At 35.3% G+C, this 103,435-nt stretch overlaps 1 protein-coding gene across 1 annotated transcript; it reads left to right on the forward strand.

Moving 5' to 3' along the window:
• The first annotated feature begins 7,557 nt into the window (after positions 1-7,557).
• RpL3 (ribosomal protein L3) lies at positions 7,558-79,871 on the forward strand. The gene is made up of 9 exons (XM_090401110.1): positions 7,558-7,679; positions 15,793-15,985; positions 29,043-29,211; positions 29,901-30,036; positions 34,811-34,997; positions 47,312-47,574; positions 58,284-58,379; positions 67,724-67,843; positions 79,780-79,871. The coding sequence occupies exons 1-9, from the start codon at positions 7,677-7,679 to the stop codon at positions 79,822-79,824; spliced, it is 1,212 nt and encodes a 403-aa protein (XP_090257236.1). The 5' UTR covers positions 7,558-7,676; the 3' UTR covers positions 79,825-79,871.
• The last annotated feature ends 23,564 nt before the right edge of the window (positions 79,872-103,435 follow it).

A 103,435-nucleotide genomic window follows, 5' to 3' on the forward strand; every position in this document is an offset into this window, starting at 1 on the left:
CCTGCGTTCGTGGCTGAAAGCCATCTGGTTAGTTCTTCTAGGAATTTTGTGGTGCTTAATTTGGGTCGTCTGTATATTGCGTTTAATATCAGGGAGTTTTCTTGTTTGATGTTTTTAATTTCGATGCATATGTTTTCTGCGTATTCTAATTTATAGTTTATTTCTGTTACTTCTAGTTTATGTTTGGTAAATATTATTATACCACCGCCTCGTTTTGTTTGTCTGCAGTGTTTGTGTTGTTGGAAGTGTGGCATTTGGTAGGAGGTTGCCTCTTCGTTTGTCGTAGATACTTCAGTCAGTATTAAAATGTCTATTTCGTCTATATTTTCCTTCAGGTAAGCTTGCAGGGTCAGCCAGTATTTTTGAATGCTTCTGATGTTGATGTGGAGAATAGATAGTCCTGTTTTGGGGATTGTCAGTTGTTTCCATTCTGATATTGATTTCAGAATGTGACAATTATCATGTTCCGGGGTGATTACGTCTGCTTGATGGTGTGCATTCATGTTGGTTGGTGTGCTGTTCCTTCTTTACGAGTTGTCAATATTCCTTTCAATGTGACATCCTGTTGAGGTCATCTACGGATTTTATTTCGATCGGTTTTGCGTCTTGTGTCTTTCTAAGGAATATTTTGCTGTCTCTTATCCATATAAACTGGTAATTGTTTTCTGTTTTTACTTTCCTTGCTTGGTAGAATATTTTCTGATAGTGTGGAGTAAGGTATTCAGCCAAGTATATAGGGGTGTTGTTGTGGTCTCCTTTCAGATCCTTTACTACTGGATTTTTAATCCTGCTAGCTTTTATAAGTGTAGTTTTTGTTAGGCTGTTGGTGAGTCGCACTACGACGGGAGAAGGACGAGTATTTTTTTCTCTTTTCCTTTTTTGTGGTAACCGATGCACTGACTGGATGTCTTTTGATTCAATGGAAGAGCCAATTTTTTGGCTTAGTTGTATTAAGTGTCTCTTAGATGTTCCGTAGCTATTTCTGGGAGACCATTTATGAGGAGGTCATTTTTGTGCTGCTGTTGGTTTGAGAGCTCGTACTGTTGCTTTAGAGAGTTTAGTTCTTGCCGTAGGTCCGTTGTCTCTTTAATTAAATTATGCTGTCTTTCAGTTAGCTCTTTGACGCAGTTTTTAATTTCTCTAACGGTCTGTAACATACCTTCTATCGAGTTATTATTTAATTTAATAAATTCCTCATATTGGTTGAATTTTTCTGTAATTTGTGCGGTATGATTTTTAAATAGTTCTCCAACAAAATCGATTAAACAGTCTTTTAGGTTTTGTAATCTATTTTCAAGTAATGCATTTAAAGATTGCTCACCTGGGTTTCCGTTTGTTGTTTTCTTTGTTTTTAATTCCCTCTGTTGTTGATAGCTGTTTACTGCCTGCGGTTGTTTTCTGCATTAGCTGTTTTCCGCCTTCGGTCGAAGGCGACGTTCCTTTGTTGTCTCTGCAATGGGGACACTTCCACTCGTCAAGATTCTTGTTTGATTTTCGCTGCCAGTAGTCTCGGACAATCCTGAACATAAAAAATGCATGTTTCTTTGGCAGTTCCTACATGTTACGTGGTTTTCTTCCCCCGTTAGGTCTTCTTGCCATTTGTAGCACTTCATATTTCTTGTTTGACGTTCTTGCTGTATTTTCTAATATGGAGTCTTCCTTTGTTCTCTTCTCGCGTAGTTGACCAATGTATACTTCGAACTTTGAATACTTATATTTTACTTATTACTTAACAGATAATTACAGTTTTTACATATATATGTTCGTCTTGAAGAATGGAGTTCACTGATGTACTTTAAATTTTAATTCACAAGAAAAGATCTACTTTGCAACTTAAAATATGGGAGCATCGAAATAGCTTGCATCGAAATAATAATAATAATAATAATAATAATAATAATAATAATAATAATAATAATAATAATAATAATAATAATAATAATAATAATCTCTTTTCAATAATTAGAGCATCAAAATAATGAGGTAGTCAAGTATCGGTATATTTTAAAGCAGCTCTGCAATGCAATATCTAGTCGCTGCCAATAGATATTAAAGGCACTCTAATAAATCAATCGGTGCCGAATGTAGCATATTAATATCAAGAACCAGAGAGAAAGCAGAGGAAACTTATTTCGAATTAGATAAATTAGAACAAGAATCAATGCCAATATTAGTGAACAATACAGCACAAGAATGATCAATATAAGGTAAAATCGGTTAACTGATGTAACTGTGAGAATTGGGAACCAATAAACATAGAAGTTGGAGCAATTTAAATTTTTAGGAGTAATGATTTCAAGCCAACCAAATGAGATAGTATGAGTGTAGAATGAAATATATTGATGTGCTCATTCCTTTTATACCATCTCCTTTGTGCATGAAACGTTATATTTACTTATAGGATGAAGAAATTCATTTCAGCATTTGAAAGGAAATTTAGTAGACAAATATTTGACCCAGAGAATAATAATGATTTCTACAGGATTAGACATAAACACGAGTTACCTCCACCTTATACAGAAAACACAGAATCTATTTTAACGAAGTGAAAAAAAAAGTTGCAGCGTGCAGGTGATGTTTTTCGAAAGGAATGTAACAGTAATTCTAAGAATTCTTTAAAGTGTGCATTTTTTTATTAAAAGATGAAAAGAAAAACCATGAACAAAATGGATACATCCCAAATAGAGCAACTACATGTTAAAATTGGATAACTAAGATTGTTGCTCTAACGCAGCAGTTGTTCCTACAATCTAGATTCCAAATGTTTACTTACTCAAAAAGAACTCCAAATAGCAATGTCATCAAGGCTGGCTACATATTACACACTCAGAGGTTCATACTGTTCTTTTTTTGCTTTAAATTCAATTACACTACTTTTTTCATCTTCTGAAAGGGTAAGCCGTTCAATTCACGCACCCTTCTAGTAATTTTAAAGCCTATTAATGTATTCTATTAGTAGGCCTATTAATGTATTCTGCCTTCTATAAAATTAAAAAAAATTCAGTCTATGCTCTTCTTGGTTTTCAGGTTTCAATTTATTTTGGTGATCGACATTCCACTATCTCAAAATATTTTTATACCTTCATTTTCATCATCTCACTGAATCTGCATCACTTCAAAAACCAGGAATTGAGATCTCTGCAACATGGTATAAATCAAGTCGTATCAAGGCTATACTTATAAAACAAAGAGTTAAAACGAACTGGATTCTGATTGAATATGGAATCGAAATGATAAGAAGTTTAATAAAATATTTCACTAACACAAATTTATCAAATAAGAATGAAAGCTGCAGGCAGGCATTTTACTGGAAAGGATGAAATATTTCAGCATATGCACGATTATTCAGCTAACCGTTTCCCAGAAGACATTAGGCTTAATAATCAAAACATTCAAGACATGATACAAATGACATTGGATCAAGGAGACTTCCCTATTTTAAGAGAACTAGAAGCAACAATTAATTCTTTGAAGATGGGAAAATCACCAGGCATAGATAGAATAACTTTAGAAGTTCTTAAAGCAGTGGAAATCCTATCACAGATGACTACTGAAAATTTACCAAGATGTGTGGTAGAATGATTCATGGCCTTACTATTGGTGATAATCTGATCCTCTGTTCTGATTCTTACTCCTAAAAAGGGAAAAGTTTAAAATGTACCAAATTCTAGAACTATCAGTTTAATCTATTATCCAAGCAAAATTTACCTAAAAATCTTACTGACGAGGACTAAGAGAAAAGAAAAAGTATACTTTCAGAGAACTAAGCAGAATTATTTAAACACATGAATACAATATATCATTAAAAAATCAGCTAGCAACTTTTATTCCTGTACAGAAAGTAGGCGAGAACGAATTAGCCCTAGTTTACGATAGACAAGATGGTTCCATCTCCTCCTCAGGTCGTTACATCCACAATTCATCTCCTCACCATCCATCTCAAAATATGGCATTATAAAATCTACAGTATCCGGAGCACACAAATTTTGTTCGTCTGAAGAATATTTAAAACAAAAATTAGAAGTTATTAAAGATACAGCCTTTTTAAATTATTTACAAGCCAAAAATAACTCAAAAAAACTCATTAGGCACTTCCTTACACATCAATCCAGACAAGAAGCCCCTAAGTCTAAGTTATGAAGAAATACAAACTCGCTTTTACCTATGAACCAATCAACTAGATCTACAATTTGCTATCTTCTCCAAAAGACAATCTCTCACATATGATGCTACCAGGCGTATATGAAGTTCCATGTTCTTGTAAGATATCGTACTACGGACATATAAGAAGATCTATAAGTAAACGCATATCTGAACATCAAGACCACATCCGTCTGAACAAACCACATAAGTCTGCCCCCGCTTAACATGTAGTTGAAAACCCCAATCATAGGATCCAATGGAAAAACACCAAGCTACTACATAGATCCTTATATAAACATGAGCGTTTATATAAAGAAAGTAATGAAGCCTTACGTCACAGAACCGATCTTAACCGTAATGACTGTCTCACTATCCTAAAGGTCTGGGAAATTATTATCCTTAATTGTATAAAAATATTTTTCAGGTTTATTTCAATTTAATTTTAATTTCCAGCCGAATTCTTTTAGTCCTCAAACACGATACTGCTCATAGGGATTCCAATGTAAGCATGCGCTAACTCTTCTTTTTAATGTAATTCATAGTATTAATTAATACTATGAATTACGTTCAAATAACTGTACTGATGATTCGTCTTAAGATACTTAAAACGAAATATCTACATATTATTAAAATTTAATTACTGTGGTATTCGTGTGACCTTTTAGTAATTCAGTGTGTGCAACAACTATGTGCCTATGTGCATATGAGAAGAGATTGATCGTTTTCCTGTTGGCTTCAAAAACTAGGTGATGGGTGAAAAGAAAGGAGACGATGGAAGTATATAAGTTATTAAAGGGTTTCATAGGATTGACAGTGAAGATTTTTCTTTTCAGTATATAGCAGGAACCAATAGAACAATTGGTTAGAATTTGTCTAACAATGTGGTTAGCATGGGTGTTAGGACTATATTTTTAGCTTGGAGGGTGGTAAATAAGTGAAATGGGATGTCACAAGTGGTTGTGAGTGCTTCATCAGTGAATGAGTTTAAGGAGTCGTACTATAAGTGTTGTGTGAAGAATGGCCAGTCTGTGAATAATGTATCTCCAGCGACGACTCTTCTTACTCTGTGTAAATAGTTGTTTAATTATAATAATACTCATTATTTGCTTTGTCCATTTCCTCAAATATTTCCAAAACATTTCAGCAAAAAAAAAAAAAAAAAAAAAATCAGCTAATGCTTTTTTTTTTCCCGTATACGGGGAGTAGGCGAGGCCATTTAGCTTTATCTAACTTTTGGAGACTGAGTGGGCAGTTCAATCTCCACTGGTACCAATCAGAGATAGATGGCCCAAGGGTATCACTAATTAAGCGGTACTCAGTGAAGAGAGTCGGCTCAAATGTGCTGCCATCTCGTGGTCCCTAACCCTAACACAATATATTTAATGTCTGAAATAATGTGGGTTCTACGGTCGATTTTCTTGAGTTTACAGGACGAAAAACCCGAGTTTCCGGGAGGAAAAACCTGCTTGCCCGTGCCAGAGATCGACTAACTCGGGAACCGGTCGAAAAAAGGCTTAGAAAAATTTCCTCTAGTCGCCGACTAGACTCGAAACCAAGTCTTCCTTCGTGCGGACAAGCGCCGTGGTTGGCAAACGCCACATCCACTGAGCTACACAGGCTCTTGAGCTACACAGGCTCTTCAGCAAAAAAATGATCAGTTCATGTTTCTTGAAGTGGCTGATCGCGATAATCTTAATGGTGTTTCTAAACAAGATAATCTTTGACCATTCAGACAGGCATTCAAAAATCCGGCCATCGATAATCCGGTCCCTTCAGATTTCCGGCATGGATTTCTGAGCGCGCATTTTCAAATTTACCATGTTGGCGCGCCACTGTGTTCTTTTTGTTTATGTTTTGATAGCGCTATATTCGATAAGCATCGCGATAACCTGCTTATTTCTTCTCATTTTATCATTTATTTGCTGCTGTATAGCCCCATTATGGATTCAGCAAAGAAAAGAGGTGGCGTAAAACGTAAACATCGTGCGTTGTCGATCGCAAAGAGAGTGGAAGTGCTAAAAAAGTTTACATCCGAGGGCCTTCAAGAGTATGACACAGTTTCCTGTCCATTACCGTGCCAACAAGAAGGGGTGGGTTACTACTGATATTACATTGGATTGGTTTCAAAATTGTTTTGTTCCTGAGGCTGGGGTTCACTATAACTCGGTTGGATTAGACCCTAATTTCAAGATACTTTTTATTTTAGACAATTGTTCGGCACATCCAAAAGCCGATCTTCTACTAAAAGATAATGTTTTTGTTGTCTACCTCCCACTCAACTGTACATCACTAATTCAATCAAAGGACAATGGTATTATACGTTCTATGAAGTGTAAGTATCGATCCCTGTTAATGAGGCGCCTAGCGAGTTCAGTTAATTCAGGCACCCCAGTACCAAAGTTAATAAAAGAATTCAACATTAAGGATGCAGTGTCCTGTGTTGCCAATGCGTGGAAGTCTGTGAAAAAATCAAGACTGAAAAATGGATGGCATAAATTGTGGCCAAATTTAACGTTTACTTCTCATTCTAACGAAGACACTGAAAATAATATTGCAGGGTTTAGGGTTCACAAAGAAAAAAGCTATTATACAGGAACTTCCTGTTTATGTTAAAAATGTAACTAATCATGATGCCAAGTAGCTTTAATCAAGGATAAATGAAGATGTTTTAACGGAATGGATGAATATCGATGATAATGGGCCTACAGTTTATCATTACACTGATTCTGAAATTGTAGATATGGTTAAACGTCTGGAGAGAAATGCCTCTGCAGGTAGTGGTGAAGATGAAAGCAGTGACGAAAATGAAGTAGATGTGAGAGAAAGAATCTCTATTGACAGGTTAATTACGTTGACAACTGAACTGCTGGCTGGACTAGAGCAACGATGTTTAGTAAGTAAACAAGAAATCATGAATGTTTACTTGCTCCAAGATAAACTTATTAGAGAAAGACCCAAATATATGAAGCAGCAGACACTGCACGATATATTCAAGAAAATAGCTAGGAAGCAGGAAGAAGCAGCAGTGGTGTCCACACTTGATAATCCACTGCCATTAACTTCAAGTCAACCAGATGTGCTGTCATCACCATCAACATTTTATTAATTAAAATTCTGAGGAACTATTTTATTCATTTGAACTAAAATTCTGTAGAACCGTTATATTTAGTTGGTGAACATTAAAATTTCATAAGCTTTTTATTTAGTGTTTAATTTTTTTTCTTTATTGGACTGTACAGCTATCATTTTCTGTTAAAAATATACAGCATATATAACCATCCGAAATCCGGCATTTTCAAAAATCTGGCACCCTTCAGGTCCGGAGGTTGCAGGATTTTTGAATATCTAGCTGTAGTAACTTTACAGAGTGCTTTAACAATTTGCTTATATTTTAGGAATCCGATTATCATTTCCTTTACATTACCCATAATACCTCTAGAGTTGGATTTTTGCAGCTAGAGAGGTCGCTCGGGTCTTTCATGGAATTGTGATTGTGTGGCTTGAATTCTCGCTGAAAGGCTTCGTTGTGCTTAATGGTGAGTTTTTTCTCTGCAATTTACAATCCTTATTAATCCTATCCGTAGTAGGCTCAAGTGCAGTTACCTTGATGATTATGATTAATTTCTCTTGTTAGCAATATGTGATAGTGAATTTTACAGAAATTTAGTGATCTTTTTAATGTAATCGTGCATGGCAATAACAGCATTTATGTATTAACCTGCTTCTACATGTTCTTGAAATCTTGCGAGCTGTGCCTGTATTTTCCAAATATGCTGGTTATTTTGCAAAGTTTCGTGTTTATTATTACTGTGTTTTATCAGGAAATGGCTTTATGAAAATGTATAATCAAACTTCTGTCATAGCTTGTGAATACGACAATTATCGGTATACATGCGTATTGTTAAGTTGGATCGACTTATTCCTGCACACATTAACAATTTATATACTAGGGTGAGGCGGGTACTAACCAGCTGAAGGTGACTTAGCTTTTCCCTTACGGAAACCCACATTTTCACTGTGGGGAAAATACTACGTAATTTTAATTAGTACACTACCCCTATCAGAGATTATACAGTTTACTTTTAACAGTATTTTTCTCCACATGTCACTCATTCCAAAAGAAAAAAAAAATGGCCCTTAGCAAGTTGATTTTCGAACAAACTTAATTCTCAGAAACTTAGTATTCTACGCATGCTGAAGAACCATGCCTCTCTCCTTACAACAGATCAACAAGACCTCCAGGAAGAACTATCCCTGATATCTACCAACCTTACCATGAATGGATTTCCTTGAAGACTCATCCACAAGATACTTTTCTCTGAACCCCAACAAAGACGAGTTGATATGTTATATTTCTACCATCATTATTTCATACTTAGGGACAGTTTCCAATAAGATTGCAGGACTCCTTAGACTGTATAAAATAAGAGTGGCCTTTAAACCTACAGAAACGATTAGACAATTCTTAAGATCTCCAAAAGATAGCCATCCTTCCTCCAAATATGCTGGAGTTTATAACATACCCTGCTCGTGCGGCTTGAATTACATTGGCCAAACTTCAAGGAGCCTTGAAATTAGGCAAAAAGAACACATAGGTGGTGTCAATAATAACAGAGAAGAAAAATCGAGGTTAGCTTTTCATTTCTCAAGAACGAACCATACCATAGAGTGGTATAGAAGTACAATTCCTTACATAGAGGAGGACTTCCGCTCCCGAATTTTCAAATTAAACGAATTGGTTTTTCACCCAGCATCTTCAAAGTACAAAATAACAAGCACTCAACTAGATCACTGCAGAAATAATTCAAACTGTAACTCAAAAAGTCTTAACCCACCATCCTTTATGGGTTGGATGATCCTAAAGCTAATTTGGAGAAGTCAGGCTATTTGGTCTCAGAAGAACTGTCTTTCAGATCATTGGCAAATTAACAGCTATAATTATTGAAATTCGGAAAGTGCTTCACAGTCAATACTGCTTCCAAAAATAGTCTCAGACCTATAGCAACATCTACGTAACACCAATGTCTTTTTCCATTGTATCCTTTATGAAGGAGTATCCAGAGCATGGTCTGTCAGTCCCAACTTGCCATACAGATGATCATGAATGTAATTTTTATGTTCTTCAAGATGGATATTAACCAATCTACCAGTCTGTCTAAAGTAGGGTAAACTGCAGGCACACCATATGCAAGAGGATGAAGTTGATCCTTAGAACAGATGAAGGTATATAGTTGAATGAGTGATTTGAAAGTGGCAGAGAGATTATATTTGTGGAGAATTTTAGCTGTCTTTTATCATGTATTCTGAATATAAAGGATAGGAGTGGTTTTGCTGTGATCTTGTTGGCTGAGGAAAGGGGAGGGCTTGCAGTAGTTTATCTGCTTTATAAGAGTCACAGCAACTAGCCAAAAAGTGTTGTGAAACTACTTGAACTCAGTTTCAAGAGTGTTGTGATTGCTTATGTAAATACCTTCTCCTATGTTCAAACTTTTATAAATGGAAAATTCAGACAATTGTTACTCTCTTTTTCTATTGTGAAGTTTATTTTCATGAAGCTCATTAAGCTTCTGAAAATTTCATAAAGCTCCTTTCATATTTCAATTATTTGTTAAATATTTCTAGTCTTACTGTTTCTCATCATCATCAAATTCCTGCCATACCCTCAAGAGGGTGTACAGGATATGATAGTACTACATGAAAAATTTTCATCATTACTAACTTCCTATCTACAATTTTCCTCCAAATCAGTCTGTTACTTGTCAAGACTCCAACATTATCAGATCTTATATTTCTATCACCTAAGCACTTTGTACCATATCACTCCACCTATATCTTGGTCTTCCTCTGGGTCGTTTTCCTGCCAACCTGGCAGCGAACATTTGTTTAGTTCTCTGCCAGGTTGGCAGAGAACAATGTCAAGTTCTTTCCTAATATCCTCATTTTTAATATGATATTGCCATTGATGCCATCTGTTCACCACTAATCTTTCTCAGGACTCTCATATCTGCAGTCTCTAGTCTTTGGTTATGTATTTTACTTCTGACCCAGATCCATAAGTTAAAACTGGTTTGAACATTGTCTTGAATACAGCTAATTTAGTGTTCTGACTAATTTCTCTCTTATTCCATATGAATTTATTCACTTGACTTCCTACCATACCAGCTTTGTAGCTTCTGTTGTCTATTTCCATATTTAATTTACCATCTTGACTAAAAATGCAATGAACAATTGTTTAGAAATTTATTGTGAAAACAAATGTTCAATCTGGTAGACATGATTAAGTATATGTTAAACAACCCAGTAATAGAAAGAGAACGTAATAATAATGTTACTTAATGATTTTATTCATTTAAGATAAGAAAATCTCGAAAGTGTAAACTTATTTTAATGTAAATTTCTTAAGTATAAACTTATTATTTTGCTGTCCTGGTTGGCTGAGTGGTTAGCATATCCGCTCTCCAGCCAAAAGGCTGCAGGTTTGAATCCCGCTGTAGGCATGGATGTTTGTGATTGCCCGTGAAAATACTGGTGGTGGTGATGGGCAGTAGATGCTGTTGGTGTATTTGCAGTTCATTGTAGTTGGAGACAGAGACCTGTAGAGCAGCTGCCCTCCCTCGATGAGTCTTTGGACTCCCTGGAGGTGTCACTTAATAACAATATAGGAACTGTGTAAATGGAGCTATATTCAGCTGAAACATATTAGAACCTTGGAGGATATTCCTTGGTTTTGCAAAGATGCTTTCATTTCCTCAAAGTAAATGTGCCACTTTCTTTTTTCTTTTTTTTCCTGCCAGCCTGGTTGGCTGAGTGGTTAGCATATCCATTGTGTAATTTTATTTAAAATGTATATAATATTACCAGTTGGATTGAACACTTGGTATAAGAATAATCTCTTTACAGAGATACAAATAAATGATGCAGCTGACAGATCTTTTTAAAATAATTGGAACAGCAAAGCTGATGTTATAATGTAACAATTCAACTAAAAAGTGGTAAAAATAACAGTCATGGTCACAGTTCAGTGCACAGGAGAAAACAATTCCACCAGTGTACCAGGTGTTGTTGAATTCTAAATTACAGTAATTTTTACAAAAAAAAATATGAACAATTTATGGCATTTACTTGGAGATAAGTGTGCTCTGTTTGATATTAGAATTAGGATGATAAAATTTGGTAATTTTTGTGTTCTTGGATTCTGATCTTAACGGATGTTGGTGGGTGGCCAGTCTGTCCAGCCTAGCAAAGTTGACAGGAAAAGGGTACTTGATAAACACCAGGTAGAGGTGGCAATTTATCCTAAGTGGATGGTGGGAGAGAAGATAACATCCATGCTGGTTTGAAAGTATTATACAGATTGTATTTGCAGAAAATCCTCTGTTTGTTCAGAAGTTCTTTAAGGTAAGTTCTTGAAATCTTAACATCAGATGTAGTCTAGCTGAAGGATGCTAATTATTGATGTGTGGGGGTTGTCTTTATATCCATTAGACATGAATCTTATTTTATTAATTCTTCTAATAGAATGGAGTCCAAAGCCCAAATTGTGCATACTGTGTTTACAAGACTTCATAATATTTGCCTTTTGTAGTGGATGATTATGTAAAGCTGTTCAGACATACCTGCTGGTGAAGGAAGGCTTCCTGTAAATGAAAAAATTCAATATTGTCTGTAGAGTAAAGGATTATTAAGTTATCCAGAAAGGGAAAGACTAGTTGATTTACGTTCAGTAGTAAACTAACTTGATGTTGGTGTATAAGGAGTTTATTATGTACAAAATTGGAAGTAATTTTGTTTTAGAATTGCATCAGACTGCAAAAATAAACAAAAGGTTGCCAGATGAAAGAGTTGCAGGGAAAATGGTGCTAAAAAGTGGGCTTTCAAAATGTTCAATATAATAATCACTTCTCATGAGATAGGACTCCCCATTGCTTTGCCTTCGATGTACACTTGGTCGTCGACTTACGACCAACTTCTATTCTGGCTGACTGGTCGTATGTTGGCCATATATTTATTAATAGTATTCTTTAACCTTTCTCATATTTTTATCATCTTTATAATTTATTTTTATAATCTTTTAAATTTATAATTATGTATATTGTACATAATGTGAAAAATAATACTGTAATGTAAACACAAAATACAATCTAAAATTAATGCAAAAACTAATACAAATGAAATTTACAAAATCAGTTTTTTATCTTTGCTTGTGCTGGATTGTGGATCATCAGGGTCATGTTCTTGGGTTGAGGTAGGAGATGTTCTCTTGATGAGGAACATGCTGAGCTTTATTTGAACAATTTGTTTCTTTTTTTTTCTTCATATATTTCACGATAACAATGCACAGCATCTTGAATGATACATTCAACCTTTGTGAATTGTTCGACATTAGGATCCATTGCTTCGTAGCTGGCGTATCTGTAGATGAAGGCATTTTCCTTTTACTAGACATTTTATGGGTAGTATTTCAGTAGAATTTTAATTAATACACTACGCACAACAGATACCTGAAAGCGACTGAGTGTATGTGAGAGTTATTGTATGCGGGTTATCGTATGATAACTATCGTACACGCAGCTGCCTGATTTATTATTAATTTATTCATTAATTTATTATTATTTTTTTTTTGTGGTTGTAACTCGATGACCAGGTGTACTTACACAATTTATGAAGTATCCTGCATTGATGGCAAACAGCTATGTGTCACCCCCCCCTCCCTTTAGCCAATTTCTGCATAGAACTCTAGAAAATCAAGCATGAATATAGCCACTCTCAAACCAGTGGTTTGGCTACATTGTGATGTGTTTGCTATTTGGCCACATCGTCCATACCCATTAGATGTATAGTGTATTTAAATATCAAACATACTAAAATCCACTCTTGCACAAAGGCACAATTTCTGCTCTTTCTCTTCTACATTTACTTCCATGATCATTTCTCCAGGGAACTGGTAGCCATCGTTCCTCTTCTTTCTATTGGACAATAGCCACCCAATGTCCTTTTCAATGCAACTGCAAACATATTAAACCTGCTTCTACGCTTCCTCGTTTATTCCATCTTTCAGGCATTTCTCAACTACAATCTCCAGCTCTTCAAGTAAAATGTCAACAGCATTTAAGTTTTATAGATCTGGAAAAGTCATATGGCAAGGTGCCAAGAAAATATTCAAAATGCTACAATTGTAGTGTAAATGGGACATTATATTGAGTACTATGTAAATCTGTATTTATATACAGAATCAGATACAGGAAGTTTGTTTAAAATAACGTATAAGACAAGGGCACATGCTATCTCCATTGTTATTCATTTATATTGATCACTGAAACCCAATAAAATTTTAGTCAGTCGTAGCTCCTTACTTTATGCAGATATTATACTCTTAAATAAATCCAGTATCAGTCTGTGGAATTCCCTAACTAAACTTAATTGCTGTAACAAATTAGACAAGCTTATTGAAAATTTGAGCTGTATCCTGAATGGAGAACCTATAGCATAGGTAAAACATTTCAGCTATTAAGACACAATTTTTAGTGAAGATGGGAAAGTAAATATGGAAATTGACAATAGAATAAGCAAAGTTAGTGTGGGTGGTGTTCAGCTAAATAAATTTAAATGGAAAAAATTAAGAGAAGCTAGTTAAAACAAACTAGTTGTATATAAGACAGTGTTCAAAGTACTTGGATCTCAGAGCTAGGTTAGAAGTAAAACATTTCATGAAAGTCTGCAGAGTAGTTACCAGTTCTTAGAAAAATTATGGGACTGGCAACCATATTAAAAAATGATGACATTAAGCAGGAACTTGACATTGATAGCATTTCAGGATTGTGAGTAAAGGCTCATTTCAAGTGGTTACTTAAATAGATGTTTGAATGCAAAGCAGGTGTTCTTTTACATTGTGTTAGTAAGTCCATTTTATGGTTTTGAGATGTGATTGGAGCAGCTGGGACTTCAACATTGTAAATGGTGGCAGAATGATGCACGGATGTGGTTATCAAGGAACTTTAGTCCAAGTGCATCATAAATTGCTTATCTCCTTTTATAGAGAATTCTGAATGGCAGAAAAGAATACTAATCATCGTGACAAACCTGTATAATACGGTTTTCTTTCCTTTGTAAGAGATTCGGATCTATGGTGCCTCTCCAGATTTGTGGAATTTGATTTGATCCTAGAGGAGAAAAAAGTTGAAGCTAAATATTAATATAGAAGTGTTCTGGGTTTTTTTTTTACTGTAATCTCAGAAAAATCGACCATAGATCCCACGCTATTTCAGACATTAAATATATTGTGTTAGTGTTAGAAACCACGAGATTGCGGCATTTGTTGAGCAATTCTCTTCACTGCATGCCACTTAATTAGTGATAGCCTTGGGCAAGCTATCTCTGATTGGGTACCAGTGGAGATTGAACTGCCCACTCAGTCTCCAAAAGTTAGATAGGGCAAAAACTGGCTCGCCTACTTCCTATACGGGAATAAAAAAGCATTAGCGGATTTTTTTTTTTTTTTTTTTTTTTCTGGTGCAATGAGGTTAATTTGTGTTTTTATTTTGGACATTTGAGTATTTAAATTTCAGTGGTTTTGTATGTATCAGTATTACACATTGGAGTTTTTTTTTTTTTTTTTTTTGCTGCATTTGCTTGTAGAAACTTGCAAAAAATCTTTTGCCATCTTTACCACTGGCAGTTTTTTGATGACTAACAATTCAGTATAGTGAAGTTCCTTTAGAGTTCATATACTGAAGGCCTAATTAATTTTGGGGAAAATGTTTGTGATGCATCCTGAAGCTTGCTTTGATTTGTGTTAATTAGTTACCAATGGGAGCTGAGAGGTATCATCCTGTAGTTGATACCTTTTCTGAGGATTTTAATCTCTTCCTCTCATTTCTAGCTTAACTTCTTAACATATCTCATTTGTATCTCCAGTTTATCTTTTCTCTATTCCTTCAAAATTCCTCTCCAATTTTCTTGCATGAATCATTGAACTCACAAAAAAAAAAACATGAAAGTTGTCCAACATGAAGATCATATAAAACCAAATTTCATGTATACACCTTTTTGTTAGTGATGATGAACAGCCTATTTTTCTACCCACTGCAGGGTGAAGGCCTCTCCAATTACAGGAGGTTTTGGGTGTGCTATTACTTCCATCATGACCCAGTCCATATTGGGTGAATGAATGTATGAAGGTGGAAGACAATCACAAACATCCATGCCTACGCGGGGTTCAAACCCGCAGCCTCTTGCCTGGAGAGTGGATACGTAACCACTTGGCAAACCAGGCCAGCTTTTTGTTAGTACGAGTTAGTAACTCTGGAATAATTCACACACACACAATATATATATATATATACATACATACACTCTGGAGTGTGTGTTTGGTGGGGAGGGGAACTACTATTATGATAACTAAACTGGCGTACTATTGAATTCAGAGGTTTTACATTTTCTTATAAAATGTCAAACTATAGACGTGTATGCTGTTTTAAGAGTACACTGAAAATATGCAAGTCAGTTAACATCTCATTTTCTCTATTTCTTCAGTTTGTTCATTTTATTTATTTCTCCAGTCTGTATTTTTTCTGCTTTCTTTGTTATAAGTGTTATCTTTTTTTTTTTTTAAATGCTAACTTTCTGCGTATTATTTTTTTCTTCATATAGTCTCACAGAAAGTTTTCTGCTCCTCGCCATGGATCTATGGGATTTGTTCCCAAGAAGAGGAGTAAACGTCACAGGGGTAAAGTTAAAGCTTTCCCTAAAGATGATCCATCAAAGCCTGTTCATTTAACAGCATTCATTGGTTACAAAGCTGGGATGACCCATATTGTAAGAGAAGTGGATAAACCTGGCTCAAGTAAGTTCAAAGTGATTTGTGTGACAGTTAAGTGAATAGCGAACCTAATATTAATACAATGGTATCTTGCTAATCCGAACCCGTTTAGTTCGAGCCCTCCAGTAATCCGAATTGTAGTTTGAAAGAAAAAGTTTTATTTATTATGTATTATTATTTTGTGTACTATTATTTTTATTTAATAATTATTTTAATTATTATTATTTATTTCATTATTACAGTACAGTATTTTTTTCATACTCTCGATTGTATGGTTACCGGAGGCCTATTTTGATTTGTGTGTTCACATTTTGCTTTTTTATACTGTACAGTACGTATTGTATTGTCGGCATGAATCTCAAATATGCACAAAAAAAGAGGAAATTCAAAACATGCATAATTTAGTTAAAAATATAAATCCTGATGTGGAAATTTCACAAACAGATATTACGGAATGGATTACAGGGAACCGAAAGTGAATTCGAAATCAAATCAGATGCTGAAATTACAAATATGACATTACAGAATGAATTTGAAGATGATGATGACGATGAAGAATCGAAGAAAAAAAAGTAAAACATGAAGAGGCAGCTGACAGTTTTAATATGTGTATAGAATGTGCTAAGCAGAATGATATGCCATTCCACAAAATTTTGTTGCTAATGCAGCTCCGAGAAGAAGCATTCAAAAAAAGTTTAGCTTCCAAGAAGCAAAAGAAAATGAGTGACTTTTTTTACAAAGAAATAAAAAAACTTTTGTGTTATTTTGTGTTGTGTATTTTTTATGCAAATTAAGTTACGTACTGAATTATGCAATTTTATTAAATCAGAATCCTCAACACTACAGCTAAATTTTTTAAAATAAACTTGTGTACTGTATTATTTTTTTGTTTTATTTTACAGTGGAATAGTTTTTTTCTATCTGTTAATTTATTTACAGAATTAAATTGATGTACCATTAGAATCTGATTATTTTTGTCGTAAACGCTAGTTATTGTTGTCTCTTGGGGAAAAATTCCCTGATCCGAATGAGCACGGTTTTTATTAGTTCGGATTAGCGAGATATCACTGTATAAGTTCAGCTATTCCCAGTACATCAATTTTATTGCATTTGCATTCATGCAAATGCAATAAAATTGGATTCAACATCTGTGATTTGAAATTGTATAGCCTGTAGATTAGGCTTTCTTAGATTGTTTTTGCAGTTGCACATTATACAAAAGGAAGTTACTTTCAGTTATACTAAAGTAACTTTCTTTAGAATAATTTAGAAATAGGTAGAAATTTAAGTAATTATACTAGCCAATTAACGATCTGATTCCCTCATGTTAAGGTAGGAAAAATAGTAACTTTAAAGCAGGCATGTCAAACATGCAGCCCACCAAACTTTGTAACCAATATGGTTATTTAACTTTTGACAACACCGAATTAAATAAACATATTAAAAAAGTTAGTGTCCACCTATTATTTTATATGCCAAACTACTCTGCAATTTCTAAAGGAAATAATGTTCTATTTGTCATTCCAAAAAATCTTATTACATCACTGCATAAATATCGAATTTTAACGAGCAAGTCTACGTACGCGGCTACATGATTGATCAGGACACAAATAAAAAGAAATACCATTGCTAGCAGAATTGATGACATAGCTGGGAACTTAAGGAATCAATTAAAATTAATAATTTCGAAATTTCAGACCTGTTCCCTTAAAATTGACGAAAGTACAGATGTATGGGATATCGCTCAGTTGGCTGTTTTTATTCGTGGATGTGATATGGAACTTAAAAGTAAGTGAAGGCCTAGAAATTATTCCTATGCACGATACAACCACTGGAGTTGATATTTTTGCACTCTTATGGAAGTTTTGAATGAATACAATTTACTGTTAAAAAAGCTAGAACTGATGGTGCTCCTGTCATGACTGGTGTTGTTAAAGGAGTTGTTGCAAATTTAAAAGAAAAATACAAAGAACAAGCTAATAATTTTCAACATTTTCATTGCATTATTCTTCAGCAAACACTATTCTCCAAAGTTTTAAATATTGGACAGTAAAATTATAAATTATATTCGTGCATGTGGGCTTAATCATCGCCAATTTGGTAAGATATAGAAAGTGAATATAGCGATGTACCTTATTATACAGAAATTAGATGGCTTTCTAGTCATAAAGTTTTAAAGCGATTCTTCGAATCGCTGGACAAAATTACCATTTTTTTAGAATCAAAAGTATGAATGTGAAATATTAAAAAACGATTGATGGTAAAGGATCTGGCTTTTTCAGTTGACATTACAAGTCAACTTAATCCCAAGCTACAATGCAAACATCAAGTAGTTACCATGTTATTTGACAATATTAACATTTTCAAACAGAAGTTATTACTTTGGCAAAAACAAATTCAAGAAGAAAATTTATCCCATTTTGAATGTCGTCAATCATCATTACAAAAATCACCGATATTGAAATTTTCAGAATATGCCAATCAAATTAAGTTATGAGAATGAATCGAAAGAAGATTTTAAGAAATATGAAAATCAGTTTCACCTATTTACTTCTCCTCTATCGATTGATGTTGAAACTGTTGATGACAATTCAGTTGAAATTAAGCGAAATTCAGTGTGATTCTGTATTGAAACAAAAATATATGGATGTTGGAATTCCAAAGTTTTATAATTATTTATCAGTCGATCAATACCCCAATGTGTTATGTGCAATTAGGTGTGTTTTATCTATGTTTGCTAGCACATATTTATGCAAACAACACCCAAATTTTGAAAATTTCATTAATGAAAAATGTCAAGTTTCTTCAAAAAAAATGATATGTATAATTTTATTAACAGGTGTAATTTACTGTATTTAAACCAAACCTAGTTCAAAAACAAACCAGGCTAAAAGTATACAATACATTAGCCCTACCAGTCTTAATGTATGGAAGCGAATGGACAATAAAACAAAGATTAATAACAGCAGAAATGAAGTTTATGAGAAAAACTACAACGTATACCCTATTTGATCACAAAAGAAACGAAGAAATTATGAAAGAATTAAACCAAGAACCAGTAATAGAAAAAATTAAAAACGTTCAAAGAATGAAAACAGAAAGATTACCAAAACAAGCCTTAAAGTACAAGCCATTAGGAAAAAGAAAACCAGGGCGTCCTCTTAAATGATTCAACAATGACTTCTAACGCCGGAACAGGCCATGCTAGGCCTAAATCCTTGATACGCATGATGATGATAATTTTATTTAAATATGTAAACTTTATATTTTATATGTATTTTTGTAACATGGTTGTATTTTGTACTTATATACTCTAATTAAATAATACTCTAATTAGTTAATATTAAAAAATCTGTTTCCTCTTTATTTCGAGATTTTTTTTCTGTTGCGGCTCACAGCTTGATATATAATTCTTAATTTGGTCCTTGGAGGTAAACGAGTTTGACATGCCTGCTTTAAAGGATATGGAATGATCAATTTTCAGGCATAGGCTACTTTGAAAAGGATGAATAATATGTAACCCACTATTTTCTCATCATATGAAGGATTTAAATTCTTATTTCTGGTTTTGCAAACTTTAGTTTGGTGAATCAGGTTTTCTGTCTTCCGATGAGGTGATTAGAACATGATATTTACATTTCGGATATACAATTAAATATACCTTAAATGCAAGTTTGTTCTGCATCTATTGTAAGTAGAAACATTCATATTGTCATTCACAAATCATGTTTGTGAGATAGTAATGGAAGCGTAAAGGGGGAAGTAGACAATCTCTTAGTCCAGTACAGAACTAATAAATTTTAGTCCTTTACATGCATCTGGTCAATTACAAATGGTTTACAAAACATGTAGCTATTCATTACAAACAGTGCATTTGAACATTTGTTATAAAGGTAAAAATTTTTTGTTAGGTGGCTGAGAATTTATTTAAAGTTGGGTAGTTGTGGCGCCAAATGGCAAATATATTGTCAAAAGTAGGAGCATAAATTCAAGGAAGCTGTGAAATGCTTATCAACCAACAAAATTGTCATCCTAAAATTCACAATAATCCTATTTATTTCATATCCAAACAAGTGGTACAGTAGTAAGTAATTGGTACAACATTATTTATAACAAATTAGGATACATTACAAATGAGAACTTAAATTTAGTAGGTAAATTATACAGGGAATAAGTAAAATATGAAGGACAAAGAAACTATACATTACTTATATACAATAAATATGGTCAGATATTCCTTCAGAATCTTGTGCAATCAACTGCTCTATCTGTGCAGGATATAAGGTCCTCTTTTGTGCAAGGTGATTGAAGAAGAGAGCAAGAAAGATGTTCCATGGACTGGGTTGTTCCATGCTCACAATTATCTGGTCCAGTGAGATAGCCCCATTTGATGAGGTTTTGTTTGCAGCAACCTGTCGTTCATAGTTTGAGACTTTTCCAAGTATTCCAGTTCAAGTGGGCACCATGTGGAAGATGTTCGGCTGTTGGAATAGTAGTATTATTCTCAGGGTATAGTGCAAACCATTGTTGAAGTCTTGTCTCTGGAGGGTTTTTAGGTGGTTCAACAGTTATAGCAAGCTATGTTTTAGGATCTTATTCTTTGGGGCACTGTAGTCTGGTCAAATAGTGGGTGGTGCTCATCATTCATTTGTCTGCTTCTTTTGTCAGACAATTCCCTTCAATTCGAAGATCTGCATTCTCAGATCCAACCTTCAATTCGAAGGTTGGATTGAAGGGAATTTAATACAGCTAAAGTATACAGGTCTTTTAGTGGTGTTGGTTTCAGGCATCCTGTAATTAAGCGGCAGCTTGCGTTCAATGCTGGATAAAGTTTTTTAACATGGCAGGATCTGAACCATATACAGGGCAGGCATATTCAGCAGAAGAATAGCAAAGGGCCAAGACAGAAGATCTCAGTGTACTAGGATCTGCACCCCATTTGGAGGAAGTAAATTTTGCCTTTGTGTGTTTCATGTTGAAAGAGTGCGATCAAGAGTTGCAGTGAAGTAGATTAGGTTCCAGGAAGGTTCTATATTAGAGCCTTCCTAAGAAATTACCTTCCTCTTGGCTTCCTTATTAAGGTGGAAAAGTTCAAGGGATTTGGTTTTAATTCATTATAATGCTATAGTATGTGGTTAGACTGACCCACTTATGACTCACATAGAATAACCCACATTAGTGAATACCAAAAGAAAACAAATTTAACTGAATTGGAAAATGATATAGTAACTCAGAAAACAAACAGAAATTTCAAGTTACAGAACTATAGGAAATGAGTAACTGCTGGTGTAGTTTTACCAATATAATTTTCTATTTATTTTATTTTTCTCCAGAGGTCAGGCTATGATTGTCATTTGACCAAAGATTATTCTCAGCAGTGGGCTGAGAATAATCTTTGGTCCATATTCCTGAAGATGATCTTGATATGAAGGTAGAATTTTGAGCATTGAATTTAATTTTTAAAGTTCGTTAATGCTGTATTGTTGCCATATTATGAATATAATTCATAATTCAAGGGAATTCAGTAGTATGCAAAACATCTTCCACATTGACATTCCCATTACCTTCTGATTTACCACTTTGAAAGAAAGTGTTATCTCCATGATGTCAAAATAATCATTGCAGGGATCCACTATTCATACACTAGTCATTCAAACAATACTTATACTTATCCATGAACTCATTCACTGATGCCTTTATGGCCACTTGGCAACTCATTCCACCCATTCACCATCCTCCAAGCAAACAATCCTTATGTTTCTATCATATCTCTTTTTCCTGTTCAGCTAGTTTTTGAAGGCACAGACCTTCAATCTATTTTCATAGGAAGCATTCCATAGACCAGTCACAATCTTTGTCTCTAAATCCTCTTCAGCTCATCCCCTCGGAATCTGGGTGATGAGATTTTATGGCAGGTGTGGCCTTATAAAGGGGGGAAAGATCCCCCCTGATTAGTGTGTTCTTCAACAGCCATGTAATCTGATGTGCTGTTTTTGGCCACCTTTGCAATGTCCTTTAAACTTTTACTTCTGTCCACAATCATCCCTCCTCCCAAGTACCTGACCATCAATTGCTTGCAGTTCAGTTGTGTCAATATAAGTACACAGTTTGTGATCTATCCTTCTCAGAGTGCATCATCTTACGTTTGGTCATATTAAACTGGCAGCCATTTATCTTTACCCATACTGCTAGTCCGTTTAAGTCATCCTGCAGGATCTCTACATCACCTTCATTTACTGTCACTCTTCTCACATTTTTGCATCATCAGCAAACAACAACAACAGCTTATCCTTCTCCATGGAATGAGAACGAGTTGCTGATGGAGTTGCTACAGCAGACATGGGTTGAGTTATGCATGGAGGATGTTTGATACCTTGTGGAATCTGTTCCTAGGCATTTGCAAGCTGTGATTGCACAGAGGTGGACCAATGTGTTATTAGGTGGGTGTTTCTAATGTAAAGATAACTCATTGTAATTTGCTAGTTTTGTTTTGGAGCCTCCCTTATGCAGTGGGACTATTTTGCCCTCTTTCCACTCCATTGATACTTCAGTGCTGAGGCTTTAAATATGTTGATCAGAGGAGCTGATAATTGTCTTGCTCTTGTAATACATTGGCTGACATGCCATCTCATCCCATTACTGTGTTTGCACTAAGTTTCTGTAATATTCTAAGCACCTCAATTTCTTCAACCTCTGTTCTCCCATAAATCAGTGTCACATACAACATTTCAACATTACCATCTAGATGGTATACTCTTGCAAAACAATTACTCAGTAATTCAACTTTTTTTTAAATTCTGTTACCTACTCACCATCAGCACTTTTTAGTTATTCATTCCTCCTCTTGTACATAGTGAAAAAAAAGTGGGATTTCTTATTTGGCTTCATCAGGTAGCTTTATCTCATAATTAGCTTTTTATGCAGCAGAATTCTGTGTGGAATCCTGTCAAATGCCTTTGCAAAGTCCAGTAGTATCACTCTAACCATTTCTATTATCACTTACAGAAAGTCAGCATTGCTCCTTTTTAAGTTATTATGCTATGGCACTCCTGAAAGTTGATTCCTCAACTTGTTATTACCTGCTTTTGTAATTTCACACATATCTCTTTTTAAGAGAAACTTCTGCAAGTCTGGCAATTTCTGTGAACAAGACTACATGATCACTTTTCCCAAGTGGAAGCAGCATAGCTAAATTGGTTACTTTTAAATTCTGATGCTATAACCAGCTCCAACAATCTCAGACCTTGTGTCCTCCTCCATTACATGCTGTCATAGATAATTATCTCAGCAGCTATATAGATTCCATTTCCTTCCCTCTTCTGAGTCTGTCCAAGTAGTTGAAATTCCCCATAATTACTTGAACTCATTGTGTTAAATTGCCAATAATGCACATCATCCACATTCTTCCTTATTTATACCCTTTGGAGAATAGCAGCAACCAATTATATATTTCATCCTGTTGCCCTCTATCTCACACCATATATCCTCAAATAAACTATGCTCTGCATCCCTGTTCTCCTGATTTATTTCTAATCTTTTTGGCTTTAATTCTGTTATTAATTAGCAAAGCCCTTCTCCCGTTCTGTTCCTTCTTTCCTATCTAACCTCTGTAGTTTAGTCAGTAGTCTGTTTTAACAATACCTTTTGGTTGGAAAGGTTTGAATTCCATCTTAGATGTGAAGAACAGGGCTTTTCAACTGAAGATGATTTAGCCAGTCTCTAAGGGTTTTCCCTCTAAGTTTTATCTTTGCTTTGTGTATTTGAGAGAGGACTTAAAAGTATTGTTAAAGGTAGCGAAAGAAAAGAGTGACAGAGTTAGAATGGTTAGTCTGTTGCCGCGGTATGACAGAGAGGAGTTTAGGAGGAGGGCCATAATTGCAAATGACATTATGCGTAGGTTATGCAGACAGTGTGGTGTGGAATTCGTGGACGTGTGGAATGAGTTTGAAGGACGAAAGGACTTATACAAGATGGATGGCCTGCATTTGAATGGACTTGGTGTGCGGAGACTGGAAAGAGTGTTGCTGAATGAAGTGAAAATGGATGTGCAAAACCAGGGAAACTAGAACTACCAGGGGGGGGGGGTGGATATGCAGACATCAGTGAGACAGACGAGTGTAAGAATGTATATAATGTACCCGAGCCAGCACTAAGGGAAAAAAATGGGAATGGGTCATTTAGAATAACCTATCAATATAGGGGTGGGACTAAGGGATCACTGCATTTCATGAGTGGAAGGAGGGTAATTATTATGGGGGATTTCAACTATGGTGACATTGATTGGAAGGAGGAGAGGACACATGCGAGGAAGGAAAAGGATTTTATTCAATTATTAAGGGATAACTATCTGAGACAGCATGTAATTGAAAATACTAGGGGTGTGAGAGTGCTTGACCTGGTAATAGCATCTGAGAATTTGACTAATGAATGTGACCATGTTGCCACCTATTGGTGAGAGTGATCATAAGGTCTTGACCTGGGAGGTGGCTAAAGATGTGGAATTTTCGATTAAGACAGGGTATATGTGGAATTACCGTACTGGCAAGTATGACAAGCTTAGGAGATTGCTTGGATCAGTGCCATGGCATATACAACTGCAAGGGCTGGACGTCGATAGAGCATGGGAAGTGGTCAAGGAGCATTTACAGGAGGTAATGGCTGATTGTATACCTAGGGTCCGAATAGTAAAACAAGTAGGGGTTAAATGGATGAATAACACCATTAAGCTTGAGCTGCAAAAAAAGAAACAACTGTGGAGGGAATTTAAAGAAAGGGGTGACCTGCAGGCACACGAACGGTATAAAGTGCAGGTGAGTAAGGTAACGAGTGTGGTAAAAAAAGCAAAAGCGGATTATGAAAGGAAACTAGCTTTGCAAGCAAAAGAGAATCCAAAACAGTTCTTTCAATATGCTGCAAGCAAGAAAAAAACTGTACATGGTAAAATAATTTTAAGGAATGACGATGGTAAGGAGGTCACTGAATCGGTCGATATAGTGGAGTTACTGAGCGTGCACTTTGCAAAAGCATATCATCCAGGTGGTGACATTGAAAAAATGAAGGAACCATTAGTTTATACGGGAATAGTGATGAATGAAGTGGAGGTGACTAGTCTATTACAGAACCTTAATGTGAACACATCTGTGGGATTGGATGGTATACCGGCACAGGTCTTGCGTGAAGCGGCTAAAGAATTATCAGTGCCCTTGACCATGTTGTTTAATCTGAGTCTCAGATCTGGCTTAGTCCCGAAGGTGTGGAAAGAGGGAAAATAGTTTCACTGCATAAAGGAGGATCCAAGACTACGGTTGCAAATTACCGACCGATCAGCATATCAGGAGTCGTTGTCAAGGTCTTGGAGAAAGTAGTCGAGAAAAATACAGGAATGGATTGATGAAAACGAGATACTGTACCGGGGACAGCATGGCTTTGTGAAGGGTAGATCATGCTTCAGTAACTTGCTCAAGTTTTATAACAAGGTGATGGCTGAACTGGATAAGGGAAATGGGTTTACAGTGATACTGCTGGACCTGGCAAAGGCGTTTGACAGGATACCACATGGAATACTAATCCGTAAACTACAACATATGAGAATCGATATAGGGTTGGTGAGGTGGATAGGTGGTTGGTTGATGGAGAGATATCAAAGAGTAGTTTATTCAGGAGTAGAGTCCAAAAGATGGCCTGTGACTAGTGGTGTGCCGCAGGGTTCTGTTCTTGGACCACTGCTGTTTAATCTGTTCATTAACGATATAGGGAAGGATCTAAGTGGAACAATTCATTTGTTCGCTGATGATGCAAAGTTGGGTAGGGCAATAGTGAATGCAGAAGATGTCAAAGTCTTGCAGGATGACTTAGATAGATTGGAGTTCTGGGCTAAGGAGAATGGATGTCAATTTAATGTGACAAAATGTAAGGTTATGCATTTTGGGGTGAAAAGATTAGCAGCAGTATACCACATTGGTGGAACTGTACTCCAAGAGATTGATGAGGCCAGGGACTTGGGAGTGTTGGTGGATAGGGAGATGAAGTTTAGGGGGCACACTGCAAAAGTAGCTAAATCAGCTCATCAACTCACTTGGTTGTTGAAAAATACCTTGATGAGCAGAGACAAGCAAGTTATTGTACCTCTGTACCGAGCCTTGATAAGACCTCATCTCGACTACTGTGCCCAGATTTGGTCACCTCGGTTCCTTCTTGATGGGGAGGAGGTGGAGAGGATCCAGAGGCGAGTGACTAAGATGATAACAGGTCTATGGAATGAACCATATGAGAACAGGTTGAAGATTTGTGGGTTGCAGAAACTAGTTGATAGGCGGAGGAGGGGAGATATGATTGAGACATTCAAATTGCTAAAGGGATTCTATAGAATTAATTCAGAGGATATTTTTGAGATCAGGACTGGTGGTGGGAGAACTAGGGGACACCTATGGAAGCTGGGCAAGAGTGTGGTTAGCAGGAGTGTTAGAGCTGGGTTCTTTACTTTTAGAGTGGTAAATGAGTGGAATAAGCTGCCAGAGTCTGTTGTGGGTGCTATGACGGTGAACGAGTTCGAGACAAGGTATGATAGATACTGTGAGAATGTAATCACATAGTTGTGTGGACATGATGTTTAGGGCCTCCCTTGATGAGTCTAAGGACTCCTGGAGTCGCCCGAAATAATAATAATAATAATAATTTGAATTTCATGGATTACATTTAAAAATTTGGATTGTTTGTGCATGTTACTTTTAAGGTTAAATGTCTTATCATTTAACAGATACAAAAAGGTAAAAGATACAAATATTTTATTACCAAAATACTGAAAACAGCTATTAATGAACTCAAAGTTAGATCATAATGTGTTCGCAAAAATATACAGTACAGAAATATTCAGTCTAGTGTTCCTCACCTTGACTGCCTCCTATTATTGCAGGTGAGTGTGGCTGGTTTTGTTTTTGGTGGAAGATGGTTTCCCAAATCTATGCTAACCCTTCCAGAGTAACTGCTGCCACAGAATTTACCATAAATTTTGTTACGACATTAAACTTGAAATGTTGTTTACTGCATAACAAATTTTAATTTTTTCCTTGAAACAGAATGTGATTTTTATAAATGTGCTGATTATGGATACTAAAGAAATTTTGATGCCTAATTTTAGAATTCTTTTATTGCCCCCTATTTTTATGGGAAGTAGAAATAACCTCATATCAGCACCATTTTTATCCTTCCATGGAGTCATGACTCATACAAATAGTTTTAATAAAAACTAAACATTTACAAATTAGACAGCATTAATTTTTGCTGTTTTTGTTTGCAAGCACCTGGAGTTGCCATAAGAAGCCAGCTTACAGGAATTCAATCGTTCATGGAAATGCTTTTCTGCACCTCATTTGCTGCATTCAAATTGATATCGAAGAAATCCTGGTGTGAATCAAAAAATGTATGTTTCACAACTCAGTATCAAGTCCACAGTAATTAACATAATCAGACCTGATGTGACTCATGAAGCTTGAACAAGTTAACTTAAAAGCCAACAGTGCCTAATATTTATTTTGTTTTTTACCATTCCCACACAAACTTCCCACATCAATATAGAAGAACCTAGTTTTGTTTTTAACAGCTGGTCATTGCCCGTACAGAAAAGTGTAGAGTTTGTTCCAAAGCATAGAGGTAGATAAGTGAATGGGGAATGATGTCAGCCGATTTTTTTTTATTATTATTATTTTGTTTTTATGGTTCCCACCCACGAAAGGAAATTTTTTGCAAACCTATAGTACATTTTTGCTATGGGAAGGCTAAGGATCTTTTTATTTATTTTTATCAATTTTATATATTTTTTCTACTTATTTTAACATTGTCTGGAAATTCTGCTCTAGTAACAAACACACCATTTCAAGTCTTCAATGAGTGGGATGGTGGTCTCACACTGGGAGATGAAATTCATCTCCCACCTAAAGATGCCCACAAATATTATGCCCATGGTGGGATTTGAAGCCACAGCTTAGGTTGGTTGGAGATAAGATATGCTAACTACCTTGACCAATCCAGCTGGCCATTGAACTGTGTGTTCAATGGCCAGCTGGATTGGTCAGAAATAGAGCATTTGGGGAGTGCAGTCATTGTTAACTAGATTGACTCTTTCTGAATAGTTTATATATATATATATTTTTTTTTTTGGAGGTTTTTGATGCATCATCCCCATATGCAAATTCAAGATAGGTTGGATTGGGGATGAATGCAATGTTAGGAGTTACACAAAGATACAGAGTAATATCTTGAGTGTAAAAAGGACGTTTTTTTTTTTTTGTTTTTTTTTTTATACAAAGGAGATCATGGACTTAATTATGCCAAGAGAGGTCAACGATGTGAGTCCAAGGTGCAATATCTGATTTTGTGTGGATAGCTGTTTTGAAAGCACTGAAATGTGGCAAAATTTAAGGCCTTATAATAGGTTTGTTTGGAATATATGAGAATTGCAGAACTTGTCAAATTAATAGGCAACACTAGATGGAATCTGAGGATATAATGTTCTGTGACGTGCCATTTCCAATGCATTTTGTCAGGTTCAGATGTATTGGAAATGTCTGGAGTAATCATGAGTTGTCTGTATTTGTGGAGGAACAAAAATACCTTTTTTATTTTTAGCTTTTTTTCCCTTGTGAATTTGTTTCTTATTCAAAAAATATTAAAAATATTTTAAACGAATGAAATATTTAAGATGTTTCATCAAGCCTAGCTTTTGGTGTGACTGCCTATTTGCTTAGAGGCTCATTTGAAAGCTGTCCTGGAATAATTCAAAGCTATTAGTACTCCCCCACCCCTCACAATCCTATTAACTGGACTATTTTTCTGGTTTGTATTCTATTGCTATCTATGTTTTAGATGGCATTTATCACGTGATTTTTCACATAGTACGTAATAAAATGATAAATGCTCAGCATGCTAAAATACATTATTATAATTCATGTACACTTCATCTTAAACTTGAATTATATGTCAATGTTTATGCTTATTACTGAATTATTTTTCAAAATTGAATTGAATCATTTATTTTTGAAATTCCCAGTTTGAGTACCTCACTCACTGAGATTTTTACTTCTAGAGGTGAACAAAAAGGAAGTTGTTGAATCTGTGACAATTCTTGAAACTCCACCACTTGTTATTGTTGGAGTTGTTGGATACATTGAAACTCCTAAAGGGCTTCGTGCATTCAAAACAATTTGGGCTGAACATTTAAGTGAAGATTGCCGAAGACGGTTCTATAAGAATTGGTAAGTGCTATTTTCAGAGGTTATCTTTCAGTTACTACTTTTCAATTATTAGAATGACATTCAGTAGACAAGCACTTGAAAAATGTGGTTGTCTGCTCATCCATGAGTGAGAATTTTTTTCAACAAAAAAAAAAAAAAAAAAAAAAATCAACACCTTTTATTCCCTTATAGGGAGTAGGCACACCCTTCTAACCCTTTCTAGCTTTTGGAGATTGAGTGGGCAGTTCAGTTGCCAATCAGAGATAGTTGGCTCAAGACTATCACTAATTATAAGCAGCAACCGATGAAGAGACTGGAAAACAAGTGCTGCCATCTCCTGGTACTTAACCCTAACAGGATGTTATTTGCTGAAATAGTATGAGTTCTATGTTTGATATAAATGCACTAACAATGGAAACTGGTAATTTGAAACAGGAAATTTAAATTTACACTAATTTACACAAAATTTGTGTTGAATTCAGTAGCACATCTGTATGGATTACTAAGGTCTATACCGCTATGTAATTCTGATTTTTAATTTTTTTTAATTTAGAAGTTTGAATTAAAATGAAATTGACATTCATATACATGGTATTTGGTTATTTATCTAAACATATCTAAACATTAATTAGAACTCTCTTAATATTAAACTTCATAAAGTTTGTTTTTTACATGAACATTTTCTAAATATGCTTTGCTTTACCTGAAAGGTTCAAATCCAAAAAGAAGGCATTTGTTAAATATGCAAAAAAGTGGCAGGATGAAAGTGGATGTAAAGAGATTGAAAAAGACTTCAAGAAAATGAAGAAATACTGCAAAGTTATCCGTGTCATTGCTCATACACAGGTAAACCTTAGAACATAATTACATATTTTGATATTGTCACTGACTTTTGAAGAAAGTTATGCATTAACTGCTTGATGCTACAGAGATGTTTCCACCAGTTCAAACGAGTTGCTATAACTGCATCATTAAGGCAATGCAGCTGTTCCCCCTCCTCTCCATGTTAAGTACCTGTTTGTAGTGGAGGGGATCTTAGTGATGGTACTTGTCTTTTTCACTTTTCCTCTTTCTGCTTTGCTTCCCATATTCTTTTCTCTGCACTTCTTGATTCTTCTTCACTCTCCTGTCTTTCAGATCACCATCACTTGGATTCAGTGTTTTGTCACCATATTTGTTGTGTGATGCAACTTGTTGAAACAGTGATCCTAGTATTTTTGCAGGATGGGGTAGTCCTGAACCTAGCCAGGATCAGTGGGTCCTAGCTGCAAGGGTAATTGATTGCAGTACATTTTCTTCACAGTTTTGGGGATCTGGCCTAAGGCTTTGCTGTGTGGTGCCCGTATGGTATCTGAGGTTCTATTTCTGAGCACTCATTGCTTGCCACACAGTAGTTCTGGGAGTTGCTCCTTTCTTTTGAGAATGAGTCATTTTTTATCTTTGTTTATCAGGGTGAATGTCTGATTGGGAAAATCACTTTTATTATTCAGAAGGATTAGCAGGAACCTCAAAATCTGGTAAACTCTGCTCATGAAAACTTCTCTCTTTATGAAAGTGTTAGTTTAACTGCTACTCAGCTGTAATATGCTGCTAATAGTGTTGAGAGTCTGTGATGTAGCACACAGTTTTAACAAGGAATTAACCAGTTGGCACTGATAGGTTTGAAATATATTTTCACCATTAATGCTCTAAATTCAGTTGTATATTTAGAAATAGACATGAAGTGGATAAGAAAATAAACATTGAATCTTATTCACCAAAGTATCAGAGTAATGCAAAAAACTACTTTCATTATCTGTGGTTCCATCCATGGTACCTGAATTCTAAGCAGTGTTAAAATATACATGAAAGCAAGAAGCTATGTTTCACTTTCTCATGCTTTTAGATATCGTAAACTTACTATAGACATACATGGACCACAGAAATAGTATGTTACATTGGACAATTTGATGACCAGTGAGTTTTCTTAAGTATAGCATTATTCCTATGGGGGCTTCAGATTTGCTATAGTGAGACTTGACTTCCTTTTAACACTATTTTTTTTTCCAACGGAAAATAGCTATAATTTTTTTTCAGGCAGCCATGTGCAAATTACTTAACTTGTTCATGCCTGGGACAGAATAAAATCTCTCCAAACTGGATCTTCTACTAGGGAGGGGAGAGAGTGAAAATAACTCATGCTGCCAAACTTTCCTGGTTCACATCAGAAGCGCTACATATGGCAGGTTCTTCAAGAGCAGCCATATTGGCTTTGATGTGGGAAAGGATTGTGTTTGTTTCAGGATATATTAAAAAAACAATAATTAAACAGAATGATATATTTGAGCTACTAAAAGGTGTAAATATGTGAATGAACCATGTGAGAATGGCAGGTTTAAGGGCAACACAGAACAGGTGTGAATGGAAATCCTTTCAATACTGCAGAATTAAATTCATTTGTGATATTTTATGTGTATGTCCAGGTTGCTAGGGTGTAGTGAATAACATGATCCTTTAAACTAGATGTGCATGTTTGCACTTGTAATGGGCATAATGAAATAAGAGAGAAGGAAAGCGATTCAATTGCAAAATGTAACCAGTAATAAACGGCAGCTGTATGCTTTGATAGCTTAATAAAAAAAACTATAGGGAGGGGATCCAGTCAACTAATAATGTTGATTGGGTGATTCCTCTAGCATGGCAAGCATGCATATTGATTGATGAATCAGCAAATCATGTACAGTTTGTTATACGACTTGATTTGTTTATTTCAGTTTTATGTGTTGCCTTGGTTTCTGGGTTTCTTTTATTCACTGATGATCAGTATATGGTTTTTACCAATTAATATATATAATTTTCATTCATCAGAATTATCCACTCTTTCATGAATTAGTGTAGCATTAAAGATTTCCATTTTCAACAGACACTATACTCAGAAGCAAGAAAGAAAAGGACTTTTATTGTATCACTAAATACAGTACAGTATAGGACATATATAATCTGTATTATATTTAGTGGCAGTTAGTATAATTAGAGACATCTACATGTGTGAACACTGCCCAGTGTCAGCGTGTAAAGTAATTGCAGATTAAAAAAAGAGTAGTAATTCAGTAGTCTGGAAAGTTTTCTTTTTACCATTTAGAAATCTACTACTATGTGGAATATGAGGAATGTTGAATATTAGATTGTGTTATGCTTTATAATTTTATATCCATTTTAGTAGTGCTGATAAAAGCCTTATTATGGAAAAACTCAACAATAGAATTAATGAAATTAAAATTTATATTAAAGATTTAAATGATTAAAATGAATATCATATTGAAAAGGAAAATGCATAAGGGTTTTAAGAAGAATCAGTAAAATAGCTTTCAGAGGAGAAACTGTAGACTGAAATATAAATAGTCGAGAAAAAAATAACTAAAAAAAAGATCAACTTAACTCATGACGAAAACACCGATTCAGTCAGGTAGACAAGGAGAGGTTTGCAAGGATAACAAAAACAGGATGTGGGAAAGGAATATTGCTGGTCATGAAAGAATGGCTGTCATCAAGGGTGAAATTTCACAGGGAGGTAGTGCATGTGAAAATCTGGTTAGAAATAATGAATGGGACAGAATGTATAGTTGGTTGCTATATAGGCTAGTAGTTGTAGAGAGAGAGATTATGATGTGAATCGATGAGTTACTTTTACTACAAGGTGAGTAATCTTCAAGAATTAGGACAGGTGAGAAGTAGGAAAATTCCATCTTGGTAAGAAAACAAAATCTGGTAGAGAGAATATTAGCTTAGCCTGCAGGAAATCTCAAGGAGTTCTTTAACTGTGTAGCATGTAAAATGAAAAAGGATTATGAAAGAATATAAATGCATTGTTGGAAGGTGACATCAACAGAAAAAAATTTGAATTGATAAAGAACACTCCAAGTTGATGCTATACATGTCATCCATTTGGAGATGCCTTGACTGAGGTGACATGGACCAGTGTCATTTTGAGCTTTAAAGATTTTGGTGGGCCAAATGGTCTTTGTGTGTCTGAAGTGATCTTTTGGATAATTTCAGTCACACAATTTGGTAGAATTTAAGAGAAAAAAAAAGCTATCATCGGTGACTAAGACAGTGGATTCATCACACACAACTCATAATGATTTCAACATCTAGATAAATAACATCATTTTTCATGTGTCAATTTCTTATCTGATAGTACCAAATTATTTTTTCCAATTTTGGCACTGTTTTTTAACGATTTATAGCATAACACAAATTTTTTTATTAATTTTATTTATTTATTTATTTTTTTTTTTTAATATCAGTTCTCTATTCTTCTTCTTATTGTGCTATCTTCTATCAAAGGTTAGCGACCATCTTGGCGAACAGTCGTGTGCTAATCTGAGCAGTTGTGCACTGCTCTTTCCTGTCCACGTCTTGATGTTATCAAACCATGATATTCTTTTTCTTCCTCTAGTTCCTTTGCCATCAATTCTTCCTACCAAAATAGTTCTCTATTATGTTACCAATATATTCAGTTTCCTGCATTTCAGAATTACTAAGAAACTGAAACAACTAGGGAGCTGAACACATTTTATAAAAACAAATTTGGGAAGATTTAGGTACAGTAAAATCTGTTTATCGTAATCACAGATATTATCAATCAGCTAAGTTCCCAAAACATACCATTTAAAATAATTTGTCTATTATAATCAGTTCTGGTTATTGTTATCAAAATCAGAGAATGCTTAGCATTTTGCATCTCAGAATTAAGAACTTTAAGGGTTAATCAGGAGAAAATTTGACGAACATTTGTCCAAATCTGACTTGTGTTAATCTTCCATAAATCTTAAATTTTCCAGTCAAATGCAGGCAGGTATAAATATAGTCTAATTGTGATTTTTTGAGTTTATTTTTGCCTCTCTTTCAGTAAGTGAATTTGACTTTAAGTGCTTATTTAAGCAAAAAACTTCGAAAGGCATTGAGTGTGTAATTTATTCATGACCTACTATATTCAAACATACGACAGACAACTCTAGATGAGTTTGAATATATTAGTTCATGAATAAATTGCACATGCTTAATGCCTTTTGAAGTTTGTTACTCTACATATCACACCACAGCGTGTATTTGTAGAGCTTCTTGCATTGGTTGGAGAAGCTTCTAAAATTTCAATTTATTGCGATGAACATAAATTTTATGTTGTTGCTTATTAAAAAGTTGTTTATAACAATACATTAAATTAACATTCATTGAAATAAATGATGCAATTTTTAATATCCGTTGCGTGAAGTGATCACAATAAGTGGCATCTACAGTATTACAGATTCATGCATGTGTATTCATTATACTATACTCTAGTGATCAGGGGAATAGTTGGTGGGAAATTTCTTTCATAAACTGAATTTCCTTAAGAATAGCATTGATGCTATGGTGGTACTTTGGTTGAAATTTTTTGGTAAGTTATTGTAGTAATGTATTCACTGTAAATGTTTTCTGTAGCAAAAGATGACTTAGAATTCTTAACTAGCTGTAAGGCTTAGAATTTTCAAAATGACTCAGAAAAGTAATTAAAACTTTAACTCTTCAGAAATTCATCTTAATATAACTTGTGATTATTGAAAAGATTATTTAGTTCTAATTAATTTTCTGATTTTAGATGAAACTGATGCGTAAGCGTCAAAAGAAAGCACATATCATGGAGATTCAACTGAATGGAGGAAGTATAGGTCAGAAAATAAAATGGGCTCGTGAACATCTGGAAAAGCCAGTTCCAGTGAATCAGGTGTTTTCACAAGATGAAATGATTGATGTAATTGGTGTAACTAAAGGAAAAGGATTTAAAGGTAAGTAGATGACCTATAGAACAACATGAAGTTAGGGTTATATAACATTTTGTATTCATGAAAAAGTAAGATGATAAAAAAAAGTTTTATTAAATAAACATATTGAGCTTACCATTATTCTTTAGTGACAGAACTTAAAAAATTTAGGCAGACGTAGAGAGGGGACTGTATTTCACCACGATCTTACCATTAATATTTCTCCGATGAATGTATCCAGACTTATGGATATGCTCACCCTTTGGACAGTTTATGTAAATTCCAGTCATTTGGGGAAAAGACGTTGTTGTTGCTTCTATTCCAAGTTGAATCACTATATTACTGGGGAAAGGGGGGTAGGGGGTGCATGAATGCTTGCTTGCCTGCACATGCATGCATGAGAGTTGTGCATATAGTTCAGTATGATAATTAATCAGTGCTGCAACCTGAGTTTATAATATAGTATGATATAGTTCATGTAGTATGCTGAGTTATAATGTAGTATGATTCTGGGATATGCTCCATCAACAGATGGGATTGAAATCACCATGAATACTGAATAAAAAGGATAGGATGATAATTAAGAAATTAACCATGTATCCTGTAATACATAATGAGTAAATCTACACATGCATTGTGGTAGTAAATCATAAATATGTCTGACTGGAGGTTGCAATAACTAAGATTGTTAAGGCAATAGCAATCAGAGAAGGAAGTCTGTAGCATTTAACACTAAACACCATGATAAACTTTAAATGAATTGTCAGTATGAAGTAGTGAGATAAATTTCATAGTAACAACTTTTATCTCCTTCCTACTGCTACATCCTGGGAGAGAGAGAGAGCGATTCTCTCTCTCTCTCTCTCTCTCCAAGGGTATATTGGTAAAGGTTGTAGTGACTGCATAATCAAGAAAATTTAGTCACCATTTCAAGTTCCAAAGGAGTAGTATCCTCATTATTAAAAAAAAAAAAAATAATAAATAAGTAAGTAAAACAAACGTGAGAATTAGAGGAATTTCTTCGCTGATTGTTCCAGAAAAGTTATAGTGTACTTTAAAAGAGGCTAAAAAAATTGAAGAGAAAATTAGGAAAGAATAATCTAGGGGTTCAAGACAATGGGAAAAAAATGATTATGAAAATAGAACCTTGTATAAAATTATACTAACAGAGTTCCAAATCAACAGTTAGTATGGCAGGGTGTACATAGCTTCATTGATCTTAAATCGTTTAAAAGGCAATGGTAGTGCAACTGTGAGCCAGTTGAATTGTGTGGAACAAGAGAGAGAAATTACCCAAAAATAAACTACAATTGATTCTGATTGGAGAAAATATAGCTATAGTCAGTTCGTTTTCAGATTCTGATATTGTACTTTGATGGATGTACTGGATGCTGGGATACTAATGCATAAGTTTACTCGATTACTAACTTCCTATTTACAAATTTCCTCCAAATTAGTCTTATTTCTCAGACTCATCTGCATCAGTTCTTGTAGATCTTGTTCTTACTCTAGGTCTTTCCTGCCATACCACCATCACATACTTTGTTAGATTAGCTCTGCCCATATGTTCTTGAATGTAATTTCAAGTGCCTTGAAAATATCTTCCATTTTTAATGATTTTGCTAATGGTGCCATCTGTTCAGTTCTATTTGGGGGTCTTCAGTCTTATCCAATGTTTTATTTTTAACCCATTACTCAGATTCATAAGTTAAAATTGGTTTGAACACTTCTACATAACTATTTCAGTATTTTGTCTAATGTCTAATTTTTCTTATTTCATATAAATTTATTCAGTTGTTTATTTCCATATTTAATTTCTTTTAACATAACATCAAAGCTATGGGAACTTTGATCAGAACTTACTGAAGTTTGTAATAGTGAGTGATTTTCCTACAATATGCTGTCTTAATTTTGATATCAGGTTTATTGCCATTTCTTTGCATAAAATGATCCATATGGCGTTGAATAATAGTAAAAATAACGGGCACCCTTATCTAACATAACCTGATTTCACATCCAACTCTTTTCCTGTACTTTATTCAGTTCTAAGTGCCATATATAATAATGTTTAGTATAATGTGTCATCTATCCCATGTAATTGCATGTTTGGAACAAAACAAGCTGATTGAAACCAGCTTGTTTTTTCTTAACTTCAGAAGTATATTTGCAGAATTTCCTTCCTCAGTGTTCTTACCAAAAAACAATAGGGAAATTACTCTAATTTCAGCTTTATTTCACTTTTTTATACATAGGACTATGAGAGCTCTACTTCAGTCATCAAGAGTTCAACCTTCTGGCTTGGTCTTCTGAATTATGCAGTGCAGCTACTTGAGCATTTCTGATCTTGATTTTTTTGTCACAAGTATTGATTTGTACTGAACGAAGGGAAAAATCCTGTGTCTCTTTTAAAATCCTCCTGGCACCTGAGTTGGGTGATATGTTACACCCTCTTGAAAAATTATTAATTGATATAAGACCTAATAGAGTCAGGGAAACTGAATTCTGATAGGAGGAATCATGAGAATTTGTGTGTAAGTGACAATGTTAGATAACTGGTAATTACGAGAATGGTTATTTTTATTATGGAAATGATTATGAAGAGAGAACAATTCTGTGTTCGTCCGGTACAGACTATCAAGTATGTGTAACAATGTCTGCATAAGTAAGGAACTAGATAAGAACAGAGATCTGCAAGTTATCGAACTGTGCATGCAGGTAATTTATTATGTCTGTACACAAATGCTAGGATTATCAGAAACAAAGGAGTAGAGTTTGTTGCCTTGGTTAATATATTGGGACCCCATGTTGTAGGCATTAGTGAGACTTGGTTATCAGAAGCAGATGTACTAACTGGTATAGAGTGCAAAGAGTACAGTAATTTTAGGAAGAATAGACAGGATAGGAGAGGAGGGCATGCTGCTAATATCAGAGCAGTCTTGAATCCAGTTAATTGAGACCTATGACTGCAATACTAGTAACAATTTTTCATGTGGCAGCAAGTTTGAAGCCATCTGTGTGGGATGTTGTTACAGCCCTAGTGGATCGGTTACTAGTGATGAAGAAATGCATCAACAAATAAATATGATAGGTGTGAAAGGAGTAATCATAATGGGGGACCTTAATTATCCAAACATTGATTAGTTAGTTATGAAATTGCATGAGAAGAATGAAACTGAATTTATATTATCCTCAAGCATATGACTGAAGGAACTCTGGGACAAAGAGTGCTGGATCTGATTATAGTGTCGGGGGGGGGAGTTCAGTTAAAGATGTAACTATTCTGCCTCCGGTTGGTGACGTACTCATTTGGGACGTGGCCAAGTGCTGTGTGGAAAGCTAAGTCTGAGTATGAACGGTAACTAGCTCTGCAAGTTAATGACAACCCAAAAATTCTATTGTTATGCTGCAAGTGAAATAAAGAATGAATTTGAAAGAATAATTGTACTGAATGCAGTAGAATAAAATAGTACTGAATAGCATGCAGGTGACTGATGCAGAAGTGATTGTTCAGCTAATGAGCAGTCATTTTGCTAAAAGCTATCAACCTGGTATATGCAACACTGAACTCACCACTACCTCTTCACCATATGAGGTAAACTCGTGGATGAGGAGGAAGCTGTTGCACAAACTGAATTAATTCAGCAATAGGGACTGATGGGACAGCACGTGTGCTAAAAGAGTGTTCAGTTGAACTGGCTATTCCTTTTACCAATGTAAGGTCATGCTCTTTGTTGTGAAGAGTCTCAGAACGGGGAAGATTCCTCAGGAATGGAAAGAATGTATGGTAATTCCATTGCATAAGGGCAAAGACTGATGTATGCAACTATCGACCATTTAATGTCTCAGAGCGGTGGTGAAGATTTTGGAAAAATTGGTTAGGGCTTGCATTCAGAAGTGGATTGACAGTGAATCTCTACTTTGCAGTGAATAGCATGGGTTTACTAAGGAAGGTCATGTTTTAGCAACTTGTTCACATTCTATAATAATGTTACCATTGAACTAGACAATGGGAATTGCATACACCATAAAGCTTTTGATAGATAAAGTTTGGAAGACGCATAAATCATTCAATGTTACAAGATGTAAGGTCAGCTCTTTGGTGTGATTAGATATTCACTGTCATTATATTGGTGGGATTAGATTATAAACTATTGGCTTGGATAAGAGGATGACTGACTGACAGATATCAAAAAGTAGTATATGGGGGGTGTGAATCTGCAAGATTCAAGGTAACCAGTGGTGTGCTTCAAGGATCCATTGACCCTTGATCCATTGTTATTCAATCTGTATATTAATGACATTGGGAAGGATTTGATATGTGACATACAGCTATTTGATGATGGATGCCTGATCATCCTACTTATTGTTGCATCATCATCAAATAGCTGTATGTCACATATCAAATCCCAATGTCATTAATATACAGATAGAATAACAATGGATCAAGGGTCTAACCAAGTTCTGATATGCAGTACTTTCAAAATGATTTGAATAGACTGCAATTGTGTGCATGTGAAAATGGCTCCCATTTCAATGTTACAAAATGTAAGGTCTCTTTGGTGGGATTATGCTTGAAGAAACTGTTGAAGCCAGGGATCTTGGAGTTTTAGTAGACAGGAAGTTGAAGTTCAAGGGTCATAGCAAAAATTGTAAATACAACTCAGAATAATGGCAATGTTGAAATGGAGCTGTTGCACAAACAATGGAGTTATTTTGTTTCTTTACAAGGTGCTGATAAGATGTCACTGACTATTGTGCACAGGTCTGGTTTCTGTGGAATGCAAAGGAGAGAATGTCAAAAATATCAGAATGTGGAATACAGATTGAGAAATTATAGACTGCAGATGCTAGTACATAGCAGGAGAAAGAGAGGTGATATGATTGAGACTTACAAACTTCTGAAAGGGGTATACAGAATTTCAGTAGATGGAATGAATTTTTTTATTTTAACGAGGTTGGGGAAAGGATATGCAAGAATCTGTCGAAGTTGAGAATGAATGTTGTCAAGAGGGGGTGGGTGAGGCTAAAATTTTCCTCTCTTAGTGGTTCATGATTGGAATGGATTGTCATTGAATGTTGTGTGCAAGTAGTATGAATCAATTCAAGAAGAGGTATGACAGCTGGTGCAAATAGTATGGCAACCCTCGATGAATTCCTGACTCCTCGGAGGTCCCTCTTAATATTAATAATATGTCAATTTATGCTTTTGGTGTTTACAATGTTGCCTGGTAGTGAATTTTGTAACTCCAGATATTGCTTCTGCATGACAATATATTCCTGCGAAGTTTTGCAACATTTGGGTCACTGGATGGCACTTCACAGGCTTTAAACAGGGATACTTTAAATTTGATCACCCTGTATTTTCTACCATCTATGGCAAAGCAATTAGAATATCTATCTTAAATTTTTGTGTGACATCTGATGGCTGTTGTGATACTATCCATCCTTTCTACCTTCACTATTATGACTGCTTCTCTGTTGAGTACATCAGCTGCATGATGTATAGTCTCACTCTAGAAACAATTCCAAAAATGGTTGCATTTGATGAGAACCCACTTGCAAAAAAAATTACAGCAAGATTATCACTTAAAGACAAATCACCAGACATCTGTGGGGTTTCTTATCACAGTATGCTCAATATATTTGCCACTGGGTTATGAAGTAAATGAAATGGAACTTGATTCATAATGCAATTTCCTTAACCCATACTTCTAATGGGTACTTTAATGGACATAACACTGTGAGGTAGGGCCAACATGAATAGATTAGATCATAGCATTGAGCGAATGCTCAACAACCATAACCTTTCCATTATTAATCGCAGTATAAATACATTCTTCCATATGTCTACCTGATCTTACCATCTGTTCCCCTATCATTTATTGACTGCTCACACAGAATGTTAAAAAATCATATTTACGGAAGTGATCGTTTTTCCGTTATTAGCACTGTCTTCACAGGAACTATGTGAACTATTTCCTACACGGATGCCCATGTAGAAAATGGACTGGGCTGACTGAAATACATTTTCCCATCTTTCAAAATTTAATACTGAAGTAGTCAGCTAAGTACCTATCAGTGAAGTATGTTAGAGATTGTATTGTTGATGCGACAACTCCAGAATATTTCAAATACCATCCACATTTCGACTCTATCCAAAGCCTTGGTGGATACCAATGTCAAGCAGCCAAAAAATTTAGAGCATGGGATATATTTAATAGATACACTACCACAACAAACTTAATAGCATTAAGTTTAATGTGCTTGGGGCTGAAGCACATTTTGTAAGACGTCAGATTCAAAAACAATCTTGGATCCAATTTATAACACCAATTAATCAAGCAACAAGCTCAAAAATTGTGTGGGATAAAATCTGGAAGATAAGAGGTAGATACATAACACACTGTTTGTGTGTCTACCTTGGAACATAATGGATGTGTTGTTGCTGATCCCAAAGCTATTATAGACACTTCAACTGTTGCTGACATTCTGGCAAGGAATCTCAGCAACAGTTACATCCTTAGGATTTTTTAATATTGAGAAACAGTGACTAAGCTTTTGTACCAAGGGGATAAAAACATACAATCAGGCATTTGTTAAAGAAGTACTCAGAAGAGCTCTTCTGTCTCACATTAATGCAGTAAGCCCTGATGACATCCATTATGAGATGATAAAACATTTCCCATCATCTTCTATGGATCTCCTTCTCTTACTATACAACAGAATATTTACAGAGAATGAATTCCCTGACTCTTGGTATAAGCCAGTTGTTATTGCTATCCCAAAACCAGGGAAGGATCCAGTACAGGCCAACAACATCAGCTATCTTTGCAAGGTCTTGGGCAAAAAATGGTAAATGCAAGACTTTTCTGGTATTTAGAGTGCAACAAACTTCTTTGCGACAGTGTGGCTTTCGTAGACACCAGTTAACCTTGGACCATTTGATCTGAGGTTGATTGGTGATTCTTTCCTAAACCAAGAACATGTGGTTTCAGTGTTATAAATGAATTAAGCTTATAGCACAGCTTGGAGATATGGCGTATCAAAAGATCTGTTCTTGGTCTGAGTGGGACACCTTTCTGCTTTTATTAAAAACTATCAAGTTGAATTTAAGCCCTAGTGTGAAGCATGTTATCTCAGTCATATCATCAAAAAGAGGGAGTTCCTCAAGGCTGCCTTAATTGTCACTCTTCACTATTAAAGTGCAATTTACTCTCTCCTGCAATATGAGGGTCATTGAAAGATAACAAGCAGTCAGTTATGTCTCTTCATGGGCTTCAAGTTCTCTGCAGCAAAAACTGTTTATACACTTCTACCAGAAATGCACTCTCTGCCCAGATTCCTGATTTAAGAATGGAATAAACTATTATCATAGTAACATCTGAGGCATCAAGTAGCACAGTAGCATCAAATTCTTGAGACTCGTCTTTGGGATAAGTGCAGAAAAAGCATTGAATATCCTCTACAGAATGGGACACGGGTCGATGTTCCTTGCACCACATTTATTGTACACTTGTACATTCAAAGCTTGGTTACAGATTCCAGGTTTATAGTTCTGCAAGGGAGAGCATGCTCTGATGGTGGGACCCTATCCAATCATCCAACCAGCTACTTCCTACATCAACCGAATCACAATAAGGCTGATTCCAGCAAGAAAAGGTCATATGTCATATACAACCTTTTGATCCCAAATCTTACCTGTAGTTTTTCTGATGACAGGCTGCTCCCTTTAGTGTGCGAGGTCTTGCATGCTTTAACTACTGATCCCCTTGCCATTCTCCATAGGGCTTAAAGGAGAACTTTGGTCTGTGTTCTTGCATCTTTTTTTTTTTTTTGAGTTTTTCCTTTTGGTTTATATTTGTTTTATAATTCATTGGATGTCATTCTATTTGCATGTTGAAACCATTTTATTTCTGTAGTTATATTGTTTGTAAGAGTTCTCGTAGTTCTTAAAAATTTATCTGTATAATTTAACTTGTATTTCTCAAACAATTTCAAAGACTTTTTAAATTCCTATCATTACTGCTAAGATGGTGTAAAGGCTTTTAGAGCTTTCTTTGAACAAACATTCATATTTAAAGATGTTGTTAAAACAGTTGGTATTATCCTAAAGAATCCTATTGCTTCTGTTATAGGGACCAATCTATGATATATATTTTTGCTGATAAAATTTTGATGTTGTATCTGCCAAATGCTTTGATGTTCAGATTCACTGCTCAGTCTGATTAGCTTGTTTTACCAAAATACTGTTTCACAACATGTGCTCCCAAAGCAGTGCAACTGAACTGCTTGGATACAGTGTCCTTAAATAGTTATCCCAAAAGTGGTTTAAAAAATGATAATTTTTTTCTGATTCCACCATTTTAAGATGAAATGTACAAGATCCCTATTGCATGTGAGAGGCAGCTTTGAATGTGTTGCATTGAATTCACCTCCAAGGTTTAAGTTGGGAAACCCTGCTTTATAGACAACTTTTCAAGCTACTTCAGGCCTACTGTATGCTTGGTGGTGGTCTCACACCAGACAATGAAATTAATCTCCTGAAGATCCAAGGACAAAATCACACACATCTATGTACATGGCGGAGTTCGAACCCACAATCTACTGACTCTAAACCAGTCAGCCGACATTTAAAGGGAATCAAATGTGAACACTGTTGAAATCATATACTGTGTTGGAAGAACTATCCTTTGTCTGGATGAAATTTAATACAGTTTAAGATATTAAGTTTTTGGTTCAGTTTCATTCAAGTCATCTTTATTCCAAAAATTATTCGAACTGATAGTAATTCAGTACTGGCTTCATGAAATTTATTGTATAGGGTCTTCATTAAATTGTTTCAATTTTGATAATGCACTAACTTTTGACACATTTGTGGAATTTTTAAAGTAAACATGTCACTAAATCATGGCAGTTCTCACAACAAGAACAGAACTAACGAGTAACTAAAAATTGATCTCTGAAGAGTTTCTGGTTATATTGCTGTACTTATGTAAACAATTACAAACTGCTCAGTACGTGTTCATTTTTGCTCATTTAAAGACACTTGTCACATTAACTTTTTGAGATTCCATGTTGTTTTTTAACTTATCTTAATTTGGTCATATTTTATTTTGTCCACTTTAATGTAAGATAAATAGTCTTTCATGAAATCTCCTCTTACAACTCATAACCTGGTGCTAAAGGAATTTTTCCTTTTAATATATTGTAATGTAATAGTTGGAAAGCTCCAGCAGCAGATCATTTCACAATAATATCAAAATTATCTTGACAAAAGGAATGTCTTTTCTTATATTTAAATGTTCCTAATTAACTTGTAAGATATGAACTTATACCATTAATTTTTAATGATGAAGCACACTAATGTGTTCTTATCTCACCTGTTTTGGAGAGAGAGGAGTATATTCAAAGCAGTGGGGCACCTAATATCAAAAGTTAGTGTAGGATTATATTAGTTATGTCAAAAGTAACTGCCATAAAGCTTGTCACTACCTCAAGAACTAAGCTGGTTCCAAATCAGATATCTAATTATTTGAGCTTAACATGTTGACTGTCATATGAATCATATTTGATTCGCATAAAGATTTTTCTTTCAGGCCATGTAGTTCACCCATGATATCTAAATGAAATGCTTATGGGTAATGGAAATGTTGGGCCTGGTAAACAGGTTTATATAGTTAGTACAGTAGAATTTCAACTACATGACCTATCGTAGGGGTTTTATTTTTACCTGATTTAGGCCAATTTCTAATGTTGAATAAAAGAATAACAATGGTGCTAAATATTTATTTATAATATATGTCATTATAAACATGTCTTTGAAGACAAGAAGTATAGGCTTTTACCTGATCGGATAGATCAATAAAACTTTTGCTTTTGTTATAGTCCATGATAGCTTCTGGCTTTTGCACTTCATTACCATTTCTTTCTGTAAGGGATTTCATTTTGTTTGTGCTTTGTTGATAACATAAACACTTCATGTTTATCGCACCATTTTATTACCACCACCCCTGTGTCACTTTCTTTACCAATTATTTCATCCTTTTTCAATTTCTTCTGGTAACATCTTGTGGAATTCCCTTTCGAATTTTTTTCAAAGTGCCTACAAGGTGTGTTTGTCTATTCAAAAGTCTGTGCACTAATTCAATAGTGGTATAATAATTATCTACAAATATTGTGCGTCCATTGTCAAGTAGATTCTCACAAAGTCCCATAACAGTTGATGTTGGAACACTATTAGTAGTATTGGTCTTTTCTGCGCCACAGTATATCTTGAAATCATATGTATATCCATCTTCAATACACAATTTAAATAGTTTTATGCCAAATTTGTGTCGTTTATTCTTGATGTATTGACGAAAGGCAAGATGACCTTGGAAAGGAACTAAAGTTTCATCTACGCAAATATTACTCGAAGGCGTCATTATTTTCTGAAATTTTTTTCTTATGATTTATGAGAGGTGTAATTTTATAAAGTCTTTCAGAAGTATTTCCACCCTGGTTGTCTGTGAAGTGCCAGTTAATGAGAAGAAGATCAAACTGATTCCTTGACATAACTTGTTTGATTTCTGTTGAATAGAGGATATTATTCGACCAATAACACTCTAATTTTGGCATCTGCACTAAACCAAACCAAATTTGCAGACCCATAAATATCTTCATTTCATTGGTGTTTTTCCACTTTTTTATCCTTGCTTTTGATAAAATTGTCTTAATGAGTTTTTGAAGAGCGTATGTGTTAGTTTCTTGTACCATTAGGTCCAGCAGTCCTTCATCAGCAAACATAAAAAAGAAGTCTACAGGATGTTTATCGTGCATTTCTTCAATAACATTTTGTTTTATTCCGAAATTATCCACAAACTGAAAATGTTTTAGATTATCACCTGTAATTTCATTCCATTGTAGGTCGGTTGAATTCACATTTCCTAGTATTTCATCTGAGGAAGAATCATTAGTCAAATGCAGATTTCTTTTAACATCATCATCATCATCAATTGTTTGTTCTACAGAATGAGCAGCAGTAAACTGAGATGTACTAGGAGCGAAAACTTCGGTATTACTAGTTGTAGATACTTCTATTCTCTTTCTATCAATGAGAGAATCAGACTGAAGACACAGAACTAAGATCATTTCTGTTGTAACTTTCCGACAAATATTCGTATGGTTCGTCATCAGATAGAACATTTATCAAGGCTTCTAAATGACGTTATTTTCCGTAATCTCCCATATTAGGGCAATTTATAACAATATTTATCACTATAACAAATTTATCCGCACTTCACACAAGTTTGACCTTGTGTGAAGTGCGAATCACGTGTGCGCCGCTTGGCCCAGTCAGTGAAAAAATTCTCAGGCTGCACGGTGCACACATGATTCACACTTAACAAATCTATTTAGCTGCATGAAATAGATTTAAAAAAATCATAAAATATGATTATTTTATGTTACTTTCAGCAAATTGTAAAATAAAAAGAAGTTGGCCTGGGGATCACAAAATTTTTTAACATTATGGCGGTCAATGTGTTAAAAGAGCTACAGAGACAGGGAGAAAAATAAATAAAAGCAGCCTTCACAGTGCTTAGGTGTACAACAGATTTTGTCAAAACAAAAACAGCTGCATCCACCAAATGTAGTGCCCTCTTTCCCACTAAATTAGTAGATTTTATCACAATAAAGAGATATGATGTACAGCATAATGGTTATAAATCAGCACCAAGCACCTTAGGAGGAGGGGGGGGATAAACTGCAGACCAACAACAATGGGAATTTTAGCTATTCTTAAAGCTGGATAATGTATATCTGGCTTCTTTTTTACTTAAAACATCATAAAGGTAAGGCTTTTAGCAGTGAATAATTCCCAATACCCTTGCATCCACCTGAAGTTTGATTTTATTTAAGCCAAAATAAATAAGCCAACATACAACTGTAGCAACAGTTGTATGTAGTCTGGCTGTAGCATAGAGTTGTATGCTACAGCCAGACTTCTGGATTTTATCCACTATGGCTTGCAAAAGCTAAAAGATCTAACATCTGTTAAAATAACTTGCTAATAGGTAATGTTATATTTTGGTTTTGGTTTTAGTATTTAACAAAATAATGAGAGCTTATAGAATACTTCCTATGCTACCACAATCACTGCTCATATTCAACTATATAGAGCTGTTGATTTTCATCAGCCTATCAGACACAGCTATACCATTCTCTTGTCGTACTGACTTCCTTTTACCATAGCATTACAATATATTATATGTATATATATATATATATACAGATACATTATATTATAGTTTTTTGTGGATTAATTGAATAATTAAAGGATACATATCTTTTTTAAACAGGTGTTACTAGTAGGTGGCATACAAAAAAGCTGCCACGCAAAACACACAAAGGTTTGCGTAAAGTTGCCTGCATAGGTGCATGGCATCCAAGTCGTGTTCAGTTCACTGTTGCTCGTGCTGGACAAAAGGGCTATCATCATCGTACTGAAATTAATAAGAAAATTTATAGAATTGGACAAGGAATACATACAAAAGATGGAAAAGTTATAAAGAACAATGCATCTACTGAATATGATCTTACAGAAAAATCTATTACTCCAATGGTAAGCATTTTTTATTGATACTATGAATTATTTTTTTACATAATCCAGAAACTGCTCTGGAAATCAAACAAGGAACTTTTCAAGCTACTTCAGGCCTCCAGTGGGGATGGGAGGGAATTCACAGCATGTACAGTGGGACCTACATCCTCTTGCAGATCTCACAATCTACTTTGGCCAACCAGACCAGCATATTTGAATTATTCATTAGTTTCCATTGATTACCATGGATTAGTAGCATAAAAGTATTGTTTAATGTCCTTAATGTGTATTTATAATAAGAATATTAGAAAATAATAAGAATAATAGCATTAGAAAAATGTATTTGAGAAGCTTTAAATAATAACAGAACAGTAATATCACCACACTGCAGTTGTTATTGCTCTGTAGTGTACCTCAATAGATGTGACGTAATGTTTTTATGATAGTATGTCTGCTTTCAGTAACTCATTGGTTACATACATGCTACTTATGTCCAGATTCTGTTTGTGGTCTAGTCAGAGATATTCATTTGAATTGGTGGAAGTGATATTTTAGTGCATTACATACTGTGAACAGGCTAGGTAAATGAGCTTCTTTAAAACTGAAATTGAGAGGATCTTTATTAAAGCACTCTTTGGATTCAGTGTTAGTATAGGTTTGTTTACCAAATTATATACAGTGAGTTATCAACTACAGGGGGATATTGCTGCCATCAACAGGCTACAAAAATTTATCTAATATTATACTGAAAAGAATCTTACCGTATGCTGCAGAAAATATAGCTGAATATTAAATAGGATTCCAAAGAAATAGATCAACAGTTGATGAAATTTTTACTTAGATACCGAGGAAAAAATGAGAATCTGTAAAGCCATACTTTTAGAAAAGCATATAACATTTATAGAGAACTTTAGGAAGTATTAGATGAATTAGGAATACCTCATAAGATAATATGTTTAATCAAAATTTGCACCACTGGCAGCCAAACCAGTGTTATGTTACAGTTATATGTATAAATATAATGTATAGCTAATGAAATTATATCTGAACCTTTTGATATTGGGACAGGATTTAAGCAAGGAGATGTCCTTTTTAATTTAGCATTAAAAAAATGTATTTGAGAAGCTTTAAATGATAACACAAACAGAACAGTAATATTAGATATGCAGATGATATATTTATGAATGGAGAAAATGCTGAAAACATTAGAACATTTCAGAAACTTAAAAATGCCAACGAAAAACTACGGTTACAAATTATCCAAGATAAATAAAATTTAAAGGTATTCAGAAATCACAGTCACGCAGAAAACCACCAGTTTACCATTGATAATCTGAAATTTAAAAGTGCCATCTCCTTCGAATATCTTGGAGCATTGATTACTCGATAATAAAATTAGTATGGAGATAAAACTAGAATACATGCTGCCAATACATCTTATCATTCACCACACCTTTGCCATCTTCCAAAATTCTATCAAGCAGAGTTAAAACAATATACAAGATAATTATTAGATCTGTTGTACTATATGGAGCAAACAGACTGATGCATTGGGAGGATAATTTCCAAAAAGACTTAGCTGAGATGGGAATTCAGAACTGGAATGAAAAAGACCAAGACAGAAAGGAATGAAAGAAGTTGGAACATGCAACAAAGAACCTTAGAGGTTTGGTAAGCTGAAGAACAGTTCTCAGTCATATGCAAGTGACCATATATATTGCTGCCATTCCATTAATCTGTTATTTTTGACTCCTGGCATTTGGTTGTAAATGATTATTGCTCTGTCTGCAGTATGATAACTTTGGCTGTGCACAGTGCTGCAAGGCAGCCATGTTCATTGTTATTTGGATCTGTCGCCAACCACATGTTGGCTGCCATCTTATAGCAATTTGCATACGAAACTTTGTTAGTTTATTATTTCTTTGTGAAAATGGTCATGAAGTAAAAAATTGATTCTTCTGGAAAGAAATTTGCAGGCATGCTCAAATTACCAATTCATAAACTTGCAATAATTTTTTTATGCAGATGGTAATTGTAAAAATTAAACTTCATGGTAGAGTTACCTACATTACAGCTACAGCCACTGAAGTATAATCAACTTGAATGAAAAAGAAATGCACATCGCTTACCCTCTAATTTGACATCTAAGTTCTTTCAAAATCAGATATAGCAATATGTTTTGAATTGCAGATTTTGCATCAAGTTTCACAATTTCTTATTTCTGCCTTTATTTGCTTCATGTGTTAATGTCTAAATTAATCTTTCATGGGGGTAAAAGAACAGGAGAATCATCTTTTAAAAATTCTTAAAATACGTTTCCTTTATTGATTATTTTTAAAATAGATTCTTATAAGATTGTACTGTATTACGGCTTATTTATATAGTTTCAGTTTCTATTTAAACAATTTGTCACATCTGGCTGGCATGGCATGATACAGTTGGCATGAATGTGCTTCATCTGCCTTTCACGTCTGTTACTCTAACTTTTCTCAGAACTCTGTTCTCCAGTCTTAGATTAGAAATAAAACAGCTTATCAAACTCTCGGATCCATAAGTTAAAATTGGCTTGAACACAGTATTTCAACTAAGTTCTTTCTAATTACACTAATTTATTTGGTTGACTCACCACCATATATGCATTGCTTATTGTTCTATTTTACCATCTTCACTAAATATCTGCCTAAATATCTGAAATAATTTACTTCTATAGGTTCTGCAATGTTTTCATTATTGCTGATTTTCATGCCATATTGTTACAGTAGTTGTTAAGTTAAGGAATTTCGGATCTGAAATTCTTCATGCCTATGATGTGATTTAGAGCCAAATAAAAAATGAATTCTTTGATTATCAATGATAGGACTGAGGCATGCCATAAAAATTAAAGCATTACATGTAAATTTTTTTTTTTTTTTTTTGTTCTTTACCTTTAATTTATAGAGAAAGACATGAATACAGTAAGATTTAAAAGCATAACTAAAAAAAAAAGTTAACAGCTGAGATTAATATCAGGTTTGATTACACTTTGTCATTCTTGTTTCACACCTGATTTAACATCAATCTTGTATTTCAGATTTCATTCCTGTTGAATATTTTCTAACACTTGTATCATTTCCCATCTTTCAATGAGTTGTTTAGTTAGTTTAATATTGCATTGCTTTCTTATATTTTTCTTTTTATTTACTGAGTGTATGCTAAGGAACTTGGGATATATACAGACATTCCTTACAATAAGAGTTACGTTCTGCAAATTTTACATAGGTTTAATCCCTTTATCAGTTGATCATACTCTAATGTGCATGTGTTTACAGTACATGTATGCTGCAGTTCATTAATGTTTTGAAGGTTATTTCTGTTTGTGACATAATTTACACATAGTGGGGATGCTGAGGGTCAAAGCTGTAAACTGAAAGGAGACTTTAATGTAGCCTTTTAAGACATGCTGAGAACTGACTAGGGCTTCTGACCTAATGCCCAAACCTCGCCTTCTCAGGGTGCACCATGTAAGATATCTAACCAGATGCTGGACAAAAACAAGGATGAGCTGGTAATTTGAGATTAGTCAGTCAAATAGTGTTCTTATTGGCTTAAACCACAATGTAAAATTGGTGGTACAATATGACAATTTCATTTTGCATAGGACTATCATAATATCCTACACACCTCCTGAGGATCAGGAATTTGATGAGTAATCTAGTATAAATGGTTTCAGAAAATAGGAAATGCTTAATTTGATCATTCTAGCTCATGATTTTATCAAGAAATGACTGAACAGTTGCTTCTTTCTTCATTTCATAAAGCTCTCAATAACAAGCTAAAATTATACTATTTTTATTTAGACTTAAGAAACACTAAACATTGTTTTCATGTTGAAAACTTTGCTATTTTCTAGCCCTTTCACGATAATTTACACAATCGAATTTACTTGCATAAATTCATTTTATGAATTTGCTAGTGGACTTCCTGTAGCACTTCTTTCCCCATGATTTCCCCTTTAATTTCCTGAATCTAACATAGAGGAAAGGAGTTAATCAGTGAGTCTCCAATGCTTGTTTCTTGTTTTCAAACTATAAAATAACATTTGTCAAATATTTTAGTCAACTGTTCACCTGAAAGCTGCTCATTCTAGTTACTTTTAAAATTTTTGTACATATTTTTCTCATCAGTAGGAAATTTATTTAATCCTGAAGAAATTTAAATGGCAATCACTTCTGTTTCAAATTCCTTGTATATCGTGTCCTGAACCACCATGAAGATATTTCTGTCAGCATTATACCTAGTCTAGCCATAAATACTGTTACAACTTGAACAGTGCATAAATCTGTAATCTATGAGTAAACCATTTACAGCACAAATCACATGTATAACATGCATTTAGCAGCACTTATGTTATAAATGTCCCTCTTTTGCCTTCATGCCTGACAGAAGTGTATTAGACCATACAGCATGCACAATATCCAATGGAAAAACTGCCACTGCTCACTCAAAATCCACCTTCAGGATGCTGAGGTGTTGTTTATTGCAGGCTACTCTGTCAAGTTCGAACCACAATTTGAAGTCCAGTAGATTCAGGTTGGGATTACTGGACTGCCAATCAGATGGTGTTGTGTGGTCCTCGCCTTGTGTGCAGGGGCTGAGTCCTGTTGGAAAGTCCACTGTCTATTATGAAACAAGGTGTTGTTCAAGGGCTGTACTACAGGTTCCAGCATTGTCTTGATACATTCTAGCAGAGGTTTTTGACCCTTTCTCACAGAAATGCAACCTGGATACTCCCTGATACTTCACTCCCCATTGAACCTTCACTGACATGGAGTGATGACCTCTCTGAATCCTAGGTGCTACATGTGCCATGCAACGATCTGAGGCATGTGCCCAATTGCTTTAGTGGTTAGATGATTTAAATGAAAAATCTTCTCGGATTTGATCTGAAATTCTTCATGCCTATGATGTGATTTAGAGCCAAATAAAAAATGAATTCTTTGATTATCAATGATAGGACTGAGGCATGCCATAAAAATTAAAGCATTACATGTAACTTTTTTTTTCTTTTTTTTTTTTTTTCTTTTTTTGTTATTTACCTTTAATTTATAGAGAAAGACATGAATACAGTAAGATTTAAAAGCATAACTTAAAAAAAAAGTTAACAGCTGAGATTAATATCTCGGATTTTAATATCAGGTTTGATTACACTTTGTCATTCTTGTTTCACACCTGATTTAACATCAATCTTGTATTTCAGATTTCATTCCTGTTGAATATTTTCTAACACTTGTATCATTTCCCATCTTTCAATGAGTTGTTTAGTTAGTTTAATATTGCATTGCTTTCTTATATTTTTCTTTTTATTTACTGAGTGTATGCTAAGGAACTTGGGATATATACAGACATTCCTTACAATAAGAGTTATGTTCTGCAAATTTTACATAGGTTTAATCCCTTTATCAGTTGATCATACCCTAATGTGCATGTGTTTACAGTACATGTATGCTGCAGTTCATTAATATGTTTTGAAGGTTATTTCTGTTTGTGACATAATTTACACATAGTGGGGATGCTGAGGGTCAAAGCTGTAAACTGAAAGGAGACTTTAATGTAGCCTTTTAAGACATGCTGAGAACTGACTAGGGCTTCTGACCTAATGCCCAAACCTCGCCTTCTCAGGGTGCACCATGTAAGATATCTAACCAGATGCTGGACAAAAACAAGGATGAGCTGGTAATTTGAGATTAGTCAGTCAAATAGTGTTCTTATTGGCTTAAACCACAATGTAAAATTGGTGGTACAATATGACAATTTCATTTTGCATAGGACTATCATAATATCCTACACACCTCCTGAGGATCAGGAATTTGATGAGTAATCTAGTATAAATGGTTTCAGAAAATAGGAAATGCTTAATTTGATCATTCTAGCTCATGATTTTATCAAGAAATGACTGAACAGTTGCTTCTTTCTTCATTTCATAAAGCTCTCAATAAAAAGCTAAAATTATACTATTTTTATTTAGACTTAAGAAACACTAAACATTGTCTTCATGTTGAAAATTTTGCTATTTTCTAGCCCTTTCACGATAATTTACACAATCGAATTTACTTGCATAAATTCATTTTATGAATTTGCTAGTGGACTTCCTGTAGCACTTCTTGTATTAAAGGGGAAATCATGGGGAATTCCCCATGATTTCCCCTTTAATTTCCTGAATCTAACATAGAGGAAAGGAGTTAATCAGTGGGTCTCCAATGCTTGTTTCTTGTTTTCAAACTATAAAATAACATTTGTCAAATATTTTAGTCAACAGTTCACCTGAAAGCTGCTCATTCCAGTTACTTTTAAAATTTTTGTACATATTTTTCTCATCAGTAGGAAATTTATTTAATCCTGAAGAAACTTAAATGGCAACCACTTCTGTTTCAAATTCCTTGTATATCGTGTCCTGAACCACCATGAAGATATTTCTGTCAGCATTATACCTAGTCTAGCCATAAATACTGTTACAACTTGAACAGTGCATAAATCTGTAATCTATGAGTAAACCATTTACAGCACAAATCACATGTATAACATGCATTTAGCAGCACTTATGTTATAAATGTCCCTCTTTTGCCTTCATGCCTGACAGAAGTGTATTAGACCATACAGCATGCACAACATCCAATGGAAAAACTGCCACTGCTCACTCAAAATCCACCTTCAGGATGCTGAGGTGTTGTTTATTGCAGGCTACTCTGTCAAGTTCGAACCACAATTTGAAGTCCAGTAGATTCAGGTTGGGACTACTGGACTGCCAATCAGATGGTGTTGTGTGGTCCTTGCCTTGTGTGCAGGGGCTGAGTCCTGTTGGAAAGTCCACTGTCTATTATGAAACAAGGTGTTGTTCAAGGGCTGTACTACAGGTTCCAGCATTGTCTTGATACACTCTAGCAGAGGTTTTTGACCCTTTCTCACAGAAATGCAACCTGGATACTCCCTGATACTTCACTCCCCATTGAACCTTCACTGACATGGAGTGATGACCTCTCTGAATCCTAGGTGCTACATGTGCCATGCGACGATCTGAGGCATGTGCCCAATTGCTTTGGTGGTTAGATGATTTAAATGAAAAATCTTCTCATCTGTGAGGAGTATATCTCTGTTCATGTACTGCCAGAGAAGAATTGCCTTTGATTTTATCACCTCTGCTGCATAAGTTGTAGTGTAATGAAGTATCCAATAGAACGACGATAGGCTCTCACCTCCAGGTCATCAGTTAGTACATGTGATATCATTCTCTGCAAAACGTTCATCTCTTGCAGTGTCACTTTCTGTGATTATGGCAGAGGTGCCTTCACAGCCCTCCCAAGCTGTGTCCTAATGCAGCGTGGTCGACCTTTTCTTTTGGCGGTCAGATACATCTAGCATGTTCAAAATAACAGGCAACTACATTCCAACCATGTGAAGTGCTATTATAGCTACATGGTTCTCATAATATTCCCACTGCATGTTAACAGATACAGCTAGACCTCTCTACTGATAAATGCGAATGTTCACTAATGGAAATGAGCTCACAATTCTGTGGGCAGCATGGAGGTGTGCGGAAGTTGTAACAGTATTTATGGCAAGACTGTACATAGCCAATGAGTTCGACCTTCTTGTTTCTTCTTCCATTTGAATTTGTGTGTGTGATATCATTTGGGAAATGGTATTGTGATTGGCTGTTCCATATTTGAAGCAGAAATCCATCAGATACTTATTATTATTAGAATTTTTTTTTTCTTGAACTTTTCCTGAAATATTGGTATGTCTGCTATTCATTCATGTTTAGAGCTCCAACAAGGCCCAACTTTTTGTATCACCTGCCTTATCTGTTGATTCTAAAAAAAATACTTTACTTAGAACCTTGCGTGGAACTGCACACACAAATGTCATTACCCTCCTCCCTCTCAATTTTGATGTTTGCCCATATCATTGAAATTGCCTGCTCTTAAAATATTATGGTGTTTAGTGTTGGATATTATAGCTACTTCTTCCATTTCCCCATTAACTATTTCCTGAACATTACATATTTTAGTTATTGTTTAACAGGCACTTAGCTGTTTTTATTCATGCTAAACCTTTAGAACATCCATGGATTATGTGATCAAGAGCATTTGCATAGCTATGCTAGCAATTCTGATGACTTTCTGTAAGTCCGTGCCAGTGAATTTTAGGATGATAACCCTTCCTCTCTGTAATGCCCAGTTTCAAATAAATTTGTTAGAAACTAGTCTTACCATCATGATTGTGTAAGGTTGTTTTAGTATTTTAGTACCTGATACATACTTTGAGTAGCAAAGAATGTATCAGGTACTCATTCATGTAACTAAACTTGACCTGTACTGCTTCATAAGGCAGACAGATGTGTTTGAGTCAAATGTATGAGTACTTTTTTACATATCAATTTCCTTGTGTACCCTCAAGGGATGTTCAGGCTACTCTGACAATACCACATGATTAATTAATAACATAAGACAGATTTAACTTACATGTATATTTTTATTAGCATAAAATTTTCCATCATTTCTATTTAGATGTGGGCAATGTAGCAAGGTCTCATAATTCTCTTTGTATAAACATCCCAAGAGATTACTTTTATCAAGAACCTTAATTTTCTTCTGAAGTGTCTGGTGGTGATAGCAATGTCGGCAATTGCTCTGGCTCATAAAACTTAACATAGTCTAAAGGTTCATCACATCGAATGACTGCAGATTTACCTGTTTGGCCAAATGATAATACACACCCACAAGGAATTTAATTTCTTTAAATTAACACGAAAAACAAAAGGGATAAGTAATACTATTTAAGGCCATATTCTTACACAGCATCCCGTTCGTCCATAGAATATGGACGAACGGGATGCTGTGTAGAAAAGAGAATACAAATATAAGCTGATGTGGTTTCTATGAACATGAGTGTATATCTTGGTAGTCAGGTGTGTGAATGATAGAGGGTCATTCTGCAGGAAGGATTCGGGTTACTAGTTGGACACTACATAAAGAGCTGCACATTTTCTGTTTCTCTGGGACATCGACACATAAGCCTAACCTCATTGATTGCAATCATCAGTGTTTCTACACTGGTTTAAAATACATCATTATCAGTCTAATGCATTGCATTGTCTAATTTGGAGCAACAGATCATGATATGTGCCTTTTATTAGTCAGATGCTTTTGAAATACCTTATTCCCAAGTGTGGCCTCTCTAACTGTGAAGTTAGTGGCAGAAGTGTAATGGCTTAGTGCTATTCCTCCTTGTATAGACTTGGACCTTCAGTTAATGGTGCCTGGAATGATGTCAATGGATGTGAACATTTTCCTAGATCTTTTTTGGAAAGAGGTTCTCTCCTCCTTGAAGAAAGCATTGTATTATGCAATAGGTGATGTTGCATTTATAGCTTGAAGAAAATTGTAAAGAAAAACTAGCCCTGTGTGATTCCACTTCTATCTGGATTACAATTAGGGCAAACCAAATGTTAGGTGTGTCAAACCATTGCATGGACTTTGTGGATTTCAGACTACTTATCAAGGTAGGAAAATCTAAAATGCATGACTACTTGCAAACTTTTAAATAGCATGGTGAGGGCATAAGAGAACCAGTATGTGCAAGTTTGGTTTCTCTGAAATAGTATATTTTTTACATTTTAAGATTTCATTGATTTGAAATGTATGAAGCCATTGCTTGCAATGGCTTCATACATTTATGTGTATGTGCAGGTTTGGTTTCTCTGAAATAGTGTATTTTTTACACTATTTCAGAGAAACGAATTTTGAATATACCAGTTTTAGTGATTTTTGCATTACTGAATGACCACTAGCTTATAACATGACTACTTTTTATTTCTTGATCTTTGGAATTATTCATGCCTATGATGCAAATTAGAGCCAAATAAAAATGAATTCTTTGATTATCAATGATAGGACTGAGGCATGTCATAAAATTGGAGCATTACTTGATTAATTGTACGTAATCTCCAAGAAATTGTATTCTTGTTCAATCTTTTATACAAGTGTAAACCAAGTTTGCACATCTTATCAACTGGACTAATGAAGCTAACAGCCTCTATACATAGATTGCTGCAGCATCCTATAATGCAAAGCACAACTTTTTGCCACTTGTATATGGGAAATATGACTTCTGAATTAATTTAACCTGGGTAACTTCTTGGATCTGGCTCCCACTGACAACCTAAAAGTTCGAACCAGTATGGTAGTGACCCTTTCCATAATGCATAGCATATACACATCCAAATGAAAGCATGCTTTATGTTATGGAATGCTAAGACTGTTGATGTAAAGTCATCAACTGCTTTAGTATCCCATAATTAAAAACATACTTGCTAGTTTTCACTACTTGTATGTGGGGAATATTACTTTTGTATTAATTTAACCCTGTTCTTCCTTGATCTGGTTCCTCGTGATGAGACCCCAAAGATTAAAACCTGTCTGGGTAGTGGCACCCTCCCTTAACAAAGCATTCGTGTCTGAAAAGATGTGTGTTTTGCATTATGGAATACTAAGGTAGTTGAAGTCATCAGTCTCTATACAAGCAGCTTTGTGAAGATATTTCATACACAAACTTTGTTTGCTTACTCTTGTATAAAGAATTAAACAAGAATTTCTTGGCATTTTTTTCACAAAACTCATTTACCTCTGATTTATAGAATAGGAAAGGTATAAGTTAATTTATGCAGTCATTTATTTAAAGTGTTCATTTATTAGGGTGGTTTTCCACACTATGGAGAAGTTAACTGTGATTTTGTTATGCTGAAAGGATGTGTAATGGGTCCCAAGAAGAGAGTGATAACCCTCCGCAAGGTAATTTTCTTTCCTCTATTGCATACATAATCATATGTTGATAGTAGTTTCCAGTTTTTGAAATAAATTAATATTAATAGTAATAAAACTTTAGCTTTGTTTTAATGACTGGGGATGCTCCCACAGTTTTTCAAATATTCAACTTCTGCTGAAAATGTCCTTTTCCATCATCATTATCATGAATTTGTTTATGATTAAATTCATAATTATTCTCTATATTTCACAATTTAAAATAAGTTAATTATTTGAGGAAATAAGTGTGGTATTTTTCTGATTTTTATACTGCATTGTTTTTTAAATGAGTACTCCCTATAATGGCAATTTTATTATATTGAAATGGAGCATATTATGGTTCCATCTATGTTGTTTAGCCAAATGGAGAAGGAAACTAAGTTCAGAAAATTTACCATAAACCTTCTGAGAATTTTACCTTCGGAATGGGAATTTTTTGGCTTGCTGATTAATTGACATGAACTCTTCTCAGCTGTTTTGACCTGTTGGTACTCAAATGCCAGGATTCAAATTGCCCAAGTTCTAAAATCCTGGAGGTACAAGCAGAAATAAAGATGACAACTTTTCATTCAATACTATAGCAAATCTTTAACATTTTGATAATTATGAAGCTGAGATGTTTAGATTTGACAAAAACAAGACAGCATAATAGAGGATATTATGGATCCATTCATAATTCAAGTGTGGAAAGAAACCCATCTCCTACATTTCTGAGTTTCGCATGTTTACTAGAAGGTTAGTCTAATAAACTGGTAAATTTTCAAACCCTACCTTTCTATATTTTGCTATAAAATATGATTGGATCTATAAGATATTTCATTTTAATATCTCACACCAAATTAAATCCTTTTGGCTCTTGAATATTTGTATAGTTATATATACATATATCAACTGTGAAATATGGATTAATCTGTTTATCATCATCATCATCAAATTCCTGCCGTGTACCCCCAAGGGGTTTACAGGATATGACAGTACTACATGAAAAAATTACATCATTACTAACTTCCTATCTACAATTTTCCTCCAAATCACTCTTACTTGTCAAGACTCCAACATTATCAGATCTTATATTTCTATCCTCTAAAGCACTTTGTACCGTATCAATCCACCTGTATCTTGGTCTTCCTCTGGGTCGTTTTCCTGCCAACCTGGCAGAAAACACTTGTTTTGCTAACCTTTTCTCTCCCATTCTATTTAAGTGACCATACCACCTGAGATTAGCTCTGTTAACGCATTCCTGGATGCTGACAATGTCAAGTTCTTTCCTAATATCCTCATTTTTAATATGATATTGCCATTGATGGAATCTGTTCACACCTCTAATCTTTCTCAGGACTCTCATATCTGCGGTCTCTAGTCTTTGGTCAAGTGTTTTACTTCTGACCCAGCTCTCAGATCCATAAGTTAAAACTGGTTTGAACACTGTCTCGTATATAGCTAATTTAGTGTTCCCAATTTCTCTCTTATTCCATATGAATTTATTCAGTTGACTTCAAACCATACCAGCTTTGCTGATTCTGTTGTCTATTTCTATATTTAATTTACCATCTTCAGTAAAAATCGTGCCTAAGTAGCTGAAATGTTTTACTTGTTCCACAGGTTCTCCATTCATAATGCAGTTGACATTTTCAATGATTCTGCCTATTTTCATTGTCTTTGTCTTTTTATTGCTGACCTTCATACCATATATATTACAACAGCTATTCAATTTAGTCAGAGAATCTTGCAGACTTGTAGCGGATTTATTTAGAAGTATAACATCATCCGCATAAAGCAAAGAGCTGACATTAACATCTCCAATTTTGATATCAGGTTTAATACCACTTTCCTTCATAATGTGATCCATATAGATAATGAATAACAGAGGGGATAATGTACATACTTGTCTCACACCAGATTTAACATTAAATCATCTTCTTGTACTTCCTTCAATTCTAACTGCTCACTTACAACTCAAATAATGACTAAGTATTGCTTGATATAATGCCCCATTGACACCATATTACTGTAGCATATTGAATAGCTTCTCTCTTGGCACCTTGTCATATGCCTTTTCCAAATCGACAAAACTTAAATACAGATCTTTGTTATATTCCCATGCTTCCTCGACTATTTGTCGTAAAGTGATGATCTGATCGTGACAGCCTCTATTTGGCCTGAATCCAGCTTGTTCTTCACCAAGCTTTTCTTCCACAATTCTTCTCAACCGTTTCTCAAGTATACTTGCATAGATCTTACCAGGAACACTCAGTAGGGAAATGCCTCTGTAATTCTCACATTCAGTTTTATTTCCCTTTTTATATATGGCTACTAGGAGAGCTCTACTCCAATCATCGGGAATTCGTCCCTCTGTCCAAGCTTTATGAACTATGCTGTGCAGCCACTGTAAGACTTTCATACCACCATACTTCAGCATTTCTGGTCGAATATCATCTACTCCTGCTGCCTTTCCACATTTCAAGCCTTTGATGGCTTTTTCTACTTAAAGTATGGATATGTATTCCTGACTGCATTCCTGGTCAGTGTTTTTTATCACTGTTCTGTCATCACTGCTTGTTTCATTTAGCAGTTTTTCAAAGTATTTACTCCATACTTCAAGGATATCTTTTTCTCCTGTTTTCATGTCACCTTTATCATCTCTAACTCCTTTTACAGCACTCTTTCCTCCATTCCTAAGCTTCTTCAACAACCTCTAAAATATCCTACCTCCTTCTTGATATTTATTTTCTGTGTTCTTGCCAAAATCCTCCCATGAGTTTTGTTTAGCTAGTTTTACACAGTGTTTAGCATTCTTGCATTTGTCTCTGTATTCTTTAAGAGCACAAGCTGACTTATTTGACAGGAACTTTTGATATGCTTTCTTCTTTTCCTTCACTGCCTCTTTAACTTCCTGTGTCCACCAGGGAATTCTGGTTTTTTTTATCCTTGCACACAACCTCACCACATGCCTCTCTGGCAGAATCAATCAATGTTTTCTTCAGAGTTTGCCACTGAATCCCCAAGGTTTGATTCCTGATCTCAAACTCTTTCATTTTTCTTCAATAATCTTTGTGTATTTTAGTCTACAGTTCACATCTGAGAGCTGCTCAACTTTTATTCACTTTAAAACTTTCTTACATGTTATTCTTATCAATCTGAAATTCAATTTTATCCTGCTCATGACTAAATAGTGATTACTTCCAATTTCAAATCCTCTGTACACTCTGGTGTCCTGCACCAGGGAGAAAACATCACTATCAACAATAACATAGTCAATGAGACTTTTCTTATTCCTAGCCTCTTCTCTCCATGTGAATTTGTGCACATTTTTATGTTGGAACATGGTGTTAGTAATAACCAGTCCATGTCCTGAGCAGAAATCCAACAGATATTTGCTATTATTAGCTTTGCCCTTTTCTCCAAATTTTCCCAGAATATTTTTGTATGTCTCACAATCATTTCCTACTCTGCTATTTAGATCCCCAACAAGGACCAACTTTTCCTTTTTCATTGTGTTAGTTGCTTTTTCTAAAGCGTCAAAAAATTCCTCCACTTCTACCTTAGTAGAACCTTCTGTGGGACCATAGGTACAAATAAGTCTCATTGTCCAGTTCCCCGTTCTCATATTTGCCCACATGACTCTACTTGAGACTGACTGCCATTCAAGAAGATTAGCCTCGTATTTTGTGTTGAATACTATGGCTACTCCTTCTTTTCCTTAATTGTCATTGCCTGAATATAACATTTTGTATTTATTGCTCAGAAAGATCTCACCAGTTTTGGTCTTTTTTGTTTCAGTCACCCCTATTATGTCGATCTGGTACTTATCTAATTCCTCAGCTAGCTCTATTTCTTTGCCATTCAGGCTTCTTACGTTGATAGTACCGATCTTTAACTCTGGTGATGTTGAGTTGGGGTTTGTTTTCAGATTTGTTCCAGTAGCTGACTTTTCGCTGTTCGCCCTGGTTCCCTGGCGAAAACAACGGGGGGCCTTGTTTAACCGGGCGACACCCCAGCCGGCATGAAATTTTGTCATGTTGTACCATCGTTTTTTATTTTGGTTTAACCAATAAGAATACAATTTGGTCGGCTAAATCCCAAATTGCCAGCCCCATCCTCGTTCGTTCAGTATCAAAGTAGATACCCAACAGGGTGCACCACGAGAAGGTGAGGATTGGACATTAGGTCAGAAACCCTGGTTGGTTCTCCGCATTCCTTTAAAGGCTATGTAGAGGTCTCCTCTCAGTTATACAGCTTTGACCCTTAAGCACCCCTAATCTGTTTATTTACGTTGTAAAAATGAAGACTTTTAGGGACTTCTTCTTTGATAATTATTACACTTATTCAGTAATTAAATTACTGCATAAGCGTAATTGACTACTGCTTACTTATGAAGGAATGCAACTCTCTGGGGGGAAAAAAATCCTTTGGTATTGAATGAAGAGGATTCTTGTCATTTTGAAATTTGTTCGTGATCTGGATAGAACCAGCTGTGAAACCTTGATCAAAAGCACTAATAAAATTTGATACATGAATGCATGGGCATCAGTCATGTCTTTTAAGTAGTACGAGGCAACTGCTGAGGATTGTATTCTCATAAGCTATGGTCAATTTTTGAAGCTTTTAGTTTCTATGTATATTTTACTTTGAAATAAGGATGGTTTTTTATTTTTGCATTTTGTGTGATTACATGGTTCAATGAAGTATTATTAAACATTTCTTAATCTTTCTTTGTTCTGGAATTTGGCCACAATATTCAGCTGAATATTGGATGCTGTGGCATAATATTTAATTTGGTATGCTGAAGCATACCGAATTAAATTTTATGAACGTGTGTGTGTATATATAGACACATGCACACTCATTAAAACGGTTTATAATTTTTACCCCAAATCCTTTATAACAACCCAAGAGTTCTTCTCATTGTTTAAAAACTGGTGTTGCAAAAATGCCACCTGTGTACATTATGCAACACTTTTCTTCTGCTTATAATTTTGTAAAATTAGTAGAAATAATTAGGTAAAATCTCACTGGCATGTTAATAGTTTAGCATCCTTATGCAGAGTAGGAAAGAGACAAAAAAAAAATTGCTTTTTTTAGGGAACACCAATTCACTGCATCCAAACTGAAGACCATTTGAAGGTTGTTCAGATATTTCATCAAGCACTTAATGTATCTCCAAATATGGATCAGTAATGAAGTGAGGAATATTTTCCAAGCAAGAAATAATTCCTTTCGTGTATTTGGAGCTTCAGTTTTAATAAATTTTGGAGCATGCACAATATGTACTTTTTTGATTACCCCCCCCCCCCCTCCATCTGTGTGTATCTTTGCTCCTGGTGGACAGGTTTTCCTGGCATTTGTGTCTTAACTAAAATTTATCAAGCTGTCAATGGTGAGTTTAATTGTAGCACATTTTGAACCAAAATAGTTGATATATAATAATACAAAATTACACTGGACTCGCTATATAACTTGACCATGGGAACAGTTGGCTGTAGTGTATAGTTTGCTATAGTGGAAATTTTATTTCATATATTATTGCACCTGTGGGGCATCTGCCAGGATTTTTCAGTAGTTTGTTATAGAAGCATTTGGCATAGTAAGTCATCTGTATTATACTGTTAATTCGTTGTGTGAGATGTTTGGGTACTGGATTAAGAAGTAAACTAGACCTATGGTTTCTATTTTGGATAGCTATATAGACATCAAATACCTTTGTAACAAACTTCATCACGAATAACATGCCTGATCAGATACTTGTATGCATAATGTTGTTTTTCAAGTAAAGTTATTCTAGTAACCTGCTGCTATTCCTGGGATCTCTACACATTTGCCATAGCTGATTGTATTTACAGATAGCAGAAATTCTAGTTTGCCTTAGCTCCCTAGCTCAGATTTTTTTGTTTAAATAACTTATTTTGTAATGGTCATTGAAGGTAGTTTTTGTCTTACACCATTTCTCATATTCCAGATATTCATATCTTATTTTCCTTATTGAACCTATCTAATGGTCCATAGCTTGATTTGAAATCTGTCTCTTTTGTAAATTTAATTTTCAAATTTTTGAAACTAAGTTTTCCTGATACAAGTGCTACTGATTTAAAATCTTTTTTTGTTGGAATTATCATAAAAATGGCTTGTAATGTAAACAAAAAACTCAATGTCTTCAGGCTTTATGCACTAGTAGCCTATTAAACACTTATATTGTTAAGGTAGTTATTGCATTGGATAACTATAATCTTGAAGTAAATATTAACTAGAAAAGTTATTCTTCCACTTTACAAGGTTTCACTCTGAACTGTTCTCGGATGTAGTTACCGCAGTATTTAGTGATAAACCCTCTTATACCGAGATGGCAACCATAGTGTCAATGGGGACCTTCGTGTGTGTGTGTGTCACAGCTTCAACTTCCCTGAATGGTATGATTTGCTCGCTAGAGTACATCAAACAGAAAAACCAATATGGGATCACTTCTGAGGACTTTCCAAAAATGAGGGAAACTCAGAGAATTCAAGCAATCCAATATCATTAGCAGCATGCCCCTCCTCTCCTATCATGTCTGTCCTTCTTAAAAATAGTATACCCCTTGCACTTGATATCAATTAGTATGTCTGATTCTGATAGCCAGGTCTCGCTAATGCCTACAATCTGAGGTCCCAACATATTGACTAAGGCAACAAACTCTACCCCTTTTGTTTCTGATACTATACTCCTAGCATTCGTGTACAGACATAAATAATCTACCACAATATTCTTTTGTATACTCTTGTCTACAGTCTGCATGACAGTTGGAAATACAGAAGCAAAATTTTAAGTCACAAAATAATATGCATATATATTTATAATGATTAGAAAAACACTGAAATTCATGCTTAAGGGGTCAAACTGTATAACTGAGAGGAGACCTCCACACAGCCTTTAAAGAATGCTGAGAACCGACCAGGGCTTCTGACCTAATGTTCAATCCTCACCTTTTCATGGTGCACCCTGTTGGATCAACCCAGATACTGAACAAACGAGGATAGGCTGGCAATTTGGAATTTAGCCAACCAAATTGTATTCTTACGTTAAACCAAAATACAAAATGGTGGTATAACATGACAAAATTTCATGCCGGCTAGGGCGTCGCCCGGTTAAACGAGGCCCCCCCCCCCCATTGTTTTTGCCAGGAAACCAGGGTGAACTGCGAAAGGTCAGCTACTAGAACAAATCTGAAAATACACCCCAACTCAACATCACCAGAGTTAAAGATCTGTACTATCAACATAAGAAGCCTGAATGGCAAAGAAATGGAGCTAGCTGAGGAATTAGATAAGTACCAGATCGACATAATAGGGGTGAGTGAAACAAAAAAGACAAAAACTGGTGAGATCTTTCTGAGCAATAAATACAAAATGTTATATTCAGGCAATGACAATCAAGGAAAAGGAGTAGTCATAGTATTCAACACAAAATACGAGGCTAATCTTCTTGAAACGGTTCCTCACACTCTTTTTTTAAGCAAAACCACTTAATTGTCTTCCTCCCATGGCTTCCAAAGGTTCCTATCTTCAACCTTATTTGAAAGTCTGTGCACAGCAGCTGGTGTTGCTGCACCACTTGATCTGTTGGGATTACCTTACAATTTGTTACTGCCTTAAGATGTTTTCTTCTATTCAAAATGTTGTCAATCTGTGAACTGTTGTTGCCACTTCTAAATGTTATCAAATGCTCTTCTCTCTTACAGAAAAAGGAGTTCACAATTGTGAGATTAAACGCTACTGCAAAGTCCAAAATCCTCACTCCTTCCTGGTTCATCATTCCCACTCCGTGGTGGCCATGCACCCTTTCACACTCCCTATTTGTTTGTTCAAGTCTCCTCAGGCAATCACCATCTAGTTTTCTTCCAGTTCTCTCATTTCTTCATTTATCACTTTCTAGAACTCGTCTTTCTCTTCTGCTGTACAACCAACTTGTGGGGTATTGTATACACATAAGACGACCAGTTGCTCTTCTCCAAGACCCGGTTTCATTCGCATGATCCTGTCATTCCTCCTCCTACCCACTTCCAGTACTTTGCCCTTCATTCTGCCACACACTACAATTCCGACACCATTTCTTCCCTCTTTATTCACTCCAGAGTAGAACAATTTATACCCATCTCCTAGTTCCTTCGTCTTTTCCCCCTTCTCTCCTGCACGCATAAAATGTCCAACTTCCTCATCATGTCTGCCACCTCTCTTCACCTTCCAGTCATGCTTCCAACATTTAATGTCCCCACTCGCAACGTTCTCTCCACTCTTGGTTCACTTCTTTAACTGCACCTGCCCTTGATGCAGTAGCCCTTGTCCATTTCTTGCAGCTGTAGGGCAATGTGGCTGCTCGTTGCTTAAGGAGTATGCCCTAGCGCTTATATCACTTTCTTTTCAACTCATTAGATGATTGAAGTTTTACAACCGGATGCCCTTCCTGATATCAACCCTTGCCATTTATCCAAGCTTTGGCCTGGCACCTATTGGGGCTAGCTTGCCCCCCCTTTGGTGGCTGTATAAGGCGAAATAACATGCAAGATAGGAAAGATTCACCTCTAGTCCTCGAATACGCTAATAGCGCTGGGGTTAAGGAACAAGAAGAGAAGAAAGAAGGGGAGGGACCAGTCTACAGATAATATAACAGATGTATATTACATGAAGTAAGGCATGGTCCAGGTACCTCAGGTTTGCCATGCCTGTACTTACTAAAGTGAGCCCATGAGGAGATATTCTTTTATTCAATAATAATAGTATAATCAGCTTACACTTTTCCATTGTAATATACTGAATTTCCTTTTGTTAATCTGATGTCTATAATTATATCATCTAGAAATATACGGTTCATGAAATTTTTGTTTCAATTATTTACAATTTGGAATTGTCTCAATTCCAGTACATGTATTATTTTACAGGTTATTTGTGCTTATGAAAATCATTAAACATGTTGGAGACTGCCCTTCTTAGTTTTCACAGTATGTTGTCACTCTTATATATCCATTTTAATTAAAATTGGATATATATAGATATATATATATATATATATATATATATATATATATATATATATATATAAAAATAACATTTTGTTATTGATTATTTTTTTAAATCTTGTACTGAAATCTTGAACTTTATGGATGGTGCAGAGTACTGCCTCATTTGTGCATTTATAAAACCCAGTCCATTATAATTTACCATCTTATTGTGTGCATGATGGTGGAGAAAGAGATTTACTGCTTAAATTTTAATGTTGAATTTAAATAAATTTGACAGTCATACATACAGCAGCAGCATTATTCTTTTTATATATATGTGTGTATATATATTTTTTTTTTTCAGTCTCTCTTGACTCATACAAAAAGAGCTGCTCTAGAGAAAATTACTTTGAAATTTATTGATACATCATCCAAATTTGGACATGGTAGATTCCAGACTGCTACAGAAAAGCATGCATTCATGGTAAGTATCTGCTTTACTTTATACATCACGAGTTTTTATTTTGCATAATAATTGTAATGCAAAATATTCATATTTTTTAATTTTATCTTAAGTTTCCTTTTATCATCTGATTCTTGTTAAGCACCTCACTTTCTAATTAGGTTACTATATGGAAAGTTGACATTATTACTAACTTTCGACAGCTTCCTACCAAATCAGGCTTATCTGTGAGAGCTCTCCAGTATTCTTGAATCTTGTATTTCAGTCTTGTAAGATACATTATCACTCCTAGATTAGGACATATTGGTTTTTCTTTGGATCTTTTCCTTGGCATCAGTGACCTTTACCATTCTGTTAAAGTTGACCATACCACCTCTACTCATACATTCCAGAATGCTAATATTGTCAGCTTCCAAATGTTCTCATTTTTTGATGATTCCGTTGATGCTATCTGTTCACTTTTTTTTCTTTTTTCCAGAAGTATTTAAGTATGAATTGTGTATTGTTTAAACGATATAATTCTCTTTTGGCACCATGTCACATGTTTCAGATATTCCATTAATTTTTCAGCTATGTCTCAAAGTGAAAAGCTGCTCCTGATAATCCCTGTTTGATCCAAACCCAGTTCATTTTCTTCCACAATTTTTACCCCCCCCCCCCCCTCTTAAATATGCTTGAATAAATCTTGCCTGGAACTCTAGAGAAATTCCTGTGATTCTATTATTTATGTCTCTTTTTATAGCTGAATGCCATATCATCACCAATCATCTGGAATTCAGCATTCTGGATTATGCACTGAAGCCACTGTAAAAATTTTTTATTTCCATGCTTGAAAACCATCAAAAAGTCTGCGCATTGCAGACTTTTGATGATTTTCTGTTTCAAGTATAATTATGAACTTCTGATTACAATCTTGAACATTTTCAAGATTGTAATCAGAATTACAATTCTGTCACTACTTGTTTCATTTAACAATCTTTCAAAGTAGTAATTCGCATTTAGGGATGTCTTTGGGAATAGTTTCCTTGGATAATTTTTCAATAAAAAAAATCGCATCCATTTAAAATAAAGTATGATTACCTTGGACATTTCAGTGTTTCTTCTAGTATTGCATTAGTTAGTGCATTATATAATTGACACATTTTTGATTTTGTGAAATTGCACTCAATAGAAAATTTTTGTGAATCATTATGTGGTGCATGACAATATGCAAAGATGAATAGTCTGGGACTCTGGGTAGTTATACAGGGCCGTCCCTGCACAAAAGCACCTGATCAGGAGGGGTGTCATTTCAAGACAATAAATAATAGTAAATTTTTACACAATGCTCTTATTCATGAAGTAAGAATTTATAGGGATGCTGAAATATAACTTTGAATAAAGGCATCTCTTACCCATGGGACAGCACTGAACTTAAGTTCTGAAATAATCCTCACAGAATTTTTTAGTATCTAGTATTTTCTTTAAGTAATAGTAAATTTTTACACAATGCTCTTATTCATGAAGTAAGAATTTATAGGGATGCTGAAATATGACTCAAACAAGTCTTAATGATATAATTATATTTATATTTTCTATGATAATATAGTTAAGAATTGAAAGAATTCTTCACAAATCTTGCACTCGACTGAAATAAAAAGCCTCATTTCTGTCAATCAGATATTTTAAATTTACTCTCTTTCCATGTGGGATCACTGTTGCTGTTGACATCACTAAGTAGCTCTTGTACATAAGATTTTTTTTTTAACTAGGCTAAGCAAATCAGGGACCAGATTACTTCACAAAATCCTGTTATCTGAGTGTTTATGCCATTCCAAAAATACACAAGGAGGGTATTCCACTCTTTTCCACACGTAGGAGAGACAGCAGTATATGTGTATATATATATACAGGGTGTTCGGGATAAATTTGACATATTTATAATTAATTATATTTTTCCGTAAGTTACATGTATTAACACACACTTCTCTTCATTTAAAAGTTTGGACCCTTCTTCATTCATATACAAGATGTCAGAAAGGATGGATAGCTGGAACCCACCTGAATCATGGAAGAGAATAACTTGTATCATGATGATTCGTGCCCGCCATCAAAATAAGGATATTACGACTGCTGCCCAATGCTCCCTGAATACAGTAAAAACAATCAGGCATGAACTAGAGACTTGCAATGGTGACTACGAGGATGTAGCAAGAAGAAAGATCCCTAGCAGACGATCTGATTGCGTTCGTACAGCAGAATTCCTCGCAAATCTGCAGGAACAGGTGTTGAAGAACCCTGGCATTGGAATTCGGGCTTTGTTCGTGGAGTTGCTAACTGTAGTCAAGCCCTGGATAACAAGGGTAGCCAATGGTAGGCCGTATGTATGGCAGCAGGATTCGGCCCCTTGCCACACCTCTGGGAAAAGTCAAAAATGGTTGTCTGAAAATTTCTACGACTTCACCAGTCCAAATGTTTGGCCTCCAAACTCCCCAGACCTTAACCCCATGGATTATTTTGTATGGGGCGCAGTTGAAAAAGACACCAATCGCACTTCCAGTAATACAAAAGCCCAGTTAATGGATAAAATTAAAACAGTTTTTGCGGCCCTTCCCAGGGAGACTGTAGCATCAGCTTGTTCGAGGTTCCGAAGCAAAATTGAAGCTGTGATCGATGCTAATGGTGGTTATTTTGAGTAAATCTTGTTGATAGTATTGTAATTAACTCTGCCTGTAATGTTTTTTGTCAATTCATTAAATTTAATAGATACAAAGAAGATTTTCTTTTTCCTTACGAAACTGTCAAATTTATCCCGAACACCCTGTATGTATATATATATGGGAATAAATTTTTAACTTGGGTATATTGTATATTAGGATAACCAAGCAATTTTATATGCTTGGTTATTTTAGCTCCTAATCCCAAGTATGCAAACAATTAAGTTTGCGCCTGAAACAAAGTTCAAGTCTAAAGATGGTATAACACCTGTGCAACTCATTGTAAAGGTGGGTAAAGCTCTGATCACTATTCTTAGTATTTTCCCATAATGTAAAGCACATCTCACTAGAAGATGTATACTGCAATGCATTATGGGTGGGGTCACTACCCAGACCGGTTTCAACCTTTTTTGAGGTCTCCTCAGTGAGTAGCTAGACCCTAAATACCAAGGTTTTAGTAATACAGAGCGTTATCAACTTTACCTATATAAGTTGCAATAAGGTGTATTAAGCTTTAATAAAAATCTCTGGAGGAGATATTGATGGGAATAAATTTTTAACTTGGGTATATTGTATATGGTATTTAGGGTCTAGCTACTCACTGAGGAGACCTCAAAAAAGGTTGAAACCGGTCTGGGTAGTGACCCCACCCATAATGCATTGCAGTATACATCTTCTAGTGAGATGTGCTTTACATTATGGGAAAATACTAAGAATAGTGATCAGAGCTTTATCCACCTTTACAATGAGTTGCACAGGTGTTATACCATCTTTAGACTTGAACTTTGTTTCAGGTGCAAACTTAATTGTTTGCATACTTGGGATTAGGAGCTAAAATAACCAAGCATATAAAATTGCTTGGTTATCCTAATATATATATATATATATAAAATTAAAAAAAAAACTGCAAAGACTTGAACAGATGACATTACATTAGATTCCACAAACATCATAGCAAGTTTGGACATCACAAGCCTGTTTACCAAAGATCTTGGAAGGTATTTTCCCTCCTAATACTGTCATTCTTCAACCATTGTATAGAGAATAATACCTCAGGTTTCAAGACTTATTCTGAACCTAGTGAAGACCTAACTATGGGTTCATTCATTTCACTGCACTTGGCATATACTGCTATGTCAATGGTATCTTCATTTGCCCAGGTTCAAAAGAAACCCTCCAAGTTTATGGAATTCCTCAACAGTTTAAACCAAAAGATCCAATTTACATTAGAAGTAGAAAAAAGAACGGTCCTTGTTAGATGTTCTCACCCACCTCAGTAGAAAATCGGCACTCTTTCATTTGAAATTTGCAGAAAAAAAGCTCAATATGACATGCCACTTCGCATCACTACCCAGCACAAAAATGGAGCATCAAACTCTGACAGAGCCATTACATTATCCAGTGATAACAATAAATAAAAAGAAATAGCAAATTTTAAGGACTACCTATAAAATCTCAGAACTATCAATAGCATTATGAATATGCCATCACTTTCCAGAGTATATAACTACAAAAGTGTTGTTTCTTTACCTTACATTCAAAGTGTTTCAGATAAAATACAAAAGGTTTTGAAACAGTACAACTTAAAAATTGCCTTTCAACCACTGCAAAATATATCCACAATAATGAAGATCGCCAAACCAACCTCATCTGTGCCTTAAATGACCAAGGGTGTACAAAATCTGTGTTCACAGCATTTGTTACATTAGACCAAACTGTCAATGTTATATGCATGTAAACACAAGAAAGATATTTAATTAACCAAATATTTCAGTCTGGAAATAGACCATCCTCAGTGGTATTACAAGAACAGTTTTAAAAAATACAAGCTAGAATACTAACAATAGATCGTTAAAAATAGAACACACCGCTTTATGTTATATCACTAAGTAGGAAACGGAATATTTTGAAGTAGAGACATGATTGAAAAAAAAAAAAAAAATTAATGAGTAATCTTCATTAGATTTTCCCAGATTTTTGATATAGATATACAGTCATTACGATTTAGGTTGGGACGATGGAGCAAGGCCTCTACGCTTTCCTTGAACAAACGTTCAAACCTATAACGGGATCTATTTTTGACGATTTATTGTTAGTATTCTAGCTTGTATTTTTTAAAACTGTTCTTGTAATACCACTGAGGATGGTCTGCTATTTCCAGACTGAAATATTTGGTTAATTAAATGTCTTTCTTGTGTTTACGTGCATATATCATTCAGTCTTATGTCACAAGTATCCTTAAAACAGCAAACTGTTGATGTGGAAAAATCTGCCAAGGATGTGAATTAAAAACAGGCACATAAGTTAGCATTGGCATTTCACACTGTTAAATAAATTGACACCTTACTAAACTGCCATACATAATTATACAGTTAATGTATGTAGATTTAAAGAATTGAGTGAAATGATGCAAAGTCCTACTCCTAATAAAAACCAAGGTTTCATCTCAAATCAGCTATGGGTAGCATGTTAATTAATAAGACCTGCATATTAATGAATTGGGCTATAAGTTATACAGAATGATGAAAGTATAAAAATCTTTGCGAAGACCTTTTTTTTTTTTTAATCCGAAGAATTACATGAAATGTATGAAGTCAGTAATTTTGAGTAATTTCTTACCAAAAAACAGTGTCATGGTATTTGCAAGGGAAAAAGCATGGATATATCAAGCCACAGAAACCTTAACTTGTTTTGAACATAATCTTCGGTGATTTTTTTTGTAAAATGGTTAACCTACAGTACTTGGTGGTTGCATTATCTGTTTAATTCTCTGAAACTTTTGAATTCCAGAAGCACGATCTTATTTTAAACCAAATAGCAGTACATGTAAAAGACACCAGAAATTCATTGCCACAACCTAAAAATGTAGCCAAATGGAGAGGGGGAAAATTTGCAGGTTCTTACAGAAAAACAGTTGCTGAGTGTGTCATATGAGTTTGACAACTGATAATCTCCTGTCTACCAGAATTAAATTTCTGAAAGATTCCTTTAAAATGAGGATATAATGTAACTGGTTTGTTTGACATGTGTTCATGGCCATCAGGAGAAATGTTTGAGAATCATGGTGTTTTGACATTAAGACGCACAGCAAGAAATTAAGTTATGACAGTCCAAGTGTCAGAAGTGGGGGTGTGATGATGTTCATCGGAGTCAAGTATACAATGGACATGTCTTCAGTCTGTTTATAAGTTTCCCATTGTGTCAAAGTAATAGAATAAAAAACCCAGCAGTTATGAAATAGTCATTGATAAAATTGTTAATTGCTAAAAATGTAATTTATAGCAATTAACAATTGTCAACAAGTTAGTGAAATGTATGGAGAAAATGCTGTGAGTGAAGGAATGTTGAGAAGATGGTGTTAGATGTTTTGAATGGAAATTTCCATTTTTTTTAGGTGGGTTTGCAAAATCTACAACCACCTATTAAGTAGACTGTCTTATACACACAGTTGTATTGTATCTTGTTATATACAGTAAACCCTTGCCGAGTGCGGATTTGAACATACACGTTATCTTAATTGTTTCCATTTAATTTCTCCAACACTAGAATTTCATTCATACGTGGTACGCTGCAGAACCTCGGCAGGCAACCCTGCTTGGCACTGCCCGCTAGCTGAGTGACCCAGGCCGAGTTGCGATCATTTCACTCACGTTAGCAGAGTTGTAATCACGTATTTATCAGTGTTTATCCTCTTCTCCTTTTGCATTTGTATTTCTTTTAATTTTATTTAATTCATCAAAAATTCAATATGACATCTAAAAGGAAGAATGAAGATGATAAAGCAGCAAAAAGACAAAGTTTTGACATTTCTCAGAAAATTGAAATTTTAGATAAGTTGAAAAATGGTACGTGTTTCATTGCAAGAGAACTAGCTATAAACAAATCAAGCATAAGATCAATACAGGAGAATGAAGAAAAGATTCGGTCTAGTGTCAAAGCTTCAGGCGATACTTCGGCAAAGGTTGCTTAAGTTTCAAGAAGAATTCCGCAATTGGAAATGACGGAAAAAATATTAATAGCTTGGATTAACAATCAAGTAAACGAAAAAGGCTCAGTTGTGGATGGTGTTGCTATTCGAAACAAAGCTTTAGATTTGTTTTCTTTCGTTTTAAATAAAGATGGCCAATCATCAGAGAAAATTGACTTTCAAGCAAGCAAAGGTTGGCTTGAAACCTTTAAGCATCATTTTAATTTGCACAATGTAAAGATTCAGGGAGGAGCTGGCTGTGCAGATAAAGAAGCAGCAGAGAAATACAAACACCAATTTTTGAAATTCATCGAAGAGAGGGGTTACATTCCGCAACAAGTTTTCAATGCAGATGAGACGGGCCTATTTTATAAGCGAATGGGACAATGAACCTATATCACAAAGACACAAAAGATTGCCTCAGGTTGTAAAGCTTTTAAGGATAGACTCTGCTTTTTTGTGGAAATGCATCAAGCTACTTCAACTGCAAGCCTCTGCTCATTTATCGATCTAAAATGGCTCGTCAATTGCAGGGAAAACATTTTGAGCAATTGCCTGTTGTGTGGAAGTGGAATAGAAAAGCTTAACAAAAGCTCTCTTTAATAACTGGTTTGAAAATTCATTTGTTAATGAAGTCAAACATTTTTCTTAGAACTGCAAAACTTGTGCTTTAAAGTTCTCCTAATTCTCGATAATGCTCCAGGACACGATGCTAAAGCCCTCACAACATTGCATCCAGATGTAGAGGTTTTATTCCTCCCACCTAACACCACATCCTTAATCCAGCCAAGGGATCATAAAACTTTCAAAGTCTATTATGTCATGCATGTTTACACCTCTGCAAATAAAGCACTAGACGAAGGAAAGCTCAACACACTAATGGCATTTTGGAAGCAATTCAACACTGCATAGAAATTATTAAATTCATGGGAACAAGTGAATTCATCAACATTCAATGCTTCATGGCATCAGCTCTGGCCAGAAGTTGTCAACAATTTTAAAGGATTTCCATCGATTGAAAATGAAGCCAAAGAAATCGTACAAATTGCAAAAGCGATTGGTGGCAAACGATTTTCAGATATGGAAGAAGGAGAAGTCAAAGAATTAATCGAGAAATGACGAATGAAGAATTGGATGATCTTGTAACACCAGCTGATAGTGAAAGCAGCAATAGTGAAGAAGATAAAGTGCCTTTAACTTACAAGATGTTAAACGAATTGTTAAAGAACTGTCTGATTTTGCAATGGAGATTGACCCAAATGAAGAAGGAAGGGGATACTTTATGAAAGGCACTCAAAAACTCTGCGCTCCTTACCGTGAAACTTTTAAAGAGTTGGTCAGTCATTGTCCCAAACAAAAATCACTAGCTTTTAAAAAAAAATAATTGTATCATGTACCTACTTATTAAGCAGTAATAAAAAAATCTTTCAATTAACATTTGTTACATTTTTCCCTTTTAATCATCATCATCATCAAATTCCTGCCATGTACCCTCAAGGGGTGTACAGGATATGATAGTACTACATGAAAAAAATCACATCATTACTAACTTCCTATCTACAATTTTCCTCCAAATCAGTGTTAGTTGTCAAGATTCCAACATTATCAGATCTTATATTTCTATCATCTAAGGCACTTTATACCGTATCAATCCACCTATATCTTGGTTTTCCTCTGGGTTGTTTTCCTGCCAACCTGGCAGAGAACACTTGTTTTGCTAATCTTTCTTCGCCCATTCTGTTTAAGTGACCATACCACCTGAGACTAGCTCTGCTAACGCATTCCTGGATGTTGACAATGTCAAGTACTTTCCTAATATCCTTGTTTTTAATATGATATTGCCATCTGTTCATGCCTATAATCTTTCTCAGGACTATCATATCTGCAGTCTCTAGTCTTTGATCAAGTGTTTTACTTCTGACCCAGCTCTCAGATCCATAAGTTAAAACTGGTTTGAACACTGTCTTGTATACAGCTAATTTAGTGTTCTGACTAATTTCTCTCTTATTCCATATGAATTTATTCAGTTGACTTCCTACCATACCAGCTTTGCTGATTCTGTTGTCTATTTCTATATTTAATTTACCATCTTCAGTAAAAATTTCCTGTTGAGAGGGCTCCTCCAAATTTTCTTTATCCACTCTATTGTACAGTTCCTCACAGTATTCTTTCCATCTGTTTTTGATTTCCAATCATGTTAGTAATCTCCATTCCTGTCTTTGATGACCTTCAATTTGAGCTTATGCTTCACTTGTTCCACAAGTTCTCCATTCACAACACAGTTGACATTTTCAGTGATTCTGCCTATTTTCATTGTCTTTGTCTTTTTATTGCTGACCTTCATACCATATCTATTACAACAGCTATTCAATTTAGTCAGAGAATCTTGCAGACTTGTAGCGGATTTATTTAGAAGTATAACATCATCCGCATAAAGCAAAGAGCTGACATTAACATCTCCAATTTTGATATCATGTTTAATACCACTTTCCTTCATAATGCGATCCATATAGATAATGAATAACAGAGGAGATAATGTACATCCTTGTCTCACACCAGGTTTAACATAAAACCATCTTCCTGTACTTCCTTCAATTGTAACTGCTGACTTACAGCTCAAATAAAGACTAAGTATTGCTTGTTATAATGTCCCATTGACACCATATAACTGTAGCGTATTGAATAGCTTCTCTCTTGACCCCTTGTCATATACCTTTTCCAAATCGACAAAACTTAAATACAGATCTCTGTTATATTCCCATGCTTTCTCGACTATTTGTCATAAAGTGATGATCTGATCGTGACAGCTTCTATTTGACCTGAATCCAGCTTGTTCTTCACCAAGCTTTTCTTCCACAATTCTTATCAACTGTTTCTCAAGTATACTTGCATAGATCTTGCCAGGAACACTCAATAGGGAAATACCTCTGTAATTCTCACATTCAGTTTTATTTCCCTTTTTATATATGGGTACTATGAGAGCTCTACTCCAATCATTGGGAATTCGTCCCTCTGTCCAGGCTTTATGAACTATGCAGTGCAGCCACTGTAAGACTTTTATACCACCCTACTTCAGCATTTCTGGTCGAATATCATCTACTCCTGCTGCCTTTCCTCATTTCAAGCCTTTGATGGCTTTTTCTACTTCAAGTATGGATATGTATTCCTGACTGCATGCCTGGTTAGTGTTTTTTACCACTGTGCTGTCATCACTGCTTGTTTCATTTAGCAGTTTTTCAAAGTAATTACTCCATACTTCAAGGATATCTTTTCCTCCCGTTTTCATGTCACCTTTATCATCTCTAACTCCTTTTACAGCACTCTTTCCTCCATTCCTAAGCTTCTTCAACAACCTCCAGAATATTTTGCCACCTTCTTGATATTTATTTTCTATATTCTTGCCAAAGTCCTCCCATGACTTTTGTTTAGCTGGTTTTACACACTGTTTAGCTTTCTTACATTTGTCTCTGTATTCTGTAAGAGTAAAAGCTGACTTATTTGCCAGGAACTTTTGATATGCTTTCTTCTTTTCCTTCACTGCCTCTTTAACTTCCTGTGTCCACCAGGGAGTTCTGATTTTTTTATCCTTGCAGGCAACCTCACCACATGCCTCTCTGGCAGAATCAATGTTTTCTTCAGAGTTTGCCACTGAATCTCCAAGGTTTGATTCCTGTTCTCAAACTCTTTCATTTTTTCTTCAATAGTCTGTATATTTTAGTCTACAGTTCACATCTGAGAGCTGCTCAACCTTTATTCGCTTCAAAGCTTTCTTACATGTTATTCTTTTCAAATGAAATTCAATTTTATCCTGCTCAAGACTAAATAGTGATCACTTCCAATTTCAAATCCTCTGTACACTCTGGTGTTCTGCACCAGGGAGAAAACATCACTATCAACAATAACATAGTCAATGAGACTTTTCTTATTCTTTGCCTCTTTTCTCCATGTGAATTTGTGCAATATTTTTATGTCCAAATATTTTTGTATGTTTGACAATCATTTCCTACTCTGCTATTTAGATCCCCAACAAGGACCAACTTTTCCTTTTTTTTATTGTGTTAGTTGCTTTTTCTAAAGCCTCAAAAAATCCTCCACTAACCTTCTGTGGGACCATAGGCCTTTAAAGGCTATGTGGAGATCTCCTCTGAGTTATACAGCTTTGACCCTTAAGCACTTACAAGAATATTTAAGTTAGTTTAAATTATACATACATACTTTCTTAATTTGAACTATACCTAACACATTTTTTTCCATAGAAAGTTAACTTTGCGCAACGCGATTTTGCTGTGCGCACAATGTATTAATGACGTAACCCCCACGTTCGGCAAGGGTTTACCGTACAAACCAATTTGAAGTTGTAGATCTGAAAGTGGAGTTAGAAATAAATGCAATACATTTTGAAAATCCAAAAGCTTAAAATTGATGAGGTTAACATCTTTGAAGTTACATGTGACGTAACTATAAACAAAGTTTATAGTTACTTAGTTTCTAACTTGCAGCTATTTAATTGGTAAACCGGTTGTTGTATGTACCTTGTATTCCTGTTCTTTTATTTGCTTGTTCCTACACACTGATGATGATATACTGTTATTCATCATCATCAAATTCCTGCCATGTACCCTCAAGGGATGTTCAGGATATGATAGTACTACATGAAAAAAAAAATTACATTATTACTAACTTCCTATCTACAATTTTCCTCCAAATCAGTCTGTTACTTGTCAAGGCTCCAACATTATCAGACCATGGCAATGAAATTACAATTGAACTAATAAAAATTTCTATTTGAGAAATATGAAAATCATTCTGTACTTTAATTAAATTTGATTACTGTGATTGCATGATGTAATTTGTTTTTAATTTAAGAAACGTCAGGCATTCTGTATTATTCAGAATTGTGTGTTATAACTGATAATGCAAAATAACGATATTTAAAGATATTAGCATTATATGAAAATTCTTAGCTTATTTGCAGCTACACACACATACGTTGGTCTCTTAAAATGGAAAAGGCTTACTCTTGTGCACCTGTGTAGCCTTTGAATATTCTTAATGGTGCTTGTGATTGATTTTGTAAGTTTGTTGTCCCCCTCTCCATTTCGCTTACTTCAGTATTTACAACACAAAAAATGGAGATCAAGTATCAGTGGGAAATACTAGTTTACTGATTTGTAGTTATTGTTAACAGGTGTGTTTTGCTGTAAATTCATTAAGTATATACAGTGTTGTTTGACTGTATGTTTAATTTTACACTATTTATAAAACTGACAAGACTGTGCCTATTTTCTTTTTAGGGTCCATTGAAGAAGGACAAGCTGAAAGAAAAAGCAGCAGCCTAGTGTTTGGATGTTGTTTAGAGCAATTAAATTGTTTGTGAAAAATCTGAGTTTTTCTTTTTCCTTTACACGAATTGATTTTTGAGATTTTTTCCCTCCACTCCTTCGTACATGATTGAAATCTGTAGAATTAGAATGCGGATAATGGGTTAACAAACATTCACCTGGGATTTTATGATATAATTCACGTCAAAGAAACAAAAGAAATGAGATGTAAATAAGACTTGATAATTTTGTATGTTTAATGGCAAAAGTTAAACTTGATTTTGATCGAATGGTTGGCTTTAATAGTCATTTTTTGTAATACTCCATATTGCCATTTCATCATTTTTTCATCATCAAATTCCTGACATGTACCCTCAAGGGGTGTACAGGATATGATAGTACTACATGAAAAATGTGCATCATTACTAACTTCCTATCTACAATTTTCCACCAAATCAGTCTGTTACTTGTCAAGATTCCAATAATATCATTATCAGATCTTATATTTCTATCGGCTAAGGCACTTTGTACCATATCCATCCACCTATATCTTGGTCTTCCTCTGGGTCGTTTTCCTGCTAACTGGGCAGAGAACACTTGTTTTGCTAATCTTCCTCGCCCATTCTATTTAAGTAACCATACCACCTGAGATTAGCTCTGCTGACAATGTTAATTCTTTCCTAATATCCTCGTTTTTAATATGATATTGCCATTGATTCCATTTGTTCATGCCTCTAATCTTTCTCAGGACTCTCATATCTTTGTCGTAAAGTGTTTTACTTCTGACCCAGCTCTCAGATCCATAGGTTAAAATTGGCTTGAATACGGTCTTGTATACAGCTAATTTATATTCCAACTAATTTCTCTCTTATTCCATGTGAATTTATTCAATTAACTTCCTATCATACCAGCTTTGTTTGATTCTGTTGTCTATTTCCATATTTAATTTACCATCTTCACTGAAAATCGTGCCTAAGTAGCTGAAATGTTTTACTTCTTCCACAGGTTCTCCATTCACAATGCAATTGAAATTTTCAACAATTCTGCCTATTTTCATTGTCTTCGTCTTTTTATTGCTGACCTTAATACCATATCTATTATAACAGTTATTCAACTTAGTAATGGAATCCTGCAAGCTTGTAGTGGATTTATTTAGAAGAATAACGTCTGCCTAAAGCAAAGAGCAGCATTAACATCTCCAATTTTGATATCAGGTTTAATACTACTTTCCTTCATAATGTGATCCATATAGATAATGAATAACAGAGGGGATAATGTACATCCTTGTCTCACACCAGATTTAACATTAAACCATCTTCCAGTACTTCCTTCAATTCTAACTGCTGACTTACAACTCAAATAAAGACTAAGTAATTGTTGATATAGTGCCCCATTGACACCATATAACTAGAGTTTTGAATAGCTTCTCTCTTGGCACCATGTCGTATGCCTTTTCCGGATCGACAAAACTTAACTACAGTTCTCTGTTATATTCCCATGCTTTCTCGACTATTTGTCATAAAGTGAAGATCTGATCCTGACAGCCTCTATTTGACCTGAATCCAGCTTGTTCTTCACCAAGCTTTTCTTCCACAATTCTTCTCAACCGTTTTCTCAAGTATACTGGCAAAAATCTTGCCCGGAACACTCAGAACGGAAATATCTCTAATTCTCACCTTCAGTTTTATTTCCCTTTTTAATATATGGGTACTATGAGAGCTCTACTCCAATCATCAGGAATTCGTCCATCTGTCCAGGCTTTCTTGACTATGCAGTGCAGCCACTGTAAGACTTTTATATCACCATACTTCAGCATTTCTACTTGAATATCATCTACTCCTGCTGCCTTTCCACATTTCAAGCCTTTGATGGCTTTTTCTACTTCAAGTATGGATATGTATTCCTGACTTTTTACCACTGTGCTCTCACTGGTTGTTTGATTTAGCAATTTTTGGAAGTAATTACTCCAAACAAAAATTCCAAATAAGTCAGCTTTTGCTCTTAGGGAATACAGAGACAAATGTAAGAAAGCAAAACAAAAGTCATGGGAGGACTTTGGCAAGAATATAGAAAATAAATATCAAAAAGGTGACAAGATATTCCTGAGGTTGTCGAAGAAGCTTAGAAATGGAGGAAAGAGTGCTATAAAAGGAGTTAGAGATGATAAAGGTGACATGAAAACAGGAGAAAAAGATATCCTTGAAGTATGGAGTAATTACTTCCAAAAATTTCTTCTTTTTTGGGATTTCTTCTTTTCCTTCACTGCCTCTTTAGCTTCCTGTGTCCACCATGGAGTCCTGATTTTTCTATCCTTGCAGAGAACCTCACCACATGCCTCTCTCTTTGGCTGAATCAATCAGGGTTTTGCTCCAGGCTTGCCATTGAATCGCCAAGGTTTGGCTCCTGTTCTCAAACTTTCATTTTTCCTTCAATAATCTTTGTGTATTTTAGTCTACAGTTCACATCTGAGAGCTGCTCAACTTTTATTCGCTTTAAAACTTTCTTACATGTTATTCTTTTCAATATGAAATTCAATTTTATCCTGCTCAAGACTAAATAGTGATCACTTCCAATTTCAAATCCTCTGTACACTCTGGTGTCCTGCACGAGAGAGATAACATCACTATCAACAATAACATAGTCAATGAGACTTTTCTTATTCCTAGCCTCTTCTGTCCATGTGAATTTGTGCAGATTTTTATGTTGGAGCATGGTGTTAGTAATAACCACTCCATGTCCTGGACAGAAATCCAACAGATATTTGCCATTATTATTAACTTTGCTCTTTTCTCCAAATTTTCACAAAATATTTTTGTATGTCTGACAATCATTTCCTACTTTGCTACTTAACAAGGACCAACTTTTCCTTTTTCATTGTATCAGTTGCTTTTCTAAAGCATCAAAAAATTCCTCCACTTCTACCTTAGTAGAGCCTTCTGTGGGACCATAGGCACAAATAAGTCTCATTGTTCAATTCCCCATTCTGATATTTGCCCACATGCCTGGCATAAACAACAGGGATCTTGTTTAACCGGGTGACGCTCCAGCCGGCATGAAATTTTTCATGTTGTATCATCATTTTCTATATTGGTTTAAGCCAATAAGAATACAATTTGGTCGGCTAAATCCCAAATTGCCAGCCCTTCCTCGTTCGTTTAGTATCCAGGTAGATACCCAACAGGGTGCACCACGAGAAGATGAGGATTGGACTTTAGGTAAGAAGCCCTGGTCGGTTCTCTCCATTACTTTATAGGCTATGTGGAGGTCTCCTCACAGTTATACAGCTTTGACCCTTAAGCACCCCAGATAAATATTTAATAGTTATAAAATTTTTGCTTGGAATGGACGAAAAATTAAACACAAGTAACAGAAGGATTTTAAGAAGTATCCCAACTCATCAATAAAACTGCTAATTAAAAAACAATTTAGAAATACCGTATTTTTCCGTGTATAAGACTAACCCTACTTTTTCGAATGCAAAATTAAGAAATCAATATTTTAAACATAATGTTAATATTAATAACACAGTTGATATATTTTTTTTTATCTGTGATCTTGTCTTTCATCAAATGTTTTGTTTCTAATTAAACGTTTACACCCACGAGTTAAAATAAATATGAACAGTCTGTGCAGCTAGTTTAGTATTTTAGTTAAAAGTTTATGGTTTCCCACGATACCATTTTTGCTTATTCTATGATAACAATTTCTATATATAACTATATCTATATTTCTAAATGTTCAAAGTATATTTAGTAATTAGGTAATTTTAAGCCAAGTTATTGCTTTTGTTCATGGTGCTAGATAAAAAAAATTTGTTCTTTATGTTGAACAGCAGCATATTTACCACACTAAGAAATTATGCATCACTCAGTTCCAGGCAGATTTTCTTCACTATTAGTTCCAGACATATCACTTTCTTCAATCTCTACTGCATCACTGCTGTCTTCTGAGTCACTGTCTATATATATATATATATATATATATATATATATATATGAGATCATGGCATTGCTGATTGCACATTTCTTGAAGGACTTCACAACCACCTCTTGCTTGACTCCATTCCATGAGTTCAGGACTATTTGCATAGCTCAGTAATGGTTGGTTTTTCACTTTTCCTGTCAGTGTCAAGTTATTACCTGCTTTTTGCATCAATTTATTTCATTCTTCTTTCATCAGACCTTTGAAGGACTTGTTGATAGAATATCTATTGGCTGTAGCTGACCTGTAAGTCCACCAGGAATAACTGCTAGCTATGTTCACAAATCCACTGCAACCTTTTTTTGTCTTTTCTGTTAAATCTGCTTGGAACTGATCAAACATGAGCAGAGCTGGCCTCTTGAAGGTCTACTGGACCAAATTTTTGCAAACCAAATAGCCATGATCTCTTCGTTCAGCCATTCTCATGAACTTGGACAAGAACACCAGGCGATATGCTCTCTTTAGGATATGTTTTCCTCTTAAAAATGAGCATAGGAAGCAGTTTGGTACCATCTGCAAAGCATGAAAGCACAGCAGTATAGTGTGTCTTTTCATGACCACTTGTTTGGACCCCCTTTCATATCAACAGTTCTGTTGGAAGGCACCTCATCCATGTTTGCAATCTGACTTGGTTCAAAATCGTATTTTTTCTGAAGATTTATGACAGGAGTAAAACTTGAATTTTATGCTCATAAGCTGGTGGCATTTTCTGTGCTAACTTGGTTCGTGTTCTCATGGCCAACCCTTCTCTCATGAAGTTGAAGCACCATTTTGCCTTTCCTGTGAAATCAACAATGTTCATTTCTCTTGCAAACCTTTTTGCCTCATATCAAATAAGCTTGGTGACACATATATCCCATTCTGGAGCTGCTCCATAATCCAAGCCTCTGCTCTAAGTTTGGCCATTTTGCTGGTTTTCCTCTTAAGACCCTCTTCTTTTTTGGCATCTTGAGTAGTTGTTCTTCCTGTTTTCTCCACTGTCTAATCATACACTCAGTGGGAGGAGGTCCAAACTGTCTCTCTGAAGATTTATCTCCATGTTCTTTTACGTAATTGATGACTTAGCTTGAATTTTGAAGAATATGACAATCGTTTTTTATTTTCGGACATTTTTATGGGCTAGTGCTCAAAATATTGTCAATGCATTAACTTACCCCGCCAATGAGTTGCAGACTATGAATGCTTTCAGAGTTCCAATTAGTTTATTCAGAATCAGCTGTTAATGACGTCAATCGACAGAGTTAACAGGCTAGTGATCGGCAGAAGCCTGTTTGCTGAGACAAAGTACCGGCAGTTTTGTCACGGCAACCACAGGTCTCTCAACCAGTTACCACCCCCCATATATAAGACGACTCCCAATTTTTGTTCTAAAAATTTTAGAAAAAAGTATCGTCTTATACCCAAAAAAATATAGTATATATATATATATGCAAAATTAGTAATTACAGAAGTGATACAATATTTTCCATGGAGGAAGAGGAGATAACCAAAGGTCTCAACTTGTTTCTTCATTCAGATATTCCATAAGGATTCTACTCTCATGTAGAAGTTTGATTTTCTTCCACAAGACTGTGCTTAGATGACATGTTCAGCCAAGCTGAATTATTGCTTCTGTTCATGGTGCTAGATAAAAGATTTATGTTCATCATGATGAACAACAGCATATCTACCCAACTGATAAGCTTTCTGGATTTATTGATTCACTGTCAACTGGATGGCAGTCTGCAATTCTTGGTGTGTTTGAAAGAAACTCGCACTGACCATTATATTCATATCACTTCACTCATCTGTTTTTGTGTTGGGCCCAATAGCCTGTAAGAGGCCAAGTAATTTGGTCTCTCAGAAACCTCTTTATGCTTATGATATAGTAATTAATCCTATCAGCATCTCTGTAAATTGATGTGTTCTGCTGGTCAGTTTGTTTGCATTTTGTGAAAAACGAGAAAAACCTCCACATCAGACCAACTAATTCACCTTCACCTGAAAAGAAGTCCTGATAAGGGTTCTTCAAATCTTAGGTGGGTTGAACTCCAACCAAAGGGAATCAATGAAACCTGCTGAGCTAGAGTCCCTTGTAGGGGTGTAAGCAAAATCAACTCCTGCAAATTTACTATGGAATTTGAAAAAGATGGAAAATTAGCCTTTTTAGACATCCAGCTCTCCTGATGTACTGACTACATTTACTTATGTGTATTAGCAGCTCCAGGTTCACTGGAGCTGTTACTACAAAGAACTGTGTAGTAGCAGTTACTACACAGAACTGGTATCCAGGTTCACTGGAGCTGCTACACATGCAGCAAGATTAGGCACATCACCCATCTTAAAAAAAAAAAATAGGCATTTTCGAAACCTTGCCAAATCGAGTTCATATGATCTACCCCTCCAACCCTCATGATCTCAAACTAGAACTGAATAACATTTATTTTTTATTATTATGCAACAGAATGGCCTTTTGTCCACAGAAGATAAAGCACACTTGACTCCTAAAAACAGAACTGGTATGGCAAGTTTCAATTCCGCATGTTTCTGGTATCTCAAAACCATTTTCAAAGATCAAGACAGTGCCAATGTTTGTCGAATTCTCCTAGTTACCTTCCACCAAGGATAAATGGTCTCCTCTTTCCCTCCCTGGTTGTATACCAAGTTTCCTATGATTACTTTGGACAGATGGGATGTTGTGTAGGAAAAGACCACAAGAATAGCAAATCATATCACCTACTTATAATAAACCTGAGAAGTTTGGTTTAGTACAATTTTCAGTCACTGCAGAACTCGTCCACTTCATTATTCCCACTTCAAATTTCAATGATTATTCAAGCAGTGCTGAATCATTACTGCATTGTTCAAAAACTGGAGAAAGTAATTCTAATCAGTCATAAGTAGTTAGTAGTTTTTTTTTTAATTGCACCTTGCCATCATTTAATAAGTGTACTGTATTATATAAGTGCATAGCTTGTATTGTTTTGATACTGTATTATATAAGTGCATAGCTTGTATTGTTTTGAAATAGTCTCAGAAGAAAAATCAATCTACAAATGCTTCCAGGCAGCAATGTGATGACAAACATGTGAAAAGGTTATATTAGGATCAGATGGAAAGGAATTGTAACATTAGCAGTATAGGCAATTATCCAACCACAGTATGAGAGCAAATTGCAGTTTGGATAACTTAAAGCACATTTCTTTTGAAGGTTGAATTGAAAAATCACTGAACTCTCCCTCGAGATCTATCAAATTGCATTTCTTGAATGCTATTACATGATTCATTGTTGTATAATGAAACCTGTGGAGCATTCATGACTAAACACACACGTAACCACAGTAATAAGATTGTTCAATAAGCAAATACTTCTTCCCAAGCATTACACATCCCCAGCACAGCCAATTCAAACAATACCAGGAATCACATACAGTTAAGGCACACACAGCATGCCATAGAATTAACTTAGAATATATCTGAGGGGGAAAAAGGGAGGGGGGGTTACATTAAATTGAGATAACATATATAAAACCACTTCACACAATTTAGGATTTTCCAGAAAGCATTACGGTTCAAATTGGGTCTGCGACGCAGGGGTTCAGCACCCTTATTTATACAAACCCTCATGCTTATATAAAGATCCATGCAGAAGTTTAGTCCTCCAATGGATCCCACGGTTTGGGCCCTCAATTCAGAGTTTTGTGCAAGGCAGGACTTCAGAATTTGACAAGACAGACATGGTCTTGATGCTCCGAAATGCATTTACCAATGAATCCACCTGCCTAGCCATTTCATTTATCACAAAACTTTTCTCTTGATCTTGATATTTTAAAAATCAATGAAGTTGCTGTGCATTTTGAAAGCACATGTCTGTCTTGTCAAACTCTGAAGTGTCCTGCCTTGCACAAAATGCTGAATTGAGAGCCCAAACCGTGGGATCCATTGGAGGAGGACTAAACTTCTGCATGGATCTTTATATAAGCATGAGGGTTTGTATAAAGGTGCTGAACCCCTGCACCTTTATACTGTGCAAAAAGGACATGGAGCTTCCTTTCATGAAATTGGCCAGTTTTTATTCAGAAAATCTTCAGCCTTTATTTTATGTGTTGATGTCTTTTGCAATCTGGCCAAATCTAAATCTATAGGATGTAAAGAAACAGTCATCTGTCTTTATCCAAAGGTTAATATAATATAATATATATATATGTGCTCCTTTGGTAGTTAGCCTCTATCCTTAGCAATCAGTTTTTTACACATGCCAGTCTTGATCACAGTATATTAATAAATTAGGGTGCCATCACCTCCATTTGGTGGAAGGTACAGCAGGAAAATTATTTCTGCAGGACTGTTGCTGACTGGTATATGGGACCAAATTGGTGTTAGCATACCTGGAGGCTTAAGGGGAATCTGAGTACTTCCTGTGTGTGAGAGAGTTATGTGCACAAGTCTCATCTCTGCTTTGAGTTTCCCGAATTAATTCCACCTTAGATAACAAAACTACTAGTGGTCCTGTAGAATAAAACAAACATCCATCAAAAAATTAAAAATACAACATAGCATGGCATCTCAGCTATCCTGTTACAGTCTGTATGTTTAACCCTTTGACCTGCTTTGTGACTGCCAGCTGTGCCCAAGATGGTAGTAAGAAGTGAAAAAACAGAGACAATGTAGATCGCTTTCTTTTTCATGGGAAAATATGCAGCCTACTCCTTGGTATGCCAAAGGTAAAATGAAAAGTAAAAGAAAAGATAAAATCAAAATGTATATGGATAGTACAACATGATGAGATTTCATGCTGGCTGGGGAATCATCCCGATTCTTGTCAGAGAACCAAGGCGAAAAGTCAGCTACTGGAACACGCTCCAGCTCAACACCTAGAAGACGAATAAACCTGGCATCAGAGCTGAAGATAGGAACCATCAATATAAGGATTATTGGTAGAAAGCAAATTGAAGAATTGGAAAAGTACCACATGGACATAATTGACATTACTGAGACACAAAAACGGGAGATCTTGCAAAATAAGTATAGGATGTTATTCTCAAACAATAATAATCGAGGAAAGGAAGGAGTAGTGAAGCATTCAATACCAAATATGAAAATTAACTTGATTGGAAGGCAGTTTCAAGTAGAGTATGTGGGAAAAAATGGAGAGATGGACAGTGAAACTTATTTGTGCCTATGGTCTCACAGAAGGAAGGAGTAGAGAATTTTTTTGAACACAGCAGAGCAGGTGGCTGACAAGCAAATGGAAAAGATCCTTGTTGAGATCTGAACAGCGGAGTAGGAAATGAATCCCACCAGGCATATTGGAACCTTTTGAGAAAATTTCTTGAAAAGGGCAAAGCTAATAATAATGGTAAATATTTACTGGACTTTTGCATACTTCAAAATAGGTCGAGGCAGTTTGTGGAAGAGAAACTTGGAGAAGAACGAGCTGGTTTCAGGACAAATACAGGTCAAGATCAGATTTTCATTTTAAAACAAATAGTTGAAAAATTGTTTGAATATGACAAGGATCTGAACTTAAGTTTTGTAGATCTGAAAAGCATACCACAAAGTGCCCAGAGAAAAGCTTTTCAAAATACTTTAATTATGTGGAGGTGAATGGAACATACAGAGTAATGTAAGCAGTTCAAATTGAAGGAAATACATGAAGATGATTTAATGTAGAATCAGGAGTAACAAGGATGCACGTTATCTACACTTATTCAACATCTATATGGATCACATGAAAGTGGCCATTAGACCTCATGAGAATTGGAGACGTCAAACTTGGCTCTTTGCTTTATTTATATTTATATATGGATGATGATGTACTCCCAACTACATCTAGTGCAAGATTCTGTAACAAATATGGCATGAAAAAAAAAAACTATGAGAATAGGCAGGAACATAGAAAATTTCAGCTAATAATATGATATGGTGTGAAGCCAGCCGAATAAAGATATGGAATAGCAGTATACAAGACTGTTCAAACCAGTTTTGAGTTATGGATCGGAGAGTTGGGTTAGAAATAAATCACTTCTTCAAAGACTAGAGACTACAGGTGTGAGAAAAATATGGGGAATGAATCGATGGCAGAATCGTTTAAAATAAAGATGAACTTATCTTTACTACCATTCATGAATGTGTCAAATCTAACTGCCATTTCAATAGCATGAGTGAGGAAAGATTAACTAAACAGGTGTTTGATGACAGGAAAGAGACTCAGAGGAAGACCATGGTCTATGTGGATTGATTCAGTTAGAAGTGTTAAAAGCACTAAATGTTAGATAGGACAATATTGGAGTTCTTGCAGGGCCGGTCCGAGAGTATCTGATGTCCCTAGGCAAAGAAAATTTAGGCGATTGCCTAGGTTCGCCTAATGATAATGATGGCCCTGAGTCCTCACTAGTAATAGACTGATCGGGAGGTAAATTGTTGATAGGAGATTAATAATGATGTAAACGTAATGTAGTGCTGTCATGGTAACCTGAACACCTTAGGGTGTATATATATCAAGAGATTGATATATGACAATAGTATAGTAGCAACAACCCTAGTGGTAAACCTTATACTAAGGCAACTGTAAAAGTATCAAGAGTCTGCATATGTTCGTTCCACCATTTCACAAATTGTGTTATACCTGAATCATCTAATTTTCTCAGTCTCCATACAGCAGATCAGAGGGAATAACAAAAATATGATGGCATTTACTCTGGAAAATGCAGTACAGCAAAAATGATTCCAGTACATGTGAATCCATTAAAATAATGGAACATCTCAGAAAAATCAAGGATGTACCTTCAAATCCATTATCAGGGGGGATGGATACTTATGTTTCTTTCCTCCCTCAAAGAATGCCCGTTCCTAGACAAATCCATTTAATAACACTTTTTCATGGGATGGGATGAGATGGATGCAAGCTGTCCACATTTCTCCAAGGGTGGGGGGATCTACAGCTGATAAAAGTCAAGAATTTGTAATATTGGAAGATTCACCAATATATATATATATATGAAATAAGAGAGAAATTAGCCAAAAGTCCAATGATGGTCTCAGGTTATGAAACGTCAAAATATGTTATGGAATGGGTGTGGAACCTGCACATACAGAAATTACTTGACCTAGAAGTAGGAAACCATACCTGCTTCCAGCAAGTCCCATTCAACACAACCATTAACATTAGCTGTCAGTGTGCGACCCAGACAGATGGGTCGATCTGGAGAAATCTAAAAAAAAAAAATAAAAAACCTGGGGCAACTCAGTAAACTACCGCAATACATTGTATTCCACAGTAACAGTTACGTAGATTTAAAGAAGTTAGGAACTAAAACACCAAGAATCTTGAGACCACCTTCAAAATCAGAAAACTGGCGAAGAATCTTATTCGCAATGTGTGTAAAAATGTATTTGTGTATTGCTGAAATTGAATGCTAGAAGTCAACTATGAAAACAGGTGATAAAATGAACCTGTCTTTCTTAAAGGATATGGTTTTGAGCACTCATTTGTCTTGGTAATAGGTGTGTAACTCAAAGAATGAAGTGAGTAGAAAATAGGAATGTCTTGTGCAGTGTTCCTTAAACATTTCTGGCTGCAGCACATCTGAACAATGAATATAACTCAGTGGCCCACTAGTCCTTATACCTCACCCTCTGTCAATAGCCCCTATTCAGCCATCAACAGTGATCCTTCGCATGTCGCTTCTAACTGCAAAATTTGTGGTTTAGTTAGCATAACAACTTAAAATAATTTTTTTAGAAAATTAGGACTGGATTTCTTAGTGTACCATGGCTGATTTTATTTATATATCACTATACACTCACATATTGGCAAAACAAAATGCAAAATTATTATATTGAAATTAAATGAACTGTGTATATGACTTTTCAATTAAAATAGGTCAAAAGATCAAAAATCCATGAAAAGTTTGGAAGGTCAGCTGGCAACACAAATGCTTACTTCTTCACATTGCAGAACAGAGAAAGAAAAAATACTGTATATATATATATATATATATATATATATTTTTTTTTTTTTTTTTTTTTTTTTTTTAATTTTTTTTTTTTTAAGTTTTGCTCTTACTGCTGATCTACGTTTACCCACATCTATTTACAACAGTGTTTCCAAACGGAGAGCAATTAGAAAATGATGTTGCATTCATCTCATCACCAATGCAGTAAAAAAAAAATCATTGTCAGCGATAAATCATCGATGTTACAACCCTGACTTTCCGAGATTTGAAAGAAATTGATTTTCATCTTGGATAACTAAGCCAATGCTAGTGGGCTTAACTGTTATGGCCATGCACTATTAAGAACTCTCAGAAATGCAAAATGATGAGTATTAGAACATTGTTCAACATAAACTGGACAATGGCATGGTTTTGTGACGAGACAAAAGAAACCCAAATTCAACTATTCTTGCAATAAAATGACTTGCTTTCACGTCGTCATATTTAGTTGAATGTGGCTTTAGTTTTTGGCAAAAGTTTCAAATGACCTAAGGCTGTAGTTAAGGAATTAATGTACAGTGCTTATAGAAAATTATGCAGACATTTCGGTATGGAATATGTCCGCACCGAACTGCAATGCTCCTCTCACAACGTCATACTATGCTTAGCACCAAGTGATTCAAGCGTTTTGAGACAAATTGACCCACTCCTTCCGAGCAAAGACAAGACCAGTTTTGTTTTCTGGAGGGGAATTTCGAGCAGCAATGCGTCTTGCTGTTGCATCCCAAATGTGGTCTATAGGGGTTGAAATCTGGGGAACGTGCTGACCACTTGATTCAGTTAACAGTTAATATCCTCGGTCTCCGTAAGTATATCCACTGCTCATGTACGATGTGGCGATGCCATCTATAAATATAAATAAAAAAATGAATTCACTTTTAGAACAATTGAACATGACGTCGAAGAACTTCGTTGCAATATCGTTCACCAGTCTTTTTCCAGCACTTGTAGCTCGGGACATCCATTAAGCATATTGTCTCCACACCATTACTCCTTTCAAGAACATTCTCGCGAAGATAGGCAGTACCACTTTTCATCCCAGATCAAGTGTCGTCAGGTTTACCCTGTGCGAGTGTGCAGGTTGTACCCTGCACAAAGCACCCGAGCAAGAGGGGTGCCATTTCAAGACGATAAATAATAGTAAATTTTTATACAATGCTTTTATTAATGAAGTAAAACTTTACTACATAGATTGCACGACTTAAAATAAACAGTAAAGCGATAAAAAACCCAGTAAACTCAACAACCGATTAGCCACTTTGATCTGATGAACTGCTTCATGAGTGGTGCATCAAAGGTTTGACCATCTTTAGTGCGTCCATATGTGATCTGTGTATTCCGCATTTTTTTAGATGCTCTATTTTTATGTAAAAATATATCTTGTATTTATTTATATACTAAATAACTTCTTGAAATTAATTTCATTTTAATTTGCAAATTCTATTTTATGGGGGAGCTGAAATGTACTTTGACGGAGTGGCACAGAATGTCGTCTAGAGTCAGAGGAAAGACTAAAACGACTCGTCTGTGGAGCACACTGTCCCATTGGTATTGTCCAATTTTTCTGAATACAACACCCAGGGCTTCCCCTAATTTCTACTCGAAATCGGCAGTCACCCATTGTCATAAGTTAATTCGTCTGAATTCGCACTTATAATCTTCAACAATAGTGTCCGTCGTTAGGTTTTGGACACCATTGTAGCTAAAAATTTAAATTTTGAGCATATAACTGACTTTGCAGAAAAACGAATAAGATAAAATAAAACTTTTGCTTGCAAATATTTAATATCTTATTATATTAAGTCTCTCTCTCCCTCTCTCTCTCTATATATATATATATATATATATATGTTAAAGATACCAAGCTATTTTAAACCTGGTTTTACTCCATTTTCCAAGTAAGCTAGCAGACAAGTCAAGTTTGTGCCTACACGTACTGTGTAACTGACCCACAAGGTAGTGCAAGTCTAGGCAACTCGTGGTAAAAAGTTGGAATAAACTCTGATCACTATTCTTAATATTTACCCCTAATGCAAAGCCCATCTCCCTGAGGAGATGTATATGATGCTATGCATTAAAGGCAAGGGGCCAATACCCAGACCGGTTTCGACCTTTATTGAGGTCTCATCAGTGGGAGCCAGGCTTAGAAATACCAAGGTTAAGTAATACAGAGCTTATATAAGTATTTTACAAAAGGTGCTTTAACCTTATTAAATAAAAATCTCAGGATGAGAGATAGACGTAGAAAGTTTTTTTTTTACCTTGGGTATAATATAATATAATATAATATAATATATATATATATATATATATATATATATATATATATATGTTAAAGATACCAAGCTATTTTAAACCTGGTTTTACTCCATTTTTCAAGTAAGCAAGCAGAGAAATAAGTCAAGCTTACACCTGCACATACTGTAAGTCTAACTGACCCACAAGGTAGTGATCAGAGCTTATTCCAACTTTTTGCCTAGACTTGCACTACCTTGTGGGTCAGTTAGACTTACAGTATTTTGCAGGTGCAAACTTGACTTATTTGTCTGCTTGCTTACTTGAAAAATGGAGTAAAACCAGGTTTAAAATAGCTTGGTATATTTAACATATATTATACCCAAGGTAAAAAAAAAACTTTCTACATATACATATATATATATTTATATATTAACCTGGTGTTGGGGGGGGGGGGTTAAGGATAAGTTAGGGTAAGGATTCTTTACTGGGAATTATTCCAGGATAAAGAAAAGATATGTGCAATATGTTGGGGGGGGGTTAAGGATAATTTCTTTACTGGGAATTATTCCAGGGCAAAGATATGTGCAATATCTCTAATACAGAGACAGCCTCTTCTTTACCAATACTACTACCTTGTATTGGTAAATTGGAAGAGTCGCATCCCTCTGGAGGTGCCCCCGTTTTCACAGAACAGTGCAGATCTAGACTGGAAAGTCGAAAAAATTCCAGAGGAAGGCAATGGCAAACCACCTCTGTACCTTGCCAAGAACATTCTATGAACATGCCAAAAATGAGAGTACAGTATGGTGCTGGATGGATGGATGGTAAGACTGCCAGGCCTGAAGGCATGCAACTGGAGAAGAACAGGGCTTCACAAGTTTTTGTATCCAGGTGAAACCCGGAGGTAAGCTTGGTCACGGATGTTGCTGGTTGGAAATGGGAGGCTTCCTGTTTCACAAGAAACCACATGATTGGAACTTGGAATGTTAGAAGTAACGACCATGGTAAGATAGAAATGGAGCACAAGAAGCTGGATATCTATTGGGAATAAGTGAACTTAGATAGACGGGAATGGGCCATTTTCAGTCAAGGGTCTATATGGTATATTATTACTCTGGACATGAGACAAGTCGTGAAAATGGAGTATCTTTCTTATTCAGGAAATGGATGGCTAGGTATAGGTATGTTTTAGGTTATAATCCAGTGAGTGATAGAATCATTTTTCTAACCCACTACAGAGGCACCAGAAGAAGACATTGAAGAATTTTATGGCAAGTTACAAGAAGTGATAGATGCAACACCAAACTGAGATTTATGGCTACTTATTGGAGATTGGAATACAAAAGTGGGAGAGACTTCAACACACTCAATTTGTGTGAAGGAGAACTAGATGAATTATGGGAAGATGTTAAAGATTAAAGATCTAATTAAAACAGAAGCAAAGAAGAATATACCAACAGTTTGCGAGAAGTTTAAATGGCTGTCGGAAAATGCCATCAAAACTGATCAGGAAAGGAGGAAAATGAATGCCACAGGAAATTTGCAAGAACTACAGCATTTGAATGCAGAGTTGCAACAAGTCAGAAGAGACACAAAATACTTTAACCAGGAATGCCAACAAATAGAAGACTAAAACAAGAAAGGAAAAATGAGGTCTTTTCAAAAAGATCAGAACTAACATGGAAGTTTAGTGCCAATACAGAAGCTGTAGACATCAAAGAAAGATGGAAAGAGTATACAGAAGACCTTTACAGAAAGGACTCCTAAATTACTGAGAAATTTGAAGAGCAGGATTATACACAGGAGCCAGTACCACTGGAGAATGAAGTGAGGTGGGCACTGCAACAGCAATCCAGTAAGAAAGCACTAGGAGCAGATGGAATACCTATTGAGCTGCTCAAAGCGCTGGGAGAAGAAGCAGTTAAAATTTTAACAGCTCTATGTCAGCGAATTTGGATCACAACTACATGGCTTAAGGAATGGAAAAAATCAGTTTATGAACTGATATTTTCTATCAAACTGATTATTTTCTATCAAAAATTCGGTTTCATTTTGGAACAGAGGGTGTAGTTCTGTACTTTTCGCACTCTTGCATCGTCTTTCTTCAATAAAGGTGTATGTATGTATGTATGTGTATATATATATATATATATATATATATATATATATATATATATATATATATATATATATATATATATATATATATACACACAAGAGTGCGAAAAGTACAGAACTACACCCTCTGTTCCAAAATGAAACCGAATTTTTGATAGAAAATAATACAGGCCAATTATAATTATTCAAATAATTTATTTCAATCAATATATATACTCTCCCTCAGCTTCGGTACAGTGTTTGGCATGGTCAATTAATTCGTTAAATGAGCTTTTTATATCGTTATTTGTGATACTCTTGAGGTTCGTGGTTACTGCCGCTTGAACGTTTTCAGTGATGTCATATCCGTTCCCTTTCATTGGTAAATGAAGTCCGTGGAAGAGAAAAGTCGCATGGTGCTAAATCAGGTGAATACGGAGAGTGATCCAACACACAAACTTGGTTTTTGCTCGAAAACTGTCTCACAATGAAAAGGTGCATTATCGTGCTAAAGTGACAAGCTACCTGCATCACGATATTCATGTGGTACACGACGAATTCTTGCTATCAATCGCTTCAAAACTTCGAGATAAAATTCGCCATTGATCGTTTGGCCAGGTGGAACGAATTCTTTGTGGACAATGCCCTTGTAATTATCCACAAAGAATTGTCTTTACTTTTGACTTCTCCAAGCGACTTTTTTTCGGATGCCTCTCTTCTGGTGGTCTTCACTCAGCACTCTTTTTTGGGCCCATACTCAAAACACCACGCTTCTTCACCAGTAACGATTGTTTCAAGGAAGTTCGAGTCCTTATGAGTGGGTTGAATGAGGTCCTTGCAGTGTTCAATTCGATACGTTTTTTTGCCGTCGGTCAACTTGGGAACATATCGTGAATTCAATTTACGAAGGCCTAAACTCTCGGTCAAAATATTTGTGCACAGTTGATTTTGGAATCCACAATTCATCTTCAATCTCACGGACGATTTCGGGTTTTCTTTGATGAAATCACGCACTTTTTGGATGTTAACTTCGCTCAGTCCAGTGTTTGGACAGCTTGGCTTTTCGTCGTCCTCAAGCTTGTTACGACCACTTTGAAATCGCTGAAACCACTCGTAAACTTGAGTACGGGAAAGCATTCATCACCGTATGCGTTTGGAATCATTTGATGTGTTTCGGTAAAACTTTTACCACGTTTAACACAAGTCAATCGCAGCTCTATTTGAAACTCATTTTCCAACCGTTCGTCAAAACAGTCACTCTTGTCACTATAACTCGGCTTCTAATGAAAAAATGTCATAAACAGTTGACAACACTAATGAAGGTTGTCGCTTTCGACAACAAAAACACACAACAGGTGGCGTCACTAGTTTCTTCTTTTTTTTTTGAAAAGTTCGGTTTCTGTTTGGACAGAGGGTGTATAGCACTGATTTCTCATGCAAGTAAAGTCTAAGATCATTCAGAAAAGACTGGAAACATTCATGAAGTGAAAAATGCCAGATGAACAGGCAGGATTTCGAAAAGTCAGGAACAAGAGATCGAATCGCCAATTTAAGATGGATAATAGAAAGAGCACAGAAATATCAAAAGAATGTACCTGTTTCCTTGACTATAGCAACGACTTTTGACTATGTAGGTCATGTGTTAAGAACAATGGGAGTACCATAGCATCTCATTATGTTTCTGATGAATCTTTATTATGAACAAGAAGCTACTGTCCGAACAGATCTTGGAGAAACTGAGTATTTCACAATAGGTAAAGGGGTGCGACAAGGATGCATTTTATCTCTGTACCTGTTTGACTTGTATAGCAAATACATTTTAAGAATTGCAGGGCTGGAGGAGTCTTCAGTTGGAATTAAAATTGGTGGAAGAAATATTAATAATTTGAGGTATGCAGATGATACCACCTTGCTAGCAGAATGCAAAGATTTTGAGGAACTTATGAAAGTTAAAGAAGAAAGTGCTAAATATGGTCTTAAACTTAACCTCAAAAAGACAAAAGTTATGGCAATATGTGAACTTAATGATTTTGAAGTAGATAGGGAGAAAGTGGAAGCAGTTAATTTTGATCCCGATTTGATAAAGATTGTACTGAAGAAGTCAGAAGATTACTCAGAAAGAAATCAATGGCAAATTTAAGCAAGATCTTTAAAGATATTAGCCACGTAACAAAAATCAGAATCGCGAAAGCAACCCTACGGTACTATATGGACCCAGAGAAAGAGTGAAAGGAGGAAGATAAATGCATTTAAATTATGGATTGAGAGACGCTTACTAAGAATACCATGGACTGCAAAGCAAACCAATAAATCAGTGATAGAATAAAGTCAGATTGCTCCCTTGAAGCTATGATCATCAAGCAAAAATAGGCGAGCAAATGACAGTCTGGAGAAGATGATGATGCTTGCTAAAGTTGGTGGAAGCAGAAGATGAAGACCAAGAATTAGATGGGCGGATGGAGTTAAAGCAACTGGAATGCACTTAGAAATTCTAAAAGATATAGCCAGGGACAGATCTGAATGGAGAATGTATGTTCATAGAATCACCAGGAGTCGAAAACGACTTGATGGAACATAACAAAACCTGTCGTTAGTAAGGTGGGGGTGTCACAGACCCCAAACATATAAAAATAACTGTGACACTGCCACCTTACTAACGATGGGTTAAATAAATATGTATATATATATTATATTAAAGGAATAGGCGAGATAAAAATCATGGCTAATCGTAAATAAAAGTTTAGCTGTGTGTTACTACTTGGCAAAAAATGTTAATGAATACCACAAAAATTAAGTACCAGGTGCTGGCCTATTTGGCAACCATTAGAGGAGCTACAATTATCAGTCAGTAGACAGTATCCTTTGTTTTTAGGGATTGCATACCACGCAGCTTCAACCACCAAATGGATAAAATATACGCTTTGTATCCATAATATCTATAATATCCACTTCAAAACACTTTTCATCCATACGTATAATTATGGCATATATATGTACGCATCATTGTCGGTACAGTGGTTAAACAGGATTATCTTTAACAAAACCTGGGAGTATTGTTAATAAATATCGCACATTTACAGTTTGATTTCTTGCTATTATTAATCATTAACAAATCTGCAAACATGCTGTTATCTTGACAATCGGGACTCTGAATATGCAACTTATGTAGCTTACAGATGCACGAGTTATAAGTAACGCTAATCATAAGCTATATTCTATATGGATATTTCCACTCATGGTAATTTGTAATTCTGATGCCATTATTAAATCCGTTTGGTGCTGACTTTGTTCTAAGCTTTTTTTTTCTCCCTTTACTGTTTTCAAAATTCTAAATCGCAGTGCAAATTAAATATTTACTGTTTTCAAAATTCTAAATCGCAGTGTAAATTAAATATTTCTGCATAAGTACTTATTTGAATTGCATATTTTGTCCAGCTATATTCAGGATGGCCATAAATTAACTTTCCCTCTTTAGAGGTATCTGTAGCTAAAACTAATAGACGGAATGAGACCACATTTTATATTGAGACTTTCGAAGGCATGGGAAGATGAATTCCGCAAAAAAAAGTACCAAAATCGCCGACAGGGTAAATTTTGGCGATGGCAGAGCTGAAAGCAGTAAGCGCAGGTAAAAAGGACTATACAAATTTTGTGCGTACGTGACAGCAGTGCTACCAATTCCACTTAAAAAGGGATTGGGAACGTTTAGGCAGTTATTCGAATGACTGACGAGTTGTGCTCAATATGCATCCTACCTTGCCTCAGCATGCTTTACTTGTTAAGTTGTTTTACCTTAAACAGTGCAATGCCATAGCAGCCTTTCGGGAATTTAGAAGGCTTTATAACCTGCATACAGGTGTCAGCTGTAGTACTGAGAGCTATGATTAAGAAGTTTGAAGAAACTGGATCACTAGGAGTTAGACTGGCAGAGGATGGAAAGCAGTGCAAGAAGAGACAATACAGGGACCAGTACTGGCCAAAGCGCTCGTGCCATAGCTCACATACTTGATATAGCTTATGGTGCAGTCTGCAAAATCTTACGGGAAATGCTTCACTTCTACCCGTATAAGTTCAGTATTGTGCAAGCACTAATTACTGCAGATTATGATAAGCGCATGACTTTCGCACTAACGTTTCTGCAACGAATGGAGGTCGCCAATGACTGGCCTTGGAGAATATTGTGGGGTGATGAGGCTCACTTTCATCTGAATGGGTCGTCAACACTCACAACTGCAGAATTTGAGCATCTGAACATGTCGCACACAGGATGCAATTTGTTGCACACAAGAAAGGTCAGCACATTGAAAATCGTGTGGTCCAGAGAACCCTGCTTCTGATCAATAAAACATTATTTCCTGTGAATTCAATCACTACATTAATTTTTCTCTCTCTCTCGCAAGTTGTTTTAGTTTAATTATCATTGTAACGTGCCACATATCCGGCTGATATGAGTGACCCAGCACCGTCGAAATGTTATTTCATTTTACCTGCCTTTAATATAAGTATCCGCTTGTTTTCGGCTTCGCCAAGCAATCCAGCAAGTACCACTGCATTCTCCAAAAGTAACAGTGTGGTGTGGTTTCACAGCCGATTTCATAATAGGACCATACTTTATAAGACTATTACACTTTTTTTATATAATCTTTATCAAGTAGCTTTATTTTATCCTCCTACATGTTTCGCCAATCTGTTTCTATTGGCATCCTCAGGGAATACAAACTAGTAAGCTAAAATGAAGGTTACAGACTAGGTTATAACCGATGGTTCTAAATCATACAAAAAATTGGTATTGTGCGTGACAATGTGCGTGTCTCGTTAACGTGATTTATTCGTAATGGCTCATGACGTAATTGTTATGAAAGTTCATTTCTTTGATGTTTAATGATCTGATAAAAGTTTTCCAAATTTCAGGTAAAATTAGACCTTGATTCTTGTTTAGGTTTTCAGTTTTACGGACGACTGTAGCTGCTTCTTTAAAGGTTCTTGAATGGTAGTTATCTTCTATGTATGGCATAAGGCTCTTATCCCACTCAATGTGATGGTTAGTAGAGGCAAAGTGGCATGAAATGTCTTGTCTGTTATTTCTGACATATCCTATGTGTTCTTTCTTTCTCGTTTCAAAGCTTCTAGATGTCTGACCTACATAACTAATACCACATGAGCAAGGAATATTATATACTCCAGAGTACTTGTAGAATGGGTGAGGATCTTTCGGTGATCTTAAAAATTTCCGAATAGTGTTGATTGGTTTGAATGCCACTCTGATCCTATGTGGTTTTAAAAGGTTAGCTAATTTTTTGGAAAGGTTGTTGACAAAAGGAATCGTAATTGTACTGATATATTGGACGTCATCACGTTGTCGATGTGGTATATCAGTAAATAGAATCTTGTTATAGAGTCTTTTTGGGTAACCATTTAAAGAAAGTTCTCTAGATATTGTGGTTAATTCCGTTAGTAGGTCATCCTTGTCTGTATAGCTCTTTTCTTGAGACTATGGATAATGCTAAGTTTCTGAGATATGTGATGAGCTGAGTTGAAATGGAGGTAACATCCAGTATTTGTAGGTTTTCTGTATAGATAAGTTGATACTATTATTGGATTGTTTCTTTATTAAAATGTCAAGGAATGGCAGTTTTTTTTATCTTTTTCCATTTCTAATGTGAATTTGATGGTATTGTGGAAACTATTGATTTGGTTGAGGTAATTCATTAGTTCTTCTTTAGTATGATCCCAAATGATAAAGATGTCATCTACATATCTGTACCAAATTTTCGGTTTTGGAAAGATCTGGGTTAAGATTTTTTTCTCTAGCTCTTCCATGAATAAGTCAGCACAAGGAGGTGAGAGGGGGCTACCCATAGCTAATCCAGTGAGTTGTTTGTAGATCGTTTTTTGCCAAATGAAATAGAAGTTAAGAAGTGATTGAACAAAGTAGTGATGTCTCTTGGGAACAATTTGTCTAAGATGTTGATGACCTCAACCACTGGAATGTTAGTAAACAGAGATGTGATGTCCAGGCTTGCTAGTATATCCTCTTCAAAAATAGGGATGTTTTTTATTTTATCTATGAAATGTTTTGAGTTTTTAATATAAGTATCCGAGACGTGAATGTGTTGTTGTAAAATCTTGGCAAGATACTTGGTAAGTGGGAGAATAGATTCCATCAACTATTGGACGTAATGGTATACCTTCTTTGTGAATTTTCGGAAGGCCATACAATCTAGGAGTAAGAGGGTGCATAGATTTTAATTATTTTATAATTTCTATAGGCCAGTTATTCATTCCACTACTAATTCATTGGTGTCATTATGGTTTTTTGTGGTAGGATCTCTACTGAGAACTTCATATACAGACCTGTCAGATAATAGATTTTTAATTATTTCTTTATAATCTGAAGTATTTAAAATAACTGTATTATTACCTTTGTCGGCTTTGAGTATGATGATATCTTTATTATTCCTTAATTTGAGCAGAGTTCTTCTTTCCATTTGGTTAGAGTTTGTGTTAGGAGATCTTGACTGAGCTGAAAGGATTATGCTGCTTTTTAATCGCAAGTCATTAGCTGTTGGAGCTGGTAGTAATGAGAAAGCTTTTTCTAAGTTGCAGATGAACTCTATTTTAGGAATGACAGTGGGTTTTAAAGCAAAGTTGAATCCTTTTTTGAGGATAGAGATCTCAGGTTTACTTAAAACGTGTTTAGATAGGTTAATTATCACTTGGTTATCTGGTAGAGACGGTTTGCAGTTGTTGATTATCATACAGTATATTGAATTTATCAATTTGTGTCTTTTTGCTGTGATTAAATGTTTTGGTAAAACTGTAGTTAATCATATTGTGTAATAGTTGGCATGTCTCGGCGTCAAGATTATTAGAGATATCTGTGAATAAATTATAGCACTGTGAGTGCTATAATTTATTTTGCTAAGCATGAATCTCGTATGGCGAATTCTTTCTCTAAGAAGAGCGTACGAAGTTCGTTGGTAAATCAAGTTGGCTTGTCTAGTTTTATATTGTTTCAAACGAAGAAATTTTGGGATCACGCTATTGTCTCCACATCTTTTTAAAAAAGTCAGATGGTTTAAATACCTAGCTTTTTTGCATTTTAAACCTTCGAGATTGCGTACCTTTTGTTTGGTGAACTCGTTGATCCTGTTCATTATGTTAAATTTTTTCTTGACAATTATTCATACGACTATTACACTTTTTTATATAATCTTTATCAAGTAGCTTTATTTTATCCTCCATGTTTAGCCAATCTGTTTCTATTGGCATCCTCAGGGGATACAATTAGGACCATACTTTTTTTGAGTGTATTACCACTACAGGTCATGTGACCT

The sequence above is a fragment of the Typopeltis vanoorti genome, chromosome 12 (assembly GCF_054136105.1).
Source record: "Typopeltis vanoorti isolate ZY-2024b chromosome 12, IOZ_Tvanoo_1.0, whole genome shotgun sequence".
Lineage (NCBI taxonomy): Eukaryota > Metazoa > Arthropoda > Arachnida > Uropygi > Thelyphonidae > Typopeltis > Typopeltis vanoorti.

What these genes read in the sequence shown, in the direction of transcription:
- RpL3 (XM_090401110.1), top strand. An exon ending in AGACGGTTCTATAAGAATTG is followed by an intron (nt 29,212 to 29,900) that starts GTAAGTGCTATT and finishes TTTACCTGAAAG; the next exon opens with GTTCAAATCCAAAAAGAAGG. An exon ending in GAGTGATAACCCTCCGCAAG is followed by an intron (nt 58,380 to 67,723) that starts GTAATTTTCTTT and finishes TTTTTTTTTCAG; the next exon opens with TCTCTCTTGACTCATACAAA.